The following is a 144,179-nucleotide window of genomic DNA, read 5'->3' as shown; positions in this document are numbered from 1 at the left end:
TGGCAGTGTTTAGCAAACAACACACAGGCTTTTAGTTTTGAATGATGTTTCTAATGTGAGTAGATATATAAAAAAAGGTTTTAGAATATTAAACTTAGTGTAAAACAGACAGAGTGCTTTTGGTTTAGCATACCTGGTCAATAGATTAAGGCTACATGCGTTAGGACAGGGTTGGTGTATATATATCGATGCAGGCCAGTCTGGCCAATAACAACCCTGCAACACTAATAATACAATCTGGTGAAAATATACAGACTGGCATGGCAAATAAATGAATAATGACATAAAGTAATATAAAGTGGATGTGACCAAATGAAAGATATATGTATACACAAACACAGTGGTAGTTTCCATATTTTCATTTCCTGTAGAGGACTTAATGCTCATCTATTGGTCGAGAATATGATCCAATCTCATGGTGTTGCAGCGCACATCACTGGATCGACCTTTTCAGCACGCAAGAAGGAGAAGGGCACAAACAAGAAAAGAACACCTGACAGCAATAATGTGCCCTCAACATGGAACCACATAGAGGTCTAATTGTTTTCTCATATTCGTCACATTGCGGCATGTGTGCATATTTCTGCCCAATGACGGCGCTATTATGTTAGCTCACACTCAATCACACCAAAACTAGTGTCCTCTGAGGCAAGGGCACGCTGATGGACGAGATGAGAAATGGCAAGTGACATCCAGATATATTTTCTTAGCATACGGAAATTGCACGTGAGCGGGGAATACATCGCGTGTGCGTTACCACTGCGTACTGTGGGCACCACGCGCTTTGTGTTTAGCAGGCAGTGTTTGCCAAATGCTGCTACTTTTAAGTCCAACAACACACCATCCTTTCAGGGAACGACCTGCTCGGCATCCCTTCAGAGAGGAGTGAACAGCGTCGCAGTGCTGAACGGCAACCACGGAGTTTACGGGAGTTAACTGAAAGTGAACTGAGAACACCTCTCACGAATCGCAGGAAACGCTCCAGCTTTTTGAACGGGGGTGGAGGAGGGGGGGGCAGATTGTTTAAACTCGCTCTGTATTTCAAACAGGCAGGCACAATGCTGCCTTTTCTTGACATTCCATTAAAGCTTCCACGCAAAGGGGGTGGCGGGGTCGGGGGGAGGAGGGGGAGGAGGGAGAGGAGGAGGGGAATGGAAATTTGGCTTGAGTCACACTGCCATCTAGTGTCAGCTCAGACATCAACAGGTGCTGTCCATGGTGCTGACCACGGTGCTGACCATGCACACAATAAACAGATCTGATTTGTAGTCCTTTGGGGCCAATCATTACATTTTGCATACATTCAAGGTAGGATGCAAATCGAGCAGCCAAGCCAAGATCGCTGCCGTTCAGCTAAAGCAAAGCAAAACAGGTCCAGATGCATTCTGTGAGTTCCAGTCCTGGATTTAAAGCCCATGTGCGTGAGGAATACCAACCACCCTCCTCTAGACGGATCAGCCCCTACAGGTTCAACCTAATAGATTGTAGGACTAATTCATCCCCACTTCAATTAAACTGCCAGAGCAATATATGAGCTTGCCAAGGGGCCAAGGGCGGTGTGCAGTGCAGTTCATAGAGAGGCATGTCTGCATCTACTGCCAGGGGTGAAGACTTGGTGGTGAGTTAAAGTAGGTCATGTCATGTGAGGGCTACTATTGGGGTGTAATGGTGTTTATTGTTGTAAATGCACTGCAACATATTGTTTGTTGATTTCAAAAAGATAAACTAAATCCTGGCACACATTTTTATAACACAGAGGGGAAAAAAACTGATGACAGTTGGGCTGATATATTGCTGAAGCCATTTCAGTAAATATTATAAATGAGGCAGTCAGTGCTGTCCACCTCTTTGACCACATGCTGGAAAACCCAATATGATGTCTTTCTTGTTGTTGGCACCTGACGGGGACCGGCGGAGCAGTCAGGTGAAGCTCTGTCCATGGCCGGAGGAGGAGACGCTGCTGCCGAGCACATAGTTCTCCACCTCCCACAAGAGCTCTGACTGCAGGTCAAAGGCGGCAGCAAAGCCAGATCTGGGTCAGTCCACGGTGACCTGGCGACTGCCGGAAGCCTGCTTGAGTCTGAGCAAAATAAGTTTCTGGTCTGATTTCGGAACCAATGGCATTTGGATCCACACACACTTTCAATATTAGTTCATTTTTTTTCATGGGATGACAACAATAAGAGAAATACAGAATTTCACCATGTTTTTAGGATAGCAAGATTTATTTGCAAAAGAAAACGTAGAGTTCAAGATGAGCGGACTTGGTGATGTAACCCATCAACAAGTGGCTTAGTGGTAGAGCAGGGTCGTCCTTCCAGCAGAAGATCGGCGGTTCGATCCTCGGCTCCGCTAGTCCGTGTCGATGTGTCCTTGAGCAAGACACCTGATGTCACTCTCTCTGCCCCTTCATCTCTCACTCACCTAATCAGCTCATTCAGTGCACCTGCTAGTCACACCCACCTCATCAGCTCATCACTCTCACCTGCTCACTCTGCTGCACCTACTATTTAGACCCCAGTCTCACACACACTCACTGCCAGATCGTTCTCCGCATTCATGCCTGACCGTCCAGCGTTTACCCTCCGACTGTTTTCCCGTTGCCGACCCTGCCAGTTTGGACTTCTCCGCCATAACTCTGCCCCGGTAAACCACTCCGCCTTCTGTCCCCGACCCCCCCGGGAGTCTGCCTCTGGTTTCTGTCTGCCTTCTCCCCTGACGGCTTGGCGTTCCACCGAGTGGATTTCTACATGTGTGCAGATCCAAGACTGTTTGCCTGTTGTGTGTTCTGCCTGGAATAAAGTGTCGTTCTATCTATTCCGTGTGCACACCACAAACTAATGGTGATCTATTCTTTATAATGTTTCAATGAAAATTCTACTTGCCCTTTGTTACTTATTACCCCAATAGTCTAATATGTAAAAGGCGGATGGTTCTGACATTTGGTGAGTACATCCAAAAACAGATCAGACGTACAGATTCCATTTCATAATCTCCTGAGCAACGACTCATAATCTTACCGCTGCATCTACTCAGTCTTTTAAATGTGGAGCTATCTTTTCTAATTAATCAAAATATTTCTGAAAGCTTCACTCATGCTTACTATAATAAGTGAAAATGTACAATGTAATATATTTGGCGTAGCAAACACAAAGCAGGTGTCAAAGGGATTACTGAACCAAACCTTGACCGATGGTCTAATCACTGATAATCACCGCTTCCATTCTTCCATTCTATGAAGTCCTATTGGAGTCTGGTGATGCACTATTTTGTGTAATGTAAACTTATTCTCCTTCACATATCTACTATATTAATGTGAGAAAATGTTCAGCCATTCACCAAAATATAATAACATGAGACACATATCAATAGCCAATATCAACTACATTCAAATAGCTTTATTAGCATAAGCAAAAACATGTCATCCAAGCAGTTTTCAGAAGATTCTTATATTATACAGGTGTCGCATATTGTTCCTGTCGGGCGGAAATATTGTGGAGATGTTTGGATATTCTTTCTTCCTTCTCGATACTGATACCTGAACTCTCTTAACCCCCCACACCGAGTACCAGTCTGCTATCTGTGCATTGAAATCATGTAAATACAGACTTACTTTTTCACCACCATCCTGAACAATAATTTCACTGTAAACCGTCAAAAATTCTAAATGTTATCCTTTCTACTTTGTCATCTATAGTGGTTATTAGCATAACAACATATTTCTGAAGATACATATTTGAGCTTCTGAAGGGTTTTAATGTTTTTAATATCCCATGATCTTTTTGCCATCATTGTTGGAATGCTGTTAAGCATTCCAACAATTGTTATCCTGTTTCTCTTTATTCAACTTCACTCAACTATTTCTTCCGTACGTTTTTTGCTACTTATCTCCTTCCACATTTTTTAAGCTACAGAAACCGTTCAACTATCAAAATGTTCAGCTCTTTCAGCAGAGGGGTGCTATGACTTTTCATATTTCTAACCTTTAAACTTTATGAATTATTAAGCTTTTTGCAAATTTTTTTTTGAATGGGTTTCTATGGAGAAAATGTTCAAATCCTCTTCAACTTTCAAATCCTTCTACTTCCTCATACTTTCAGCTACAGACACCATTTCAACTTCAAAATGTTGAGAAAATCCTGATCTATTGCCGCATTATTCAGCTTTTTGATATCTTTTATACTTTTTGAACTGTCCCATTTTAACTTTTATGATTTTTTCACTCCTTTTCTGACTTTATAATGGGTGTGTATTGCGCAGCTTAGAGTGCGTGATGTCACCGCTAGAGTGAAGAGCAGCTTGAGATTCTTGTGAAAAAAACATTTGTCTTTTGCCACTGTGTCCACAATCTTCACTCTTCATGCATAATTTCTGGATGTAGAAGTAGCTAATCTTGTCCTTGTCGTAGACAAATGACTGTGGAATCCCACAGATTTACACATTTGACACAGAAGCCTGTAATTGAGAGGAAAACCAACTTTCTGCTCCATAGAGACCAATGTTAAATTTTGCTTCAAAAACATCTTCCACAGAACACGGTACCCCATTTCTAAATCGCCAGTTCAGCCACATTTTTTACACTACAGACACAATTTTTACAGGATCTGTTCTTCAACTCATCCTTCCTCTCATTTATTAATATCGGAGCAATAGGAGCTACGGTTATGGGAGTTTTGAGGATTTGTTTGAGAGGTGTTTCCCTGTTTAATCTCCATGAAAAGGCTGCAAGGACACAGGTGTTTCTGATTAAGCTCATTAGTGATGTTGATAAACACACAGACTCACAGACACACACGCGCTCCTCTCTCTCTCTCTCTCTCTCTCTGTGTCTCTCTCCCTCTATCTCTGTATGTCTCTCTCTCTGTGTGTGTCTCTCTCATACAGTCATTCAGGTCTTACAGCTTTTTACAGGACTCCCCTCCCCCCACTCCATTTTAAAATAAAAGCCCCACAGAATGAATTCTAACTGAAATGCTTATGATGAAGCCTGACATTTAATAACCTGCTTGTGTTTATCTAACATTATAAGTCCACCCCCCCCACACCCATTTCAAAATAAAAGCCCCACAGAGTGAATTCTAACTGGAATGCTTGTGATGAAGCCTGTCATTTAATAACCTCTGTATGTGTGTTTCATACTTTCTGATTCTGTCTCCTCCTCTCTCCCCCACCCAGCCCCACCCTTTCAAAATAAAAGCCCTTTGGATTAACTGTATTTAAACGTTACGCTCAAAATTTGGCTTTTTTGTTGAAATAATGAATGCTCTTACTAATACTGCGACAATTACTACTACTGCTGCTACTAGTACTTATTCTAATGCCAGTAATACTTCTACTACAACTACAACTTCTAGTACTACTACAAATATCACTACTGTTGACATTTTTTAAGCCACAGAAACCGTTCGAAAATCAAAATATTCAGCTCTTTCAGGAGAGGGGTGATATGAATTTTCATATTTGTAATCATTAAATTCTTTGAAATATTAAGCTATTTGCAATTTTCTTTTGAATGGGATCTCTATGGAGAAAATCTTCAAATCCTGTTAAACTTCTTCAACTTTCAAAGCCTTCTTCTCATACTTTCAGCTACATATGACTTCATATTTGTAATCTTTCAACTTTTTGAATTATTAAGCTTTTTGCAATTTTTTTTAAATTGGATATCTATTTTCAGCAATGTTTTTGAGATTCATTTCAGCTTTCAGCATTCCAACGCATTTTCAGCAGGAAATGCATTTTCTAGTTTTGTATATTAGTGAATAGCCTTGACCAGTCCGCTGTGCCTGTCCAGCGCCATCACAGCGGTTCAACCACACACTGATCCATGGCAGAGGCATCGCCCCCCCCCCCCCCCCCCCCCCCCCCCCACCACCACCGCTCGCACACAAAAACACGCTTCACCATCCATCAGTCTTTCTGACTGGAGGGCCTGTGTTTCTCTGAGGTCACGGAAGATCAATGTTGACTCCACAGTGTAATCATCTGAGGAATAAGATTAGCATATTTTAGCGCCAATTGAGTTGTCTCACTGGCTGCAGTGGGGAGGGGTGATTAAGGATTGATTGTCCCAGTAGGAGCACTTGTGAAATTCAGGAGACAAGGATGGAGAAGAGAGGGGGAAAAGAGAGCAGGAAGACAGAGTGGGGAGAAATAGTTTGACTCGCACTGAATGTTGCAGATAAAACAATGAAAAATGATTCTTACTCCTTTGGGATGTAGCTTCTAGTTCTTGATAACTTTATCAATTTGTTAATGAGAATCATTCTGGTTTATTGGGTCTTATTTGGGGAGTTCATGTCATTATTTATGATATTTATGATATTGTACTCACTTAAGTAATTGTCACTGAGATGAAGTCTAACGGGAAGAAATATAAGCAGGAGAGTTTGGGGACTCATTTTGCAGTTTACCTTAATTCTCTTTTAACCTTTTAATTATATGTTTACCTTCGTTTGATGAAAAAGAACCTTTAGCAACTGTATGAATTGACTGTAGTCCATCAGGAGAGAAGGATGAGGCCACTGAGTTACGAGGTCAGAGTGAGTGGTTGGTTCAGCAAACCGTCGGAGACCACTGTCCACTGCTGGTTTCTTGCCAACAGTCATCGTTGGTGTCTTTTAACCATTTCCTACACTTTAAGAAAGTCGTTTTTGTGCCTAAATCTGTCCACAAAAAGTTGTATGAATAACTTTGTATCAGTTACTTGTGACTTCATGGTGATAAGAACACTTCATTGTGGCCTTGTGATTGACAGCGTTGTCCAGTCTGGGCTGGATAGTTTTAAAATGGTGTTTGAACTGTGCCAGGCTCTAGAGGCCGCTATGTGGGGAAAGCCTCTCGCTCACAATGACACGTGCCACAAGTGAAGGAAAACAACAATACACATGCTCAAAGCCTTTGGCATGAAAGCAGATGGCACACATTTGATGGCAAGTGGAACGGATTGCCTGTTGCCCCGCTGCAATTTGATTGGCTACTTGCCGAGTACTGTTCTCGTCAATTGCTCATAGTTGGCAGAAGTTAGTTTCTGGTTTTGCATATGTGCCCCACCATGTTGTTTAACCTAAAAAAACGTTTGTTTTTTTAGCACTTTGAAGACTTCTCTCACACGTTGACCTAGCAGTCGTGTTTTTTATCAATTTATGTCAACATTGTTAATTGTTGCTAAATTTCTGCAAAAATAATGTTGGTTAACAAAGTGTGTAAAGAGGAATTGTTTGAAAGTGAGTAAGATCTCAGTTATCAAATACCTTAAGCTAAAGGTTTAGCACTCAGGGATGCTATACAAAAGCAATGGCTTGTAGCAATGTTGCTGTGTTAAGCAATTGACATTGTAAATACAGTGTTTGTATTACTGATAAAGGGTGATGGCTATGAAATAACCAGAAACCACAATTATCCTTTAATTAGATTCCAGCACACATTTGTATGAACAAGACAAGAACCTACCAAACGTAGACCCTCGTTTGACTGTCAACACAGGTGTTCATCATCTTCATCATCATGTGGATTTTATTTCTCCTGCATCTTCCTTTACTTACTCAAATAAAAACAAAACAAAATTCTCCACAAACTTGCTCACTCTTTATTGTCTGGGTGTTTGCTCATAAATATTCATAAATAAATTCCAACATCTGACTTTAACTGTCACCGGGGACAACAGGGGGCTCCTCCACGTCCCGTGCCAGTTGTTGTCAGAGAATATAAAGAGCCCATTACTGTGTCTGTTTGAGTAGCTGTGAATATCATTATGGAGTCCTCTACGCCACCTCCGGGTGTGTTTTGTGGCTCTCCAGCGGGGTAAAGAGTTACATCACGTTCATTTATTTGCGGCCATTACCTGCGCACTCACACCTGCTCCCTCCAGATGCTGGTACATTTGGCTCAGCTCATCAGAGTGTGACTGACAGATGCCAGCAGAGATTAGATCCAGCGGATTAAGGTGGATACTCGTCGCCTGAAATACACCTCTGCAGCTCTCAGATGTCAGCCATGAAATGAGACAGACACTCCAAATGAGAGAACAGCACAGGCTAATATCCCATTACGAATGCTGTTTACTCCGGGTGTCTGGATTTAGCCCAGCTGCCCATGACTGTGTCTGGCTAGACTGTGTTTTGGAGGGAAGGAGCACTGCCAGAAACATTTCCTTGAAACCTAAAAACGTTCCCAACGTTAAAAGCAAGAACGCTCCGATTCTCATCCAACCAACTCCCTGTCAGTCATGTCTGAAATCTTCCCCCTAACGCCGGCCCAAGAGGTAGTCGCAGAGTGACGCCTCCGATTGCCGGGGGAGTGGCAAAGTACCAGAGAAGCTCATTTCAGCCAAAAACCCAGCAGAAAAACATGAATTAGTGAGTCCTTTGTCCTTGTGTTTTTGGATGGCTTCCTCTCCTTCAAAAAAACTCCAACTGAGTTCATCAATAAGAGAATATCACACTTTTGGATGTCGACATGGCGGCAAACGGGGGCCCTCAGTCTCTCTGATTGGACTGGCAAAAGTATGGAGCAAAGGTCCACCTTAACATCAGTGGGGGGTCTTCTATGCTGCTCTTACTACTACTACTACTACTACTACTACAACTACGCCAAGGGTTGGCAACCTTATTGAACATTTAATTCTGATACCACATCCTAATTTAAATCTCCAACAGATCTGTAATGGTATTCCATCTATATAGGCAACGTGCATAGCAACATTTTTAAAAAACATTTTTCTCCCATAATCGGGAATTTGTGATTATAAATGAGCAACTATACAGGAAGGCTGCCATCCGTATGAAAACATCCACATCTGAGCTAAATTGAACCCCTACCAACCTTCCACCAATCCTGTTCATCTTGCAGATCAGCATCTGCAAGTACTGGCCAAATCAGAGGCAGAGTAGGGTGGGTCTTCGCAGAATGCAGGTGGGGGAAAAAACTCAATCATAATGCTATGAATAACAGGCAGCGCAACAGCAAATGGCTGTGAAAGGGTTCATGTGGCACAGGGATGAGAGGGCAAGTCAACATTTCCCCCAAAAATAAACCTATCTTGCACCCTTGTTGCTAGTGTGCCATTGGGGTGCTGAAGGTTGCCTACTCCTGTACCATGCTATTACCAAAATAAATCTCATAGAATTGAGTAAATGATCTTCCGTTGCTCTAAATCAGAGCATTGAAAAACCATCACATTCTCATTCCAACTCGTCACATACTAATGCTTGGTCAGGACTCATTCTAACACTCTGGGTAGCCCACAGCATCACACTGTGACGCTCTCCTACGGTCGCAGTAAACGCATGGTGAACATTGTGATTTCAAACAAAACCACTTAGTTAGATTTAGGAAAAACATCCTATTTGGGCTTTTAATAACAACGTAAACTAAGTCGAACGTAAACCACGTAACAACAAGTTGGTTGATGAAAAGCGGTCTCCTGGTTGACAGTCCTGTGTTTGTTTGACCCATCCACCTCCCTTTCCTTCCACATTGTGTAGGTTTTTCTGTCTTTACGTCACACTTCCGGAGCCTTTTCTCTGAGCTGTCTAATAGTGACACGGATGGGTTTATATAGTTAATCGAAAGCCTAGTGTGTCTCGTAGAGACGCTAAAGGGTGCCTTGTGTGTCGGTATCAGACGCTGAGGGGCCCAGGGAATGAAAAGAGGCTGGGAGACCACATTTACGTGACATTGTTGGGGATCCTTGATTTGCAATTAATGCAGCCCAGAATGTTGCACATTTGTCAGCTAACCATTCATCCAGTGAACTTGACTCATGCTTAGTATAACAAAAGTAGTTTCAAGATTAGTAATGCTGTTTATGTCAAATTCTCACTTTACCGATGTATGTTGTGTAACTTGAATAATTCTTACATCGGACAATGTTTGCATCTCTTTAGGTGGTAAGAGTGAAATTATTCATCCTCACTATTTGTTGTGTTCTGGTTTCACAATGATGAAGACAGTAGGAGAACAGGCTGTAGGCTCTACAGGAGGACGATCATGTTTTCTCTTAACGATGTACAGATCCTTAGGTATTCAATTATCAAATGGTTTGAAAATAGTGTATATAGTTGACGTGAATGAGAAAGAAATCTCCCTTGGGGGAGGATGCCCCCGGAGCCCCCTAGCCTTGAATGTTTACATCATCTGGCTCTTCACCAGATGGCAAACATTCTCTCTGCACAAAAAGAAAAATGTTTTCCACTTCCACTGACACCCTGTCACAACGCCACCTCCATGCTGCACTGAGGCTTTCCCTTTCATCCTCAAGTTCAAACAATCACAGTATAATACCGTACGTAGTGGTATGTTGTGAAGCAGTTACAGTGTCGCTTTAAAACAGGACGCCGTCACCATTGTGCAGTCTTGTCTGCCTGCTGGAAGTTGACAATCACAAGAGTAAAATGTACTTTTGAATCATTGTTTTAGCAGCATATTTACTTATGAATAGACAAGCAATGCTCTAATCAACACTGGGAGTCAGTTTCAAACAATTTCAATGAAAGATAAATCCTGTAGATGTTGGTATTTTTTGGAGATATGCACTATTTAGCAAACAATATGTGCAGTAAAATGCAGGGTTTTTCAGTGTCATCCACTTGTGCTATGACGTATTGTTTAGTGTGATTGATTACTTATTAAGTTGTGTGACTTTTATATAATTAGCAGGTTATTGGAAGCTATTAATCTGAATATATGTTATATTAAAAGTCTAAAGAGTTTATCGTGACATCCAGCTGCTCTTTGAACATGTGAATGGTTTTACTATTCTGTAATGGAGCTAAAACACTTAACTCAAATTGGAATGGAAGGATTTACTAACTACTGTTTTAGTGCAACATCTTATTTAGCGACCTGCATGCATCTGTTGAATCACACACTGTAGCTCCGGATTAGTAATCACCAGTACTACTTAATAAAAAGGGCAGTCTCCATTATACCGTCTGGCCACCAGTGGCAGCGTTGAGGTGTGCAATTATTATGCAAGAGGCTTTTCTGGAACAGATGATTTGCACCCACATGGTTTGGTTGTTCCACCTGATGAGCTAACCATTCAACCAAACCAATTCTCTGAGCTGCTCCATGACTGAAATGTCCAAATTCTGGAAGATGGCAGTCATGGCCGCTACATATCACATTCCTGGTCAGGGCTGGCTGTTCATAGTGGTTGATGTACAAATAATAGTGTTTAGACTTTGAGTGTTTTTGGGTTAGAAGGTATTCATGGTGGTGGGATCAGTAGTCATTATCAGTAGCATGAGTATTAGACGATAGGCCAGTGGTGTCTGATTATTTTGTCTTTTTCGTATTCTTAAGCCATAAAGCATTGATACAGACACCTGATATATTACCTTGATTCCAGAAATGTCTGCATCAAGCTTGTTGGTGGCTTTCTGGAGACCGTGTCTCTGACAGAGCATGCAGTCTGTCAGGGTCCAGCCTATATATGTCTGCTGCTGTTATTCTCTGTGCAGTGGTGTGATAAGGGCTGCCGGGAGCTGATCTACACCTCGCCTTTGTGTTCACTCTGTTTGTGTTTTGATTGTGAGTCAGTCCCGCTGCAAGGACGAGACAAATGCACAGCTCTGACCCCTCTGACCTGAGCTCTGCTTCTTGCCCACATCTCCTCTGTCCTCCTGCGCTTTGCTGGCTTACGCCATAAATACTTCTTCAGATTGGGGTTCTTCCTCTCTCCTGTCTCACTTATTAATGAAATAGTGCAGCGATATACCATGCCATTTTCCTTTTGGTCATAATGTATAGTTATATGGTTTGCGCCCAGAAAAAATAAATATCCTGGTAGTTAGTTTGAGAAAGGAGCAAGTTGCTATCATATCATAACAGATTTTTTAATAAATAGCATATAATGTAATACAAATACTGTGTGAGAGACAAAAAATCCCACATTTTCTTATTCATGTATTCTTCTCATGGGGGTTTAATATGAAATCATTTTTAATGTTAGCTGACTGAGAAAATGCTGACAGACACCCTTCTCTCTTTCTTAACATTCTGCTAATTCTTTGTGATTATTTTGTGTTTCCTTCCCTTAAATTTCTCTGAGGTCTGTTTTTCATCATATTTATTAACTATGAAATAAGTAGCTTCTTAATTGTTTTTAATTATGACTGCATTTATAATGTTTTATAAAGCTGGCATACTCTATAAAAAGGACTGTAATTTACATTTCTTTGGCATCGCATGCTCACATGAGCTCCACTTGGATGGACTTGTTAAATGGTGGCTTGACTATCTAATAGATAGTCTTAGTCCTGGCCCACGCAGCCACCATTATGACCTGATGTCAAAGCTAATGTGCAATTGCAGTACCAATATCGGAGTTTTTGGTACCAAAACAAGTCAAGCAGAACCAGAGAGATTTTCTTTTTTATCCCATGCATTCTTCTTCCTTGTCCAAACCTTTGATGTATGAAGAGAACTGGGTACAGCGTGGGAGGCGGCGCACCGTTCGTTCTAGTGGCGCATTAAACAAAAATAGGTTCTTCCTGAGTGTAGAAATACCCGGATCTTCCACATTAAGGGGTCTGTAGGGCATGTCCATCAGCGTTTTCTCTAACCCCGCCTCCCAGCCCTCAGTCCGACCTCGTTCTCAGGCTCAGAGAAGAAAAACACTCTGGAGTCAGCAAGTTGTGCATTTTACAACTTTCAGGACTAATAAAATAAGGGCTGTTCGTGTGTTTGTACTGTTGTGTTGATTAACCTCAAACAATATCTGCTGGGTTACAGAGGTCTCTTTTCCAATGTAAGTGTCTGGGGAAAAGTCTTCATGGGCTTCATGGCATTAGGACCGGGTGTGACGACCCTCCTCCTATCATACACTGGGTGCCGGTTGTGTTTCATCTGTTACAGGTGCTGAGTGGAGGATGTCAGCAGGATGAGCCTCACCTGTGCCGGTGTGGCTCATCCTTAAATACCCTCTCCAGTTGGCAGGCGCTCTCGCTGGAAGGAAGACCTTTGTTAACGGGCTCACCACAGTTGTTGATGTCTTTGTGAAAGTGCTGTTAACATTGGGTTACGTGTTTTTGGTGAGACAAATAAATTACTACTTTTGGCCGCCAGCTCGTTGTCTCCGTGTTTTGTTCCAGTCTCTGAGCCGGGCTGTGACATATGGGGGCTCGTCCATTTCTGATTGACCCGGTGTCGGCATTGATTGAATATCAGCAGCAGCTGTAACATGGTAGGCTGTGTTCCTTGTGTTGATCGGTTGCGCAATCTGCTTGTTGGGAGACATGTGAGTCTGGTAAGTAGGCTGATTTGTTTTGTTTTCTGTCGCCGAGCCGTTGCACTGGTGAATTTGTGTCAGAGTCTGGGTGGTCCTCTTTACACGGTGAGGGAATTGCTGTTGTTCTGTCCCTGTAGGCTGAAGAGCGGATTCCCTTCGGAGTTCGTTGGGGGGTTTCTATAGTGTGGTGATGAAAGTGGTTAGAGGAGTTGTCTCGGGGGCACATCCGAGGCTGCAGTTGGGTGGCCAGTTCATGGTTGCTTTACCGGGCCTGCGGGTTTTAGTGCGCAAGTACCCACCACAAGTGGCACCTGAAGACTGGGGGGAGCTTAGTTAGTCTCTGGTTAGGCAGTTAGAGGGACGGGATTACGGTGATGTTTGGCTGTGTATGGGCCGTTTGATTTCTGGCTGCGGAGTAGCCTAAAGGGTTTTTCCTTCTGCAGTTTTTGTTTTGTGATTCGGGCAGAAAAAAACAAAAACCTATGGCTTCTGTTGAGGATTTTTTAAGAGCTCCATCAAAGGAGTTATTGGAAGATTGTTCACTAGAGCAGTTTGTGAAAATTGCTGAGCATTTTAAGATGGATGTGGGGGATAAGTGTTTGAAGGAGAGCATGAGAAACATTTTAAAAGAGAATCTGTTTGGCGTGGGTGTTCTCAGGCTAAACTACACGCTGGTGGGTCCGTGGTGGACACGTTCTGTGCATCTATTTCTAGTGAACCTCGGGTGAGTAACGTTCCAGAGTTAACTTTTGAGCAGCGCAAAGAGTTACTCTTGTTGCAAGTCGAAATTAAAAGACTAACTTGAAGAGCGCCGGTTCAGTTTGAGTGAAGTTGGTGGCGTGAGGCAGGTCGCTGCTGGTTCTGCTGGGCCATCACGTGCTTTTGATGCCGTGAATTTGAGGTTGGTTCCTCCATTTCGTGAACAAGACCCGGATACCTTTTTCTCGCTTTTTGAGCGTGTAGCTGAGAGTAGAGATTGGTCGGATGTCAGACGAGTATGTGTTGACACACCGTGGTGACCGCAGGCCGCGGGATGATGGTCTGTACAGAGGGAGTGGTAATTTTCGACCAGCCGGAAAATGATGGGAGGGGGGACCCGGGCCTCTGCATGGTAAATCGGAAAGGGCCACATGTAGTCAGCTGCAGGTTGAGACCAGCTGTAATCGTAAAAAGTAATTACAGCTTACTTTTACAATTATAAGTAATTGTAAAAATGACTTATTACAATAAGTGATTTTATTGTGTTTTATTAAGATAACATTGAGTTTTTTTTAACAGATGGAGTTCTGCACTACAATTGTAGAAGGTGGAAAGAAAGGAACATTTGCCAAATGTGGTTCTAACGGCTGCAGAGGCAAATAAGGTGTTTGAACAAATGCTCAGCAGCGCTCTTGGCTCCCACCGTGGTGTTGAAAAGACTCACCGTGCGATTATCAGCCGCTATTATTGGCCAGGAATGGAAGCTGATATCCGGAAATGGGTAAGAAGTGACACCCAATTTATCTATTTCTTTTTTTACAAAAAGGCCTACTAAAAATCTGTCAAAGCTGTAATCAAATATTTGTATATAAACACTCAAATAAATCTACTTCATCTAAGCCTGCTGTTTGTGCTAGACCAAAGGCCTATACCTCTTATTAAACACTAGCCCTATTTTTAGGCCTCTGCTCGAAAATTGCATACCCATACTAAAGAGAGTGCAGATCTCTAACTACGAGGTCTATTGTAATAATTTTATATTTAATAATACAGGTAAAACTTGTGATACACTTGTTCAGATGTGTAAATATTGTGTATATGTTACTGGTTAATAGTGAATGAAGATGGAACACAGCTCAAATTGAAAAGTTTCAGGTTCGCCTGAAAAAAAGCACTTGTGTTGAAAATATTTATTTGAAATAATGCAGATGCAAGCCTAAAAATACGCCACAGTCATAGCACAACATGTTTACAGTCTCCACAAACAAATTTTACTTCGATTGAGTGAAGCAGGCCAGCATAATAGAGGTCTGAGTACGGACAGTCGAGCCAAATTCTCATTTTTGGAACCAGCTGTTGTGCTACTCTATTCTAATTTTATATAACTATATATTCACTTGTTTTATCATGTGACACCTTGTTCAATGCGAAAGAGACTCACGAAAGCAGTAGGCGGGTTATTTAGTAGATTGACAGACTTTTAGCCACTAAAAATCTCGATCTGCGCTGCACAACCCCCACGCATGAAATCATTGGTCCAGCAGGGAAATGCTGACCATTTGTCATAGAATCTCCATTTTCTTACAGACAGAGAGTGCAGGGGACGGACTATACCACTGACACGGATTTCAATAGATTACCTGCGTTTTTCGTCACGAAAATCACCAAAAGGTACGATGCGTTTAAATTGTTTTGCTGTGGAGTGGCTTGTTGTTCATTGGCTTTATATACAGGTGCTGGTCATATAATTAGAATATCAAAAAGTTGATTTATTTCACTAATTCCATTCAAAAAGTGAAACTTGTCTATTATATTCATTCATTACACACAGACTGATATATTTCAAATGTTTATTTCTTTTAATTTTGATGATTATAACTGACAACTAAGGAAAATCCCAAATTCAGTATCTCAGAAAATTAGAATATTGTGAAAAGGTTAAATATTGAAGACACCTGGTGCCACACTCTAATCAGCTAATTAACTTAAAACACCTGCAAAGGCCTTTAAATGGTCTCTCAGTCTAGTTCTGTAGGCTACACAATCATGGAGAAGACTGCTGACTTGACAGTTGTCCAAAAGACGACCATTGATACCTTGCACAAGGAGGGCAAGACACAAAAGGTCATTGCAAAAGAGGCTGGCTGTTCACAGAGCTCTGTGTCCAAGCACATTAATAGAGAGGCGAAGGGAAGGAAAAGATGTGGTAGAAAAAAGTGTACAAGCAATAGGGATAACCGCACCCTGGAGAGGATTGTGAAACAAAACCGATTCAAAAATGTGGGGGAGATTCAGAAAGAGTGGACTGCAGCTGGAGTCAGTGCTTCAAGAACCACTACGCACAGACGTATGCAAGACATGGGTTTCAGCTGTCGCATTCCTTGTGTCAAGCCACTCTTGAACAACAGACAGCGTCAGAAGCGTCTCGCCTGGGCTAAAGACAAAAAGGACTGGACTGCTGCTGAGTGGTCCAAAGTTATGTTCTCTGATGAAAGTACATTTTGCATTTCCTTTGGAAATCAGGGTCCCAGAGTCTGGAGGAAGAGAGGAGAGACACACAATCCACGTTGCTTGAGGTCCAGTGTAAAGTTTCCACAGTCAGTGATGGTTTGGGGTGCCATGTCATCTGCTGGTGTTGGTCCACTGTGTTTTCTGAGGTCCAAGGTCAACGCAGCCGTATACCAGGAAGTTTTAGAGCACTTCATGCTTCCTGCTGCTGACCAACTTTATGGAGATGCAGATTTCATTTTCCAACAGGACTTGGCACCTGCACACAGTGCCGAAGCAACCAGTACCTGGTTTAAGGACCATGGTATCCCTGTTCTTAATTGGCCAGCAAACTCGCCTGACCTTAACCCCATAGAAAATCTATGGGGTATTGTGAAGAGGATGATGCGAAATGCCAGACCCAACAATGCAGAAGAGCTGAAGGCCACTATCGGAGCAACCTGGGCTCTCATAACACCTGAGCAGTGCCACAGACTGATCGACTCCATGCCACGCCGCATTACTGCAGTAATTCAGGCAAAAGGAGCCCCAACTAAGTATTGAGTGCTGTACATGCTCATACTTTTCATGTTCATACTTTTCAGTTGGCCAAGATTTCTAAAAATCCTTTCTTTGTATTGGTCTTAAGTAATATTCTAATTTTCTGAGATACTGAATTTGGGATTTTCCTTAGTTGTCAGTTATAATCATCAAAATTAAAAGAAATAAACATTTGAAATATATCAGTCTGTGTAATGAATGAATATAATAGAGAAGTTTCACTTTTTGAATGGAATTAGTGAAATAAATCAACTTTTTGATAATATTCTAATTATATGACCAGCACCTGTATGTAACTTTTGAATGGGTTGACGTAGAGGAATGAGGAAGGTGTGATTCGACTAGCGGTCGAATCCTCGTGCTTTTTCATATATCCATCCGCCATGATGGCTGCCAGCTTTGTGATGGGAGATGCAAACTGAGTGCATAGGTCGCTGATTTGTGGCGAAAAATACGTGATATTGTGGTAAATCTTCTAGATATGATATTAGTTAGTGTATAATTGTTTGCAGTGTGCAAAATGGCTGGTATGATGATTTTGCCCAGACTTTTTTCGTTAATTCGGTATATAATATGTGTGGAGCATTCATTATATTTGTTTATGAAAAGCGCATTCTACAACACGCTACCACGCTAAACGGTCTCGCTCGAACCCCAAATGGGGCTCGGTCGTCACCAGAATATTATTTGACTACAGGTTGCTCAGTGTCCAGTCTGCCAGGCAAAGCAAGCCAGTCTCAAAGAAAAGACTCAATATAACCCAATAGAGGTGAGGTTATTGTGTAAATGAATGTACCATGCAGCATAATGTGCTTACATACCAGTTACTTAATACAGATGTCTAATTATCGTTCAACTCTTTCAGCTTACAGAGCCATTTGAGTTGGTTGGAATGGATCGAATGAAGCTCACTGTAACCGTAACCGAGGGTGGGAATCAATGCATTTGTGTAATGGTTGATTATTTCACAAAGTGGGCAGAGGCCTACCCTCTGAAGAATAAATCTGCAGAGCTGGTGACCAATTGTATTGATGCACCTCAGAGACTGCTTACAGATCAGGGGACAGAGTTTAAAAATCAGGTAAAGCAATGACACATGTTAGTTGTTATTAAGCCATACTGTAAATGCTGACTTGTTTTCTGCTAAATGCAATTTAAGGTGAATGCTAGACTCTGTGAAGGCCTTGGCATAAAAAGAAGCTTCTGCTCACCTTACCATCCACAAACAAATGGTTTGGTTGAGAAGCTTAATGGCGCCATACAGAGGTAAGTTGCATATTCTGAATTTAACACGTACTATGAATGCAATAGTCAATTGTTGACATGAAATGGCTGATTTTTCAAGTCTCTCGGCACAGTCCATACTATTTAATGTTTGGAAGAGAGGCAAGATACCCATCGGAGGTGTCAATGGAGTATGAGTTCATATTTGTCCTAAAAAAAAATATCCGGGAAGAGCAGCGAAAAGCGGGGGAAATGGAGAGAGAGAGAGACATGCTGGGTCCATTTACTATCACGGCCATAAAGGGGAAGGTTGTTCATTTGGCCAACAACACCACCAAAACAGTGGCCAACATTGATCAATTGACTGTTTTTACTGAACCAGAGGAGAGGATTCCAGCAAAGCTGAGTAAAGTTCAAGGCTCCCCTTTGGCTCCCCCGTCCCCACGACCACCGTCTAGCCTCTCCACCCCGACAAACCTGCGAACCTTACTCCTCTTGACAGCTCTGACCCTCCACCAGCCAAATCTCAAGGAGAGTCAACCCATCCATGGTAATGTAGCCCATTCAGCAATATGACATAAAGTATTACAATGCTATACTCTTTTAAATGACAAATGTTCTGTATTTCCAGCTCTCCAGATATCTGTCGTACAACAGGGGAGATTATCTTGTCAAAGATTGGTCCCTATATACTGTTCACTGCAGATTTCCGGAACCTGGCACCTGGTAGGGAATTGGAGAGTGAGGTAAGTGTTGTTTGTAAACTAAAGATTGTTCCTCTTAGAAATGAAAGTTAATTAGATTTATATATTTTGTTATTTTTAGATCATAAATGCTTACCTTGTGTGGGTAACAAAAACAGTCCAAAGCAAGGTCAAAGTTATTGACACATATACAATGACAGCGATTTGGAATGGCAAATCGAGGGGGTTGAGAAAGGTAAGGATAATGGTTGCTTTTAAAGGGTGTCTGTTACAGTTGTACGATCTTATAAACTATAATATGTCACTTTGCAGCTTAATGTAAGGGAGTGGGACACTCTTGTTGGCACTGTCTGCAAGAACCACCATTAGACTCTAGTGGTAAGTGTACTTAAACCAATGCAATTTATGCAACTAAATATCAAACTGTGAGAATCTTGCACATTAAACTATCCTTTCTGTAAAAGGCCATGTATCCAAAGGAAGGGCGGGCTCTGTTTGTCCATCCTGTACAAGGTAAGCGTATCTGGATTTATTTTCATTTGTTTCATATCTTATGTATGTTCAATGGTTTCTAATGTGCAAGTAACAATGATTTTTGCTTTAGGGCATTCATGCGGAAGAAAAATGTGAACTTATCGAGATGGATGTGTGACACTGTCTCACATCCCCTTCACCAGGAGTCCACGTCCTGTGGAGTGCTGGTGTGCAAAGTAAGATTATGAACTCTAGTAGGCATTTAAAAACTGTTAAAAGGACACGCATAACACTAACCTGTTATTTAAGGTAGTCGAGCTGCTGTTAAAGGGAGGCAGCATTGACTTCGCTGTGGACGAAGTTGCCATTAACTCAATGCGAAGAGAAATTTCTAGGAGACTGTCGGATGACTCTGGTAAGCTTCAATCAACTGTATCTAACACTCACTGAACATTTTCCTATACTTAACCCACGGAATTGGAATATCTTTTAATACACAACCAGACAGAACTGTGCCGCATGTGTGGTGAAAGGAACTCTGCGGACACCTCGGAGCCACCTGTTGATCACTGGGTAGGAAGCCTTAAAGTTCTGTATATGGAGATTGCATCTATTTACAAAAAAGCTAATTTCTCTATCTTTCAGATTGAATGAACATCGTGTTCCCGGTGGTTCCACTGGGTGTGTGGGACACGGCCCAGCACAGACAAATACTGTGTCCAGCTTGTAATTGAAAATTAATCTAATCCATGTTAAACTTTTTGACAAATTGAATGTGATTATGTCTTTTTTGACTTATTAAAGTCAAATGAACTCAACTTGGCATACCCCCAAACATCTGGAAACACACACGGGTGTGTAAATTGGTGGAGGTCCAAACGCCCCACCAAAATGATTTATTTTCTGGCTCAGAAGATGAATTATGTTGTTCTTGAGATATGACTTGGTGATAGGTTGTTGCAGCCTGTGGCCATAGTTTAAAGATGCTGCTTATTCTATAGTTTGTCTAAAGAATTATATTTTTTCTTATTGTCAATAATTTGCATGAAAAGACCGACTCCAATAATGTGCTAGTCTGCCTCTCAATACTTGCTGTCTGTGGCTCTCAGCCCTCAGCCCCAAGTCCATTGGTTGTTACTGGAGATCTTTAAAAACGGGTCATGAATATACAGTATAGTTTCAGGATGTACTGTATGTCAGCCATATCCCTAAATGTCTGACCAAAACACAGCTGTTTCTCATAACTGCTGTTTTTTTCATAAAATGCAAATGTATAATCCTTTAAAAACTAACTGTAAAGAGTAAAGTAAAATGGTAGTTGCAGTTTATACTGAAGTCACACGTTTTTCTATCATTAAAGGTGCTATATACGGGATTTGGAGCATATAGCTCTCAACATGGCAGCTGAGCTGGCGGCTTGCAGCTAACAGTGCTAACAACAGCAAAAGTGCTGACGAAGGAAACAGTGTTAATGGATTACAACACACAGAGGGGAGAGCTACCTCATTCTCTGCTCATGTGGACATTACTCCATTATACCACCTTTTAACAGACAGACAAACCATCACAATGGAGCTCTACATCTTTACATTATGTGGTAAAACATTCAAAGAGAAAAGGACAATATTCAGAACCACTCATCTATCCAAATAAGACACAAATCATACATTAAAACATTTAAGCAACCCCGTGCCTCATTTCCCTCTGCAGTAACCCAAGCCTCATCATTTGGGCTGTGCAACAGTCAATAAAGGGTGAATCAGATGCTAAAATGCAGGGGAGGGAAAGGCTGACAGCATGGTGATGTCGCTCCGTTTTAGCCTTTAGATCTGCCAGCATGTAACACAAAGTGACAGGCAAAGCCGACTCCAAAAATCAAAGCCTCCTTTAGCTTCCACATTCTGCGAATGGAACTATTTGAGTGGCTTAGAAAAACTTCAAAGCCACGGAGAAGGGGACTCTTTTTAATTTCAGATAAGGCCCGGAGCTGGATGTGAACTGCTGGAATTGTAGAAGTTCACATCTTAATCGACGTGACCAGCTGAATTGAAGAGCGCAGAACTCAACTTCCGAGTCCTGTTTTTCTCTCTCCCTCCTGTTTTTTATTTTAATTTTCTTCAAATTTGTATAATTGAAAGATGTTGCCAAACCTTAGTGAGAAGAGAGACTGAGAACGAGTGTGTATTGATTCAAAAAGAGCTTTGGTTAGCGTGAAATACATTTACTTGGTTAAGCTGCAGTAGCATCATCAACTCCATTGATTTCAGTGTGACGCTGTTGTCATTATCAAGCCGAGATAATCTCTTTTAAGTCAGCCTTCCTGCATGAGCAGTGAAGTCAGTGGCTTTCAGTGTATTAGGCTATTGACTCCAGCTTGTTCTTCGTGTGTGTGCGCGCACATGTTCTAACCCACTTATTTCTTTCCCTGTACTGACGGTCTGACTAAGGAACAAAGGCCACAGTCATACAAACAGCATTGTCACATAAATGAGCCCGGTGAAGCAGGTCTGCCGTGCAGACAGGGAAGCAGTATGTACTGGACTGACGCTGTCTGACTTGTTACTCGGGAGAAGGAATCCAAGCATCAGCATCCTCTCTGTTGTGGATGTATTTTCTTGGTCAATGGAGGAGCAGCGAGTCGAGCCTGTCACACAGATACTGTATGGTGCAGACGTGTGCTCCCATGGAGACTGTAGATCAAAACAATCGTTTTATTTTTCCAAGTCCAATGTGTGAGAGAATGTAGAACCTTTTTGTTTGTCTATTAACTCTACACCGCCACATATTCAGCTGTTTCTCCATGTATTTCCTGGTATCTCCATTGACCGCCGTATTAAAATGCCCAACTTTATAGCAGAAATAAATGTTACTGCCTGGTACAAAAAACAGTGTTGGTCCAATTTCTGCATTCAAAACTGAACTGTACAGGGGGTGATTGTTTATATAACTCATGCATTTTAATCATAGTAAGGCTTAAAGTTATAAACATAGACTGTAAACAAGAAGTGGACGTAGTCATCGTGACGTCACCCATTGGTTTGTGGAGTACCGTTTTGTAGCATCGAGTTTGGCGATTTTTTTGTTTTTTTAAGCCAATGAACGCGAGTTGGACTTCGGAGGAGTGAAGTAGAGACGCCGTATACGGCAATGGTAGTGGCAGCGACCTGTCAATCACAGTAGCCCCGCCCTAAAGCATATTCTGCTTTATGGTCTGTTTGACTCTAAATGGACCATCATTTACTAAATGAACATCATGCTGTATTGAAGAAGACTTGAAACTAGAGATTGAGACCATAAACTCATGTTTACAATGTTTACTGAGGTAATAAATCAAGAGAGAAGTAGAGTCATTTTCTCATAGACTTCTACACAACCAGACTTCTTTTTGCAACCGGAGGAGTCGCCCCCTGCTGGCTGCAAAGTCAATCAGAAAGCTGCAGCTGGAGTCCTGAATGGTTTAGCGCCAAAATACATCTCTGATGTGCTGCTACCTTATGAACCATCCGACCCCTTAGGTCGTCTGGGACCGGTCTACTTTCTGTTCTCAGAGTCAGAACTAAACATGGAGAAGCAGCGTTCAGTTTTTCTGCTCCACATATCTGGAACAAAGTCCCAGAAAGCTGCAGGTCTGCTGAGACCCTCAGCTCCTTGAAATCAAGATGGAAGACTTTTCTGTTTGCTGCTGCCTTTAATTGAACCTTTTTAGTGTTTTAATGACTTTTTTTAATGTTTCAATCAATGTTCTTAATTGTTTTTAAATCTCCTTTTCTTTTGCCTTGTGTTTTGATGCTTTTAATGGTTTTATGTGAAGCACTTTGAATTACCTTGTTTTTGAAATGTGTTATACAAATAAACTTAACTTGCCCTGCCTTGCTTTGAGTGAAAGGAGGGGGCCGCCTCAGGTCACTAGCTGCTAGCTTTCTCCTCTGCCGGTCCGGCTCAGCTCCACCGACGATTCACCTCTTAGGCCAGTTTTAGTTTAGAGTTCGGAGTTTGCTACTGCCGAGATGGCGATTCTGTGTATTAAATTAGTTGGTCTTTTGTTTTTTTAAATCAACTTTCTTGAATTGATAACTATTTTTGTCAACATAAACTTAGTGACGAATTCTTGACAGATATTTCTTTTGGACTCTACAACGCTCTGGATTCATTGAAAATGTTTGGATCACACAAGTCTGACACAATCTTACACAGCCACCACTGTAATCTAATTCTACAAATAGTACAATTATGATATTGGTTTGGCCTGATCTTTATCTGCAGCTATGCAGAAATATGCTATACTAAACTATTTTTAAATGAGGAAAAACAACATCTTATAAAATAATTAAAATACAGACTTGTATAAATGAGTGTGTTATAATGATTTTAGTTTTACATGTGCAAATCGAATTTTGACAACCTCAGAGCAGACAGATCCTGGCGAACCCCCTGTGATTTGTGTTGGCCAAACTGGTTTCACTGGCCTAAACACAACACAGGCCTAGTTACAGTAGAGGGACTACTGTCCGGAAGAAGAAGGCAAAAAGCAATAATGTGAGCAGTAGTTGGATTGGGTTGTTGGAAATTGGAAAAGGAGCTGTGAGGCAGAAATTCAGTCAATTGTGCTGAAAAACAACAACCAATCAAACAACAACCAATCAATTTCATTGGACTCCAGTGATTATGGGCCAAGGATTTAACTAATTTCCTCTGTGAGAAAGCAGCCCTTTGCTCTTTAAGCAAACTAATGGTGTGGGCAAGCAGCCATGCACAGGCATCAGGCTCAGTGCTGTTAACAATGGGTAAATATTTCTCCAGTGTTCAGGGTGGAGTGAAAGGTGGAATTGAGGGCTGCTTGCTCATGTCTGCGTGGCCCGATATACAGTGGAAACATCATTTTGATTAGTGAATATTTATGAGAGCTGTTAATTTGTTCACACTCTAATCCTCAATTTATTTTCTTTCTCCACCTTCAGTTCATGTTTTATGAGGTTTTATTTTTAATGTCTTCTATGAAATGATGACACGACTTTTTTGCGGTTACATTGTTTTGGAAATCCTAATGCTCCCAGACAAAAATTACTTAATTATTGACAAGTTTCAGTATAAATTGCACTGTTTTTCTTCTGACAGACTATATGCTTGTCTTTATGTTTAGAATGTCATAGTTTGAAGCATAGTGCCATTGAGCATGATGAGTTTGGAGTGAGAATGGGTTGGGTTTGAGTGAATGTGTTGAGTGAATAACTAATCTTGTCTTTGATGGTCTTTCTAATTTGCATTATTCTTTAGGCTAATTAAAAACATCATTTTAATTGGTTTAGTTGTGTACACTGGACAACTACAAATACTACTTCAATTACCTATTGTTTTGTGGACCACATTTTTTTTGGAATATTTTATTTTTCCAAGTATTTTAACAATGCAAGAGAGCATACATAACACAATACGTTAAACATTACAAAATTACATAAGTTAAAGAAAGAAAGAAAAACACAAATAGATGAAATAAAATTAAGTAAATAAATAAAGTAAATAAATAATTCCCCCCACCCAAACAAAACAAAAAAACAAAAAAAAGGTTGGTGCATAAAGTGACACAGCACAAAGAGACTGCAATGACACAGTGTATATTGCAAATCAGAGCTCTAAATAGTTACAGTCCTATGGTACTGTTAGTGTTGTACCCATGTACTCCAAATAAGGCTGCCAGATTTTCAAATATAAATGATATCTTTTTCTGAGACTATATGTAATCTTTTCAAGAGGAATACAACTGTTCATTTCCACAGACCATTTGTCCATGAGAGTGGGGGAATCAGACTTCCACGTCATTGCGATACATTTCCTGGCCACACAAAGCAATTTCTGCAAGTTTAATTTGGAGCTTCGTTAAAGACCTGTTGAGAGTTGTGAAGTTTCCCAGTAAGCATAGCTCAGGATCTAATGGAAAGGTAACCCCTGTGATCTTAGTTATTGTATTACAAAAGTCATACCAAAAGGACCTCACCTTTGTGCAAAGCCAGGTACAGTGTAGGAAGGAGCCAACCTCCATACCACATCTGAAACACATTTCTGACAATTCAGGTTTGGATTTATGTAGCTTCTGTGGGGTGAGGTACAGCTGATGAAGAAAGTTATAATGAACAAGTCTGTACCGGGCATTAACCGTTGCTGACAAACTGTTCTGGCACAAATCTGACCAGAGTTCTTCATCAATTGTTATATTCAAGTCTGATTCCCATCTCATCCTGGATCTGTGTAGTCCTGGTTTTGGGCCCTCATTCAGCAACATGGAGTACATTTTAGAAATAAATTTGTACACATTTCCCTGGTGAAGCAATTTTTTCATGTTAGTTAACACAGGTAGAGTCATTCCAGGGCCCAGGTTGGTTCTCAAAAAGGATCTTAACTGAAGGTAACAAAAGAAAGTTCTACTGGGCAAATCATACTTTCTCTTCAGTTCTTCAAAAGGCATGAGGAGTCCTTTATCAAAGCAGTCTTCGAGATGCTGGATTCCTCTGTCATGCCAAGTCTCCAGAATCTTGTTACTTAGAGTCATGGGCACAAGTTAATTTTGTCTTAGAGGTGTTTTTGGTGATAGTCTCATATTTAGTCCAAGAGTTTTGTGAACTTCATACCATATTTTAATAAAATGTTTCAAAATAGGATTGTCTGTCCTCTTGGATATGGTTTTGGAGTTCCATTTATAAATAAAATCACTGGAGTTTTCTTCTTTGAGAGGATGAAGTGCAATTTGTATCCAAGAGGGCGCAGCATCACCGTCAAAAAATGACAAAATATATCGCATCTGGGCTGCTAAATAATATTTCTTCAAATTGGGTAGTCGAAAACCTCCTAGATTATAATCCCATGTTCATTTTTCCATTGACACCCTTGGCATTTTACAGTTCCATAAAAACTGCCTAATGTGTTTGTTGAGGGTTTTAAAAAAGGTTTGAGGTAATGGAATGGGTAAGGACTGGAAAAGATACTGCAACCTCGGGAGAATATTCATTTTCACACAGTTTATTCGACCAATTAGAGTAATGGGTAGATTCATCCATCTGCGTAGGTCGTCCTCGATTTTACTCAGCAATGGGAGGTAATTAAGTTTGTACAAATTTTTAAGATCATTATCTATAATTATTCCTAGATATTTAATATTCGGGAGCCACTTAAATGGGGTTGTTTGTTGGTATTCAGTGTGATCGAAGTTCGTGAGTGGAATAATTTCACTTTTTTCCAAATTGACCTTGTATCCTGAAATAGCACCATAGGTGTTTAGTAGCGTATGTAATATAGTGAGAGAGTTAACCGGGTCTGTTAGATACAAAATTACATCATCTGCCAGGAGATTCATTTTATGATTTATTTGGTCCACTCTGAACCCCTTTATATCAGAATCAGAATCAGAATCAGAATCAGCTTTATTGGCCATGTATGCTTATGCATACATGGAATTTGTCTCCGGTTTCCACTCCGCTCTCAATGTACAAACACCAATTTACAATAAACAAGACAATATATATATAAAGAATAAAAAAGGGCAGCAAAAAAGTAGAACGGATGTAGGTATAGACATTTAGCTATATACAATATAAGTATAAATATATATTCAAGAGAAAAAGTGTATATACAGTATATACATATATACATGTGAACATAAACCTATAGACAATGGCATGAATTATAAGTGGTGGTAATAGTGCAGTATAACTTATTTATTGTTCATGAGAGTGATGGCCAGTGGAAAGAAGCTGTTCCTGTGTCTGGTGGTCTTGGCGTACAGAGCCCTGTAGCGCCTACCAGAGGGGAGGAGTTGGAACAGCTTGTGTCCAGGGTGTGATGGGTCTTTTTCCGGATGGTGTTGATGTTGGAGGCCCACTTCAGGTCCTGGGAGATTGTGGATCCCAGAAACTCGAAGGTCTCCACAGCAGACACAGTGTTGTTGTGTATGGTGAGGGGGGGCAGTGTTGGGGGGCTCCTCCTGAAGTCCACTGTCATCTCCACAGTTTTGAGCTTGTTTAGCTCCAGGTTGTTCTGACTACACCAGAGGACCGGCTGTTCAACCTCCCGTCTGTACGCACACTCATCACCGTATCATTATATCTGGATCCCGTCTAATTGCTTCAGCAAGTGGTTCAATAGCCAGGACAAAGAGTCCTGGAGACAGAGGGCAGCCCTGTCGACTCAACCTACTCAAGGGAAATGCTGTCGAAGTCTGTCCATTTGTGGTCATTTTGGCTCTGGGTTTATGGTAAAGGGTTTTCACCCAATTGATAAACAAATGGCCAAATCCAAACTTGTCCAAAACTTTGAATAAATACGGCCACTCTAGCCTATCAAAGGCCTTTTGGATAATATTAAAGAGTCTGCACAAGTTATTGGCTGATGAGCGTTTCAAAATAAAGCCGCTCTGGTCTGGGTTTATTAATTTTGGCAAATATTGGCCAAGCCTGTTAGCCAGGGCTTTGGAAATCAATTTATAATCTGAATTCAACAAGGAAATGGGTCGAAAAGAGGAACACAACTGGATCTCTATTTTTTTGTGAATCACAGTGATTATGGCATTGGAGAATGATTCAGGAAGAGTTTGAGTTTTGGATGCTAAATTAATCACATCCATTATAAGGGGGGTAAGTAAGTCCTTAAATTATCTGTAGGGAATTCAGGAGGGAAGCCATCCTCTCCTGGTGATTTATTGGGTTGTGGTGAACATAAGGCCTTTTCAATTTCTTTCTGGGTGAAGGGCAAATCAAGATTATTTTGGTCTTCGTGGCCGAGTTTCGGCAATTCAATAGTGGACAGAAATTCATCAATCTTAGATAGATCCTCTGGCGATTCTGATGTATATAGATTTGTATAAAACTGTTTGAATGAGTCGTTAATTTCTGTTGGGTTGTGTGAGATTGCACCCATTTCAGTTTGAATTGCATTAATTAACCTTGAGCTTTCCTCTGTTCTCAATTGCCAGGACAGAATTTTGTGAGCTTTCTCTCCCAATTCATAATATTTTTGTTTGGTTCGTAAAATGTTTTTTTCAACTTTGTAGGTATGTAATGTATTGTATTTCAGTTTTTGTTAACCAGCCGTTGGTAAAGTTCTTTAGACCCAGATTGTTGAAACTCCTTTTCCAATTTCAAAATATCTGCTTCTAGCTCATTTATCTCTGCCATATATTTCTTTTTGATACCCTTTGTATAAGATATTATTTGTCCTCTTAGATAAGCTTTTAGCGTGTCCCATAATATGAAACTATTGGGGGAGGAGGCGCAGTTTGTCTCACAAAAAAATGTTATCTGGTCCCTAATAAACTGGCAAAAGTCTGGTCTATGAAGGAGAGTAGGGTTCAGACGCCATCTATATTGGTTTGCTGGTTTTTCTGGCATAAAAATAGATAGGGTCAAAGGTGAATGATCAGACAGCATCCTAGATAAATATTCAAATTCTAGTGTTCTATGAATTAGCTGTGTTGACAATAAGAATAGGTCAATCCTGGTGTGAGAGTTGTGTGGGCAGGAGTAAAAGGAGTAGTCTCTAGTTTGAGGGTGCATCTGTCTCCACACATCAGTCAGGTTTAGATCTTTCATAAATGATAAGGTAGTTTTAGCTGCTTTTGTTTTGGATGTTGTTGTTGCTGATTTATCTAATATAGGATCTAAACAAAAATTAAAATCGCCTCCTACAAGTATGTTTTGTTGTCCCCCTGATACCTTCATAAAAATATCTTGAATAAAGGATTCATCATCATAGTTAGGTGCGTATAAGTTTAACAGTGTCCAGGGTTCCGAGTAGATTTGGCAATTAACTAGGACATAGCGGCCTGATGGGTCAATTATAGTTTCTCCAATTGTCACTGGAATGTTTTTATTTATTAAAATAGCAACCCCCCTGGCTTTCGAGTTAAATGATGATGATAGTACGTGTCCTACCCATTCTCTTCTCAGCTTTTTATGCTCCTGTGTGGTAAGATGGGTCTCTTGTAAAAAAGCAATATCTGTTTGCAATTTTTTAAGGTGTGTCAAAACTCTCTTCCTTTTAACAGGTCCATTTAGCCCATTCACATTAAAGCTAACAAATGTCACTACCCTACTCATTAATACTAAGTGTGGACATCAGAGTATCATAGCCTCTTTGCAAATTCACTGTGCAAGAGCCAGTGTATCTCCTGTGATCAAATACAAATTGATAAACCAAAGCACCAACCTTAACGAAGAAAACAATACCCCTTCACCCACCCCTCTTCCCCCCAAGTGCCTAATCCTAAACATTTGAGACTATCTTCCCTATCAAACTGGGTTGTGCACTTTACACTTGTCAAGTATGACATGTCTGGCTGGTTCAAACAAACCAGCCCAAGGCTCTGTCTGAAAAAGAGTTTTACAATATGTATATATCCAATTGTAAGTGTAACAAGAAATTATAACACGCGCTGAAAACACCCTTTTCTGAAATTATTAGAATGCAAACAGGGTGGATTAACATGAAACCAATCTATCAGAAGTAAACTTAAACTTGAATTGCTGCCATCACTTACTTTATCTCAACATCTATAGCATAAAGAGTGACGCTGGTGCTAAAGATAGGCAGCTCCTGAGAGCTGCCGCTGCGTGTCTGGGTTTCATCCACCTGTTGGTTCTGTCCGCCTGGTCCGTTATGTTTGTCCCAGGGAGTCGCGCAGGAATGCCTCCGCTTCTTTTGGTGTTTTCAAGAATTTTCTTCTTCCATCGGGAAGCGTGATCCTCAGTGTTACAGGATGAAGCAGGGCAAACGGGATGTCCTTGGATCGAAGCTCCCTCTTAACTTGGTCGAACTCCTTTCTGCGTTTCATCAAGCTGGCGCTCAGGTCAGGAAAAATCAAAACAGGCTTATCTTCGTACATGACGGGGCCGTTGTTCTCTTTGGACCTCTGTGTGGCGATGCGCAGGATTTTGTCCCGGTCTTGGTATTTAAGCAGGCGTATCAATACATGTCTCGGTCTCTGGTCTGCAGGTGGACGGTGTGTAAGAGTTCGGTGTGCTCGCTCTATAATCAGCGGCTCAGTGAAATGCTCTCGTCTGAGAGTGGCTGGGATCCACTTGGTAAAAAAGTTCACAGGGTCGTTTCCCTCGCAGTTCTCCTTCAGGTTAACGACACGTATATTGTTACATCGGCTGTAGTTTTCCAGCTGGTCGACCTTCTCCAGTAAAAAGTCATTTTCTTTACTTAGTTTTTGGACACGCGAATCTAGGCCCACCAGCTGGTCCTCTGCTGTGCTAATGCGGTCTTCCGCTTCGGTTATGCGGGTGCTCAGTGTATCCAGCATTGTTTTCAGTCCAGAGATAGATTCGTTAATTTCTGCGGTTTTAGAGTCGAGTTTACTGGAGAGAGCTTGATTACCGTTTCGTATCTCTTGAAGAATGAGGGAGTCTTTCACACCGCCCAGGTGCTCTTGTGCTGCCGCCGCCATGACATGAACTTCTTCGTCGCTTTTCTCGGCAGTTGTTTTATCAATAGATGTCAGAGTTTGCTCATCAACTGACTTTAGTTGTTTGTTTCTGGTTCCTTGGACCATAGTAAAGCTGTCCAACCCGGTTGGGACTGAGTTTGGGTGTTTTAAAAGGTTTTAAACAGGATTTGTTTGAAGAGCCTCTGGGCCAGCGTCTACCTAGCTTCGCTGCATCACGTGACCCCCTGTGGACCACATTTTTGAAGCCTTGAGCTTCAGCATTCAGCATTTTGGCCGTCGCAATCTTGGCTTTTTGCAACCCGTAGTGACACGAGAGGGTTGAGCTAAGTATAACCAAACGCTGACTAGGACATTACAATGAACTTTTATGAAGTGAAAAGACACCGTGAATCAAACAAGGTAGCAACCTGTCAATCACAAGGTAGCCCCGCCCTAAAGCATACCCTGCTTTATGGTCTGTTTGACTCTAAATGGATCATAATGTACTAAATGAACATCATGCTGTATTGAAGAAGACTTGAAACTAGAGATTGAGACCATAAACTCATGTTTACAATGTTTACTGAGGTAATAAATCAAGAGAGAAGTAGAGTCATTTTCTCATAGACTTCTATACAACCAGAGGAGTCGCCCCCTGATGGACATTAGAGAGAATGCAGGTTTTAAGACACTTCCGCATCGGCTTTACTTTTCAGAGGTTGGCAGCAGTATTTTGTGAAATAGATTTCACGTGGAATGTGCAGTTATACCAGTAACTGTTATCTAACATGGCGTGCAGCTGCTGGTTCAGAGTACTTACACCTTTTATGTTCCAGTTCAAGCTCTGCTTTTGACAGATACTTTGTCATGTGTTTCCACATTTTACTATATTTTGCAGCGTAATCACCAGAATGTAATACAGCACGCCTAACTACGGTGAGTCAGAAACTGGCGATAGAGTGCTAGATTTGTCACAACCATATAAAGGATGTATTTTACAAATACAATCTAGTTTGGTGCAGTTTTTGAAGTAGCATTACCCCAAAACACAAGCTGTGGGGAGTTTGCCACCGTGTTGTGCCTCGCCCGCGGCTGCTTAGCTTGTTTCACTACGTCAAAGTGTAGCAAAACAACCCTGTAGCAATCCTAATCCTGTAGTCTGTGGCAGTTCTTTGGAAAACTCCAAAGAAAATTCCATTCCTGTGCTCTCAAAGACGAGCTTTCACACTTCAGAGATGGCTGACTTAGTAGCTGCAGGCGAGTGCCGGGAACCCACACAGCATCCGCACTACAGTGGAGAAATAATGCAGTCCTTTGGACGGACGCTGGAAATATGTATTTAGGAGCTGCAGCAGGAGACACTGGGGGGGGACGTTCCGTAACCTTGATGTCATCGCCTGGAGAGACAGAGCTTCTCACATGTCTCTACAGTGGATTGTGAATTCGTCTGCATTCTGATTTGTGCAGAGGGCTGTATAATCGTCAGAGATATACGCTACCCTGAGATTCTGCCTCTAAAGTCGAGGAGTCAGGAGGATTTAAGCTGTAGACTGAAGCTTGACATGAAACTACTTAATGTCAATATCTGAGATGCAGAGTTATGAATATAAAAAAACATATGCACATGATGTGGAGAGTCTCCTACTGGTTTTGTAATTATAATTAAACTTCTGTACACACACACACACACACACATATGGCTCTCAGCTCTCACTTCTCTCTATAGCTTATGGTGCCTCTTAATCCCCCTCACACTCCGTGAGGCTCAGCATCCTGTGTCCCCCTCAGCTCACTCATCTTTCTTCTTGTTTGTTCGGCCCAGCGGATGTTCAGCATGCATATTGATAACGTTTCTAGGTGTGACTGAGGCTTTTACCCCGGTTCCATTTGGATCAACAGGTCAGATGGAGGCTTGTGTTCTCGTACTGTGGATGGACGGTGCTGCTGCTGTGTCCCCACATCGTTTGGTGCATACAGATAAACGCTGGGTTTGAAACGACGCATTTTATACACAGATTAGCCTTCAGCGCGACACGTCGGCTGGCTGAGTGCATTTCGTTCAACCTGTGATCAAACAAATTTCTGCTGAAGGTTAAAAATCAAGCTGTCACAATAAAAACGCCCGCATGACGTCTTTCTCTAAAGAAAAATAAAATATTGTTGATTCAAAAGCATGAGTTATTACCAAGACATGCTGCTATGGAAAAACAAGCATTTGTATTGCACTTTGGCTAATGGCACTCTAATAGGCTGTACGTTTGCTCACTGTAAGGATGAAATTATGAAGCAGAAATTGGGGGCCAGGGGTGTGTGTTATCCTCTTCAGGATGACGTACACGCAAGTTGCAAATCAAACACAAAGAGACAAAAAATGCATACACAAGGGCCTTTTACAGCCTCCAGTTAACTTAACATGTGTGTCTAGTTTTTAAAGGAACAGTTCAACGTTTTAGAGATACGCTTATTTACTTTCTTTCCAAGTGTTGGATGAGAAAATTGATTATGTACAAAGATCCAGGAGGCAATTAGCTTAGCTTAGCATAAATACTGGGAGCAGAGGGAAACAGCTAGCCTGCCTTTGTTCAAAGTTGAAAAATGTCACAAATTACCACGATGCATCATGTTTGTTTAATCCATACACAAATCTATCTATGCCAGATAAAAACTACAGGCCTTTCAGCCCACTACTTTTCCTAAATGTGAGTATTATACATTATTAAGTCTTTCTTAAATTTCTTGTGATTGAGATTAGGAACACAGACCCTGATTGGTCGACAGACCCAACCCAAGGCATCATGGTTTTGCTAGTGAACGGCTAACAATAACTGTTTTCAACACAGAAAAATGTATAAGAACCACAGAAAACATTCAATATTGGTTTTATTGTGATGGATTTATTCTACAAGGCACATCAGTTCAAGGCCGGATAACAAAGCTTCTGAAAGGAAGACAAAATAATTTCTTGGCTAAAAGAAAGTCTCTTGCTTGCATGCATATTTAGAGATAATAATTGTGTTATCTATATATATATATATATATATATATATATGTGTATTATAAAGCCATAGAATAATTGTAAATTGGCACAGGACATCAAAAAGGTTGGCGGTCCTGCTCTGATCTGTGATATTTTTGTTCATCTCCCATCATTTCTCGTCAACTTCATGATAAAAAGGTGTTATTGATATGCCTGTGAACACAGACAATGACATTGTCACGGGAGTTCAGGACAGGAACCAATAGCAACCACAGCAGGATTCAGGTACAGAACAGACTTTATTTTACACTGGACAGATGGCAGGATCGATGCTGTGGTTTCCCGTGGACCGACACAGGATGGCAGGCACACTAGTCAGCACTAGACAAGTTATTTATAACTCTAACATGCTACATATGTGCGTGCGTTCTGGTTTGTATGTTTTCTCCCCCTTCAAATTACAATCCAATAGCCTATCATCATACTTAACGATATAAAGTTGACACTGTCAGGTCCATTCTCCATCCATTGTGTGCGGTCCCTTTAAGAATTAGGATTTGGGAGTGACGCGGATATGAAAGCTAGTTTATCCGTCTTTCCTTTACAAGCAGGAAAATAATTTTTCTCTTTATTTGAGAAAAGTTCATATTTGTGTTGTCAAATTTCACTATGACCCTGAAATTCTGTCTCTTGTGTTATCATGTACTGAATGCAAGCAAAACTACAGAGCAAAATCACCCTCTTTCTGATTGAACCAATCTATGAGCTGTCTGAAACAATGGATATCCAAAAAAAATTGCCGTGCACGCAAACATGCCACTCCCCTTGGGGCTAAGCCCCCCCCTTTCTTTGAATCCTAGAAACGCCCCTGAGTGGAACCCAGGTCTGGTGTGTCAGCCTGCAGGAGATGATCAGCTGATTGTCTACAGCTGTGCCCCAATCAGGGGTGTGGCCATGGGAGGTGTCTGGAGGCAGGCAGATGAAAACACAGAACACATGGCACACAATAACAAACAGGGGAATGACACATGAGGAGAGGAGATACAGAGGTAAACACACAACGGGTCAGATAGGGATCCTGACAGAAATGACATAACGACGGTCTAACAGACCAGCCTGGCGGCTGTAGGGAGTGATAGAATGCCGGCGGTCCTAGTGACCAGGGCTTCATGTTATAGTAACTGATAAAGTCAAAGTAAAGGGAAGAGCAAGGACATGTCCATCATGCGGCCAGTAATGGAGTGTCTGGTTGGAAATGTCTTGTCCAACTAACAACTGTCTGTTGTTAATGGCTTTGGGTTTGCTTGTTCTTCTTTTTTTTTTTCTGGGTGGTTGTCAATTATTGTTTTATTTCAAAAAATGTTGATGTTTTATTGCGTCTGTTTTAGAAAGTGTAAGGTTTTGATACAAATGATCTTTTATATCTATAACCTGCGCAGCACTCATGGCCTCCGCCCAGAGAGAATATTAACTTTGTTTTCGTTCTATCTGGTCGTATATAATTTATGTATTGTTACAATTAAATAAAGTACTGCAATGTCTTTGGCTAATGCAGGTCCCCTAAAAGTGGAAGTGGAAGAATTAATGTACAGTTCATTTTACTTTACTATCAATTTCTTTCATAACAGCATGTATTAGAGGTTATACTGCCTGTCACAGTGCCTGGGGTAGGTTTATGTAAAGTACATTTGAGCTAAGGTTAGCCTTAAAGTACAAGTGTACAGATCCAATTATAGAAGAGATTCATGAACATTGCAAGACACAAACTTTTGACATTTTTTTACAATCCTGCACTTTTAGACTTTGTTTCTTAGTAAGTTTGCATTTCAGTAAAGATTTGTATGTCTTTTGCACAGTTTTCATACTGTACTGGTTGCATGTGTGAGATGTAACCCCTGTCTCTGGTCAAAGATGGTCTCTGATGTCAAATGTGAATTTCCTGGTTGATCTTTCGCTGGTCGTCCACTGACTCCTGGTCCATGACCTATGACCCCTGGCCTGTGGCCGCTGTTACTGGTTTTGATCTGGTGATCATGGTCGTGTTGATTCATTCTTCTCTTTATGGGTCCTTGCTCTGCTTTCTTGTTGTGTTCTTTCACTGTATTGGTGCTTGAAGTACATTTATACTACATAATCAGAAATACAACAATCATTTACAGATCTATTTTATTAAGGGCTGATCAAATCCTTCTATTTCACCCCCGTTGATACGCAGTAAATCTGATGTTGGGTTAGCACATGTTTCCCAGGTAACTAGCTATTTGCTGGACCCTGTGATGTGTCACTGGAGCCTTTTAAGTTGCTTGTATTCGGACGTAGAAAACATAAATGTATCGACACAAGTGCAAAAAACCTATCAGTGAAATGTCCTTGATGAAGACGATTCTCTCTCCATCATCCAGCACACGAAAACGCATCAGCTGCATCAGTGATTTATAAAATCCAATCGGTGTCATTGGAAGACACCGATTGGATTGCAAGTGAAATCTCCAAAGTGTTTCTGTCACGTATGTGAATGATAATAGAAGCAGCCATCATTCTATCCTCTAGCCGCAGACAGCCGGGCATTGACGTCAGCAGCTCTCGGTCTAATGGATCCCTCCCACTGCTCTGCAGCCTCCCAGTCTCCTGAAGGAACACTGCTGCTGGTCAGGCAAAGCAGTCCGTATGCAGTCTTTTTCCAAATGTTTTAGTGCTCTTACGTCCAGTGGATGTGGCCATCTGTCGGTATCGGCCCGCTGCCCTCTCCCAGGTCTCATTATGTTGGCGTGGCGCTGAATATCAAACCAATGCCATGCCGCCTGCAGGAGCAACCGCTGAGCCATAGCTAGGCACTGGCACACACTGAGACACACAGGTGTGCATGTAAAGCATGTGAAGCACACATACAGTACACACAGTAATTTACTCACACACTAATCAGATGTAAGGTCACTCATGAGAAAACTAAAGACATAGCTTTTGTGAAGTAAACTGAACTGAAATTAACAAGCACCAACCGCTGGATCATTTAATTACATTTATGATACAGACACTGCTAATGCATTTCAGAAATGAATTTGAAGGAGCATACTAATGCTTCTTCTTTTTGATCCTATTAACTCACATGGAAAAATACATTTGCATTACAGGTCTATATTAGAAATGAATACTTAGAAGTTGGCTACCTGTGTTTCTAAAGCTTGAAAGAACGTTGGGTTAGTTTATCTGTTTACTGTTATTTTTGTATTCATGTTGCTGCTCTGGTCTCTTTTTCAAAATAATAGTGTCTTGTAAAACTGTTTGGCCTGGCCACATTATTCATGCATGACACGATAATAATAAAAATCAAATCACATGCTGTGCTGTGCTGTTTTGTAAAACATGTAATGTTTTTTTTCATATTCATGGTTATAGATTACTTGACTGAATGATTTTCTAAAATGTTTTTATTTAATTTTCATATGTAACCTGTTTACCACTTATATTGTTTGCTTGTAGACATAAAGCTTACACATGTTGCAACAATTCATCTTACAATTGTCTAATACTCTCAATGTCACCATGATTTAAGATCTCACAAGCTCTCTCCAACGCTGTTTATGTTTCACAGCTTTACAATGAGTGTCAAGGAAAAGAATGAATGCACATTATCTGAGGCTCTGTGTTTGTTTCATTACTGCCAAAATGTGTTAGTTGTCCCCGTTTTAAAGCTTCAATTCAAGATGCCCCCCAGAACATCGCTCTGTCCCTCCGCTCCTATTCACGGAGGGCTGTGGCTCTGGAGGTAGAGCGGGTCGTCCACTATTCATGTCCTTGTGCAAGACATCGAACCCCAAATCACTCCTGAAGTCTTTGCCATCAGTGTGTGAGTGTGTGTGAATGATTGGATTAGAATCTGATGAGCAGGTTGACACGTCGTATGACAGCCTCTGCCATCAGTGTGCATGTGTGTGTGTGTGTGTGTGTGTGTGTGTGTGTGTGTGTGTGTGTGTGTGTGTGTGTCGGTGAATACTGGCATGTATTACAAAGCGGAGCACTAGAAAGGTGCTATATGACTGCATGGCCAGTAATCATTTACCATCCACCAGATGCCCTCAGCTTTCCCTCCTTTCCCCATCACCTGACTGCCCACACATCTTCACACCTGTTCCCACCTCCCTCATCCGCTCTGCTGCTCTGCCTGGGGTTCATCCCAATATTCCCCCTCTACTCGTCTATAACCTATCACTTGACACAGAAATCGATCAAGACCCGCCATCTTGAACGAGGTCCCAATTCCATATATGTGCTCGGAGGAGTCGAGGAGGGAGGAGAGAGGAGAGAGGAGGCTTCTAGAGGAGAGGGGAGCGAGGATACATGAAGTAGTGAAGTGCAATAACTATATGTGTATAAATGCTCTTATTTGAAACTCTAACTTGTTAAACATTGAACTGTCCTTATCTGTCTCGACCATCTGCATTTGCATACAGTACTTCTGCTTCCTCACACTCAAGATTAGTCCCTCAATATCTCCTAGTGACACCTTCCAAGTTACGACACCTCTTGAGCTCTCCTGCATGCCGTATAGAGAAGACAGTCTTGTTAAGAAAGTTGATGTTTTTACTCCCAGATGTAAAGGCAGGGTTGGTAATCTTAAGAAACTAGCAAGAGTACGCTAATTATCTAACCTAAAAATGAAGCACAGTGTTGCCAACTCTTTTCCAATGAAGGTAGCGAGCAGCAGTAGCTCCAAAAAGTTGCTAAATCTAGTAACAAAGTCACCAAGTTGGCAACATTGACGGCCCGACCTCCCTCCGAAGCCACTCAACCAATACTATCATAATAAACGTAAACAACAAACATGGCTCGCAATGAGTGCACAGCCAGAATACACGCAGACAGGCAGGTAGCCCGTCCACACATTACATTGGGGCCGAATGAGATGATTGGACGGGCTTATTACTGTCCTGTGACAGCTACAGATAGCAGTTATTTTTCTTTATTTCTTGTCAGAATATTTGATTAATTTGATTTGATTGCTGTCAGAATGTGAGAATATCAACAAATATCAATTTTCTCTGAGAGAAAAAATAGGTTTCCTGAGAGAACTCTCATGAAACAAAGGCGAACAACGAATAAAGCATTACAGAACGGGAGTATAATACATGTGTGACCAAGGACGTGGAGAAGTGATACTGCAGCTTCACACACAGAGCTGCAAGGTCAATTAATCGCTTCTTATTCAGGCCATCGATTCCATAAAGTGGTTTGGCTGAAAAGGCAATTTCAGAAACCGACTCTGACAGTTAACTTTGGCTCAACCTTCGAGGCAATTTAGAACCATTTAACATGAGTCAATAGGAAATATTTATCTTCATAGCAGTTAATTACGCGATGCAAGAAATCAATATTTGTAACTTATCTTTTCCCCTCCTGCGTGTGTTCGGAGACAAAGAGATCACCGGAGGCTGAAGCTTTCTCAACAGTCCCTCCACATTCTATTCTCTTTGATGTCGCACGCTTCTCTTGTTGGGTTTCCCCGTGTTTAAGAGCAGAGCTAAGAGACCATCCCAGGAGTGATTAGAGGCTGTTAAACTGAACCCAGATCTCTGCTTCATCTCCTCAACATCCCATGCCTTCATGCATCCATTATTATTCTCAGGCTGTTGCTCAGCACAGATCTGGAAAGTAGTGCCCTCAGGTTAGCTGTCTAATCGCTCCAACAAAGGTAGCGGGACCATGGAGACTGTCTTACCGCTCTGTCCTAGCAGTCTGGGAGGTCTCAGCGTGTCTCTGTCTGTGTTTTATGAAGGATTCACGAGTGCAGGTCTGGGGCGGGCCCTCCTTACCCGCTCCTCTTATCCTTTTCTCTTCCGATTCTCTCGTTCTGACAACCGTATCTTTTTCACTGCACGGCTGAATTGATCCACAGCGAAGGTTTCTGTGATCTATCTCGTGTTTCATCTGTAACTAGAGAAACGTGGTCACGCTGGTAAATGTGAGACAGGTAAGGCTGCACAATAAAGCCCCTCCCCCCCTCTCGTCTACTTTTTTCTTGGCTCCTTAATAATTAGAAAAGAATGTTTCGGGTCTCAGGTATGAGTGTGCTTCGTGGGCAGAAGACGTGTTGCCATCATCAAGCATTAGTGCTGACATCACTGAATGGAGGAGCACCTGTTGTACTGGCAGCAGGTTGTCCATCAGAAGCAGCCAAAGCAGGACGTTGCTTTCCTCCTTTTCTCGTTTCTCTGCCCCACTGAGATGAATTAAAAGTAATGTTGTTTTCTGAAACAATATGATCTCAAGTTCAGGTTAGCAGTCCACTCAGTCCTTCCACAGTAGAGGGGATTGGAACAACAAGTTGTGCACCATCTCCTGGATCACTGGAGTTTGTTGCATGCTTCCTGACTGTCCATTCTTGTCAGTTCTGCTTATTTTCCAAATTGATGAAACAAATTCTTGCACTTAAAACAAGCATTCTAATTGATACAGAAATTGATGATCTTCATCATCTACCAACACTGGGCGTTCTTAACTGAAATCACAGGTAGGTTTTGTGGCTGCATTTTGGATATCATTCATGTGGAGGAAGACCATTAATGAGCGTTCCTCAGTCCTGGAGCTTGCCAGTGTCGACTGAGGCCTCTACCCCCAACTGAAGCTTCTCATTGTCAACCATTTCACAGAGTTTGACAGTGCCGGAGTTAATGACATCATAATAAGATACAACTCAGATGAAAGGAAGTAGTGCTCCCCCCCGGCTCCTGCTGTTCGCATGTCGAAGTGTCCTTTCGCGAGACACTGAACCCCACTTTTGAAAGCCTAATGCTTAGGATTATGTGCGGTTCTGAGACAATGCAAAGAGTCCGACCACCTCTCTCTATGTGGTTTTATGTCTCTTTGTCATTTTTCTTTTCTTTTTTTAATTATTTTTTGTCAGTGGATATTTTGCCCTTTTTTAAAGGCATTTTGCATCTATCTGTAGTTATAATAATAATAATAATAATAATATATCAATTTTCTATAGCGCTTTTCAAGATACCCAAAGACGCTTTACAAGGCAGAGACAAACAGAACAAACAAACAAACAAAAAAAAAGAATGAAAAAATAATGACTGGAGAAGCTGTGCTGAATGGGTCATGTAAAGGAGGGTAGGGTGCAGGGGTTAGCAGGTGAAGGCGAGTTTGAAGAGGTGGGTTTTGAGGGCTTGTTTGAATGATGATAGGGAGGGAGCCTCACGGATGTGGATGGGGAGGGCGTTCCAGAGGGGAGGTGCAGCAGCTGAGAAGGCCCTGTCACCCCAGGTGCGGCGCTTGGTTCTGATGGTCTTCAGAGTGTTTGCACCGGCGGACCTGAGGCAACGGGTTGGGGCGTGGAGGGGGAGGAGGTCTGAAAGGTAGGGAGGGGCCAGGTTGTTTAGGGCTTTGTAGGTGGTGAGTAGTATTTTGAAGTCTATTCTGTATTTGACCGGGAGCCAGTGGAGGTCGTGAAGGACCGGGGTGATGTGTTCATAGCGGCGGGTGGAAGTGAGCAGTTGAACGGCAGAGTTCTGAACATATTGGAGTTTATTGAGGATTTTGTTGGGAGAACCATAGAGGATGCTGTTGCAATAGTCGAGTCTGGAGGTTATGAGGGCATGGATGAGAATTTCGGTGGTGGCAGAGGACAGGGAGGGTCGGAGGCGTGCAATGTTCCTGAGGTGAAAGAAGGCAGTCTTGGTGATGTGGTTGGCGTGGGGTAGAAAAGAGAGGGTGGGGTCGAGGATGATACCAATGTTGCGGGCCTGGGTGGAGGGGGTGACGATGGAGCCATCAATGTTGAGGGAGAAGGGCTGGATTGAACGGGTGAGGGAGTTAGGGCCGATGCTGAGTATTTCAGATTTGTTGCAGTTGAGTTTGAGAAAGTTCTGTTGCATCCATGATTTTATATAGTTTAAATAGTTGTTTTGTGTAGGTTTTTTGTGGGTTTTTTGCCCCTTTTCAAAGTCGTTTTGAGTCTCTTTGTGTCTCTTTGCATCTGCTCTGCGTCTCTTTGTAGTCGTTTGGTCTGTTTGTAGTCTTTTTGTGTCTCTTTGTAGTCGTTTGGTCTGTTTGTAGTCTTTTTGTGTCTCTTTGAGGTCGTTTTATGTTTCTGTCTGTTCATTTTCCTGTTTGGTACGTATCTCCTTTAGTGACATTTTATAAGGGAAGGCTAGTGGGTCCCCTGACACTTTGTGCCCCTGTGCTTGTGCAGGTTATCTTGCACTGCAGCTGGATTGTATCGATGTTACGAGATCACGGAAGAATCACAGGATCACATATAACATGTAAATCCGTCTTGTTAGGCTTTAAGTAATGCGTTTGTGTCCGGTAAGCACAGAACGATTAAAACCTCTTAAGCTCCAGCCCTATTTGTAGGCCTCTGCTCGAAAATGGCATACCCACACTAAAGTGACCATAGTTCTGTAACTACAAGGTTTATTTTAATAATTGTTGTTGATATAATCAGATCACAACACTTGTGAGATTGTTCAGATGGGTAATATTGTGTATATGTTGCTGGTTAATATAGTAATTACACAGCTCAAATTGAAAATAATCAGGTTCGCCTGAAAAAAAAGCACTTTTATTGATATAAGGTTGTTGAAATAATGCAGATATCTCCATAAAAACTCAAATCAAATCATAGCACAACTGATCAGTAGTTGCTGAATAAAGGTTAAAGTGGGATAAAGTGAAGAATAAGAGGCTTCAGTAGAGAGCGGTCAACCGAGGTCATTATTTTCGAACCAGCTGTTGCAGCTCTTACATTGTACTTTTATATACTATATAACTATATATTTCATTTTTTTTATCACTCATATTATTCAATACATCCAAATACAGCTGTTAGGAATCATTTTGAGATTCCTAACATCATCAGAGCCTGTTTCTGGCTGTCATCTATAGGATTTTCTCAGTTCATGTGTGTGTATGGGGCTGTAGGTCAGCCTATCATCAGTCGATTTCAGTCAATAAGCCCTCCTTCGACGCGTCAGAGTCTCAGGAAGGCGTGTGTCGAATTTGGTGTTGATTGACAGAAGTTTCAATCAGTAAAGTTGCAAGAAGTGCCGCGTCTCCCCGATCGTAAATTTCCGCTCGCCGGAAGTCTGACCGCTCGCCCATGCTGGATTGACCGCTCTTATTCTGGAAACAGCTCGGTAGTAAACAGTTAGCAACAATGACTCCAGCTTTGAAACGGATAATCTGCGACGTTATTGTACTCATTTTTCATAAAACTTGGCCAACAACCCACGATTTTTTTCGGAGGAGGGCAGTATGATGGTACGTTTGACCACTCACAGCTTCATAGTGCTCCCACGGAGAGAAAAACCGAAGTTATTTACGCGTTTGGCCACGTGTGCTAATGCTATAAAATGTATTGCATGGCTTGGTAGCCGCTAGCATCAGGGTGCATATATTGATTTGCGGTACACATAACGGCGATTTCTGGCCAGGATTTCATGCTTTTATGCCACGTTTTCTAGATGCTTATATTAGTAGTCTATAGTTGTGTTTGGAGTGTGTAAGAAGTGACTTATATGATAGTGTTGCCCATACATTGCTGTTTAATCCGGAAAAAAACTGGACCAATCCACAATACTGGTGAACAATAAGGCTATTTTCCGAACAATATTTTCAGGGGTTCTGAGCCCGAGAGCCCCCAAATTTGGGGGCGTGGAGCTTAAGAGGTTGTTGTGAGGAGCTACTGGCAGCTAGGGGCGTGGCTTAAGTGTGTGTGTGACGCCACACGGAGAGAGGCGACTGTTCATTCTAAACAACGTTGGCGGCTGCTCAAGAGGTTAGATTCTGCAATAGCATCAGTCATATCACAACTGGAGGCTTTTCTGCATGGAAAACATGTTTTCGCTTTTCTCCCGACTGGTTTCGACAAGAGTTTGATTGACAGATGGTTAATCCAATTACCTTCCAAGTATTTTTAAAAAGTGCTTGTCCTTTTTCCAAACAGTTTCCAATGATGGATTCTCAGATGGTTCTGTGTAAAAGTAACCCATTCATGCTTAGGATGGGCTAAATGTCAGTCAAATTTCATGTATGAACCTGTATGTATGTGTATGCTAAACTCCACGTGCTCTATTGTATAGTAATGCTAATAACTTATCCTCAGAAGTTCTGGCTTGCACTATACAACAAGTGCAATGATGGATTAGCCGAACTTCTGTACATACTTAGAATACATTTTTGAAATGAAGAAACTAGAGTGAAGCAACAAATATTAGATTTTACACTAGAGAGACATCAGAGGCAGTGGTAAATTCAACCAAAGGGCTGCTGAGATCAGATCGTTAGCATTGGGAAGACCTTGGATAGTTGGAGCAAAAGGGACTGCATGAACTCTACCGTACAGATGCAGCCACCTAGCATTCTCCCTCCCTCCTTGATGGGGCCCAGGCAGATCCGAGGCGGATCCCCGTTGGGACCTTGCCAGGTCCTTGGCTGAGAGGAGATCTCCCGCGGGGCCGTGGTTATGGAAGCTGATGCACTTTACTTACGGCACCTGAAATCAGCTGTTCTTATCCTATTTGATGGGTACGAGAGAGTGTGCTTCCCACACAGAGCATACCTTTAATGATTATTGTTATAATATCACGCTGCTGTAAAGCCTTGATACAGATTGTTGTTTTGATGCAAAAAGCGGCTGAAAGAGTTACTGATTCTACCTACTCTGTCCATGAATGCTCTAAGAGATGTGTTATTCCACAGAACTGCATGAAAGCAATAAGAGAGGTGGGGAATTAATAATATACAGTTCGAAATGAAAGCGTGTGCGGCACTCAAATTGTATATTTTTCATAAATCTAGTGTAATAGACAGTGTTAAACATATTTTGCACTTGCAAAGCAAAGCATTTATTATAAGCTGGCTATGCATATTAATTTCAGTGTATTTAAGCACTTTGATAAACTTGAAAAAGGAACCCAAGAACATGTTGAGGTATTTATGCACCTTTTTATAGTTTATTCTTGGGCCATAGATACTACCTTAGAAGTCGTAGGCTACGTCGAACCTGCCAAATAATTTGTCGATCAGAAGGCAAAATAGAATACTATTGGATTTTAGAATGTCCAAAGATATGTTTGATTTCTTCATTACAAAAGAAAAATAATACAAATAGATGGAAATAGACATAATGCTTTGTCCTGATTTCTGTTTTTTCTCATTGGTTGGACGAAAGGAAGCCTAAGTAAGATGCTGTGTATGTTGCTTCGAGCTTGATGATTTTATAGGCTTTGACACTCCTTGTGAGGCTTTTATTATCTTCCTCACTTATTCATTTCTCTAAAAAATTGCCTGTCTGACTTCCCATTGCTGTGCTTCTCTTACATCTGGTATTCCTCACTGTGTCTCTCCCTGGATCACTGTTTGTGTCCCACTGTGACCGGCCCTGCTCTCCCAGACAGTAATAGGACTGTGAGTATAGAAGGGAAATGTAGTTTAGGAGACCCTCGTTCTGTGTTTAAATGTGTTTTACTGTCAAGATCAATGCGGGTTTCTCTCATTAAAAAAACATCTGCTCTGTCTTATTTCCTACATTTGGACAGGATGAGGGGAGCCGAGAGTTCCAGATATGTATACCCAATCTGAAATCATGTTCCTGTTTAAAAAACTGCAGTTACCTGTATAGAAGCATTGCACATAAAAACACTGATAGTTCAGCACTGTGGCTCTCTCCTTGCTTCTAGGAGTGAAGCGCGAGGGTGTGGGAGGAAAAAACAGATGGGAAATAATAGAAAAGATATGACCGGCCAATCAGGGGAGGGAAAGAAGTACAGTCAGAGAAATAGGGTGAGATACTGCAGGAGAAGAAGAGAGCGAGCGAGAGAAATGTAGCAGCGGCTGCAAAAGTGTTTGCTTGAGAGTGCCTTTTAATCAGCAGAGAAAGCACCGGCGAATTGGATAAAATGTTATCTGGGAGCTGGAAAAGTGGAGGTGGAATTTATGGTACATTATGTTCCCGCTATAAACAAGTGCTCCACGAGTTTTAGCTCACAGAAGTCATTCATCACACACAGCTCAAAGGACTCCTTTCCTTTCCTTTTCTTTGCTTTTGCACGCAGGCTGGAACTGTGCCCAGACTGATTCCAGGCCCCAAATGCACGGAGCGCTACAAAAAGTCAGAGGCAGAGGAGAGCACTTTTTCATTGTTCTACATTGAATCTATATTTCTCTTTATTTATCTGCGATAAACACATTGTAGGATTTTGTTTGTCTGAGTGGAGACATGGAGACATGTCCAAACACTTTAATGCACACGCTTGTGAAGTAGCAAAGTGAGGAAAATCTTGAGAGTCGATGCTAAAGTCAAACTCAGTAAAAATGCAAGTTCTGGGGGGGGGGGGGGGTTACATCCAGAGCTGCTGGTTAAGAGTAAGGATGTCCGTCAACAAACTAAAGAACATGAGGCTAAAAGCAGAGGGGTATATGTATAAGGAGATGGTCCTTGACAGCTCAGAGTTCATTGTGCTTAAGAACCTACAGTAGCTGAGATGAGTTGAAGTGCCTGATTACCTCACCAATTCCACAAAAGGCTGAAAGCCCATTTGGACCGGACTAATGTCCTCTGCATATGATGCTAATTGTTCAGCACTTTTACAGGGGGTGACTGGTAATATAGACAACGTATCTTCAAACCTGTATTTGTTATCTGTTGCTGACATTCCAACAGTCAGTTTAATTAACTCGTTAAACCCTCAACTTTAATTCAGTCACTCAGATTAGCAGCAAAGAAAGTGTTAATTGTGTATGCCCACCAGAGCCAGATGCTGCCATGGAAGTTTTAGCAGCGCAGGGCTGCACAGTAGAAGTATCAGACCTGTACGACATGAAGTTAAAAGCCACTGCTACTGCTGAGGACGTCACCGGAGATCACTCTGTTTCTTTTTATTTTGATGACTGACTGACTTGTACCATTACATTTAAACATCTGAGAAACCTCCGCAAGTTTTTTATTCCTTAAATCAGCTCATTAACTTACAGCCAGACATTTCCTTGTGTCACCAGAGAGCCGTTAGCTCAACTTTATGCTGCTGCTTCCAGGAGTTCCCTGATTATTGATTAAATGATGTATGACGGTGATACCTTACTACGCTGTAAAGGGACTATTATATTTTTCTAAAAACATTAACAACAAATGCGTTATCTGTGTGGGGCACTTCTCTTTTTTTACATTTATTCTGTCTCCATTGTGTGCCTCTACATGTTTTAATGTACCACCCCGCAGCCTATCAGTCACAAGTTTATTAATAATGTTGCAGTCTGGTTCAGGTCCAGAATGGATTCACAAATAACTGCAGGTAACGGGTGGGATGCCGAGCTTTGCAGATGCGCTGCAGGTTTGCAAAACCAGGAATGTGCAAGACTCTGGACAGAATAATAAAAGCAAACGTTCTTTTTTGCTGCATACATATAGTATGAAAATTTGTGTTTGGCTGATGTTGAACTGCCCACAGTACACAGGGCATGGGACCCCCGATTGTCAAAGAATACTGGTCACAGGGTATGCTATTAATGGGTAACAGCCCCCAATAGGATATTTTAAAGCAGGTTATAGAATCCAAACAAACACTTGCCGCCATTCTCTGTGAGTCACTATCAGACTTGTGTATTGGTAAGTTGATGAACAGTCTTCCGTCCCCACACACGCTGGCGGACCTTATCTCCCCGCTGCTCTGTCGGGATGCTTTATTAACATCTGCAATGCTCCCTCATCCTTATTTTCCTGTTGATCTTCTTTGTCGTGTTTTTTTTTCTCTGTGTTTGTTTCCAGCCTGTTTTAAATTTCCTCTCAGCTGGAGCGAAGGTCACCCCCGTGTGTAGCCATGTGATATGCAAGGCCCCAGCAGTAAATGGTGGAGCAGCAGAAATAAGATATGGTGATAGGAGGTTTAGCGCGGAGCATGTTCAACATTACAGATGGACCTTCGTGGTGGTCCGGCGCGGGGCTCCCACAACTCACGGACTTTTATCTCCATTTAACCTTGAAGACAGCAGATAGAGAGAAAGGGCTGTGGTTTCCCTCTAACACACAAATATCTAATACCCTGTGGCCAACGCTCGCAACATTCATTTCCACCATTTGTTCTCGCTGTCACCCCCAGCTCCATGCTTTCTTGGTTTTATGATAACATTGAGTTCAAAGTCAAGGATCCACTCAGAACAAATGGTTAGAATTCCCATTTTGGACAGAAAAAAGACTTTAAGTCTTATCTTTAAAAAAGTGCAGAGAATATGTAGAAAGATCAGCTGGAGGACGACATGTTGCTTGATCTTGATTGAATTCCTATATCCTTAAGATCAGTGGATTTGATTGAAGGGCTGTGCAACTGTCTGCTTTCATCTCCCTCTTAGTCCTTCCCTGTTGTGCAAATTTCCAAAATAGATTCATGGATTTGAGCAGATTTTTACTTTCCTTTTTCCAGTTTATTAACTCCATACCCAACTGCTAATATGAGCACCCACTCCAATGGACTGTCCAGTTCAACCCCGACCACAGAGTCGGCCTTCCCTTCCAGCTTGTTAAGCCTGTGGCTCCCTGTGGTTCCACTCACAAGTAGTTAAGGTATGCAAAGCACCTCTTCAGAACTCCATTTGGACGCTCAATAGCACATCGTGTTCTGCAATGAGCAGTGTTGAGGTGTGCCTGCTCAGGTACGTTTGTTACAAGAAAAGGGGTCATCAACCATGGTAGGATTGAATAGGCACAGTCTTCTTATATTACGGTCGGTTGGTTTAGAGCTTTCTGTGCAGAGTGTTCTCCTTCAGGATACGAACGTTGTGGATGGACCCAGACCACTTTATGGCGCAGTTTTTTGTGATTGGGTCAGCATACTCCCACTCCCTCTCATGAGGGGCTTGTATATCCACACGAGTGCAGTGGATAACCCCAATAGTATTGGGTATGTTCCCCAACAGAAAAATACTTGGTCTGGGCAATTTGGTCATCCTTTGAAAATTAAACAAATTGATTGACCAGGTTGGCTAATGCGATTGACACAGCTTTTACCACATCACTCACAGTTGATTTGTCCATTCCTGTATTGTCACCAACAGCGCGGTAGAAAGTCACAGATGCATAGAAGCACAGAGTAATGAGGACCTGTTCTTGTAAGTCTTTTGAGAAGGGCTGAATAAGATAAAATTGGTAATTTCAAACACACTCCCACTGTACAGCAATTAGCTGATTTGCTTCCGCTTGTGTTCTATTAAATCAATCATGCCCAAGGGCATGAACTTTATGTTTAATACATTAACTTGTTCAGAAGCCCACGCATTGCTGAAGGGTGTTATGTGCCATTATGGCTCAATAGTATGATATTTGAATTGTACTAAGTGCGGAGAACTGACTAAAATATTGATATAAGTAATTTGGGTAGGAATAAACCAGAATGCCATGGGGTCTGGCCAGAGGAGGACCACAGAGAAAGTCAAATTTAATGGTGGTCAAGGCACCAAAGGACCATGTTGTCGTAAAAGACACTCAAACGGGAGACACGCCCTTTACAGGTGGTTACACAGATGTGGTGCTTGACATTATTGGAGGTGAAAACCCGCAACCTCAGCACGGGACTCTGTGTGTTGCAGGGTTTCAAGGTGTTTTAGGCGATGTTGAGCGAGCCAGTTCCTCGTAATGCCGAGGAAACATTTATAGCTGATCTCAGCCCTGATATTTAGGGAGAAGTAGATCCTCACTGACAGAGACAGTAGTTATTGCCACAGGAGCTCAGTAAAGAAGCTTGAAATGTTCTTCGCCGATCAACGACGATGATGATGTCAAGATGATACCATCGCTTCTTTACGAGAAACAGAAAAGAAACCGTTTATCACAATCTCAGAGACATTGCCATCCACTGAGGTAGTCCATGATCCACGATGCAGTGTCGGGGTGCAGTTGCATCACCAGAAGCTTTTCCCTTTGAAGACACTCACTCTGATATGTGGCTGGCATGCAAACTGCAGCGGGTACAGGCTCCTCAGGTATGGCAGAACCAGCTCTCAAAGGTCCTCATGACGTGCCTCAAGTGCCCCAGGTCTGTTGTCATTGAGAGCACTCGGGCGTCCTTTCTTTGGCACTGGAACGATGCAAGAGATCTTCCTCACCTTCCTCAACCTCAAGAAATGATTGAAGATGTGCTGGAAGACTGCGGCAAGCTGCCCAGCGCTCGTGTTAAGAACCCTGGGATTGATGCTGTCTGGCCCACTAGCCTGGAGAGCTCCCTTTTCACCTGGCTGGGAGTAAGGGTGGTGCTGGGAGAGGGTGCAGGGGGCACACAGACTAACACCGTGACAAAAATACTGCATATGTTATAGGCCAGCGAAGACTGTTGAAAGCAAATCTGTACACAGAAATCATTTAGGATGAAACAATAGATTTGTTTAGTGCACATCCCCTGACAGAGTAAATATTCTACTACAGACGACAAATCAAATAATAAAATACTAAATAAATATGCCACTGCAAGGAAACATATACGTATACTGTACACACACAGATGATAATGTTGGTCTTAGTGACTCAGGAAAGTTATAGCAAACAAGTACAGAAATCATATAGACATATTTATTTTCTTTCCTGTATCTATCTTCAGGAGCAGAGCATCATATCATCAATATGTGGCAAATTACTTTTTCTCAATTTGCAATTTTCAACTGGGTCTTGAATGAATGGAGTGACACAATTTCACCATTTACTTAATATATTTTTTTGGCAACACAGCAAAATCTAAAGCGATTCTCTTATTATTTTGTTATGATGATGAGCTAGATAAATTGACCAGGCTGATATATTATCCGATATCAGTTTATTGTGGATCAGTACAGAGTTGCCAAATATACATTATATTTGAAAAAATAAAAAAAACAGTGGCCCTACAGTATTACATAGTTTGCTCCGGTTTAATTTTCAACTGTAAAATGTCCCGTTTACTACAGGATGCAGGTTTTTGTCACCGACACTGGTACTTTGGAACTCATTAAACCTGAACATTATTACAAAGGTATGCCCCTTCAGAAGGTATTTCTAGCAAGACTAGCATAACTTTCTTTTCAAAAAGCAAAAAGTCTTCCTAAATTCTTTCAGTACTCCAATAAAAGCGTATTTCAATCTGCAACTGGGTCAGTTTCCGTCTTGCTGTGTTGTGTTGTGTATTTGTCTTCGGGGATGAATCCATCAGATCCAGCTGACTGGCTGTGCGTCAGCAGCTCGTGTGCTTCCCATTGAATAGTTGGAATAGTTGGACTAATTTCTGGAGTGTGCCGGTGAAGCAGCACGCCTCCTCGGACAGAATGCTGCGGGCTTGCCCCATACTGAACGTCGCAGCACAATAAAAACATGGCAGGATGCATCCCCTCCTGACCCATCTCGGAGGGTGTGGGCCTAATAAAAGAGATATAAGTAGCCTGTCATCAAACCCATGTGGGGATGACTGCAGTGGCTGTTGTTATTTTTATGTTATCCGCAGTCGTGAAATGAAAGCTGCTGTTTGATTGTACCGAGGGCGAGGCAAGAGAGTCCTCATTCACTGCAAATTAAAGGCCAAGCCTGTGTGCTCTGCTGGTAGATTGTGCTTCTCCTGGATGTGGTTTTTATTGCTTCTATCTTTTCATTATCTCAGCCAGGTGCTCTTAAATCTCTGAAGTTTCTGTCTGTCAATAATTCGAGGCAGTAAGATTATCTGGAAGAAGCTGCTTATAGGCCATGTCCACACTACTCCGAAGATTCACAGCTTCATGCAGCTGTAACAGTTGGTGGTGAGTTCCTAGAGGGCGTTCTCACTGTAGAAACCATTTGAAAATGTGTTTAGAGCCACTGTGTGTAGAATATGAATGTGATCATCTTTCAAATGATTCTGATGACAAAAAAAAAATGTTGTACTGTATTTGTACGGTGAAATCTACATGTATACTCTTGTAAATGGTGAGTTGGCATGCAAATGTGCCAACGCTTTGATACTCCCACTGGTGGATGTTGACGTTCTCTATATAGTGACTCTGAGAAATAACAATGTGGTCGAAAGAAGAAGTATAAAGACCACAAAAACCCCACAGAGGGCGGGTGGGAGGGGAGGTGGATGGGTCTAACACACAGCCATGTTTCAGCCAGCAGAGCCATGAGAAACCACAACCTTATCACGTAACATGCGTACATCAGTTACGGCACTACTGCAGTTATTTGAACCCAAACAAAGATCTATAGTTTTGTTGTCGAAACATTTTTTAGAAGACCTGTAAGATACATGTAACAACAGAAATTGACACGGGTTGCATGGACTTTTGAAGGAAAACAAAATGAGGAGAACAAACCACTGTATGAGGATGCGTTGGTTTATGCAACGGTTAAAAAATAGAAATGAATGTCATATCTGTTGGTTGCTGCGGAAACGTCAAATAATTTATCTATCTAACGTTGTCCTCTCAACCTGGCATTACGGTGGTTATCTCTGTTAACCCAGGTGTTCTTCCTCTGGCTCTGTGTGCGTTCACACAACAGGGAGTTTGGTGTCATTTGACTCTGCCGCACTTAATGGACGCCTACTTCCACCTATGCAGAATATGAAAAAAAGATTACAGCAAAGAACAACACTGTTGCTGCAAATAGCTGTCTGTCACCGTGTGCCCTCTGGTTGTTGTGTGCAGACTGCTGGTTGTGTCCTTAGAAGAAGTTGTTGAGGACTTTGTGTTCCTGGTTTTGGGGTCTTCTGTTTTCTTTGAGTAATATTCGTGTTTCCTGTTTTATTTTGATACTCTCCACCTCTTTCATTGGAGACAACTTTAATTCCTGCTGTTGTGTGATCGACTGATTGTCTCACCTGTCCCTCATTATCCCTGTTGTCACCTGTCACTCGTGATCACCCTTCATTCCTTGTGTATTGAGTCCTCTTGTGCCAGTTCATCATCGTTCTTTGCATCCAGTGTGTAGCGTTTCAGCCTTTGTTTCCACTTTCTCTATGGTTGGTGTTGCTTCTTCTTTCTGTGTATATATATATATATGTCTATACACTATTTTCTAATTGGTGTTCTAATAGCTCCAATACCAGCAGTATAAAACAGACCCCAGCACCATGTTATACCTTTTTTTGATTTGCAAGGTCATAGTGATTGCTAATATAGTGAACTAACCTGCTAATCTCGCTTCCTGGTGCTTCCTGGTTTGTAATTTGAAGCATAATAATATGCTATAACAGCTATATACTGTCTATTTGCACCACGACGGTCTGACTCTGAAGATGCAAGTCGTGTTGAAACTCTTTCATCACATTAAATGTGGCCGTTGAAAACATGCCTGTTCACAACGAGCTGAGAGCCTGTGATGTTGCTGCTTGCAGCTATCTCATGAACCGCTCAGACAAACAACTTGCAACTATGGGGACCCCAACTAAAAGGGCCCCTAGCTATGGATTTATTATGATCTTCAGATATGAGAATTATTGAATATATGTAGCTATTTTAACTCACTGTGCCCCTGAAATAACTTACAAAAAAGCACTTAATTAATATGGAACTCAACTGTTTACTACCAACTGTGTACTTCTACTTCAGAGGAAAACATAACAGTACATTTACCTGACACAGAAATGTAACTGGTTACATTGCAGATTTAGATTTTACTCACAAAATATATAATATTTGCACACTGATATAATGAAGTGAAAAAGAAAGTATGTTCTCTTGTTTCCACTGCAGTTTCACTTAAAGCATTACTTGACATCTGTGTTGTCCTTCACAAAGCTCCTTGAGGCAAATTAGTGAAATTGACTTGACTTGAGTGCACCGCCCCATAAAATATGAAAGAAACCTGAAGAATTAATTCACCTTTATTCAGTTACTGACCTTTGATTGTTTGCACAGACCACATCCCTTTCCTTTTATTGAGTACAGCTCTTTATTCTATAATTCATGGTGTGGCAATATGTCACAACAGAAGTCATATCCTCTTCTGAAGTACACTGATGCCTACATTACATTATGCCCTCGATGAACAACATCATTGACCTTATATGTGACCAGTTTGCAAAAATAAAGATTGCATTAGCATGATGACTGTGAAGTTATTCCCTCTATTAAAAGGTCATACGGTGCAGTCAGTTAGCCCCGTCAGAGGACTCTCACAGTCAGTATTCACTGCAGCTAAACTGCGTGTGTCCACTCCACCGTTGGTCCAGGAGATGTTGTTTCCGTTGACAAGAGGAGAACAAATATAGCTCCCAGCCCTGATCTACGTAGAGCAGAAATATAGGAGCAGAACACTACTCCCTTCACTCAGCCACTTTACAGCTGTACCAGCCACTTTATTTCTTATAATAAAGTCCCACTTAAAGCAGCATGAAAATGCCATTGCCATTACTGAGCTCCCACGGCTGCCATCAGGCCAAAGTGCTGAAAAAGCCCCGCTAATTAATCAGAGAGAATTACAAGGTTTGCACATCCAGGCGGCTCTCTTTGAGGAGAGAGGGCTGCAGAGCATCACAGTGGATAAAAACCGGCTGTAAGAAGTGACAGAGGAGAGCAGGGGACCGACAAAGACTCTCCGCCACTCGACGCTGCTTTTAGTAGACAGGAAGTGTGGTTGAAAGCTGAGAAACAAACAGGAAGAGTTCAGTGTCTGCAGTGACGGATCATGACAACAGAATGTGTGTAATCATGTTCCTCGTTGAAATGGTAATCATCTAGATGGGGGTCTTTTTAAGCACTTGTGTGTTGTTTACTGCACTTTCAAACATTTCACCTGTAAATTAAACAAAACAGATTGATTTATGTTTTTAATTTTGGAGCTAGTTAAAGTACTAGGGGGCAAAAAAGACCAGACATCAGACTACACATGGCAGCTTCATCATACATATTAACCAAGTTATTAAGTTATGCATTTAATGTCCAAACCCTTTTTTTATTTATTTTTTTATTTATCATTTTAAATGTATAATGTTTTGCAGTTTTTATTTATCTGTGAAAATTCTTTAAATTACACTTAAATGTAAGTGCAGAATGCATGCACTCTTCCTACCACTTTTATTTATATGTAGCACTTTGAGCTACATGGTCTGTATGAAATGGGCTTTATAAATAGAGATTGTTATTATTATTATTATTAGTAGTAGTAGTAGTAGTAGTAGTAGTAGTAGTAGTATTTAGTTAGTGTTTTTTTAATGCAACATACAATACTTTAAAAATAGTTTTCAAGGATCTAAACCTTGTTATGCACAGTCAAGGTCATAAGAACAATCTATCCAACTGTGAATTAATTTATATTTCATTAAAGTGTTTTTGAGTTAAGGTTTTTCTGTAACTAATCTTTACAGCGAGCGTGAGTCAGGAAAACTTATTGCTCACATGATTGCCTCTGGACAGAAGTTGTGGGGTTGCCACACCCATAACACAGGATGTTTCATCCCAGTTGGATTAGACACATCTTGCTGCTGGGTCCTTCTCATTTGTTTAGGATGCAATATTCTGCTCATTGTTTCAGTGCTGCTGTATGAAAACAAATCCACATGACTGCTGACTGTCATACGTGTTAAGAGTGAGGGAAAAATGTGTTTGTGTATTTTTTTCAATAAGTAATGTAAGAAGAACCGAGTCCAGCAAACACACTAGAGTTATCTTCAAAAAAAGGCAAGGGGTTGGGCTCATTTTGGATTTAATAACATAATCATAATAATCTTATCATTAAGAAAGTGAAGTATTTAGTGACTAGCTACAGCATTAGTGAAGTGGAGCAGTGAAACTCCAGCACTAACAAACGAGTCCAGCTGACCAACTCACACTGCAAAACTCCCAGCCAACTCAGGTAGGTAACTCCACCCACAGAGCCTTTCATTTCAAATAACATGCACTTGTCCAGTGTTTGGGATAACAATGGCTAGATCTAGATTGTTTTGGTGTGAGTTCCAGAGCTTTGGAGGTATCGGCCGTAGAGATGTCTGATAAAAAAGCACTACAGGTAAGAGGAAAAATATGTATTTTTTGATTTTGGGGTGAACTGTCCCTTTAAACCAGCTAAGTGTGTTGTACTGTAGTTTATGAGCACTTGTCTCAGTGATCAGGGCATTGCGCATCGAGCTCGCACAGGAAATAATAAACTATATTTAGGCAAAGGGTTCCTCTAACAGACAGCCTGGATATATTAGGTCCTTTAATGAGACCCATGTCGATGCAGCGGATGCTGAATTTTTGAGCCCTAATTGTGTCGGGTGCTTTGTTTGGATATGCCCATTGTTAATTTGAGATACAATCCTCACTAATCAAGGATGTGACTCCATGAACATTTAGTCACTGGTGATATGATTGCTCAGAGTGACGATTAAATACCAGTCGGTGATGATAGAAAAGAAGAGAAGAAGAAGAGGGCAAGCTCATTTATCTGATAATGATGTGAACGATAACTTTAAGTGGTGACAAATAGTCATATTAAATGTCATTAGTGAAATGCTGAGTGTCTTGCGTGCATGCGTTCGGTCTCTCCTTCATGCTGCGTCCATCTGGCCTGAGTGTGTGTGTGTGTGTGTGTGTGTGAGTGTGAGTGAGTGAGTGAGTGAGTGAGTGAGTGAGTGTGTGTGTGTGTGTGTGAGTGTGAGTGTGAGAGAGAGCTACTGAATGGGAGTGTGGTCGATGAGCCTGCCATCCAGACCAAAAGGCCAATGATCCTCTCGGTAGGTGGATGTCCTGATTGTGGGATGGAGTCGTCATTACTCATTGTCCCGGCCACCAGCCTCTCATTTGTGTCCCAGCTCCCCGGCCAATCATATGTCCATTAGTCTTCATTTCTCCTTTTATGGCCGGGGCCCGCTCAGTCCAATCAGCTCCTGCTCTCATTTTCTTCACATTGCTTTTATCTACAGAATCGACAGAGCTGGCCGCCCTCCAGCCAGATACTTCCCCATCACTTACTGAGCCCTATACACACACATACACATACTCACACACTCACACACTTCCAATACATATAAACATGACTTTGATAAGGTCAAGCTTCTCTCACTGACCACAAAACAAAGATGTTTTAGTGGCACATTTTGCTGGAAAAAGCTGTTCTGAAGGCAGGCCTAATCTGATTGGTTAAAGAAAATCTCAAAGTGGCTTCAGATTCAGTGCAAAACTCAAAGTTGTGTGTGAGATGTAAGAAAGGAGTAAAAACGTATGCTGATTTTCTGCTGGAACCTCTGATTTAATGCAGCTTTAATAACTACAAGAATGAAACAATGTGCACGGGACAAATTTGCTAAAAATCACACGTTTGTCGTATTGTAACCTGTTAAAATTGATAACATGTTAGCAACTCTTTCCTGTTTACACATCCAGCAGCCACAGAGCAACATAAGCATACAACCAGAGCTGTATTTCTGGAATTCGGATGAATTGAGTTCAAACTATGACGCACTTGGTAGCCCTCCAGCATCAGTTTTGGACATGTCAGGGTCTGCATGTCACAAAAATGCTAAATAATAGTCGAAATTATGAGATAGTAAGTCGAAATTTCGAGATAACAGGACCTTTATTTTTTCCTCACAGTGGCAGAAATGGGCTTCCATACTTGTATGATGTTTTTAAAAAAGTTTTTAGGTTTACTTACGCAACAAGTAATTTGTAAGATTACTAACAAAAGTACTTAGTAGGGTTACAAAAAGTTTGTTCGTAACACGAAATAACTTTTCTTGTTTGTTTTGTTGTTACGTCAGTATCAGACACCGAGGGGCACTGACCAAGCAGCGAGTTGAGACTGGGACTGGGTTGGATAATTATGTGTGTCAGCGAGCAACCCAGTTCACATAAGGCTTCAAAGATGGCACAACAAATGCTGTCAATTTTGGTGCTTCAGTCACTCACATTACCATACATTTTAGCTGTGCAAAGGACACAGACAGCACACAGTTGTCTCACACATGGGACACAGCAAAACGATTGCACTACAGTGTTCACTTAACTCGGCCCAGCAGGAAAATTCCCAAGTTGTCGGGTCCCGGAACAAGTCAAAACTGAGTGAAAGTGTTCGCGAGAGCGAGGAGTCAATTGAAATGGTGTCTTCAAAGACCTGCTGACCTTCCAAATTCCTGAATGCCAAATGAATGAATGGAAATAGTCATTCCTCTGTGTTATTGATTTTCATATTTGAGATTGCTTGTTTGACATTGAAGTTTGCAACATGGCGAGCTTTGATTTCTGTGGTTCTTTATATCTACCCATCAGGTTTGTTACAACTTTTGAGACATTTTATTTCTTTGATTCTTGTTTTCATGTCTCCTCAGAACAACTCTGAGACATATTTGCACAAACTAAAAGCCTCTGTCCAACAGTCTTTTTGTTTTCGTAACATAATTTCTCACGGCCACGGTGAGATGAGAAATGGATCTTAAATTGAAATTGTATTTTTCATTATGCCTTCACATACTCGGCACAGATGGAGAGAGGTTACTGGAGCAAATGTCACTTATTGTTTCCACCGCATCCCATTTTTCCTCGCTCTAACACTCTTAATTGTGGCTTTATTTGTTTGAGAGATGCAATCGCGTTTGAGCTCGATTTTCTCGGCCTATGGAATGGCTGCTCTGAGGGGACTCTGTCGGCGTTTCACAATAAATGAGATGTGGCATGACAATCTGTGGTAAGAGGATCAGGTCATAATAAGTGCCCTCATACATAAATTACCTAGTTAATGCACAGCTAATCATCCAGACAGACGGAGGGCAGCGCCCGCTGGCAATGTGTATGTGCAGTTACATTGCATGAAATGGGATTGACATCAGCAATCAGACTACGGTATAGTGATGGAGGTGTGCATGAGTCTGCTCTCCACAAAGGAAAACCAGAATTGCATGCAAAGTGTGTGGAGTTTACACTGTTGGGGATTAAGTGATCACATTAAAACATGTATGAAAATAATTATGTTGAATATACAACATGTATATTGGTAACATATGCTTCGTAACATATTTTTTAATTTTTTTTAATTTTTTAATTTATTATACTATATTGATCCCTTTAACGGGGAAATTTGTCTCTGCATTTGACCCATCCCTGTATATAGGGAGCAGTGGGCTGCCAATGACAGACAACCCTCTTAACCCAGTGAGCCACGGTCGCCCCAAATATGCAGTGTGCAGCTGAATGTGTGGCTTTTCTTCCTGTGCCTCAAATGTTGTTTGTTGGGTTTGGTATGTGGAGGTCTGTCTTTGTGTGATGTTGCTGCCATTATGAACTGTAAGGCCTAGAGTGCAACACACACACCAGGCACGTCACATTGAGCAACATCGGGGCATTTGGCGTCCATACACAGGAAGTAGTCGGGGGACAGAAGGGTATGCCAATCTGGGAAGGGAATGTGATCTAATTGCTGCTTGAGCATCAATGCTACAAAATGGGACAATTGCTTGTCCTGATGATGTATACTTTGTCAAGACGCTATATGTGCTGTCCTCAAAGTATGAGGCTTGAAATATTCGAGGTGTAATGCAAAATGCCCTTTTAACCCTTTTAGATCACATCCCCTGGTCATGACTATTCACCTATTCTAAACAAAATGTACAAAAAAAATCCAGTCATCTTTTCTTCCTGTAAAATAAAATATGATGTGTGCTTACGTCAGCTAGTACCAACCAATATCATGACATCCATCCATCCATCAATCTGCAACTTTTAGCGACAAGGAAGGTGTGTGTGGTGTCACAGTCCTCTGTAGCTCCGTATAGCGCTACATTCTAGGCCCGCCCACTTTTAAGAGGTCCAATCAAATGCAAAGAATTTGATTTAAATCCCTCAAATCCCTAAAACCGCTCAAATATTCAGTTTCACAGGGGAACTCACAGCACAGAAGCTAAGGACACTCTAACTACCGTTTCACTGTGACTTTAACTGCCACACCCTCACACACACACACACACACACACAAGGTGTAAATTGAGTGTGCGGGGTAATTTCAGGAGTGGCTGTGGGAGCGGGCGGCTGACGCTGCAGTAAAGGGATGAGGTAGAGCCAGCCCCGGGGTGCCTGGCAGCTCCTCAATAGAAGTGTCAGACTGGTTCACGGGGGAAGTTTTACTGCCAGTCTGATTCAGTCAATGTCGACGCTCCATCGAGGAAGCACAAAAAGTGTGACAATGTCAATGAAATTCTCATCGTGCGCACACCAACACACATCAGTGGATTTGTACCCTTGTGAGGGCGTTTTATTGGCTGCATCCATCACCGTCAGCCCCAGACTGAAGATCTCATCCTAGAGGACAACTTCACTGATTTTCATGTATTCATCAAGGATCCACATACTTATCCACACATCATTATGCATGACAGTGCTCTCTGTATGTTGTTGGATGCTTCTCTCTGCCACCTCCAAGCCTACACCTGGTGACATAAGCACATCCATCTTGAACCCCTCTTAAAATGTATCTGTAGCTTAAGTGCTTAAGCTCAAACCTGCAGGAAGACTGGCTTATCCAAAGTTAGTTGGAAAAATAATTCATGTGAACTCACAATCAAGGATGCAAGCACAGCAGTGGGGTGGAGAAACACAATGTCATGATAGCTTATAAATTGTTGCGAGTGGTGAGTTCAGGTAACAGAGGGAGGGGGACTCAGATGTGAACATCCAGGGTTGGTCATACTCTCTCACTTCCCGCCATGCTTCAAATGGTGCAGGTAATAAGCTGCTTGTGGCCACTAGATGTTGCTGTGCAACGTCAAATCAAAGAGTCAATTAGGAAAACAAGAGTTATGTCTCCGCTAAAAACTTTCAAATATAACCACTGTCATCACAGGATAACCGTATTCATTTGTCTTTCCTACGTTGTAAAAGACGAAAGAATAAGAAAGAAAAAATATATTATTATTACTATAAATAAAACTAGATCTTGGTTTTGGATTTATTGCTAATTTGTTTACCAATTTCAAGATGAAAAACAGGAAAACACTCGGATGTTTTCCTCTTTTGTCCTCCGACAAAAAACGAAATTCTGCTTTGTTCTTTGATTTACCAGATTGACTAAAATAATTTATTTAAAAAAATGATACACGGACCCCTCATGTTTAAACATGAGGGGTCATGGTAAAATAATGTTTCTGGTAAAATAATGTTTCAAAATAAAGAGTTGAGTTTTAACATTCTTTCATTAATTATTTAAAAATGTAGTGATTAATTTATGTATTTGTGTATGATTATTAATATATTTAATTATTTATTACGTATGGAGCTCCATTGGATTGGACGAAATAGTTCATCTTCACATGCAGTAAAGGAACTGATGCTGATGCTGAAGACTCTGGAGACAGCTTTCACACAATCACATCTTTCTAGAAAAGGTCAGGACACAAAAAGGAAAAAGGTTCTCTTATTAGCTTTCAAGAGCTGTCAATCACATCTTGCAGACTATGTACTGAACTTCGGTCATATGGAGCACTTGTTATACACCTGTAATTATATGCATGTTATATATATGACAGGAAAACACATTACAATAATGGCTATAGACAAAGAGCATTACTTAGAGATGGATGCATCGCTCTCATGTATTCCCCAGGAGAAGTGTTTCTACAAGATGTGATTCAGCTCTTTGTTTAGCCTTGCAGCTGTTTGTTTTGCAGTCACACTGCATAAAGCTGTTCAGATTGTTTTTACAAAAGCTGGAAAAAATGTCAGCCTTATGCTTATCCATATTATTTCATCGTTATTATCTCCGTCAGGAGAGTGCCTGAGTGAGTGTGTGTGTGTGTGTGTGTGTGTGTGTGTGTGTGTGTGTGTGTGTGTGTGTGTGTGTGTGTGTGTGTGTGCATCTCTCTGTCTGTCCACGGCTAATCTCGCTCACTGCTGCACCAAACGGCATATTATTTTGTGTGATAATTTATGGCTGCATGCTCAACGACTTGTGTGGTCGCCGTGACTCACGCACTCTCAGAGACACCTTTCATTGGCCGTTGGATTCTGCTATTAATGGATTGCGGACTCCTCTCTCGTTACTCTTAACCCATTCCCCTCCATGTCGCCGCAGCCAGGTGGCCCTTTCACTTTACTTTTGTGGCTCACTTTGCATAAGGCCCTCCTGCCCCGCTGTGAATAACGAGCACAGTCTCCGTGGGGGGAGGGTCATGGCAGAGCATGGCGATGACATCTCAATTAGGGAAGAGGTGCAGGTTGAAGCTATTAGCGTCAGTCCTCTGAAGGGTGCACCATAGTAGGCTGTGTCTCTCAAAGGAGACATGTCCTGTAATGGGACACAGCTTAGGACTCAGCCTGAGCAACACAAACTCACCCTGATTAGCTCTGTCTGACTTACACCAGCAAGCACACAAACTATCAAATACAAATCCCATTTAATAGATCTTGTTTGGAGGAAAAAGCATTGTTGCATACATGCCTCATGCGTACGGTTGTGGTTGTTTTCTTTTATACTTTTATTGATTTTTGGATATAACATTAAAGCTTAAGAAATCAATATTTTTACAACAACAACAAATGAAATGGGTATGTGTAATGTCTAAGATGTCACCCACAGTGACCAGAATGATTATTTCGGAAGTTCCCCTCCACTCGCCGCTGTCATCGACCTCATTTCCAGCAGAAGCAGGAAGCTGTTTTCAGTGAAAAAAACTGTGATAAACCCACTGTATTCTACCTGCTCAGCAGCAAACAGCAGACGGACACAGTTAGAGACTAGCTGGTGAACACAGTGGAGCATTTAGCAGCTAAAGAGACAGATATTTCCCTCAGGAGTTGGTGGAGACCAAAAACAGAGCTAAAAATAGACTCAGTGTTGGAATATTGAATGCTAATGTTGCTCTTTGCCTGCTAGATGTGTGCATAGGCAACTGTGTGCTGTGTCCCCAGGTGACCAAACCATGTGCACACTGTTTTGGCAACCAGAAAAGCACATTTATACTGTAGCAGTGTATTGCAGTAAGTAGCCGCACTGTTATCGTGTGCCTAGGGACACGACTCCAAATCAATGCTCCATGTCTGCTGGATGTGGGAAGAGGTAACTGTTAACACGTTCATCACAACAAGTTTAAGAGTGAGCACATGTCAATCTTGTGTTTACATGTTGTTCTGCTGCTACAAGTGGCCAAAAATGGGGAAAAAAGGGTAAATGCTGGTTTTAGTATTTATTATTCTCACTTAATCTACTTTGATGTCCTAAAGCAGGGGTCTCAAACTCAACTTACCTGGGGGCCACTGGAGGTAGAGTCTGGGTGAGGCTGGGCCGCATTAAGTATTCCAAAAAAAAGTACAACTGATCCAATCTTCATTAATAACAGTTCAGAACATGAACGGTTCTTCAGAACATGAACGGGTTCTTCAGAGCATGAACGGTTCTTCAGAACATGAACGGTTTTTCAGAACATGAACGGGTTCTTCAGAACATGAACGGTTCTTCAGGCTTCTCTTGCCTACTCCTTGCTACCAGAGACCTGGCAGCGCTTCCTCTCACACAGCTCAGCCACATTTGGCTTGAAGGAGGAAGCAGTTGAGACCCTCAGTATAGCTTGAAGATGCTCATCAGTAAGTTTGGACCTGTACTTTGACTTATTAAAGTTCATGGTTGAGAAGAGCTTTTCACACAGATATGTGCTCCCAAAAAGGCACATGGTCCGCTTGAACATCCTGGAAAGCTCAGGGAAGGTGGGGGGCAATTCTCTCAAAAATTGTCCAAGCTTGTCTGCTATTCCACTCACCTCCCTGAACTTGGCTTTGAGTTCAGAATTGCACTGCAGGTCAATGAGCTCCATTTGAAGCACAGGAGGGGCATCTTGCACATCAAAGGAGAAGGGGTCAGCAAAAATTTGAAAAGTGTCTCTGTGTGTCTTGAAGTCTGCAAACCTGTGATCAAATTCCTCCTGTAGGTTTACAATGGCATCAGCATACTTCTCACCACTGAATGGTGTGCCCGCACCCATGAGTGCCTTGCATGTTGGGAAATGGCAGAAGTTTGTCTGAGAGAGCTGGGCTTTCCATAACACAAGTTTTGTGGAGAATGCTCTGACGTTGTCATAGGCAGCACTGACAAGCTGCCCTTGGCCTTGTAACTTCTTGTTCAGTACATTCAGCTCCTGTGTGATGTCAACAAGAAAAGCTAAGTCCATGAGCCATTTGGGATCACTTAGCACAGGAACAGCCATCCCATCCTTCTCCATGAAGGCTTTCACTTCTGCTCTCAACTCAAAGAACCTCTTCAAGGCGTTTCCCTTGCTGAGCCAACGTACCTCGGTGAAGTAGAGGACATCCTCATATGCTGACTCTATTTCCTCCAAAAAGGCGCGGAACTGCCGGTGCTTTAAGCCCCTGGATCTAATATGGTTGATGCATTTCACAACAACAGACATCACATTGTCAAACTTCAGGCATTTGCTGCAAAGGGCCTGCTGATGGATAATGCAGTGCAGAGCAATGGCCTCCTCCATACCCTCCTCTTCCAGTTTTCTTTGAACAAGTGCCACCAGTCCATTTTTCCTCCCTGTCATTGATGGTGCTCCGTCGGTTGTTATTCCAGCAAACCTCTTCCATGTTAAACTGGCATCCACAATGGCATCACACAGCTGGCGGAATATCTCCTGAGCGGTGGTCTGGCCATGCATTGGAATCACTGTGAGCAACTCCTCCATCACTTCAAAACTGTCATCAACTCCGCGGACATACATTGCGAGCTGCGCAGTGTCAGTGATGTCTGTGCTCTCATCAAGAACAACTGAGAATGCACAGAAATGTTTGGCTTTCTCACGCAGTTGATCATATATGTTACCTGACAGGTCAGAAATGCGCTCTGCCACTGTGTTGGCTGAAAGGCTGATGTTGCTAAACTGACTCTTTTTTTCCGGACAGACTATACTTGCAGCCTGTAACATGCAAATGTTTATGAACTCGCCTTCTTTGAATGGCTTTCCCGCCTTGGCGATCATCTCACTCACCACGTAGCTCGCTTCGACTGCCGCGTCACTCGCTTTGCTCGCTTTCTTAAAAAAATCTTGTCGCCTCAGTAAACATGTTTTAAGATCGCCGACCCGGGCCTCTCTCTCATCTCCCTGGTATTTTGTATACTCCTCGGCATGTCTCTTTGAGTAATGACGTTTGAGGTTGTACTCCTTATGTACCGCGACTTTCTCTGTGCATATAAGGCACGTCGGAGTGCCCCGGTGCTCAACAAAAAAATATTCCGTCTCCCACTTTTCCTGGAATTGTCTGTGCTCTTCGCCAACTTTTCTCTTCACGGCAGGTTTTGAGAAAGACATGACTGGGACTGGGTGAGATATATTTTCCTTCCACTTGGTGTCACTACTGAATCACGTTTCAACCAAGTGACGAGTTTCGCTAATTCACGTTGTAAATATAAAACGGCCACAACGACTCGCGCAACAACTCGGCAAAAAGGTGCACGTGAGAAAAAGGTGCGCGTGAGAAAAACGCGCGGGCCGCATTAACATTACACTTTTATGTTAGGTAGGGGGCCGCACAATATCGTCTCGCGGGCCGCAATTGGCCCGCGGGCCGCGAGTTTGAGACCCCTGTCCTAAAGTGATCACTACATGTGAGGTGGGGATCTTGTTGTTTTTGCATTCTGTGACCTCACCAACCCAAATTCCTGTCGACTATGTTGAAATGGTGATAAAGTATCTAGAATCTTGAAAATTGAATTATTGCTGCTTTATTTATATGTGTCTTGTTTCACACCCGCCCCACAACAGGAAATAAGATGCATTGTGGAGATTTGGAAGGTGTTCTTGTTGACTACTCTGTAAGAATTACAGTTACCTATTAGGCCGGTGATATACTTGCTTTTTAACCACACGTTGATGTCGGAGGTCGTACACAATCAAAGCTCCAAACGCACGCAGGATAAGCGATGGCCATGCAGGCGCGTAGTTAAAAGAAAGTACATCTCCGGCCTTTACACTCTGATCTGCCCAAGGTCTGCAGAGTTTTTTTACATGTATTTTTGTAAGTATAATTCCCGCATTGGCCTGATGAACTTCTAACCACACCCAACACAGCAGCTGACTCCACTTGATTTGACATCAAAGTATAGTGCACACATGCAGTCACAGCCAGTTGGTAGTGGAATGTACAGTTTCTCTAACTCTAATGCTGTTTTTTTGTTGTTTTTGCAGAGCCCTCGTGTTGCACATCATTTGACAGCAGATGTTGTTCACCATTGGGAGAGACAGCAGAAGTAAAAACTGTAACAACAGACCACAGAACACCACAAAGTCCTGTGAGCCTGAATCTTGATATGCACTTGCTCCTCCTTCACAACGCAAGCACATGCGCCACAGTTGAACATGTCCTACATATGACTCTGTAAACATGCTACTTACAGTTTGAAACCTTAACTCTGCAATCGTCAACATTATAAATGCTATTTCAAACTGAGGCTTAACTCTGATTAGAAACCAAACTCTGTGCAGACCCCAGCTGTGCAGCAAACACAGCACTTCCTCTTTCATGGCAAATAGAGAGCGAAAATAGCTCTACCTCTGGTCAAAATAACAAGTACGCTGCTTTCATCCTCCAAAGACAAGACAGAGAGGAGTCGACCACGGGGCCCAGCGGCTCTTCCATCTGCAGCAGAACGTACAGAGTTAGGCTGTGGTTGGAGGCACATTTTGAGACGGCTGTTACAGACAAACTTGCTCCTCGTATTACCAACTGAGAGGTGAGGATAAAACTGTTATGTGATGTAGTTACACCCGTGTACAGTGGAATGGTTTCATCAAGATGTTGTGATGTTTTTTTAAAGATAACCTCGACATGGCACAGGGCAAAGAAATCTTCTTTCAGTTAGCGCTGGTGCTGTCGGTCGCTCTGACCTCTCTGAAAACACTCGACTCAGACCAAGAGCTGCAGGACAGCGGGTTCGGTCAACCGCCGCCTCGCCACGGCCTCAAGCTTCTGGTGTGGTACGTTCAGGACTGCGTGGACAACAACATGGTGGCGCTGTGCGATCCCACGCTAGGAGAGTACGGATTCCATGAGTTTAAGAACCGAGGGCCCAGGTGTCTGCTTCCAGTAATAAAGGACAAAAGGCAATACAAGTACTACACCGTTGGAAACCTCCATGCTGCCCACGCCGACAAACTGCCTTATGAAGTCAGGAGGTACTACAACCGCAGCGACCCTGAAAGTAACAAGGACAGAGTTTTGGTGAGATACAACATGAACAACAAACACATTGAGCAGATCTACGCATCTGCACATTATCAGCCAAGGGAGACGTACATAATTGGCCCCAATCTTTTTGACTCTCTTCGACGGCCAGCAGCCAACATAGAAATGTGTGAAATATTTTGCTAGTGCTTTTTGTATTCAGAATGTGGAAGAAAAGTTCCAGATTACTTTGATTATTATGTCAAAGCTTCAAAGCCAGCCTGCTTGTAGAATGTAAAGTGTACAATGACAAATTAAATAAATGCTCAAATGTGCTGCTCAAGAATATTGTCTTTCTTCAATAACCGACACATTGGTGTTTTGTGTGTGAAATACCGACGCTTGGGCATTGTCGCTCAGCATCTGATGCCGACACACAGAGGCACCCTTTAACGTCTGCATGTGTTTCAACTAACTCCAATGTAAACCCATCCACGTCATTAGTAGACACTCAGAACAACTAACATCATTAGAGCGAGAAGTCACTTTACATGACATTACATCCACAGCTTACTTCAAGATGCTACACAAAAGGCTCTATATGACAACCTGGCCAATCAGAAGTGAGTATAGCTATAGCAACAATATCTTAAAATACAAGTAAAGGAAATGAAAGAGACAAATCACGTGGAGAGACCAGATGGTACATCCTCTGTACACAGAGCAAGAAGACAACATGCAACTTTATTAAAGTAAATGAGAAAAGCACAGGAAACAAACATAATGTGTAATCTGTTTGTCTGTACTTTTTTTCTAAGGCTCTCAGGTGTTATGACCTTACTGTCAAGGTAAAAAAAAAGTACCACTAAAAGTATAAAAACTCTCAATGTGAAAGTTGCACAGAGCTTTAGAAATTCCTATGAACTCCAATATCAGCTCGAATAGCCGGCAGTCAATCAAAATGTTGACTCTAATGAGTTGTGAAACAGGGCGGCGCACACCTTCATGGCCAAAAGGCACAGACTCTCGCAAAACTCACTTTCAATATTATGATGACAAAGCACCCTCGTGCCTGCAGTCGTCAAAACCCACAGAAAGGCCTCATTCATCTTCCGCTCTCCTCTGTTGCCAATGGGAGGACACCATTTAGAGCGCCACGCACTCACAGGTTGAATTCAGATTTGATTTGAAGCTCCCACTGAAAAATATAAGAAGGCTCGTGAAAGGGCCCGTGAACAAGCAGGACCAATCTTAGCAGATAACAGAGATTTATTGGGTCCTCGCTTTGTGCTGAAATATGTGGCACACTAAAGATACACTGCCTGTTTTTGTTATACTACCCACAGATGGCTCAAACCCCAACATGTCCTCTCAGTTTACTGCTCGTACGTTAAACTTGATTTCAGTCCCGGTTAATTTAAGTTATTGGTGGAGATGTGTTTAAATAATACAGGTTCATTTTTGAGTTTGCCAACCACTGCAGGCAGCACACGCTTCTTAATGAGCTAGTGTCAAAAATGCAGAGGAAGTCGAGCTAGCGTTAGCACTAGCATTAGCACTAGCATTAGTCAGCTAGTCTGCTACCACGTTTACTGCAGGGCTATTGACTATGGAAACTAATCATATAGGAAACTGTTATAGATCACCCTTGGCTCTTTATTCTATGGTGTTCCATTAGCTTTAAAGTCCAATCAAAGTTAAATTGCTTAAAAATGTTGTGTCTGCTATAGCACAGGCTACATATCTGTTCTGTTCTCCTTTAACAACAAATTATTATTCATATTCAACTATTCATAAATCATGTAATGTTGCTGAATATAAAAAGTTGTGAAAGTATGCTTTTCTCTTGGCTATAATTTTAAACTCTCAAGGACATTAATAGTAAGGGCGTATCTACGTATTACCTTGGTACAATACAAGGTTTATTGTACAAGCAGCCCCGCTACCGAAAAGTAGCCTCATGGGGACTTTGGCTGCCTTGGCCACATGACCAGTACATTGTACTGGTCCCTTAAGGGACCACACATGTATAAAACACATCCATACAAACTGTGGCTTCTGAGAATGTTTCATGCCACATTTTAATAAAGAACACGAAAGAAGACCAATAACAAAGAATTGAGGGAAAAGTGCTCATACACTTTCTTCTGTATATCACTGGCTGTGAATCCCTTGGGTACACAGTGAAACCATCACGCATGATTTCACTAGTGGCGATGGAAACGATATCACAGAGGGGTAATTACACAATGCAAATACACAAAAATAGTACACGAATGGCGTTGATATAATAACTCTAAATCAGAACATTCAAAACATTCACATTGAAAACACTATTCACTTACACTAAATGCACATATCAATAAGTTATCGGTTTGGATTAACACTGGCACAAATTGGAGTCCATATTTAATTTTCCTGCATTTATCCCTCTATAACGTTTTATTACCTTATAATCCTTGCACGGTTGAGGAGCATCATTTTCACATTACTCATTTCTGCGCCACATATACTGTGCAAACTTTTCAATTTGAGGCTTATTTCACAAAATGTTTTTTGCTCTAAGTCATATTTGAGGAAAGATTTCTAATCGCTCCCTATTTATTTTTGCCACAAATTCGTCAGAAGTTTAGCGGATTTGTAATTTCATTCATGTTAGCTTAAGGTTGCGGTTTGGGGTTGCATAAGTTTTTAGTAAAGCGTAAGAATGAATGTAAGTCAATGAAATGTCCCCTAAAATGACAGAAGAAATACCTTTGTGTGTGTGTCAGCGTCTAGAGGCTGTTTCCTCCATGACAGCAGCTGAATGCAGATAATAGCACTGATTTACACGCTGCACTCCCTTCCCCGTCCTCTTGTTTTGTTCATCTTAAATGGGCTTGAATGGAAATCAAACTGAAGGCGGCTCTTAGTGGATGCAGGCTCTGATGTTTCACTCTGCCTGTCCATGCTTAACGGAGAACAGGTTTTCTCTGAGTGGATGGTTGGGGGGGGGGGGGGTCCGAGCTCTTTGACAGAATTGTAAAGCGGCAGAATGAACAGATGTCTCCCAATGATTAATGTTCCTCCCTGCCTTGCCTCAGAGGAGCTGCGTGCCCATGCATCTCTAACCCTACACCTCCTCCCCCACCACTCCATAAAGCTACAAAGCTAATTTCTTCGACTCACAGCTTTCTCTGTCTCCTCTCTTAAGTTCATCTCCCCTCTTCATCTTTTAGATTTCTCCCTCTAGAAAACATTAGCTCCAATTTCTTGCATATTTTATTTCTTTTTTGGGGGGGACTAACAGTGCTACCTTCCCTGACTGTTGAATTTCATGGTGAAATGCTGGGTTTTAGTCGATATGTTGGACCTGAAGGACGTCATATACAGTCCAATTTGTACCTACCGTAGTGTAAGGAATTGAATGGAAATCCCCTTGTACTGTAGATGTCAACACTGTGTAGAAGCGATGAATCGGAGAGAGAAGCAAATAGAAACAGCCAGGCGATTTCCTCTCCTTGAATGTAATTTAAAGAGAAACCTTTGGTGAAGTAGTGTAAGCCTGGCCCCTACTGGCAAAGCAGGATTGTTATTCCTTTTTGCTTTAATGTGCATAAGACGAACGAACAGAAAAGTGTCTGATTTATGTTTTTAGTCACTTCTCTGTTCTCCTCTCCAGATTTTCCTTCAGTTTGTCGCAGCATGCGTTAAGCGGACAACACACTGGGCAGTTGCCCCTCACATCACACAGCTGATATACACCAATGAATGAAGAAGAGAATGTAACACTAACAGTAAAACTGCATCTTTCAGTTTCTCAAATTGTGTCCCTTAGTCCGTCTCCTCTTTCCTTTCTTAATGTATTTCTTTTTGGGCGGGCTCCCCAAGAGAGACGCAGTGCAACAGCGTCCCCTGCTGCAGCTCCGAGGACAGGAGGAAACCCACACACGGTCTCCGGGGAAATTGTCCATTAAAATCCAGCACTGCATGGTAATGAATACCGGGCCTATGGTAAAGGGCTCGCATTAAATATTTACAATGTCGGTTAATATTTAATATGGTAATTTTGTATTTAAATTGGATTTAATATTTAATATAAATACAGAGCTAAGTGGGGGTGTACTATTCTCAAACACCAATCCAGACACCATCCGTGTGACTGAGGGAGTGGATGACACGGACAGCATACATATGTAGATCCTCAGAGCTGGAACACACGCACGCTCAGACCGGGACACACAGACACAATATACACCCTGTCTGCAGCACGGGGTTTATCACTGAGTGTTAAAGGGAGCCTGTAGGGGAGAGCGGGGTCAGAGCAGCCGGTTTGACTTTAAGGCTGTGACAGTGATGTCACCAAGTAATAGATTTACAGGATGTTATAGTTTAGTGTGACATCTTCTTGGTATTTCAGGATGTCGTGCATTTTCTGTAAATTACCAGATCATTTTAAAAATGAACAATTTGAAAAATGCAACTTGCCAACCGTGGTGTGAGATTAGTGCCAGATAAAGGTTCCACTGAGGATAAAATATTTTAAAGGGGCAATCATAGACTGTGTAGAAGATGGACGTGGTCTCCGGGATGATACCCATATAGGTCTGAAGAGCCGTTGTGATTCTGAAAGTGACTCTGGCTGTCGCCATCTTCAACTCTTAAAATGAGCAAAGAGATAGATTGTCAGTGGAGATGAGGTGAACCCTGGATGACACAGCAGAGGAGACTAGTATAGCGTCATGAGACAGCACCCACCTGTCAGTCAATGCAGCCACGCCCTTAGTTATATATCACTATAAGGCTGGAAGATCGCTGTATGTTGTACCCATCCAGCTCCATCTCCTGCCCACCCAATGTGAGACTTTGCAGTCTTAATTCTTTGTTTTACATGATTATGTGGACAAAATGAGTTTGTGGGATATCTACAAATTACGGCGCATTATTTTCCGTTATCTTTCGTAGCTACGAATGCCACATAAGACCAGCCTGATAACACAAAGCCTGCTCCCAATAGGCCTTTTTTTCACAGCAGACATTTTGTCTTGTTTTGGGTCCCAGTTACACTTGTCATTTCAAGCGTATTGTATCCAGATGAAATCCAGATAAGGTTTAAGACACTTATGCTGAGCCTCAAATATGTGTCTCTGTTGGGGTCCAGTCCAGATGGAGGTGGTGCTGCACCTGGAGCTGTTTGGTAGCTAACAAAAGACCAGAAGAAGGTGGCAGTTAAGTTACAACAATAGCTGTTCATGAACTGTTTGGGTGAGACAAAAGTTTTATTACCTTTTTACAGATCAATGCTCTCTCCGAGCAGATCATTCAGTATGATTGTGTCCCTTTAACTAGACAGAGAGAATGACGACAGCTAGTTTCAGTGTAACTTTAGCTGCCATTATCACAGAGGACAGACCCTGTGTGGCTATCTCCACCGACTGCTTAAAGGGTGCATTTACACCTTGTAAACAACTGGCTAGAATGTGTCTCACACCTCCTATGATGTGGTGTGAACAGGGTTCAATCCATCATGAATGAGTTTTTGATGCATTTACACATCTTTTTGGAGAAACATAGGCACTGCTTGGATTAGGCCACTAAAACACTTGGTTAAGGTTGTGGAAAAATATAATATTTAAAAAGCTAACTTGTCGTGACCATGAATGACAAATGAATTAAATAACTCATGTGTAATTATCACCAACTCTTTAGTTCCCCTCAACTCTTTTGATTTTCTCAATCAAACCCATTTTGAGCCACAGTGGGCACCTTTTTGTTGTTGCTGTTTTTGCTAAGAAAAACTCTGATCATTTGACTGTACAAACCGCAGAGCATTGAGCAGCTAAAGAGCCAAGTATGTTTTATAGGTGCTGCTGGAGACGGAGCTAATAGAGAGAACAGTGGACAAACATTCGTCAGGTGGACACAAACATGGATGCTAGCACATTATAAAAAAACTTTAAAAGGCTGAAAAAGAAAAAGAAATATCTGCCTTTAACTTTGAATGTGTTTTCACTTTTTTCCTGCCTCCCTAATCAATAAAATCAAATGATAGACTCGTGACCAATTTTGAGTGCACTTTGCTGGAAACGAGAGGCGGATGGCATCACTTCTCCTCTAGCTTAAATCACCCAACTTTCCCTTTGGAAAAAAAATCTAATCCCTTCCCCATATGGCATTGGCAGGCATTAATATAAATTAAAAATGGCAAGAGAGATAGTGAGAGAGAATCTGATCCATTTTGATAAAATTCCAAATTGTAATTTCTTGGATAAAAACACACAAACGAGACAGAGTGCTTGATACGCAGCACAGATTGGTGAGGGTGAAATTGAATGAACGTCTGACCTATTTGGCGCGGCACGCTTAACTGTGTGGGCACGGCACAGAACTGTGAGCGACGGCATCAGGAAAGATTTCTCAACGAGAGCTGAGATGAGCACACAAGGATGTCTGAGGGCGCGTCATCCTCGGCAGTGGCCATCGGGTAAGCTGTCATATCAGACAGCCGGCCCAGAGGAGGAACGGGGAGCACAGGAGAGATCCGTCCCTGCCTCCCTACAATCATCTTTTTTTATTTATTTCTTTTAGCTCTAAGCAGACATTATGTGGTTTGCCCGAGAAGAAAGTGATGGAGAGGATTCACCAGACGTGAGCTTTTCCCATCAAAGCGGATAGTGCGGACAGAACCAATCCATCACTGGAATGAGCTTCAAGCTGATGAGGTTTAGACAGACTGTTAGTTCTCCGGTGTGGCACTTTTCTTTTCATCCATTTATCTCTTGGTTATATCATTCATCTTAATTTCATCCTTCCTCTCAAAGATCAGTATTCGGTGTCTAAAATGAAACGGCTGTACTTGAAATACAGGGTCAGATCTCTTCACATTCCCCTCTAGGGTTACTTGTTAGCTGTTCAATATTGTCCGTCACTCTCTGATATCAAAATAATACAAGTGTCATTTCCTATTAGGTGCATCATCTCCATCCATAATGTACCCGTGCACCGTTTAGCACAGACACACAACGTTGTGTGAGAGCATGGACACTGAAACGCACCACTCCACCTATGCTTGCTTTACATTTGATGAAATGAAGATCAGATCATATCCATTGCCTCCACATGGCTCTCAACATGGCCACGGCCTAACTTAAACAATGTTGCATCATGGGAATCAGTGTGTCAGTTCAATGCCTTAATGACTCCTCTCTCCTCTCCACAGCATTTTTTTGTCACTTGTGGCTGGAGTTGCCACTGTTTGTATCACTTGAATCTCCATTTCTAAGCACGTGGCGACATTCTCCAAACAAATAGGGGGCCGCATTTCACCTCTACGACTGGGTCCATGAAATTATTTAATTAAATGACTTAATGAAAGTCACACTGCTTTCATATAATCTTCACATGTGGCATAATTTTATTTTATTTTATTTTAACTATCTAAACACACACAGATAGTACCTTCAATGTGACTGGCAGGCCCTCGGGGCAGCTCTAATTCTTCGTCCTCCCATGTTGGACTGAGGACAGACTGGACGCTGCAGTGACTCACTATCGCCTCAACAGGTACAATAGGTCTTACAAAACAGGATGGGCTGGGGCTAGCTGGTTAGCATGCTCAGTAGATATCTTTGCGACACAATACATAGACGTCTTTGACATAACGGCAACACTGCAATTTCTTTTCTCAAACATTGCCCCTTTAATTTTCACGAAAATAAACGTATTTACCACATCTAGAATAAAGCTGGTCGGTCCAGCTAGTTGCTACTTTAAGTGCCACTCCTCAGTACATGCCATTTAAAGGGACCACTGCTGCTGAGGTCAGATGTTTTGTCCTGGCACTACTTGCAGCTCCTATTTAGCTTCACTGAAAAGCTGGAAACAAACAAAACCCTAGTTCAGCTAAATGTATTTGAAAAATTGAAAAAAAGTCAAACTTATTTTCCTGTCTCTGTCCTATTTAAACATCCATCATTATCATCCATTAAACATAAATGATACATGCTACAATTATTATTTGTAACATTTCAGGTGCTTTCAGTGATTAGATTCAAACTAATCTGGATTAATTGCTGGCTTTTTGACAATCTATTTGATTGTGAGTGCTTGTGTTTCTAGCTTTCCATCATCTCAGCAAGTGCTTTGGTGTTCAGTGTTATCACCAGTTGAACTAGCCTTTTCTTTAAATTAGGTATTTTTTGCATTGCATTGTTTAAAGTGGAACCGCTCCGTACCTGTGATATTGGTAACAGGAGGCAGCTGACAGAGGGGTTTTTTTACATGCTGGGAGTGTACTCTGTAGGGTGAGGCCCCAGGGATGAGGGCCAAGTCGGATTCTGCTTAAGACCGCCCAATATTCTGGTTCTGGCACTAAGGCAGGCTTATCACACTTTAAGGAAGGCAATACAAGCTGCTGAGCTACTTACCTCGTATCACGGGTGAAACTTACGACTTACTGCAAGCCATCTCTTCTTTGCTGCTTTGGTATTCAGCCAGAGTGGTGTTGTATAAAAGTTGATAATGTGACTTTGCCTCTCTTGGAGACTCCTCCCTGTTAGATTTGCTCTCAGAGGTCAGCGTGTCTCAAGCAGCATTTCAGTCTGCCGTGCAAATTCAATGGGTTCAACTTCCCCGCATGCTTCACAGCCACAATTGTTCTCCCTTTTTCACGGTTTTTAACTGTGCTACTTCAGTTTCAAACTACCAACTTATTGCACATTTTACATGACTCACATTTTAAGACATTGTGTGAAACGCTGGGATGTAGGAACAGGATGTAGACTGTGTCATCTTCCCACTCTCAGTGGTTCAGTAGATTGAATAGTAAAAATTCAAAGTTGAAGGGACCGGATAATCCAATCAAAAGCCGTCAAATGAACCCAGTGTTTGAAGGGTATCTGAGGTAAAGCGTGCAATCTACCAAACTGCAAGTCAAACGCACAGCATCCACTCTGGATTCTAATACCCTAAATCAAAAACAGGACGTCGAACGCTGAGGAAGGTGCACTTATATCTCACTGACGGTCACTCCAATTATCTGCGATGGAAGTGCATCCTCATGAGCCACTTTTCTATAAGAAGCTTCCGCACATGAATATGAATCAGAATAAAGAGCCAGTACATGGGAGGATGAGGGTAGTCCAGCTTTCATGGTGGAGACGTTGATCCCAATGTCAGTGTGACAGGAGAGGAAGAAGCCCTCATCAAGGCGGGGAACTGGTGCGTCTGCGTCAGAGATGCACATGACCAGCGTTCCCATCTAAATCAGTCGACCAGTTATCACGGAGCGACACAATCGGATGCAACGCTGATGGGCCTATCCAATCCTAGACATTAGGTTTTCATTTGCATGATTGGGGGAATGTGTTGATCATTGTTAGCCGCTCCCTTTAATTCTCTAATTCCTGACTGGTATTCCTCCCACTTCACTCATTTCTGTTTGAAACAGACAAGTGTAACGCAGGGGACATTTATATCTGACTCCTTCTAAGAACAGAAAGGTCCTGAGTATTTGATGAACAGATCACCACTACTTCTCGCCTGGGCTCTATTGATATTTAAATGTTCAGCTCAGTCTGTAACAACAGTAATTAGAATCACAAAGCATACTTTCTGATGAAATTATAGATCGATTAATGAAAAACATGTTGATTCATCTCCTGACGCATTTCAATCTGAAACACTTTTTTCTTCCTTTTATTGCTTTTTCATTCATTCTCTATAAACTGAACTTCTTTACTTATGTCTGTGAGTCTGCAGCCATGCTAGCAGCTCTGAGAGGCTGCCTGTGAGGCCATGGACCAGCTTAAAGTTCACTACCCTTATGGCTAAAAATACCCTTCTTGAATTTGTTACAGAACCCAGTTAAACACTAAATCTAATCTCAGCTCAAGTGGATGTTAAATCTACAAAGGAGGCTGACTTTATGACTTTAGTGCATTGATAACACTTCTTATCTAAAGAAATACAAATCTTTCCGAGTGCCACATTATTGATGTCACTCTGCCAGCAGTGGTCCAGGTCTGCACTGTTAGCGATAGCCATCCATCATACTTAATGACTCTGTGCTAATGTACTAACGATTAAACACGCTACGCTGGAATAATAACTTTGTCTAATAATGAAACCATTTCCAAACACAGCGCAGCAGTGTTTCTATTGGCCCAACCAGCACGTCCACTCTGCCAAAGTTGGACAAATATATAGTCTGAGCTGCGATCCGTCCGGAGCTGGATAGGAGATGCATGCTTGAATTTGTCCAATGTGACATTCATGCATTTCACAAAAGATGAAAAGGATCTAATATCTAGTTCCTCCACAAAATATTCAGCTTCCACTCTCTTTGTTCAGATCAGAAAAAAACATCAAACACATGATTGAAATGTCTTTATTGTTCATCTATGAGCTTCATCCCCCCCCCAAAAAGAGCACAGTATAACCAGACATTGTGTGAGTAGAGCATTATGGTTGCTGTGTGGCCATCAGTAGTTTTTTAAGGGCACATAAACTGGAATGAGACTGCAGCACAGATCAGCAAAAACAGAGCGGCCCGTGACTCTTTCCCTCCTTGCATCCTAGACACAGTGTGAGCGTCGAAGGTGCATGTGCATATGTGCAAGGTTGTGAGAGACAGAGCCATATAGGGAGGCAGGTGAAAACAGAGTTTATATGGATCCGTCCTGACCTCTGAAAGAGAGAGAAAAAGCGAACAGGGCAGGGTTTATTAGATTACTACTGATCTCTGCTGACAGACTGCCCTTCTAGGCGTACAGACACGGTGAAGACAGAGGCTGATCCTCGGCTCAATACTGCCACCAAGTGGGAAAAAATACAACAAGTTACTGCTAAATAACAAATTATAACACTTGGAGGTATTTTTTACTGGGCAAATCACTGATTTAATTAATATTTGATTCAGTATGACTCTTCAAGAGGAAGAAATGCTGCTTTATTAGGAATGTAGGGCAACATCAGAATATATGAATAACTCAATTATGATAGGTGTGACTTGAACACTGAACAATTTTACAGTAAAGGCAACTCTTATTATCTGCACAAAGGCTTTAAAAAAGACCTTCACACGCTGGCTGGTAACTAAATCTTTTTTCTACATGGACATGATGGACAAATGTTTCCATCACAAATGGTCTAAAGCATGTGAAGGTGAAGGTGTGAGCGTATCGATATATAAAAATTATGTAATGAGTTGACGTGTCATATCATCTATAACTTGGGTAAGTGATAACTTAAATGTGAAGGAATTATTCCTATTCATTGAATCATCAATTGATCACACAAAGAATGTGAGCTGCAACTAACAATTATTGTCATTATCGATTAACCCGTCAATTATTTTTTAATCGACTTGCAGATTAAACGACTAATCGTTTCAGCTTTGAAGAATATCATATCATCTTTAAACGTAATTTAAAAGTACAGCATTAAACGCATATACATTTTTAAGCAACACTTTTAGGCAAAGGAAGACAAAACGTAAAAAACAAAAGTATCAGACACGGATATAATTGTATATTAAAAAAACAAAGAACCACAAACCAAATTCTGTGACCCATTGTGTTGGCTGGTGGCAGCGCTCCTGGAGAGTTTGTGTGGTATGTAACTTAACATTAAAATATATTTGTTAAGTGTGGCACTTTTTTCTGGAATATTTAGAACTATCTACATGTCATTAATTTGGCTTCTGGTGGTCAGTTTATCTTAAATAAAATGCAGTCGATCAGAATAGCATAATAATGGTGAATTGATCAAAGTATTTTGTGTGCGTCACATTCTACCTGCACAGAGGTACAGCGTGTCCACATACTTTTGGCTATGTATCGCCACAAAACCTTTCTCGGTCTAGCCGTCAGTCCATTGGCTATTAATTGCGATGACGGATTTCTTTCGAACCAATCAGGTTGGTTTTGTCACCCGGGTGCTGTTGCGGGAACTGCCAGACACTCAAACTAGCAAACCACGTCGGAGGACGTCTCAATCCACAAGTGTTCAGCAGAGAGGAGAGAGCTGACAAAGTCGAGTCTGTAAGGTGAGTTCTGTCGCTGCAAGACTGATACATGCCGCTAATGAACGGGTAGTGGGTAGAGCGTGTTCCGCATGCAGTGGGAAGAGTTAGCTTACTTTTCTAGCCAGCTAACGTTACTAGCAAACATAAGGAGATGAGCTGCTTAGCTACTGCTAGCTGTATCAATTTTCCTTAAAACACCGGAAGTAAGGTCAAACTTTCTTCAAAATAATAATAGAGCCCCTACGTAACTGCTCTAGCGTTTGTGCTACCGGTGCTAGCTCTTTATACAACTAACCTAGTAGACAACTTTATTTTGACAGTTGGACGGGAAGTGGTAACGTCACCGTTTAAGTCCGTCTGTAAGACCTTGCTGGCAACGTCCCGGTCGCTCTTAAATGTATTTGAAAATGCATATCACTATTCGTAGATCTGGCCATGTTGTGGTGCACTGTATCTCGCTTTATAAATCGTCAGGTTATTATGAAAGATTCGGCATAAGATGTATGTTTCTAATGCTAGTTCTGTAATCAAAGCGAGTGCTCTTCTGTGTATTACATGTTTATTCACAAAGGAAATGATAACTTAAACGATGTGATTGCACTGCTTTGCTTAGCCTGTTATTTACAGTCACAAACACCATCCATAAGTTATAGGCAACTATTGTCCAATTATGTCTGTCATAAACTAAGGTATTAATAAAAGCTTTGTAAATAGTTATTCCTCAAATTCATACCTGAATGAATAGGAACAAACAGTTACACTTGTAAGTGAAGTTGAATGTGTTTGAACTGTTCTCGCAGCACTTCTCTTGAAGGCTGTCTAAGGGATTTCTGTTCTCTGTTGCCTGGAGTAGAACTGGCTGATATTTAATATATGAAGCCTAAATCTTTTCTCAAAGTCACAAAGTTGTGGCAATATATGGGTTTATACATTTTGGTGCCTTTTATATAGTATTTAATCTTCACTGAGGACAAGTTGGGAGGGAATATGTTCACCATTCAATTCACTTGAATACATCAGTCATTAACCCCAAATGAATATCTGCACCACATCGGCCCACTGACCCATTGATCGCCAGTATTTAGTGTTGGCATTCACAAAGAAAAGAACACATTTAGCCATTTAATGCTTAACATATGTAACAACATTTGTTTCAAAATATTCGACACTCGTGAGGTGTAATTTCTTTCCCTAAATTCTTCTTGTCTTTGTCAGCTGTCTTGGTTCCCATTGGCTGATGGGGTGGACAGCATCACTATGTCTCACAGACTGACCAAGGAGGAGCTTGATGACCAGTTTGAGCTGTTCTTGAAGGAGGTAATGTAACTTAATGTTCAGTATGGAACTGTTCATAGATTATCATGACACACATTTAGATGGCATGAATCACACTCGCAAAGACATGGAGACGCAACTTGGCTGGCTTCATCTGCTTGTTAAAGTGATGCCTGTCCTTCATTTAGACATGAACAGGTCCAGAAGCTGTCCAGAAACTGTCCTTCATTTAGACATCGATGTCTTTGAATGTTTGTTGTGGCTCAGTTCAGGACGGGACATTTATAGAAAGAGAGAACAGTGTTTGAACACAGTGGATGTCCCGTTTGTTTGTTTTTTGTTAATATTCTTTACTGTTTTATTACTTCTTTACTTATTTATAATACTTGTTTTGACCTTGTTTTTTACTATGTCTCTTGTTTGCACTATTCTGTATGCTGCGGTGATCCTGTAAATGTCCCCGCTGCGGGACTAATAAAGGATTATCTTATTTTATCTTGGCCCTGGGACAATAAATATAGAACCTGGGACACAGAGATACAGTGAGACATTGTGGAGCAATAGAGACACTTCTCATTACAGACATACATTTATGCATCATGGAATATGTAGTATACAACTTTATTGTTAAATGTTCACATTCTACGTCACATGTGCTTACTGCTCACATGCTAAATCAATCACAGAGAGACTGATCTGAAGAATCTCCTCAACAATTTAATTTAGAGTCAAATAGACCATAAAGAGGAGTATGCTTAAGGGCGGGGCTACATTGTGATTGACAGGACGCTACCACGGTGCTGTCCGGTCTGAGAGTTGTCCGTGTTGTTGTCGTCCAACTTTAACCCTTTCACAGTGTGTTTTCACTTCATGAAAGTTAATTGTAACATTTTGGTTGCCTAAAAATGTCTTGCACCTGGCTCCATCCTCCCGTCCACTTCTTTAGTACAGCCTATGGTCTGAGCTGGAGTAACAACGCGGCTGCTTTCTTGCAGTGACAGCAGGAGGCTTTGCCAAAGCTTCATAACTGCACCATGTAAAACACAGATGAGCAATCGGTCTACAACGATGCACAGTGTGGAATAGTGGTTTTGGTAGTCGACTATTCTGTGAAACCCTGTTAAAGGTCCGACATTAACATCTTCAGAAGCACAAAGAGGCAAGACTGAAATGAGGGACCCTGAATTCTCACCAGTAGCAACATGGCAGCTGACTGAAAGCACGTGTCTATCCATCCAATCCACACCAACTCCAATTCTCTACGAAGTTACAAGACTTACTGATTGTGTACCTCTCTTATTTAAAAGTACTATAATCTTATAGAAGAATGCAGAGTGTCTCACTCATGGTGTAATACACACAGTGTTATCCTGAAGGCATCGCTCTGACGTAAACCTGATTTCCTGTCAGTCTGTTTCAGATGACTCTGACAAGCAGCCCGGTGCTAAAAGCAGTCAGAAATCAGCCCAGAGAGCAGCCGTGCCTTGGTGGCAAGATGAGGAACACAGCGGCGGAGGAACGGGGAGAGGTAATAACGAGGAGAGGATTCTCCATCAAAGAACAGCCTGGACGTGTTAGCCTGGCACTTTAGCCAGCATGACAATGTGTCAGTGTTTAAGCTCTGCAGTCCAGGGAGGAAGTGAGAGAGGATTTGGGTTTATGTTATAGGACTTAACAGGAATGATCAACTGGCAGTAATCAAGTGCCCATAAAAGTGAATAAATTCCTCAGTGCGTGCTCTTTTAACCCAGAAAGCTGATTTCTCCTGCTCACAGAGCTGTGCCTCCATGTACCAGGATGCATTGCACGCAAGCTTCTGTCCAACATGGCCTCTATGCAGTCCCTCTCTGCGCTGCATCTCATCAGCAGTATACTCTCGAAGAGTTAAAGTATCTTAAGAGCGATACCTCCCCCATCAGGTGGAAGTCATTCCTTATTCACAGGGCAGAATGAGCTGCAGGAAGAATCTCTTTGATTTCTATCCTACTCCAGGAGGGCATTGTCACTGACAACATGCATCTATAATGACTTGTGCTGTACACTAACAATTATTTGGAATTGACGAAGGCATAAGTGTAATTTTTCGCTGTATTCATGTCGGATGGGAGTTACGGACAACTGTCCAGAAGCTTTTGTTGAAGTTATCGTTAGAACTGAAAACATTAGTAAAGTGATGGATTTGCAGCTTTCTCCTTTTATTTTTTTATTGATAGTGAATTGAATATATTTGTCGAACAAAACAAAACAGAAAATATCACTGTGTGCATTTTTCACTATTTTCTGATAGTTTTTAACTGAAAATAATCTGCAGAATAATCAATATATCTACAGTGGCTTGCATAAGTATTCACCCCCCTTGGACTTTTCTACATTCTGTCATGGTATAACTACAGAGTAACATTTATTTCATTGGGATTTTATGTAATGGACCAACACAAAATAGTCCATTTGGAAGTGGGGGGGAAACATAGCGGAAACCCAACACTGCTCATCACCCTGAGCACACCATCCCAACAGTGAAACATGGTGGTGGTAGCATCATGCTGTGGGGATGCTTCTCTTCAGCAGCTACAGGGAAACTGGTCAGAATTGAGGGAAAGATGGATGGAGCCAATTACAGGGCAATCCTTGAAGAAAATCTGATGCAGTCTGCAAAAGACTTGAGACTGGGGCGGAGGTTCATCTTCCAGCAGGGCAATGACCCTAAACATACAGCCAGAGCTACAATGGAATGGTTTAGATCAAAGCATGTTACTGTCTTAAAATGGCCCAGTCAAAGCCCAGACCTAAATCCAATAGAGAATCCATGGCAACACTTGAAAATTGCTGTTCACAGACGGTCTCCATCCAATCTGACTGAGCTTCAGCTGTTTTGCCAAGAAGAATGGATGAACATCTCTAGAAGTGCAAAGCTGGTAGAGACGTACCCCGAAAGACTTGCAGCTGTAATTGCAGCGAAAGGGGGTTCTACCAAGTATTGACTCAGGGGGGGTGAATACATATGCACTCAACACTTTTCAGATTTTTATTTGTAAATAATTTTGCAATCCATGTAATATTTCCCCCCACTTCCAAATGATGGACTATTTTGTGTTGGTCCATTACATAAAATCCCAATGAAATCAATGTTACTCTGTGGTTGTACCATGACAAAATGTAGAAAAGTCCAAGGGGGGGTGAATACTTATGCAAGGCACTGTATGTGTTGGTGTTGAACACAGCGTCATATAGCCACTGGGTGCTTAGTCCTGTTATTCTGGCTCGTTAGCTCAGGTTGAAGTTTCCAACAGAAACCAAAGTGTATTTTGTTTGTCCAGGCTCGCCTCTCCATCCTACTGGTCAAATTGAAGTTCCTCGCTCTGTCTAACTTCACACGTCTGACTGATCTCTCCTCGACTCTTGTCCCTCCTCATTATTCAGTTCCAACAGGACAAGCATGATCTTTCACTGTTTCATTTCTTTCTGCTTCTCTCATAACACTGTCCAGCCTGCCTGGCTCTTCCTGTGTCATTCTCACTGAGCAGTGAAACACATCTCCAGCATGTTCGTGTGCAGAGTTAGACTAAAGTTGATCTTTAGGGGCGCTTTCACAAGCCAACATTTAGTCTGTTTTAATCAACCTCTGGTGCGAACATTCAAGATAAACTGGAGGAGGAGGGTCAAAGTGGAAAAAACAAATTCAACAGCAATATTTCAAAGTCCGTGATACCCTGCATAGAAGCTCTCAAGCTGAAAATGATGAATTTGCTCCTTTGTACACGCCTCTTAGCAAATTATTTTTTAATTAGGGCTGCTTTAACTCATGCACTGTGAAACCGAACCAGACTAAAGAGAAAAAGAACCCAAACTATCACTTTGACTGTGATTCGGTAGAGCCAACAGACCTATACAATGAATCTACGGTTTTGATTAGCGGTAGCGCTCTTATAAAACCAATAATAGACTCATTTAGAGTCTAAATTATTCTTTGAGAAGTGTTGCCCTTTGTGAGACATTGTAACATAGTCAATATGTAGTAGCATCTAGTCAACAGATCTCCCTCACTGCTACTGTGTAACATGTCAAATCTGCACTTCTGTAGGAAAGTGAGTGTTGATTTCACAGCTTTGTGTTTGTCTGATATTTCTAAAAGCTGTCCCTTTCTGTTTCCTCTCTTTCCCAAGCAGAGATGGCCAAAAGCAGATTTATCAAAGGCAAAAAGTCTCATCATGAGAACAACAATGGTGAGAGCTTAGAGTTCTTTTAGACCACGTTGTGTCCGTGTGGAAACGTCATGCATCCACAGTAGTGTTCTCAGCTTGTTTCTGTGCCAGTTATCTAACAGTCAGCTGCTTAAACCTCTGTTCAGTCCCCTGCTGCTCTGTAATCACCAGCACTGTGTTTGAATTCAGCTACACTTTTGAGTTAGTATTTCACGTATTTTTTGACAAATTATAACAAGTATGAAATAGTGATATGATGCTGGCTCCTCAAAAGCCAGGCAGTCCCTCCCACGCTGGTCAAATCATCATCATTATTATTATGATGTTCACATAGCACAGCTGTTCTCAAGCACCGGTAGTGATTGTATGTATTTATATTTAAAATGAATGATCATAGAGGAAGTTAGAGGAAAGAAAAACACTTGTCTTCTGAACTCTACTCCCCCCCCCCCACCTTCAGGGCTGGTTTACATCATTGTTTTGTAAAAGTTGAGTCTTCTTCATTAACACAAGATCGTCAAGCTAGCACTGTGGAGACGGTTTGTTTTAGGTGAGAAAAATGCTCAATGTGCTGAAATGGAGAGAAAAAATGGGAGAAAAGATATGCGTTTTTGTATTAAGCCAGACTGTATCAGCCAGGCTGTACAGGTCCTACATTACCCACAATGCAACTCAACTGCCGACCCTTTGGTTGGAGGTTCTTTTGAAACTTGTAATCTTCTGGAGTGAAGTGATCTTTAGGCCTCTTCTTGTTTCATAGTCTTCTTTCCAGGGGTCCTTACCCCCTCTACCATTAATACAACTTTCCTGTTTGATTATTTCCTATTAAACTGTCTTTCAAAAGAATTAATATTGTTTGCTTCACATCAAAGTTTCCCGTATTTCATGGTTGGGCTTCCTCAGTTGCTGAACGATACCAAACACCTGATTTCACTCACTGAATAGAACCTGATGGAATAGACCAATGAAAAACGATGACCGTCCAGCTTATGTTTGAAGGAAGGCCTCTGTGTTAGTTGTCAGTCTGAAGAAGATCTGAGGTACTCATATGTAAGTTAAAGGGAGACAGTCTCTTGCTCTGCCTTCCTGTACCTGTAGGCTCTATCGCAAGAAAGTTCTACTGACTGCCGCACATGCTCTGTAGCGAAGCACAGAGAGAACGACCGTCTTTGGGATTACGTTAGAAGACTGAAAACTGAAGTAAAATAAGATTAGTCCAGTCCATCCAGCGGTCTGTGTCAAAGAATGTGCTGAAGAGGAGATGGGGAGCAGCCCCCCCTGAACACTACTAAATGAAACCAAGCAGCCATCTTTACCTCATAGGGATGTGTAACCACTTCCTGTCCGTTCAGCGTCTATCCTCCTTGAATACAATGGGGTGGGTGTCAGGTCCGTGCTGCCCTACCATGGATGGGTCCTCCTGGAGTCTTGCAGGCTGTTCTCTGACCCAGAACTCTGAGTTCTCTGTGGAAGATGTAGAATTGATGTCCCTAATCGCTACCCCTGTTGTGTTTACACCCCCAAAACATGAGGTAGAGCGAGTTACGTCTTGCTGTTTGAAGTGAAATCCACAGTGAGAGTGGTCTTCTTTTGAAAATTGGCTTTTCTTTGAAATGGGCAACACAAAAGCACAATCCATTGCAGGGAATTTTAATAAAAGATGGCCAGTGTGTGTGGATGAATGTAATCAAAGCCTGGTGTAGTTTAGATGTTTCATTCTGATAGCTATTCCAGATTTCATTTGACAGTTCACCGACATTATTTACTCTGTTTCTTCCTGCTGTCCGAAGTCGTCAGCGTGGAGCCCTTTTCTAGGCCGGTCCCTAAACCTCGCTGCAAAGCTTCTGATAAACCGGTTCAATTGGACACGACCCACAAAGATACAGTCTTGAGGGGTTCCCGAACCGTGGAAAGACACAGAACGCCGTCCGATGGCGCTGACAGTGTGAGCAGTGAAAACGTCCCGAGTGTGTCAGGAGAGAGGAGCCCTGATGAGACCCTCTCTGATGAGGCTCCACCAGCCAGCACTGATAGTCATTCCCAAGATGGTAACTTCAGCTCAAGTCCTCAAACCCTCTGGTAGTAGAGTAGTACCACTAGTTCTGTTACGTTTCTGTCTTTGTCTCTATTAAGCTTTGAGTTTTTAGATTTGATGTTGATGTTCTTCTGCCTGCCACATGAAACTAACAGTCTTGTAAGTTTGCTTACCGATACATTAGATATATCTGTTACATCGGATGTAATTAGTTGTGTCATTGTTGTTCACTGCCTGATGGAGGTTCTTCATTAAATCATTTTGATAAACTGGTAATTCCGTTTAACTTCCTTTAAACTTAAATGTCTCCAATTTAACTTTAGAAATTGATATTTTTGGATTATTATAAGAACTGAACAGGTAGCGGAGAGTGGTTGGCAGTACAGGGTCACAGTAGTAGTACACAGTGTGTGTCCTCCATCCATCTTAACATTGGTTATATAGACCTGTGTCAGCATCGAGGCTTGAGTCACAGATTCATCCAGGTTCCATCAACCGGTACTCGCAATCAGTCCCCACCTGCAGCTGATAGTCCTCAGTGTTGAATTACAGTTGACACAAGAGGAATAAATACCTCTAAGTATAATAAATAGCTTATCTACTTACAGCTATTAGTCATAATCTCTGAACAAGGTTCACTCGTGCCTTTCTATGACACTTCCCTCCAGGACTGCTGGGATCTGGGAAGACTTTCAGGAAGTCTGTTCGACAGGAGGACGAGGATCCAGGAGATGCTGGTTTGAAGGAAGACGGGCTGAAAGCAGCTGACCTCAGCAGAGACAGTATTGAGCTAGAGGGTGAGTCGAGGACAACAGAGATGAGCAGGGTGAGACATGGGGACAAATACTTCTGTGCTGCCCTCAGTATATGTGCTGTGATACACCTTGGCAGTTAGACAAACTCCTTCCTGACATCACGACTCTGAAGACAGTGCCCGTTGTCCACAGGTTTAATGACGTAAGAAAGAGTAAAACTAAAACACACAAAAGGCATAATGAATACAAATAAAATGATTTCTCTTTAACCTTACACATACACACAATGTACATATACTGATTCTTCAATGAAATACATTGCTTTGTTTTTAATCGCTGCTTTTTATGTATTTACTGCTGATATGAACTTTAACAACAGTCATAGCGGAGTTACTAATGACTCGATGGACTTTGTGCATAAAACTTCCCAAAACTAAACATTGTCACAAAAATAATCATCTGCGATCATAAGTAACAATAAAACAAATCAATACATACCAATGATGCTATCAAAAGGCATAAGATGCAGGCAGATTCAACTGGATTGGAAAACTACCGAAAACAGCGGCTCTGAGCCACGCTCTTCCTTCACTTCCTGATTATAAGTCACCTGACAAGTTACAGGACACTTCCTGTTTCAAAATAAAACGTATAACATACTGACTTAACAATTGTAACAAAACACTCCCCGCCTGGCGTGAATACACGCCACTCAATAAATCCTAGACAGTTCACTTCACTGGGCCTCTGGGGGGAGAAGAAGCACTACCTCAGAGACAGGCCTAAGAAAGAGTTTAGTCACTCCTGTTCGTGTGACCTTGATCTCGACCTTTCGCACCTTCCCGTCTTCGCTGGGGAAGGTCTGTCTTACCAGCCCAAGAGGCCATTCATTCCTTGGTACTTGGCTATCCTTGAGGAGAACAACACTTCCTGGGTTGATGTTCGGATGAGTGGACTGCCACTTCTTGCGTGCCTGTAGTGTTGGGAGGAATTGCTTTCGCCATCTGTCCCAGAAGGTGTTAGACAGGTGCTGGACCTGCCGCCACTGGTGCTTGTAGAGGTCTGAAACTCCAAACTCTCCAGTAGGAGCAGAAAGGACATTCACTTTTTGAATGAGAAGAGCAGCTGGAGTGAGTATAAATGAGTCCTCAGAGTCAGTTGTCACAGGAACAAGAGGCCTGCCATTTATAATGGCTGTCACTTCTGCCATGAAAGTCACCAGCACCTCATGGGTAAGTTTGTCCTTCAGCTGAAGGAACATGGAGTCCAAGATTCTCCTTGCAAGACCAATCATTCTTTCCCATGTACCGCCAAAATGAGAGGCGTGCGGAGGGTTAAAGGTCCAAGAGCAACCTTGGCCTGACAGGTAAGACTTCACCGTTATGTTGTCAATGTTTGAGGGTATCTTCAACTGCTTGCAGGCACCAACAAAGTTGGTGCCACGGTCTGAGCGGATGTGTTTGACAGGACCGCGCACAGCAAGAAAGCGCCTTAGCGCGTTGATGAAGCTGGATGTGTCAAGAGACTCTATGACTTCAATATGAACCGCTCGTACGCTCATACACGTGAAGATTACGGCCCATCGTTTACTGTGTGAATGGCCTCCTCTTGTTCTACGTGAAGAGACACTCCAAGGGCCGAACACATCAAGCCCGACATTCGTAAAAGGAGGTTCTGTCGAGAGGCGATCCGCTGGAAGACTGGCCATCTTTTGAATTGTAAGTGGGGCTCTAAGCCTTCTGCAGGTTATACACTGGTGGATGATGTTGCTCACTTTTCTTTTGCCACCAACTATCCAAAAACCAGCTGTACGGACAGCCCCTTCTGTAAACAGACGGCCTTGGTGATAGATTTGTTCGTGGTGATGCTTGATGAGTAAGGTTGCAACCTGATGTTTGCCAGGAATAATCACTGGAGTCTTTTCACTCTGATCAAGGTTTGCATTGTGGAGGCGGCCTCCGGCTCTCAGAAGGCAGTGTGCATCAATGAAAGATCCAGATTTTTGAGAGAACTACTTTTAGGAATCTGCTCATGTTTTTGGATACATTTGATCTCTTGACTGTAGACTTCCTCCTGTACTGCTTGAATGATGATGTGCGACGCTTGATCAGACTCCTCAACAGTGTATCCTGTTTTGCAGTGATGCCAGCCCTTACAAGGGCTGTTCTTCAAGGTCATGTTGAAAAGACGGGCTATGTGTATGAGGCGAATAATGGCCCGAGTTAGAGACTTCCAGGATGAGAACTTCGAGAATCGTTGAGAACCAAGCTGCTTGGATGTTGTTGTAGTACTCAAAGTGGACACCAGAGGGCGAATGTCTGGGTCTGAACCCGGGTCTACAAGCTCGTAGGTGCTCTTTGAGGCACTTGTCTCTGGTGTGTACAGAGATTTGGGTCCACTCAGCCAGTTTGTGTCGTTCAAACGGCCTGCAGCGACAGAACGTGTAGCGTGGTCCGCAGGGTTCTGTTCTGTTGACACGTAGCGCCATTGATCTGGGTGAGAGGACCTTCGGATACGTAATACCCGGTTACTTACATATACATAAAAGCGCCTGGTTTCATTAGAAATGTAGCCAAGGACTACCTTGCTGTCTGAGTGGAAGGTTGTTTCATCGAGCTGAAGGTCTAGTTCTGCCAAGATTAAGTCTGCTAACTCCACTCCAAGCACTGCTGCGCAAAGTTCCAGTCTCGGAATTGTTTGCTCAGGACGGGGGGTCAGCTTGGCTTTGCCCATTACAAATCCCACATGGTTATTTCCAGCACAGTCAGTTACTTTTAGATATGCCACAGCGGCGATAGCTTTCGTGGATGCGTCAGAAAAGACGCACAATTCCCTTCTGACAGCTGCTGGGGGCGAAGTTGTAGTGTAGGCTCTGGGAATAGAAAGCTGGAACAGTTCTTTCAAAGATGCTCTCCAAGATGTCCATGCTTCCTCCATTTCTTGGGGCAAAGGCGAGTCCCAGTCACCTTTCTCAATTGTGAGTTCTCTCAGAATAGCCTTACCTTGTATTGTGACTGGCGCTACAAACCCTAGAGGATCGTAGAGGCTGTTGATTGTGGACAAGATACCCCGTCGAGTGTAGGGTTTTATCTCCTCAGAGACGCTGAAGTGGAAGCAGTCGGTCTGGAGGTCCCAATTGATTCCAAGGCTACGTTGCATCGGCAGCGCATCTGCACTGAGGTCCAGGTCTTTAAGGTCTTTTGCACGATCTTCGGCCGGAAAGGCCTCCATGACCTCCTTGTTGTTTGCTGCGATCTTGTGCAGCCTTAAGTTTGATTTGGAGAGAACTTCCTGTGTTTTTTTCAGCAGGTTGACCGCAGCTTCGACTGTGGGCAGGGACTTCAACCCATCGTCTACATAGAAGTCACGCATCACAAAACGTTGGACGTCAGGGTCGATGTGGAGCTCACTGACCTGAACAGACTGGTGAAGTCCATGAATCGCTACTGCGGGTGAAGGACTATTTCCAAAGACGTGGACCGTCATTCGATACTCCACAATGTCTTTGGAGGGGTCGTTATCTTGGAACCATAGAAAACGAAGGAAGTTCCTATCGTCTTCCCTTACTGAGAAACAATAGAACATCTGTTCTATGTCCGTTGTAAAGGCGATTGCTTCCTTTCTAAAGCGCATCAGTACACCGAGCAGCGTGTTGTTCAGATCAGGCCCAGTCAACAGCACGTCGTTGAGCGACACACCGTTGTACTGGGCGCTGGAATCGAAGACCACTCGTATTTGTTTTGGTTTTCTTGGATGGTACACACCAAATATTGGCAAGTACCACTGTCCTTCATCCTCACTGGGAAGAGGAGCTAACTCAGCGTGACCATTCTTGAACATCTTGTCCATGAAAATGAGAAAGTGGTCTCTCATTTCAGGCTTCCTTGTTGCGCCTGAGCGACTTGAGACGGTTCAATGCTTGTGGCTTGTTATTGGGGAGCCGTTGACGTGGGCATTTAAAAGGTAATGGAGCTACCCAACTGTTGTTTGCATCTTTTGTTAGTCCTTCTTTCATTATTTTCATGAAGGAGATGTCTTGGATAGACGGAGCCATGTTGTTGTCGTCTTTGGTCTGCTTGAATATGTTATGTCCTAAGCTGTCAACATCACAGTTTGATATCTCCTCAGGATGTGTTTGGAGGTGGTTTGTGGCCTGGGTGTCACTATATTTTTCCTTTACACAGAACACGTTAGGACACGGGTCAAAGAGAGTAGGGCGTCCCCGTTCCGTGGTGATCGTGTAGAAGGCGCTGACTGTCGGTGGTTTGTGAACGCGACCTAAACATATGTTACCCACGATGACCCATCCCAGATCCAACTTCTGAGCATAAGGTAGGTTGTGTGGGCCATTGACCTGTTTGCGGACCTTGTGGACTCTGATAATATCCCGACCTAAGAGAAGCATAATTGGGGCCTGTGGGTCGATATCTGGGATGAGTTGTGCAACTGACTTTAGGTGTGCGTGATGAAAAGCTGCATTGGGAGTTGGAATCTCATCTCTGTTATTTGGAATGTCATCACATTCTATGAGGCTGGGTAGTGGGATGCTGACGGTCCTATCCAAAGATTCCACAATGTAGCCACTGGCCCTTCTTCCTGTCGCTTTCTTTACTCCAGCACATGTTTTCAATGAGTAAGGAGCACTTGGACTTTGGTCGTTGAAGACTTCGAAGAACTGTGAACGAACTAGTGATCTGTTGCTCTGTTCATCCAGAATCACATACATCTTCACTGCTTTGTCAGCGTGGCCGGCTGGATACACTTTCACGAGGGATACTTTAGAGCAGGATCGGTCCGTCACGTCTCCGCCACAGACATCTGTACATTTGGTGGTGACATGGGGTTGTGGAGAGCTGTCCTCCTCCCCGCCATGCTCTGGAGCCGAGTCCGTGCCTTCAACCCAGGGTGCAGGTCCAGGGTGAAGCGCTGTGTGATGTTTCTCACTTTTACATTCATAACATCGAACATTAAATGTGCAGTTCCTTGCAATGTGTGATGATGAAGCACAGCATTTGAAACAGACATTATTCTCTTTTAAGAATGTCTTACGGTCTTCGATGGGCTTTTCTCTGAATGCACGGCATTTGCGTATAGGGTGAAGTTTTTTATGGATTGGACACAGTTTGTCACAGTCATCGAATTTCGTTGAGGGCTCCCTAGGATCAGAGATGGCTTTTGGAAATATCTCTGTTTTGTGAACAGAGACTTCTCGCTGTCTGTTTGGCTTCCAAGCTGTTTTTTCTGTCCTGGGAGACATGTCTAAGTGAGAGACAAAGTTGAAACTTGGGTCATTTTTGACACTAGCTTCATGGCTAACAAAGTTTACGAAGCAGGCAAAGGGGGGATATGAAACGTGATATTGCCGCTTGTAGGATGCCCCAACTGACGCCCACTTTTCTTGCAGACCGAAGGGGAGCTTCTGTACAATTGGGTTGACGCCTCTCGCTGTATCGAGGAAAGAGAGGCCGGGCAGGTCTCCTTCAGCTTTGGCTGACTCTAGTTCCATTAAAAGATCACTCAACTTTGTTAGTTTAGAATAATCTCGATGTGTTATTTTTGGAAAGGCGTCGATACGTTTGAACAGAGCATCTTCTATTACTTCTGCGGAGCCATAAGTTTGTTCAAGTCTGTCCCATATCATAGCCAAGCCTGCTGATGGATGATTGATGTGTATTGCTCTTATGTGCTCGACGTGTTCTGCTGACTCTTTGCCGAGCCACTTAAACAGGAGATCCATTTCTTCGCTTGGTGCCAGGTCCAAACCTCTGGTTGCGTTTTGAAAAGAGCGTTTCCAGGCTCTGTAGTTCTGAGGTCTGTCGTTGAATTGAAGTAGGCCTGTTGCCACAAGCTCACGACGAGCAAAGTATCTCACAAAGTCGCTAATGTTGGAGTTGTTGTTATCGGTGTTTGAAGACGTGGGATAAGATTTAAGAGCAGGATGACCTTCGTCGTTTTGAGGTTCAAGACCTTGCTCAGGAGTGGCATTGTGATTGTCAAACCGAACATTGCGTGTCCTATCGACCTTTTCATCTTTGTAGATGTAAGGCTGCTGTGAGGTGAGGCGAGTTGGTTGAGAAGCTGCATTATGGCCATGTGTATGATGGGAAGCTATATTGGCTTGGGTCGGATGGAATGAGTTGGCTTCAGATTTGATAGATGAAGCTGAAGTTTCGTAGTTAGGGCTTGGCCTTCTTTTTGTTGCAACACCATCATCAAGTAGCTGAGCGTCTGCGTTTTGTGGTTCGGCTTGGTCAATCACGTATTGTTCTGTGCGTTGTGCAGCTTCCAAAGGACTGGAGTCCAAATTTAACATGAAACTATGTCTTTCATTGTTTGCATCTACCGCAGCTTCAAGGGTTTCTGCCTCAGCTACAGCTGCAGCTGTCTCTTTCTTGTAATTGAGCATTTCTATTGAGGCTTCTAGCTTAGCTTTTTCTAGCTTTAGGCTCATTTCCTCTTCGGCGTAGGACATGCCTCTGCTCTCCCTCTTGCTTTTGCTGCGGCAGACCCCGTTGATGATACTCTTAAGTATGTAGTAGAACATGTAGCGCGGGACCGCGTCTTTAATGAAGTTGCTTTCTCGGACATGGCGTTGTCTGGTGACGTACCTCTGTTTAGACACCGCTGTGATGATCATCCACTGGCTGCGTGTGATGACGTTGTTAGTAGCGTCTGTCAGCTGGCTGCGTTATCTTGCCCGCTAGAAAGCCATTGTTTTACTGTGCTGCCCTCAGTATATGTGCTGTGATACACCTTGGCAGTTAGACAAACTCCTTCCTGACATCACGACTCTGAAGACAGTGCCCGTTGTCCACAGGTTTAATGACGTAAGAAAGAGTAAAACTAAAACACACAAAAGGCATAATGAATACAAATAAAATGATTTCTCTTTAACCTTACACATACACACAATGTACATATACTGATTCTTCAATGAAATACATTGCTTTGTTTTTAATCGCTGCTTTTTATGTATTTACTGCTGATATGAACTTTAACAACAGTCATAGCGGAGTTACTAATGACTCGATGGACTTTGTGCATAAAACTTCCCAAAACTAAACATTGTCACAAAAATAATCATCTGCGATCATAAGTAACAATAAAACAAATCAATACATACCAATGATGCTATCAAAAGGCATAAGATGCAGGCAGATTCAACTGGATTGGAAAACTACCGAAAACAGCGGCTCTGAGCCACGCTCTTCCTTCACTTCCTGATTATAAGTCACCTGACAAGTTACAGGACACTTCCTGTTTCAAAATAAAACGTATAACATACTGACTTAACAATTGTAACAAAACAACTTCAATGCCTCCCAGTCAATGATAGCTGTGGCGGGCAGCAGTATGTTGTTTTTTACGTCCGTCAGTCCGTCTATTACGTTTTCATTAACGCAATACCTCAAAAACATTGTGAGGCAAATATCCAACTGGACTCAAGAATGAACTGGATAGATTTTTCACTGTGACCTCATGTCCGTCCCATTCTCCTGAACGTGGTTTCTCAGGAACTTCTTGAGCGAATTTCTTTAAATTTGGCACAAACGTCCACCTGGACTCAAGGATGGATCAAAGGTCATTGTGACTTGGCCATAACTCATAAATCCATATGCTAATTATGACAATTTCACACAAAAGTGATGACATTTTGGACAGATATGGCTGTAAACTGCAACATGGTTGGTGGAGGCATACAACCTCAATCTATTTTTGAAAGTCCATTTTGGCTAGTAGTTAGTTGGATCACATTTCATATAGAAATTGTTGTCTATGGTTAGGGTTTTCTACAAATAAATTCTAAACTGACTAATAATTCAGTTGAGAAATATCACACTGCTCTCCGTGTGTGCTCTCTTTTTGTGTGCAGACTCAGTGATGGTACCAGCTGCTAACACGACCGGCTTGGACACGATAGAGGAAGAAGAGGAGAAAGCCAGGTTCTTTGCCCAACTAGAGGCAGGAGCTCTGTCATCTATAGATTACTCCATTCTGAACAGAGAGCTGGACTTAACAAGTTCTGCCATCGCTACTAACCTCAGGTATGTAAGCAGCCATGCTGGTATATTACACACTGTAAGCACTGAAGAAGAGAATTAGTCTGAACAGATCAACCATGAAGGAGTCCCACCACCAGATGTTTTGGTACCAACACAACATTTTTGTTTCCTAGACTAAACCTGCATGTTGCTCTTCTTGAAGGTGACGTTCGATTTCCACTCCATCAGTGTTCTCTAGTTGCTTACACACGTTGCTTGTACAATGCACAGTACTGGGCTTCCTTTTGGCAGACGGTTGGACCTCATGCAAGAACATTTTCGTATTCATAAACGTTTTACTCTTTCTGTGACGGTCGCTAGTACAAGGGTTCAACACCAGATTTAGCAAATCCTCTTGAAGACACAAACTTGCTGTGAATGGCTCGTTTCAACTTCATCAATGTACTTCGGTTGTTTGTGAAATCTGATCATTAGCATCAATGCCTCTAAATGACTTTAACAGGCCACCGGTTCTGCCATGAAACAGAAGGAATACAAAGAGGTATGTCAAACCACGGAGCTTCAAGTCCTGCTGTTTGTCAAAAATGTATCATATTTAACTCTGCAGCTGTCAACCCCTTGTCATTGTACAGTCGTACTAAGACAGAAAGAAAGGTTACATTGTTGCAAAGTGGGTAGTATGTGCAAAGATACAAAGCCGGTTTCCCTTTAAATCCGAGTAGTTCATGACTTGTGAGGTGGTCATGGGGATTATGAGAGGATACACTCCATTACAGGGGATGTTCTCCTGTAGAAAGACTCTGAGGAAGCTGCGGGACTGTAAGACATTTCTTGGCAACAACTGAATTGCAAACGTTGTTGGGTTGCAAATTGTAAACACCCTTTTTCATAGATTGTATCAACGATTGGTAACATTAACGGTCAATCAATGGAGTAATCGAAATATTTAAAAAAACTTGCTGATACCAAATTATAGGATAATATTTTCACAGCAACATATTGCATATTCTGTGACAGCATTGCCTATGAAAAATAAATAGATGTAGAGGCCTAGACATATAAAACGCATTCAGTATAATTAAATAATGGATTACATGAGTAAAAATAATCTCTGCTAACGTATAGTTTTAAAAGAGAGACGCTCAAAATCAACTAAATGTAACGATGCAACAAGAGAGAAGATCCTAACAAACATGTCAGCATCCTGATTTCTGCTTCACTTGGCATGTCGACATAGTTGAGTGTAATATGGTACCACATCCTGGTCCTCATCACTCCAGCAGCTGGAAACACTACGGCTGTATCCAATGAAGCTTTGATTGAGGTTTACAAATTAACCTTTCTAATGTCTGTCATCATATTTAATGAAGAGATGAGGAAATATGGTTTATACATGTTATTTATGGATATCCAGAAATACTTGTGTGCCAGATTTGCCAGTCCGGGGAATCTGGTTGACTTATCCAGTCTGTCAGCTTTGTGTACAAGGATGGGTAACAAAACCTCCTTGTCTCCAGCTAAAGCCACGTCAGTCAAGTAGAAAAACACAGCACACTACCAGCAGTCTGGGTTAACTAGACGTAGCTTGTGAAAATAAGTCGTAAAATAATTGTTTTCTAAATTTACTGGTGACATGGGTCATATATTATTTTAGAAAATCCCCTTGTCTGGTATAAAGTAACTCCTGCACTTTGAGGATAGCTAACATTCTGCTACGGATCATGAGTTTAGTAAATATTGGACAACCCTCTCACCTCTGTGATATTAACTGTAGATGGGGCTCGGAGGTTCCTCAGCCCTAGACAGATGTGCCAAAAGTTAATGTTGAGCAGTGGAATTGCACACTAACAGACCACATGCGTACCTACGGGGTCTTGGACACCGTGTCTTTGATGCTGCTCTGCCCTTGAAGATCAACATGGTGAATGTAATGTAATGAGGATGAATGTCGTCCCTCCAGGAGAGCTGAGGAAGTCGTGGGGCAGAGTGATGATGAAAGCAAGGCCAGAGTCCCAGAGACGGTCAGAGAGTCTCCAGGTAGGACTAATACACCTTTGAACCCCTTTAAAGCTTCATCTCTGTCTGTAATCTGAGTGTCTCAATCACATCCTTTCTCTCTCTTTACAGGATCTCCTCACTACAGCGAGGACTTTGAGGAAGAGGAGAGCCGAAAAGAGCCGCTGGAGGAGGTTTGTAGTTTATGATTAAACTCAGAATGTGTTCTTTGGTAAGTTAGGACTTTATTAATAAACAAAACTATTTCAACTCGAGGTTCACTCACTAACTTTTCAGCTTTCAACTACATGACTACACAGCGATTGGCTCAGTTGTCATCATGTAACCTATGTATGGAACTTCAGTTATTTGTCAAGTGGCCATATATTTTGTACGCTCTGTATACAAACTTGTTGCTTGAAAGTTATTATAATTATATGGATCTTGTGCAAATAAGATAATACATTGTGTGCATAAGTAATTATCTTGTGTATAAAAGATTTTTTAAATGGAGGCTGAGTTCCAAAATCTCATACTTGACTTTTAGTACGTACTTCAGCTGCCCTTACAAAGTACCTACTGGTGCATGTAGTATGCATTCAATTGGGACATACTACTTGGTCACAATATTGCGCATTACACTTTAAGCCTTTCGCCTCTATATCTGCTGCAGTCCACAGCTGTCAATGAGCTGTCATCAGACCTTCATCTGTCTGAGCTGCCGTACTGACTCCAGCTCAAAAGAGTTAACCTGCTGTTTACATCCTTGATATTGGCTGAGGGGTGTCAGAGCTGCAAACAGGGTCAATACAATTAGCTATTTATCTCTTTATACTGAAATATCACAAACTGACATCTTGCTGCATGATTCAGTAATGCATCCTATGATCTTTTTGTTTTTTCCAGAAGTCTAAAATGTCTACAATTCTTGCCAAAGGTAAGAGAAAAAGACTCTGCAGTGATGGGTGGGTGTTTGGAGGAACACAGTCTTTCAGTAAAAGACTGTGTTCCTCCAAACACCCACCCAAACACCCACTCAGTAAAAGACTGTGTTGAGACAAACATTTAATCCTACTGGAGCTAATACAATTACAGAATGAAGTACACTACTAACAGAATATATAATATATGATCCGCGCGGAAAAGCTATTCACTCGCGACTCAGCCTGAAAACACAGATGTTTCCACGCTGAGGGCCGAGCAAGAAGAGCGCAAATAGCCCTCCCAGCACTTCCTCATACAGTTTGAAATCCCCCCCCTTTTGTCCATCTTAATTCCTATTGGCTAATTTCAGCTGGCTCCTCTCTCAGCCAGCTAGGACCCCCTGGCTCGGGTGATGCTCCGTCTGCGTCCGCTGAAATTGCCTGTCTATAAATCTGACTCTCCCTTGGCTATTCTTCACAGTTTAATACATTCAATGACTGTCTTTTATGGTTTAACACTTCTATGATAAACATTGGATTCTATATAAAGATAAGGATTTGCAACTTTTGGCAAAAACTTCACAAGTTTCACAAGCATAGATATAAAGGTGCTACAAATTCTACTAAGATACACTTCTAACTACAAATTCTAAAACACTTCTACAATTATGAATCTTCTAATTATGTATTCCAAAACACTTCTAATTATGAATTATTAAACACTTCTATTATAATTTCTTAAAACACACTTCTAAACCCAAATTTCCTACAGTAGTCTCACTCATGTCTCAAGTTTCCAGTTCTCTGTTATTATGTGAATCAACAATGACAGAGAAGCAGTTGTTGGCAATGAAAATCTCAGATCTCAGGCTTCCTGTAACAGTGCTCATTGAATGTGCTCATTAGTTTTACTTGGAATTACAGACTGCCTACAGTATATTAGTGCTGTACTGCTATGGTGGGTGAATGGGAAAAGGTTGTACCATGAATAATGATCTGAGCTGCAAATAACAGACAAACCCTAACTCAACTTTTGTCTCAGTGTCTCTCCATGATTCCCTGGATGACACTGGTGGAGAGGACGGAAGAAAGGACACAGTAGGGTCTCTGGACAGAGGTAACACCAACACATAGGGTCAAGTAAGGAGGAGCACAAAACAAGTAGCAGAACATAATATAATGCAATCAACCAATAAATATTCCAAATTTACAAAGAGCAAGCTTTATTTAAAGGCAGCGGGTGGTATGCTATTGCCCTTTTCTTATTTTTAAATGTATTTCTCCAGACATTATTAAGATTGGTGCACAATGGATCCTTTATGCCCATCTCATCCTTTTGAAAGATGTAGCACACTCATTCTAGAAGATTCTAGATCTAGAGCAACCAGACAGGATACGTAGTTTCCTTCATTTATTGATACATAACCCATGCTGCATTTTGTTTTTCTCAAATCATATTGGCTGTTACAAATTAGTAATATATAAACATAACTTAAAGGACCCATCTAAAAGTATTACATTTTTTGAATTAAATATTGAGATAAATATCATTTCATAGTCTTAAAAAAATCATAGCTTTTGTTCTGATGAGGTCCACAAATATATATTTTCTCACAATAAATCATTGAGCTTCCTTTGTTTCTTATTCGTCAAATCCAAGACCTCACGATTCTTTGCCGTTCATTTGAAGATATGTCATTTTTCATTATTAAAATGTCTAAAATGACTTGACCTGCGTTGTATATTTTGTTGTGTTTACTTTCATAATCCCACTATTATGATGGAGACACCACGAATGGCAGAAAATTCCATATTGTTTTTGTCACAGCGTTCTCTAAATGAGTTTCCTTCCAGGCCAGCCGTATGTGCAGAGTGGAGCCTCAGACATGGAGGCTCTTCATGAGGCCTACAGACAGATCCATGTGGTGGAAGATTCAGATGACCATCATCACCATCATTCCTCTCTGGAAGGGAGGGGGAGGATCAACAGACCTGCGTCTCCATCGTCTCCTCCTCAACATGCCACACAGTCTCTTCAGCCTGCATCGACCAACGACTCAGGTCAGACTAACAACCTCGAGACCGTGACAATGAGGAGGATTTCAAAACCAGAGCCGGTGTCTAGGGGTTCTTTCCCAGAGAAATGACATTATTAGAGACTTTGCTTCCTGCATTCTGGTGATTTTTAAAGAAAATAACAAAACAATAAGTACACTGAAACAGAATTTTTATGTTAAATACTTTCAATTTTATTTTAGATTCTCAGGAAAGAGAATCCAATAATTTGTCACTCTGGCATGAACAAATATTCATCAGTTTTCATTCATTGATTTTTTTTTTCCTGCTCTAGTATTTCTTTCTCTTCGTATACATGCTCTCCATTTGTCTGTTTGTCCTTACTGAAGGCCCTTTAAGACACAACACGACAACAGAAGCGTTGTGCTCTGAACCCATCATTTCTAATGGCTTAGGGACACTGTGAAAAGAAATGGTGAGAACTATGGGACGGTGAAACTGTGAGAGGGCAATGGAAAATAGGAGTCTCCCAGAAAATCATGAGGGTTGTCAAGTGTGACCACCAGACTGTAAATGGTATTTGGGGGAATGGTGGACTCCCTCTGTCTGTCCGTATGATTCACTGCACTACCTGGAGGAATGATGCATCTACAAAGCTGCATCCCAGTTAAAGGCAGGGTTGGTAATCTTGAGAAACCAGAAAGACGCTAGATTTCAAAAATCATTCAACCTAAAAAGCCAGCCCAGTGTTGCCAACCCTTTTCTAATGAAAGTAGCCCAGCAGCGCTAGCTACAAAAGTTGCTAAATCTAGCGGAAAACAATCGGCTACAATGACATGTCCCTTCAGGTCTTCTTCCAAAGCCACTCCCCCAAAATGATCATAATGACTGTAAACAATAAACATGGCTGTTGTTAGTATCCACAGCTGTTAAGATCATTACATTTTGGCTGAATGAAGTGATCGGACGGGCTTATCACAGTCCTTCAATAGCCACAGATACCGGTGTTTCTTTTCCTTCTTTTTTGTCAGATCATTTGATTCATTGATTTCTGATGATGTGAGAATTTTAACAAAATATCAAAAATATTTCTGAAGAAGATTGCCAACCCTGCCTTTAAGGGACGGACTCCTCAGGAAGACACAACCAGTGTATTGAGTGAAACATTCAGGCAGTCCTTTTCACTGGTACATACTGTATGCTCATTACAGGACTGAAGTATGTTGAGTATTTGTTGTGTTTGTGTATCCAGAGCTTCCCACTGCAGAAGAGTTGATGAGACCCATCAGGCCAGAGAAGGACCATATCAGAGGCTTCACCCTCCAACCTGTCAGGTTAGGACTGTAACATCTTACTCGGAATTATCCAAAATAACGACTTCACAAAACTGTTCTGTACATGTTATGAACATGTAGTAGCAGAAGTATTGATGGTAGAGCATGCATATAAATAGAACTGTAATCCAGTTCAGACTAAGTCAACATCACTTTCAAATGAAGCTTTGAATGTTTGTCGTCATATTTTAAGACCCTAAAAAAAGAATCCTCAAATAGTTAGATTCAATTTGAATAAAGTGATTTATCGGATTGAATGAGCTTTTTTAATTTTTTATTTAATCAACTATCCTTAATTAATATAAGTCGTCAGTTTCGTTTCGTTGCTGCTGGACCGCCCCGTTAACACAGGTCGTCCTGTGTGTGGCGATCGGGAGAGCAAACTGTCTGACCGAAGTGAAGGTAATGGTTTTGAAAGGCGAAACACCAACAAATATGGAATGAAGCAGAATATTTATTGAGATTAAAGCATGTTGTGAGTTTTTGAATTGATTTCACTCTGGAGTTATTGGAAATGTCCGGCTAACAAGAGTGTAAAACAATCCTACGCAGGCGCTGTGAGCAACACACAGATACATTCTCAGGAAGCGGGAGATAAGATGTCGCTCCAACTTTTTATTTTTAATACGCTCTTCAAAAAATCCTTACGCTCCCTGCTCATTCGTGCTCGACTCCGCCCACATGCTCTCACAAATAGTCCTTTTTTTTCTAGATCTGGACATAAAAAGGATCGATGGCAGTTATTGTTTGACTGAAGAAGATTCAATACTAATTTGTCCGGGATTATTTTGGTCGAAATACCTAATGATAAATAATAATAATTAGCCTAGATCAATAATAATTATGCCTAATAATAATAATAAGCCTAGATGAATACTAATAATCCATAACAATAATAATAATAATAAGCCTACCTGTGAACAAACAGCCTTTTCTCTGCACCCAAAGGCTAAGCCTGTGTGTTTGTGAGTTAATCAACATGCAATTAACCAGAATATCTATCATCTACAGTCTGAGGTATTTGTAGGATGACTCCTGTTCAACCAGAGATTGACCCAGGCAATATCCAACACTGTACCATAAACATCAGACACAGATCTAAGTCGTGCTTTATTTGACTTCCAAACCTGAATTTAGTTCTCAATAAGTCAAAACAGGAACACAAACTGTTTTTGAAAAAGTTTAGCAAGGTTTTCTGATTACAGTGCTGTAGGACTTGAGGACCGAGAAAAGACACCCCGCTTCTTGGAAAGGACTTTCCCAGACGTGACGTCTCCAGAGTCCTACCTGGAGCGAGCAGAAGAGGCTGGCCCCGAAGCAGGGACCAGCCCCCCGCCCAGCTCCCCAGACCCTGCCAACCTGACGTGGAGCATCAGACAGGAAGTAGAGAAGCTGATGCAGGATCAGAACAAATGCTCTTCTTCCACCTCCTCTCAAGCTGGCAAAGCTAAGAAACAGGTGAGGAACACTTCACACTATTCTCCATCTCAGGAGTGCTTGGATTTGTAATCGTGTCAGACAGATCAGATCCAATAGAGCAAAGGCTAAGCTGTAGCAGTCTGTTGATACTGAAATAAAGTGGGCCTAATGTTTTCCCCAGGCTTTGCACGGATCCACAGTTCCTCATTCCTCTACATCCTCAGTGAGGAAACCCACGGTGGCCCCTGTGAGAGGCAGGAGAGTGGAGGGGAGAGCAGCAGGGACTTCCAGGTCCTCAGGGCTGAGTAGAGCTGCTGCAGCCAAAACCCAGCTTTCTGTTTCCCGTCCTGTGCAGCATCCACGAGATAAAGCCAAAATCACAAAGAGCCAAGAAAGAGAGGACTCAGGTTAATGATGGCACTCACACACAAAATATCAAGTCATTGAACTGCTCAGATGAGTTAGGATTAGGAGCTGTGTCTCTCGCTACAAAAGATATATACACATTTATCTTTCTTTGCTTTTAAATCCACTCAAACTCTTCTATCTTCCTCATGTTATTTATTGCCTTTGGAATTGATTTTCTAACCTTTCTGAGTCCCTTTGTGTCTTCACAATGCAGGAGCATGGCGTAGAGCTGTTTGCATCAATGTGTCAGTTGTGTGTTTGTACATAACGGAGCTGAATACCTTGTTTGTTTGATTAGCAGAGCCAGGTCTGAGGGTGAGCGGTGAGCTGGTGGCGTCTGTTCAGTCCTTAGTGGCTGTCCTCCAGCAGCAGATCGGCACCAGCGGCCACCAGGACGCCACCAGACTGACGCATCGTCTTCCAAACAACGTAGGGAAATACTACATCTCCAGTGTTCAAATGACATGCGTCATATAATGCTAACTCAGCACAGAGTTGAGCTCTTATTGATGATCCACGGGACTATGAATGCAATCCAGAAGAATTGGATCTATTGAAAACATGATAGAAATGATGAAAAGAGAACAAGTCGGCATGCTTTGTAGTCGGGGATCTATGTAGAGGGTCTGTAAATGAAGGAGAAGTGTTGTTCCTGTATTGCAGGACAGAGATACAGTTAGTTACTGTTATAGTGCTGTTTTACTCGGACAATAGGCTTTTAGTTGTCTGCATATCACTGTGGTATGCTGAGAAGATTCCAACACTTGATTGATTGTTTCTAAGGAAGTGTGCGGTCGCTGTTTGGAGAAGCACGAGTTGTCAGTGTGTGCAGATGGGATGCCAGTGAGGGATCATGTCAGTGTGGCTGCGCTAGTTAATCCTACTGGATGGCTGGCCAAAGTGTGAACCTCTGTGCATGTTAACAGCACATACCGTGTAACTCTATCGTGTTAGGGTTGGTTCTCCACAGTTCATGATGCATGAGATGTCAGTGTTGATGTCTGACTTGCAGAGGGAGGAGGACGGCTCTCTGGTGGAGGAGCTGAGAGTCCAGCTGGCTCAGAAAGAGAGGGAGCTGCAGATGATGAAGGAAGGCGAAGAGGAGCTCCACTCACTCAGACAGCAGAACTACCTTCTGCAAAGCAAGGTGCTCAAACACTCGCGGCTCAGGCCCTTTCAGCACGAAACATTCCTACCATGCCTTGTAATCTTATTAATGGCTGGACACGCCTTTATTTGATTACATGCAAAAAGAAGGGTCTGCACATCTGTAGCAGCAACAACGATACAGCAATAAGTAGTAAATAAGTTGTGTTGTTGTTGTTTTTCACCTCAGCTGCGAAGTGCAGAAGAAGCCAGTCAGAAGAAGAGATGGGCCGAGGCCAGCGACTCTGCTGCAGAGGGAAAGCTCCGGCAGATTGATAAAGAAATAGAAGAGCAGGAGACGCTCATCAAAGGTTACCAGCAGGTTCGTCTCCCTCAATCTCTTGACGTGGTCGTCTTCACTGTTCATTCCTGTCAGGGATTAATCAATCTTTTTCTGATACACTGTAGTTCCAAGCTTGTCGACTCTGTTGTGCTTTTGTGTTTACAGAAATGTACTTGCTTTGTTAGGGTGCCGGGATGCCGACAGAAAGACCTAACTACTTTTAATGCTATCAAACAAAGAGGAATTCTCCCTCCTCCTTCTAAAATGGTTCCGAATAGATAATAGAGTGCGTCCTTGTTTCATGAATGAGGTGGTACAAGAGTTGCAGCAGCAGCGCTGTGTGTGTCTGACTAGTCAGCGACGGTCATCCCTGAAAGGTCCTGTACTTTCAGAAAGGACTATCCCTGACCACAGACTGTTTGGGGGTAAATGACCCAGGAACTTAAGTTAGACCCTGATCCTTGCAGTCAAAACACAATGAGTTCCTCCAAAGGTTCCTGGGAAAGTTCTATTTTCTGCTGACTACAGAGTAAACGATGAAGTGTATGTTGTACAGGGACTAGTGAAACTGTGAGTGAGGGAGGGATTTTGGTCACAGCCTAAGTTACCTTGTTGGGCTCCTGGAATGCTCACCTGCACATACAGTCTAACTGAGATAATGTCACATTCCATCGAGGTAAAACTCGGGAGTCTTACTTCATTCATTCTTTAAATGAAGCAGGCTCGTGTCTCAATTGCATGATGTGTAGTTTTTTTTGTGTTCCTTTTCTGCCTCTTGTAGTTTGAATAGTTGTTCTTATTCGAGTGCAGTCAAACTAAGGTTTCTTTTGCAGGAGAATGAGAAGCTGTGTTTGCAGATGAAGGCTCAGCAGGTTCAGAGTAAAGCCAACGAGGAGGCCATGTTTAATGAGAACCAGAGGCTGCTGAATGAGCTGGCTTTCACAAGGTGGGTTCAGTAAAGGTGTGTCTATCAGAGGGGCTGACAGGTGAACAGGTGTTTGCTTGTAAATGTCTTCCCAGTATGAATGTCTATTTAAAATTGTCAAAAATGCCGACTTTAGAAAATTCACATGATTTCCTTTTGATATGTATGTATACATTTCTTTCAGAAAATGTATTGTTAAATGTTTGTATTCTTCACCAGGGAGCAGCTGAATAAAGCCTCAAGGACTGTGGGAAGTGTGTGCTTAATGGATCACACTCAACGCATTACAGACTTGTTAGCTCAGCTGAATACATTCCAGGTACGTACCACAGTCACTGACACGCTTCACCTGTTCTATTCTCCAGCCCACACGGAGAATTCACTACATCTACATATACACATTGAGATATTCTAAACTGCCAACAGTAAATGAGCGACGACGGCCCATCATTGTCTTTCCTGTGCTTACCGGACAATGTGTGGAGATTGCAATTACATCCATAGAACCAGCACCTTCAAGGGTTCCTTCATTCATCATCACCGAGGGCTTGAGTTCAGTATTCAGTAAACCAGTTAGATGTGTTTCTGTGTGCAGAGGAATGAGGCCAAGCTGTCTGAGGACTTCCACATACTGAAGCAAGGAAAGCAGGCTCTGGAGGTAGACCTGCAGCTGATGAAGAAAGAGAGGGACCTAGCTAAAGCTCGGGCCGTGTCTGCCTCAGGTAAACTGGATTCACAACAGTGCCAGTGGTAGAATTTAAATCCAAAGACCAAGCTTCTGACAGACTTTTATACTAAAAACAGTGTAAGTGATCTTTGGTCTTACTGACGACGTGTCTCCATATTCTGAATGTGTCAGGTGACAAGACTTTTGAGATGCGCGTATTGGAGGACAAGCACAGAGAAGAAGTGGCGGCCCTGAAGAAGAAGCTGCAGTGGTTTGCTGAGAACCAGGAGCTGCTGGACAGAGATGCTGGCAGACTGAAGGCTGCTACAGCTGAGATACACCAGCTCCAAGAGCAGGTGAGGCTCACTTACCTCTTATCCATGTGTCCTTGGGCAAGACACTTAACTCCAAACTGCTTTGCTTCAGTGTATGAATGGGTGTGAATGGGTGAATAACAATGTTTAGTGTTTAGTGGTCTGAAGACTAGAAAAGTGCGATACAAGTACAGTCCATTTCCCATTAACCTTCAATATCTATTCATAGTAGATAAGACGATACAAAGTCCTCCTCCTCTTATGTTCTGCTCCTCGCAGTAGCACATTCATTCATAGCATTTATCTACTTCAAAAGGCCACTTCATTTGGTCACATAATGATCTGTGAAGTGTTCCAGGCCCTTAACAAAGCCTCCCCACCATCAGCTAGTCTGGATCACATGTGAAGCCCGGTTACTGGGTGGCCTTGTAAAGACAGTGTAGGGTTAAAAACACAGTAGTGACTTGAGAATCCACCAATCAGGCCGACTCAAAGGGCGCCATTAAAGCGTGGTCCTTCAGATCTTTGACATTTGTAAGAGTAGAAACAGAATAACGTCTTTAAAACTTGTCAAAAGACATTTTTCTGCAGAAGACTTCTATTGTTTTGTGATGTGTTTTATCATCATTGTTCTATTTTGCTCAGTTGTGATTTTTGCCGGTTTGTGTCATAATTTGTCAGTATGGAGATGCATAGGTTTAGGTCACCACACTCCTCCATACAGATTAATGCAGTGATAATTAAAAAGATTATGGATTTAAAGAACTTTTTTAGTATTAGAATCCCTCCACAAACACAGCTCCAACTTCCCCGTGTCGTCTGTCTTAGTTTTTATCAATGCGGCTGTCTGCACCGGCAACACTACAGCATCTCACATAACTGCAGCCCTACCGTCGTTTCTTCTCCTTCCATCACTCTCCATCTCTAGTCCAAACCATAGTTATGTATGTACCTACGCCCCTGAGAGAGGATTTCTTTGTGTATGTCTTGCTAGATGGACATGACCCAGCGGGAGTGAGCATGGTGGAGCTTTCTATTTTGGGATGTGGTGTATAAGGCAACACCACAGATTTAAATTATATTTCGTCTGTAGGACAAAATAATACAAAAATCTCTTGAAAAAAACCTAAAGAACTGTTGTCCTAAAGAACACCACAGACCGGCAGCAGAAATGAGTCTTTAAAGTGTAACAATGCTGGATAGTTAGTGTTGTAGTAGCTGTACAGTATGCACTAAATGGCTAAATAAAACAGAATGAATAGTTTTTCATTGTGACATGAATTTTTCATGCCACATTCAAATCACAACACGAAAAACAAAGTGAAGAGGTGAGATGCATTTAGTGTCATCCAGCAGAGACATTCAAATACTAAACGCAAACTCAGGAGTTTTCATGAGGCGCAAGGGAGCGTTTTCTTTTTGGAGTGGAAGACGCATCGTCCATGCCGAAAGGAAATCTATCAACGGTCCAAAACCAGCTGAGGAGGCAGAACCATGAGTTTCATCTCATCATCGCTGACAGCTAATGGCAGCATTAAAACAGTATGTTGGAAATATAATACAACAATGTGTATTTCTCATCTGCTACACTAATATTTAGTGTGTCTACTGTGTGGGCATCAACTTGAGTTCTTGCAGCATCAGCAAGGGCTGAACAATTAATCAGAATTATTTGAAATCACACTATGGCCTGCAACAATTTTCTAATTCTAGGAGGTGATTTGTGAAATACCATTTTGACAAACATAAATACTGTGGTGCAGCAGAGATTCCTGGTCTGCACATCATATTCTACAGACTGAAGAAAACATATTTATTTTTGTAAAGATCACACCACAAGTATTTCATGTTTTTAATGAAAATGAGCATAATGATGTAAAAATCATTATTCCCTCAAATATCCAAAATCCTATCACATCAGTAAAATAATTGCAATTAGATGTGTTTATTTTTGAATGGTTCAGCCCTCGGATCCGCTATGACGTGTGACAGAAAGCCGGTTTAATGCTGCTTACTGTGTTGGAACTGACAGCTTTCCGTCTCCGTTTCAGGTAGAGAGGCTGAAACTGGATGTGGGCAAAAGAAGCAGTGAGCAGCAGACGAAGAGCAAAGAGAAAACAGTGCACACTAAGAGGATGCAGGACCTTGAGCGACAGGTCTCTCACACAAGCAAACAAGCTAACTAAACACACTTGTTACACCCTCTTCCCCTTCCCTCTGCAGTTTATGTCCCTACATTATTTCTGAAGAGTCTTTCTCTCTCCACCAGGTGAAGGAGCTGGAGCAGATACTTAGACGCAGGAACCCAAACTCGCTGCCCGCTCTGATCTACGCTGCGGCCGCGGCCGGCTGTCAAGAGGACGTGGCCTCCGAGACGTCCCCTCCACCCAGCAGGATCAGCGCCCTGCTGGAGCGCAGGATCCAGCGTCTGGAGGCGGAGCTGGAGGGTCACGATGAGGAGGCCAAGCGCGGCCTGCGTGCCATGGAACAACAGTTCCACAGGATCAAGGTACAGCTAAAGGCAATACAGATGTAACAACTGCTGTGTGATGTAGTCACCTCTCAGTGTCAACAATTTAAATGACATTGTCAGATCAGTATCACATTATTGTTAAAGCAGCACATTGTACACTGCAAACATGCTCAGTGATGATGTAGGAACCATGAGTTACAATCTAACCACCAGGTCTGTGTTGATCATACTTAAAGCTGGAGAGCAGAACTTTAACTTATGTTCAGGTCGAACAAGGCCGCACAGGGCTGATTAAGCCTATTGACTGCAGGAAAGCTCTCTGTGTTTTGCAGTATAAGAGAGTTGTGGTGTCTGTGGCGACTTTGCCGAGCTGGCGCACCTGAAACGTGCATTTTATGTCAACCAGCCTGAGCGAAAGGTGATAGGAAGGAGGGAGAGACCCTTTTAGAGACGGGGCAGCAGCTCAGAATATGGCCCAAGCTCTGGTTGGAAATCCTAAGAAGCATCCAAGAAGGTATCTGGAGTGGATGCTCCAGATAGATATAGAAACTTTGACGTTCAAAGGAAGGATTAAAGGACAAAAAAAGAAAGTGATCCACAGTGAGGACACTTCTGGGGGGATGTGGCGAGTTCCCCTGCAGGCATATGTCTTAAGCACGAGCCTCCGCTGTTGGCGCTCGAGCTTCGAGCACTCACAAAGGTGTTGATGCTCAACGCGCTGTTCGTTCCATTGCAAACAGAATGTCCTGTGAAAAAGCAAGATAAAGAGTGAAACCCATCGACAGTCGGTGTAACCGGCAAAGTCACGGCAAGTCACAAAAATTCAGAGGTGCGTGACCAAGCTCCCCGACCACTTGCAGATCCTTTGCGCAGGACGCGCAGGAAGTGATTCCGTAATTTTCTGGCGTACGCCTCGTACCGGCTTCACTACGGCGAATATAAACCAAGTTTAAAGCAGTGTCGGCAGTTTTAGTGTAATTACTCTCACTGCCAGCGGGGGGAGACAAAGGATTCGCACTTAAGCGAGACGTTTCTGCTGCTGTTAGATGAGGAATACCACAGAATACATGTAATAAGAGGGATTTATAACTACACTGACCAGTGCAGACGATGAATGGGCAGCCATTTAGCTTTAGCTGGACCACCTATATACATTACATCTGTAACGCTTCTCCCCGCACATAACAATGTTTGTCTGCACGGTCCCTTAAATATACTATGGGAAGAGACTGCCACCTTTGCCAGCTTTATTTTAGTTTGTTTTCATGTCTGAGGAATAAAAAAGGAAAAATGGTGGATCCTATCAGATGCTCAAATGCAAAAAACTGTCTAATCTACACTATTCTGAATTAAACGTTAAATATTAACTCAGAAAATATATAAATAAATAGTATGTCTTGTATACAAATGTATATATCTAATCAATAAAAATGTCTTTGGTTTTAACAGTCAAGTGCTAAAGTTGATCTCTAGCACCAGGATTCTGTTAGGTAGTGAGAGGGGACAGGATCACAGGATTTTAATTGTTATCAGATTGATGTACACCAAGGACAAACACATTGTCATATACTGCAACAAAACGCCATGCAAAACAAACTGATTTATGAAAGCATTCAAATTGTGCGCACCGTTTAGCTCCGCTACGAGCAGCAGATCTCCGAGCTGGAGCAGCAGCTGGAACAGAAGCAGCAGCTGGAGCCCGGGATGGCTCGGGCTGGAACACTGGAGGAAGAGCTGCAGCGTGTGGAGGAAAGCCATCAGGAGAGAGAGAAATCTCTGCAGGACCAGATCCAGTGTCTCCAGCAGCAGCTCAAACACACGGTTGGCACAGGAGCATCCCAGGTCATTAACACGCAAGAACACCTTCCTCAGCTTTCACTGATTCAACACAACTCACAGAAATGGGAGATTCTTTGCCGACTATGTAAGATATTGGTCTTAATGTGATGATTATGAAAACCTAGGGGCTGAAAATCTAATCTTACTTCCTTCCACAGGCCCAACCCAGTCCAGGCCGACACCAGCGCCAAGCCGAGGCAGCGTTTGGCACCCGGATAGAGCGTCTGAACCAAGACCTGGCCTCAAAGACGCGGACCATTCAGGACCTCTGCCGCACTGTGGAGAGACTGCAGAAGGAGAGGAGGAACGTGATGTCTGTCCCCAACCCACGAGCAGAACCCCGTCCTGCAGAGACGAAGAGACAGCCAGCCTCAGCCAAAACTACTGCAGGAGGAGAAGAAACGTTTCCAGCTGCTCACTGTGAGAAGACCTACCAGCCCACTGTCTTCACAGGTATGGATGTGGACGTTTGGCAGAGGATGTCCATTCATGTCTGATAATGGACACCTACAAAGTAGTTCCAGTTGAACTGTCCGTTCACGGTTCTGAATTAATGCGCTGGCTAAATTAAGTACAAAAACTATAGTTGAATGTCATGAGTGTTGTCCTTCAGTGCCTCATCCTCTGAACACCACAGGGAGGCTGTAACACACAAGCTGCAAAGAGTACCCGTCTCTCTCAACCTAATGATATATGGAGCAATAGCAAGCTAGTCTTGTTGTTGAACTGTCAAATTATATTTACTGTTTGTTTGTCAGCAGTACCGTGTTGTTGACTTTGAATCTTATTAGCATAATGTTATCTTGTATCTGAGGTGCGTCCTATTTACTGGAGTAGTGAACAACGTTTCCATCCCATTAGTACCTGAGGGGATGCTAATGATTGTTCCTACACTGAGTTCCATGTAAACAAATAAGATACAAAATCCATAGTTTTAGTTCTGACCAAAATACACTCTACAGTTGAGAAGCTTCAGAAGTCTGGGTTGGTGAACTGAAGTCTTCCCTCTTACTGTTTCCTCACTGAGGCGTGGTGGAGGGGCAGCACTTACCAGAGTAACGTTGGAAGTTTGGAACTTGATGTGTTGAACGCAGACTGCTGAAGCCTAATAATACTCATTTAAGATGAATTGAAGAATGCATTTGTGTACAAAGCAAAGACTATAGATTTTGGAATCCTATTAGGAGAGGATCTCCTGACGGTCAGTATGGACAGAAGGAACCTTTTCAGTGCACACATGTGCACGAGAGGGTTGTTTTAATACGAGAAGAAAAAAGAAGTGGACTTGTCTTTGTCATAATGGTGCAACAACATACACTCGTTATCACAGTCATTACTTCTGATGCTATGTAAAGTTAAATGTTAGTTGTCTGGTGCTGCACGAGTTTAATGCTACGCCTGAGGGAGCCTCAGGTACGCTCACAGTTAGCTGAGCATTTGAACACTCCCATCTTATTTTGGTTGCACGTCTTTGACAGGCAGTCACATCTCGGAGGTTCTGCAGGAGAACGAGGCTCTGAAGCAGCGCGTGGAGCGGCTGCAGCTGCACAGTGAGCAGGAGAGGGAGGCGTTAAGGTCGGACGCTGAACGAGCCAAGGAGGAGCTGTGCAGGTGCGTATCAGTACGAGCACATCAGCTGAGGTTTCCTGCAGAGCACGGATGCGATCAGATGGCTGACGTGAATGTGATCTGTTAGGCTGAAGGGGCACTCTGCAGAGCAGCTGTCCTCCATGAGAGCAGAGCACCTCAGGGTGCTGGACCAGCTGCGTGCCACCCATGCCCTGGAACACTCGTCCTCTAAGGTCGCTGAGCTGGCCAATAAGCTCAACACTCAGGAGGTACGGGCTCACTCACTGGTCACAACATCGTGAAATGACGCTGTCGCTTTAACCATCCTGAACGAGGTCACGTTTACCTGCAGATAACGGTGAAACATTTGCAAGAGCAGCTGAAAGAGGTGCAGGGAGCTAAAGATGCTCTGGCAATATCCAGGACCCGAGAGGACGCTCTGCAGAAGCAGGTGATGCTAGAAACAGTTCATCTGTTATTCATTTATTAGAATATAATGTTGGGACTATTTCGCTTATTGTTTATCTTCTGGATTATTTTGTATTTGAGATTTTTTTTCATTATTATTTTGATTTCCCACCTTGACTCCAGTGGTGACCAAACCATGCAGTAGCTCTTAAATGCACAAATACATCATTTAAATATATGATACACATCGGAATGCTCTCACAAAATGAAAACACTATATGCAACATGCTTCAATGGAAGTAGATGAAGGCAAAGAAACATGAAATGTGAGGGAATGTGGATCTTACCAGCATCTTTTTAGCAGCTGTAACATTAGCTAGCAATATTATTTTCATCCACGTTGGGAGATCTAAAGAAGAATCGCTATTGAGAATCAATAGTTTGGGACGATTAGTCATTTAGGGCTTCCAAAATGCAGAAATGAGTGAGTGAGTTGCAATGCACAGATGTGCTTGGCATCCCTATTGAATGGCGAAATGGCACAGAACTTGTTCTGGGTTGGACAGCATATCTTTTGAGAGTAGCAGAGAGCTCCCTTCCATTGATATGTAAATATATATTTCAAGATGTTTCCCTACTTGATCATCACATTTCATTAGAACCAAGATAAGAAGTGGACTCTTTTGTTTCGTGTTTCTTCTCATCGTGTTAACATCAAGTCTCTGTCTTGTGTGTAGCTGACCAGACTTCTGAAGGAGCTGAAGGAAGCTAAAGAAGCTCAGAGCCCAGAGGTGAAGCTCCTGTGTGGCCTGGAGAGGAAGATCCTCAACATGGAGCTCAGACACCAACACAGAGAGAAAGAGCTGCAGCAGGTACACATGATGGCACAGTGATTATGTAGAACGTTGGAATGACTTTTCCTGTGGTTAGCTGCTTACTCATATGAAGGCTCTCACATGCCTCCTTGGTGAACTCCAAATGTGTTTTTATTTCCATTTAATCATGAGACTTCTGAAGGTCATTGATGTCACCAGATCTTATTTAGAGGCTTCATAGCAAAGGGGGTGAATACATATGTATGCACCACTTTTCTGTTTTTTATTTTCATTTCACCGATGTTGACTAATCTGTGTAGGTCCATTACATAAAATCCAAATATCCATCTCTTTTTTTATTCAGGGTTGTGATGAAACAAAATAGGAAAAACAGCAAATGAGGTGAAGACTTTTGTAGGGCACTGTATACGTCAGTATCATTCAATGAACAGAAGGGTTTCGACAGAACAGAGCAGAAAGAGAGTTCACAAGACCAGCTGTAGACCATCTGAGCCGGAGCCGGGTGAATCCTTCAGGACAGGTTGCTCCATACCATCAATCATCAGCAGCATGCTGAGGATGAGGAAGTGACCGTGAAGAAATCATTTCTGAGCTGTTCTTTTCATCAAGAGAATATAAATCTTGCAGTGTTTGGTCATACTGCCCCGCCTCTGTCCTCTGTTATTAATTGCAAACCAGCTGTTGCACCAACCCAAAAATAGCTAGAGTTGGATTTATTATATTCATGAACTCCGTTCAAAATGAGAAGCTCAGTGGAGACAAAAGCTCCACTAAAGTTCCTGTGCTGAGAAAGTCCCAACAAGTATGTTTGATGCATCATCGGTGACGTAGATGACTTACATAGAGACAGTATCAGAGATGGACAATGTATCGTGAGGTGGCTCATGATTTTCACCCCCACTAGCCAACACGTTTGAAGACTCTGGAGAATATAGTGAACAAAGTTACTCCTCTCCCCCCCCCCTGCAGGTGATCGGGGGCTCGCTACAGACGTTAGAGGCCGGTCAGCAGTCAGAGGTGGAGAGCTGGAAGCGTCTGGCTCAGGACAAGAGCAGAGAGTTGGAGGCCTTCCGTCTGGAGCTAGACTCCATCCTGGACATCCTGAGACATCTCCAAAGACAGGGAGTGGTTCTCCCCCACTCCTGACCCCCCTAGGCCCTGGTCCACATCAGCAGCTGCTACTTATTATTAAAACATACAAATAGAAATAAAGCTTCAATATACTCAGAGAGGTTGTTGGGTGTCAGAAACAGAAACATTTAAAGCCATGAGTGTGTAAACAATAGAACACGCATACTGTACCTGTTTCTGATTTTTGTGTATATTTTGTAGCTGTTATCTATTTTTTATTTAAATTATTGTAACTTATTTATGATGAAGTGAAAATAAACGTTTGTTTTTTTCAAGTCTAAGCTGTGATACTACTGACACTGTCACCTTTTTAAGTAATCTAATCCTCTTCATCCTAATCTTAATGCACAGGATTTATTTTACTCAGGTTTTGCATTCTTTTGGATGCTAAATGGTAGGGATGAGCGGGTCGACCCGCAGCTCGGGCAGGTTTGGGTGAACTTACTGTAAAATATCACGGGTTCAAAAAGTGACAGAGCAGCGTTCAGAGTGAGTTATTAATAACTTACAGAAACACCTCTCTCTCACACCCTGAGCCACGGCGCTTGAGTCCGCTTGTCTCTGCCCTTGAGTCAGTTCTTCTACTATAATCATAAACTGCAGTTTCTAACAAAGATTTTCGAAAAAGCTGAACAAATTAAATAGTAATCGTCCCTGATACACATGGCCCGCCACAGCACTGAATCTGCACAAGAAGGTTTTTAACAATCTTTTATTAGCTACTGACTGTGGTAGTATCTAGACCTTTCAGCTGCATTCGATGCAGTTGACCACACTATCCTCATCTCTCGCCTTGAGCACTGTGTTGGCAATAAAGGTACCACGTTGGAGTGGTTGAAATCTTATTTGTTTGACAGAAGTTTTTCCGTCAGCCTTGGGGACTCTGTCTCCTCCCCAGGGCACCTCCCATGTTGAGTTCCTCAGAATTCTATTCTTGGGCCAATCCTGTTTTCACAATGGAAACTCTTTAAAGCCATTGTTAGAGTTCATCACATTGTACTATGCTGAGGCGCGTGTGTTCTGGGAGGCTATGCTGAACTAGTTTAGCAGGAAATCCAACAGCAGCACACACACTACAGACTCCCCGCAGCGTTCAGCTGTTCCCTACTGATTCAAACAGGGCTAAAGAAATCGCCACACAATCCCCATTTCTCCAGACCATCATTCTTACTTTGTAAAAGAAAACAACAGCCCAAACAGAGAATCAAATGTCCGACCCTAACCCCGCGCATGGCGGGGTTAACGGACATTGCATATAGTCAAAATCAATGTAATTAACACAATAACAAGAACCAGTCACATATATTTATATGACAACAAAGCAACAAATCAATCCAGCAACACTGTGGTGCAAAAACACGTATTCCACCGCACACTGAAGAGCACGAGCCATTCAAATATTATTCACATCAGAGGGAACAATATTAACCATGGGTCAGAGTTTCCGTACAGGTGTGAACATTCTCCTGTCGAGTTTGTTTTTATAGATCACAACGATGTGTCGTACGCCTCTTTGAGACCCCTCTTTGTGCGTACGCAGCGTTATAAATCAGACCCCCAGGTCTTGAGTTGTGCTTTTGAGTCCTTGCCTCAGTGGTGGCTTCGGCCTTAACAAATTCTTGATTATATCATTTTACCTTTACCTCATTACCAATTATTTTCCTCGTGAATTATCAACTGAAAGTTTAAATCCCCATTTATATGCCCACTCTTCTATTTTCATAATCCCATCCTGCAGTTTATTTTTGGCCTTAGGACCAGGGGCGTCGTTAGGCCTATTTTAGGGGAGCTGAAGCCCCCCTAAAATGTTCTTCAGCCCCCCCCAAATAATTTGGCATTATTGGATAAAAAACTTTTTTTTTTTTTGGTGATGTCATTAAATTAAACTATTGTTTCTCACATGGACAAGTTATTTATAACTCTAACATGCTACATATGTGCGTGCGTTCTGGTTTGTATGTTTTCTCCCCCTTCAAATTACAATCCAACAGCCTATCATCATACTTAACGATATAAAGTTGACACTGTCAGGTCCATTCTCCATCCATTGTGTGCGGTCCCTTTAAGAATTAGGATTTGGGAGTGACGCAGATATTCTTTATTTTAGAAAAGTTCATATTTGTGTTGTCAAATTTCACTATGACCCTGAAATTCTGTCTCTTGTGTTATCATGTACTGAATGCAAGCAAAACTACAGAGCAAAATCACACTCTTTCTGATTGAACCAATCTATGAGCTGTCTGAAACAATGGATATCCAAAAAAAATTGCTATGCCCCCCCTTTCTTTGAATCCTAGAAACGCCCCTGCTTGGGACCATATGATCTGACAAAACAAGCAACTTCAAGATGTCTCCTGGATTCTAAGAAATGTTGATGGGCAATTTCTAACTATTTCTGGAGATGTAGACGAAACAATTAATCGATTAATTGGGAAATGATTGACAGATTAATTGATAATGAAAATCAGTCGTTGCAGTGATACAATATATTGGAGATAACATACACACATTGTTCAATATCTAATTTAAAGCAGTTAATAATGGAATGGATAGCATTGATTTTACATCATAAATGAGAGAATAGAATGTGGTGATGCCTAAACATTTTCACGTTATAAGCCATGTCAACACAAATTTATCATCGGAGTTTTATTTTGAAAGCGGAAGTCGCATTTTCCCCTCCCGTTAATTTGACGCCGCTCCGTTCCGTTAAGCTGCTCGCGGTGATAAGTGACGGACAGGTCAGAGGCGGTTAGATCCCGTTCGTCGTTAACGAGGACCGACGCTCAGCGGACGTTAACAGGACAGCGCGCGCTCTTTTCGTCCTTAAACACCGACGTCGTCGCTACATGCTCGCGCGGTTGTGAGCAGAAAAAGCGGACAAGATGATGATCTCCCCGTGGGACCGCTGGTTCTCCACAAGCTGCTGTCTGTGCTGCCATGTCCGCACAGGAACCATCATCCTGGGGGTCTGGTACATGGTAAGCGCCGCCTGTCGTCATGTCACTCACTGCTGCTACGGAGACATCCAGAAACCCTGAGGCGAGACATGACTTCATCACAAAGCGTTCACAATGTGCAGCACTATCATTATGCGGGCTTCTCCCAATATAAAGCACACATTTGTACTCACAGAAAAGGTTTGAATTATTATTCTTTTTGAACAAATCTTGAATCTGCATAATTCTGGTATACTTTTAGTGACAGAGGCATACAGAGGCCTGTAAAGGAGGGTTCTGTATATATAAACTATTAGTCACTTCATTTCAGGTGGGTTTATCCTTCTCTGCATCATTTATGTTATACATGGTTATTCTTACGATTGGGAACCTTTAGAAATAACTCATAATGTGGTATTTCCTCTCTTGATTGTATCCCTTTGTTAAACTGAATGTTCAAATGAGAGGGTTACCTGAACCAAACACCACATGTGGAAATATCTTGCCTCGCTCCTATGAATAAATCAGCGTTTGGCCTCTTCAGGTAGCAGGTTTCGTGTCAGGCCTATTGACTGCCGAGAATTTTCCATTGCACTCACCTGATCAATGGGGATGTATGAGTCATCTGCATAATGAGCTGCGCCACCCCAATACAAAGGCGTATGAATGTGGCTGGACTTAGAGCTGTTGCTGCAGACGTGTCGTTTAACACACCTGTCGGAGAAGGTCTTGGTATCATTATTCGGGTTTTCTAAAGTCTCTGTGTTGTGAAATATTTACGTGTCAGAATAAACGCAAATATTTAAAAAAATGTGTGCGTGTCTGTCCATGTTGCCTTTAATCTACCCGCATGTGCTCTGTCCCTAAGCTCATCAATGCCGTGGTGTTGCTCATCCTGCTCACAGCGCTCAGCGATCCTGAGCAGTACCACCTGACCAGCGCTGAGCTGGCTAATGACCTGGATGTCATGGATGACGCCAGTAAGTAGCCCAGAGGGCCAGTAAATGTACTCTGTGTATCTCACAATACCACTATCGGCTGGGTACTTATTTTTCTAGCATTCTAACATCTTAACAGTTTCCGTTTCATATAATTACATTTGCTCAGGTAAGCGGCTTGTTTGCATTCTGTAAGAAACCTGTGCGGTGTTTGTGTTCTACCTGAAACTAAATCTCCTACACCTGACCGTGACCGATGACTTGATCTCCACGTCAGTCAGCACTCCTTCTTTTTAATCCAAACGCCCAAAGCCACAGACATGTCCAATGTCCATCTGTACAGAGCATTTGAACAGCCATGCTTAACGGACCAGGTGCCCACTGGAACTGTTCCAGTCTGACTGGAGGTGGGCCGCAGCACACGCTGCTGTTGGCCTCTGATTGGGAACGACTGTGCTGTCCCAGTTCTGAGGGATTAGAGTGTCCGCCTGTCCGTAGGGACAAGAACACTATGATACTCCTCAGATATTTTAGGGTTGTTGAATATTCAGATTTGACAGACAACAAGCTGTAGCGACAGTTGTTTGTTTTTTTATGTTTCTCTGAATGTTTGACCCTCTGTCACTCCATACGGGTTGGAAATATGCCACTAATCCCGCTGAATAATATATCGCATAGTCAACACATTTTTTGGATGTTTTATTTTTAGCCAAAATAACTCGGCGTGTGTTTGATGCCGTGCTTTTCTTGAGTCCCCAGTCATTCTTTTTGGGACATTGGCTCAAACATATAGTTCAATATAGCATCAAAGCCAACACAGCAGCCAGTTAGAGCATCACATTTTCAGAATAGGACATAAAGCTGTGAGACAGACAAGAGAGATAAGCCCACCAGGCAATGAACAGGACGACTCTGCTGTTCCTGTGTTATCATATTCCTCTGCTATTTTGTTGTTGATGTTGAACACTGAAGGGACAAAATGTAGGATTTCTCACTCCACGGCACACTTTTTTTGCATATATGTGACTCAGATGTTTGTTAGTTTTTTCATAACCGTGTGAACAGCTCAAATCATTATGGAATCTGATCTTTTCAATTCAGACAAGTGGTCCTTAACCCTCTGGACCCCAAGTCTGTGGCCTTGGTTTTCACATTCGTATAAAAGTCCTGCACCTCTATGGAAACACAGCCATGGCTAGAAGTAGAGAGAACTAGAGATACAAATGTAGTGTGTGCAGTATAACACAGTTACATCGCCATAAATCATACAAAAGAAAACACAAGTTGTATTCCTTTGATCATTTATTTACAAATACAATTTATGTATACAACTTGTTTCCAAGTGTTACCAATGTTGGAACAAATGGAGGCTCTACGTGCTTCATACGTTGAACTATTTACATTTGTACAACCTCTACTTGCAGCTTCTCCTCAATGCACTGTGTTCAGAAGTCTGCAGTTCAGTCCAAGTTTCACGGAATTTTTGTCAAGTGACTGCTGGTCTCAGTCAAATCAATCATGGCTTCCTAGTTGCGCTGACGAGCTCAGAATTGAATGTTTTTTACAATATTTGGTTACTTTAAACGGTTTATTCGGTGGCGAGACTTTAAATGAGACATGTAGAATCAAATGTTTTTGATGAAATGTCACAGTTTTGAGCTTAGTTTCGGTTGCTTTTTGTGACGGAAGCGTTCGTCACACGTGACGTGTTCAGTGAAATGGAACCCAGTGGAGCATCTAGCAGCTGAAGAGACTGTCAGCAGTGGGAGGAGACCAAACACAGAGCCAAAAGGAGAGTGAATATTGGACTCATCCATATCAACTTGACGTGACTGTATGTCAGTGGCAAAAAAAAAAGAAAATCTCATTCAATCTCAGCTTTTTGACCGACTGTTGAAGCTGGCCGCAGTTTATTCTATTGATGGCGTTTTAGATCATTGGTTTGGAATATTCCAGATGTCTGATTCTGTCTGCCCTGTTGGCGCGTAGAGCTTAATGCCTTGTCTGGTTGACAGATGCAGCTCGCCATTTATCTCCTGCACAGAATTAGTTTTCAGTTGAACACGACGTTGTGAACATTTTCGCAAATTTGTTTTTGAAATCCAAATGGCATGGCTGAGCCAGAGTGACCTCACGCTGACGTGTAACCGCTGCTCTCTCTGCCTCAGACATGTGCATCGCCTCCGCCATCTCTCTGCTGATGATACTGATCTGCGGGATGGCAACATATGGTGCATACAAGGTAAACTCATGATTCCTAAGATTATACTCCATTTCCATAACATAAACCGTTTTAAACAGTATATTAATGTTGCCAGGCTACTGCTCTAAACACTTCTACTACATCTATTTTTGAAGTCTTTGAAAATAGAACTAATCCAGATTCCATCCCTACCCTTTTGTGTTATTTGTGAACACACTTCACGCTGTGATTTATGTCCACAGAGCTCCGCTTGTTTCTCTGCTGCTCTCGGATAAATACATCACCATAACTATACCTAAACAAAAGACATATCTCTGTTTCAGCTGCGCGCCGCCTGGATCGTCCCGTTTTTCTGCTACCAAATATTTGACTTTGCTCTCAACGCCCTGGTGGCTGTCAGCATCGTGGTTTACCCGAACACCGTACAGGATTACCTGCAGCAGCTGGTGAGGAACCTCAAGTGTTGAGGACAGAAATAGTTCGCTATACAGCTACTGATGCCTCTGCTGTCCAGCGACTGGTGCTCCTTTAACCTCTAATGAACCGTCTGCTGCTTGTGTTTTTCCGGACTGCCGTGCAGCCTGATAACTTCCCCTACAAAGAGGAGATTGCTGCTCTCAGTAACGTGTGCTTGGTCCTCATCGTGCTGCTCTTCATCGGCTCTATTCTCGGCTTCAAGGTAAAGTTTTCAAACCTTTCCTTTACACGTCGTCTTCATGCAATTAGCAGCACTTATTGCCTGCCAGAAAAGATGTATGATGCAACATTGTTACACATGCACCTGGTTATTTGATGTAACTTTTTGTACAGGTGAGGCTTTACATAGGCCCCATGTATTCTTTACAAGGTTATTATCTTTTAGTTTTTGGAAAGAGTCGTGCATCTCACAGCAGCTGTCCAGTAGGCCTTGTTCAGTCGATTTTTTTACATTTGTAAATATTTTATAATAGTAAAAAGAAAAGCACCAACGGAGATGACAAGTGTCCCAGGCAGCCATGAGAGTGTGACAGCGAGCAGCTTGCACAATACTGAACAAAACTGAAGCAGCTAAATGTTGTTATTTCCTACTGTGACATGTTGAAATGTGAAATACGCTGAAAGTAGAACGGGACCTACTGATACGTACTTTGTCGCTGTTGGGTTTCCCACTTCCGGGGAAGGATTTAATATCGCAGCGACAGACGACTAGTCAGTCTCTTGTATCTCTTCAGCCATGCGGCATGGCTCCAGGGATGTCAGTTGATCCGCCTCTCGGGTGAGGCTGAAATATCTCAACAGCTGCTGGATGGATTGCCATGACATTTGGTACAGACACTCATGGTACCCATAGGATGAACCCTAATGACTTTGTCGGTCCACTGACTTGTCAGCCAACAGCAAGTACATGTTTTCACTTATCTGGTTTGCACAAAGCTTTGTACAGACATTCATGGTTCCCACATGATGAATCCTACTCAGCTGGATGATCCCCTGACTTTTCCTCCAGCGCCACTATGAGGGTGAATTTTAAGTGAAGTATCTTATTAGTATTGGATTCATTAGCATGAATACCATTGATTCCATTTATTGTGAGGAGGACATGAATGTAATAACTATAGTGATCCCCTGACTTTTCATCTAGCGCCATTATTTTTTAGGATGACATCTCTATAAGGTCCCAATGTTATATATGTATATGCATTTATGTGCATATATAGTGAAGCATGTGTACGGCTATACATATGTATTTATACGTCCGTCTGACTGTATGCATGTACACATTATTGATCTGTTCTGTGATGCTTTGTTTTAACAATTACCTTATTGCTTTTATTGTCTTGTGAAGCACTTTGTAATACCTGGTTTAAAAAGTGCTATCTGATTAAATGTTTTATGATAAATGTATATTATTATCATTATCATGGTAAAATTTCTCAATTGGTCCAATACGTGAATTATGACCAAATACCTGCAAAACTAATTCCCGTCAGCCTAACACGCTGAACTAAGATGGTGAACATAGTAAGCATTAAACATTAGCATGTTAGCATGCTGCTGGCATGGCTGTATACTGTGTGTCTTGTGAATATGGGGTTTGTGTTGTGTAGTTACAGACGATCCAGTAGAGCCGTCAGGTATGTTGTTGTGGTTATGATGCAGCTCTGCTGACAACCAAAAACACTTGTATCAAGTCTGAGATCAGAAGACAAACGGATTATTTTAATAGCAGCAGTTATGGTTTGGAATGTGATCGATGGAGTCATTCTTAGATTGTATACGTCGCTCCTCCACCTTAGTGACCCCCAGAATCTGTTCTGGCCGATGGAATAACTTGCTTAGCACAATCAGCAGCATTATGACACCGTTTGCTCAGCAGAGTGGGAGCTAACTTAAATGATCTCTATGCAAATGGGTCTCCTCAGATTCCCGCGGAGGCTGTTCAAACCTCTGTGAGCATTGAAGCGGCTTCTTAATTGGGTTACTATAGAAGTTAGAGAGCTCTGTCCGCCTTTGGTTTGTGCCAGCGGATGGATTCAGCAGATGGTGTTGTGATTGGCCGGGAAGTTCCAGTAGCATTCCTGGATGACAGAGAACAACAGGAACTTGTTTTTGCTCCTCTGAAGTGATGTACTGAGCCTTCAGACAGAGTCTGAATTCAGAAAGTGGGTGAATGGATTGTTTTCTGTATTTTCTGTAATTTTTCTCTGTCATTGAGATAACATCTCTGAATAACATACTACAGCCTCCGTGATGCGCATGTTATCGTGGGGCCATCTGTGTGTGTTCCTGTGCAGAATATATAGGACAGGAACGTTACACTGACACCACAGCTTCTCTGGGGATGACATGACCTCATTATTTTACAGAGGAAAGTGGAAAAGCCGGTTTCCTGAAACTAAAAACTATAGTGTGCTCACAGTCGAAGACACATTCTCCATCTTAGCTTAGCGTGTTAGCATGCTAATTAGCTCAGAATAAAGCTGAGGCTGATGGGAATGTTATTGATTTTGTAGCTATTGTGTCATGAACCAAAGAGTTGGACGTATTAGAGAGTTATTACAATGAATCCCAAGAAGGATATGAATGTCTGTACAAAATGTTATGGCAATCCATTCAATAGTTGTTGAGATGTTTGAGTCTTGACCAAAGTGGAGGTCAGACCAACACAGCTAGCGTGGCTAGCAACCATTTGTGTGTTGTCAAGAGAAGCTAAATATGTTTAACCAAAGCCTTTATCACGTACCATGACCCTAAGTAGTGTTTTAGATTTGTGCTAAATAAGGTGTTGCTGTAATGCAGTTGAAGCTTCTAATCTGCGATGGTGTTGTCTCTCTCTGTGTGATTTCAGGCCTACCTGATGGCGTGTGTGTGGAACTGCTACAGATATGTGAGCGGCCGCGGTGCCTCAGAAATCCTGCTCTATGTCACGACCAATGACACCACGGTAGGTCACCTCTGCTGCTTCATACCATCAGACCCATATCACCATGATGACTTCATAGTTTAAAATCAAGGTTCAAAAGATAAGAGTGGCGATGATATATCCAGTAGTGTTGTCATTGTCAACAGGTCCTGTGAAAAGAACAAAACCAACAGTGTGTGCCCCGAACTCGTTTTACTGACATAACCAAGGCTCAGTCATTTCTTAAAACTGCTGAGCACTGTAGTTTTTTGCAACTTAAATCAAACGGGAAGAAAGTCTGGGACTGTTTTCAGCGGCGGATTCATTTATTAATTCATTTCTATCACCTTTTCCCCTGTCAGACCACCTGTGTGAGTGTTCATAATGTTTTCTAATGAGGCGTTGCGTTCTACAGACAGATAATAAGTCATTCCTCATACGCAGTGTACAGCTGAACAAATACTTTAGTCAGCGTTAACTGTAAGAAATATTACCTCAATGGATTCAAATGTCTGGCTATCAAACCAAATGATTCACAAGTCAGCACACGTTGATCAAATGTAGAAGTGAAAAGTACATCCACTGTGTGCATGTGTGCAATATGTTACAATATGTCACCCTCTGCTCAGGCCAGTCTGTCAACTGTAAAGTCATCATGTCGGGGGAGGGAGGAAGTATAAAGATGGGCTGTAGTAGTGTGGATGATTGGACAGACTTGGACTGACGGATTGGGCTCCAAGCTGGCAAAGCCATTATAACGGTGGCGGAGGCACAGTGGTAGTACAGGAAGTGAGCTCTGGGTCGGTGTCCTGTTGCTCAGGCCTGGCCCCCTGACCGCTGTGACCCCGCTGCCCACACACTTAGTATATCTACTTCTACTTTGACAGAAAGGAGAAGAAAAAAAGTAGGCTGTTTATTTCCTAACACCCGACTCACCTCAGCAGGTATATGGTTTTTCAATTAGAGCCTGACATATTCAATTTGAGCTCCCCACAGACCACAGGCAGGTTCGTGGCAGCTTGTATGGCTATACATCAGTAATGCAGCGGTCAGGTCAAAGGTCCACTAATGGGTTCCGTATGAGCCAAATTCCTTCACACATGCATTCTTTTATTTCATTCAGGGTTTTCAATTCTAACCAATGAAATGACGACTGACGCTAGCAGATTTCATCAGCTGTAGCTTGCTAATGCAAGCTAATGCTCATGCCAAAACTCCATGAGTTGGATGACTGGAAACTGTCTCTAGCTTAATTTCTTTATGTTTTCACCTGATTTGTTTTAAAAAACAAAGCTTGTGAAATGGTCTTAAATAAGCTCTTGATGTGTATCGATTAGTGCTGGGCAACGATTAAAATATTTAATCGCGATTAATCGCATGGAATTTTTGTGATTAATCGCGATTAATCGCATTGTTATGGCAAAGTTCAATAATGAATTCAAAAGTAGTGTATTGCGCACTTTTATTTTAAAAGTACTGCTATATGAACAAAAGGGAAATAACATTTGGTTCACGAGATGCAGGTAGCATGTTTTATACTTAATGTGAATATAATTCATACTTTGTTGGCATCTTATTCTGAAAACCGGATGTTCGTCGGAAGAAACCGGATGTTGTCTCACGTTAATCTTTCTGCTAACTTTCAAAGTCCTTCGCTCGCTCCCGATCTGTGCCGTTTAAATGTGTTTACCGTGAATTTCAGCATATAGGTGCACTAACATGTCAGTGTCTGCTGAGTTGACCACGGAGATCATTTTTTTTTTCCCATCTTAAAAAAGGCTCAAGGACATACACACACACACACACACACACACACACACATACATACACAACTGACTATAGGATGTTTGCTGCCTTTAATCCCACTGTTCTTGTCATCCTCTTGTTGTTATGTCTATGTATTGTCTCTTGTCTTTCAATTAAAAAATAAAAATCAAATTTTAAATGCGTTAACGCGCGATAAAATAATTGTCGGCGTTAATTGATGAATGCGTTAACGCGAAATTAACGCGTTAACTTGCCCAGCACTAGTATAGATACATGATGTGGTGCTAGAGGAGTGATGCTAAAGCTACATGTCCCAGGTAAAGAGCTATAATTAGGTGAATAGTTGTTTGCTTGAATTACTGGCCACTATAGTTCAGGGCATTGATCCGTAGGAGAGGCTGATGACTGAATGCCCACGTCATCCTTTAACAGTTAGGATGGTTCACCTTCTCTTAGGAAAGAGTCCGTCTCTATGGACTGAAACCTCCAATGACTCATTGTTTAAGACATGGCAGACACAGGACAGACACATAGTCTTTTTGCATTGAGAGAGCCTACACTTCTGTTAGCCATGGTGTCAACAGCAAAACCAGAATGTTGAGTCACACTTCAGACGTTCTGCCTCCACAGTCTCAGCGTTGCTTCTTCTACCTGAGAAAGAGAGGAGCAGAAAGCTTCTTGTCATAGCCCGTATTTAACAGTCCAAGACCCAAAGACTTTCAGTTTACTGTCAGACAACTTAGAAAGCTGCGACCAGTACGTTTGGCTATTTTCTTTTACTTACGACACAACTAAGCTATTAATCCATTATCAAAAAGAATGTTGCACAATAGATCTTATTTGGATCAATTAATCAATGTATTGACAAATGGTTCCAGCTCTAGTCGATCAACAGTAGTCTGCTCATCCACGAATGAAGCAAATATAGTCAAGCTGCTTTGTACCTCCCCGAGGTTATTGACATTTGCTTTGGCCCCTCCCCACTATGATCTCAATCTTACCATGTTAATGGTACAATCATTTTTACATAGAGCAAACAGCACATTAGAATTTGGTGAACAATTTCCAAAACAGAAGAGCACACTAATGCTTCATCCACTAGTTGAACACGCACACAGTTATGACGTAGAATAAATAAATGTCTCTTTAGAAAGATGATCTTTCACTGTTTCTCAAACCTGACAGAGTTCTATTGTGAAGTGGAGAATAAATCTCCATTACCGAGGCATGATTGTTGTCCTCTGCATATGGCAAATGCACCTTTTATGATCTACGACGTTTACAAAGGCTTTTTTATAAATGTAACTAATATATGTATGTAATATATACAATGCAAATAAGATACAAAGAAACAAAGACCTGCTATCTCAACAGTAAGACAACCCTACCTTCGGCAAAAGAGAAAATATATAATAATCTTTTGTGACACCACCCTAGCATGCAAGTTTGTTATTGTACTTAATTAAATTAATGTTTTCCATTTTATTCTATTCATTTCATGTAATGTAGTCTGTTGTTTTCATGGCGAAGTGCTTCCTGTCCACCAGTTTAATTCTCTCTGTGTTAAATGTGCCGTACGGTTATAGATGCCTTGCCTTACATACTGGATTGTACGTTGTACATGTTATATCATGGAATTTGGTTTAAATCCTGTAGTTTAGCCTATTCAATAGGAAATCATCGCCATGTTTCTACAGTAGCCCAGAAGGGACAAACCAAACACTGTCTCTAGATGGGAGACATTCACGTTTTTGCGTTGACCACCGTCTTTCTCCTTCACACTTCGCCCACGGGAGAAGTTTCAGTTGGTTGCAAACTGCAACCTCACCGCTAGATCCATCACACTGCCCCTTAAATCCAAAGGACCTTTCTACTGTTTCATTCTTGTGTTTGGTATTGCACCAAAGCTGGTGTCATGTCACTTTAACAAAAAGCAATTGACAGAGTTGTCAGCATTTAGCACTGCTTAACACTATTCAGTTTGAATTTTACCTCCTCTCTTGCAAAGTTCACTCATAACCAAAATCTTTTTTTCCTCCTCTTCGCCCTTCATCCCCAGGTGCTGCTGCCTCCGTATGATGACAGCGTCAGCGTCCCTCTCAAGCAGGCTCCTCCCCCCTCCACCACTGCCACAGCATGAAAACATTCCCAGCATCCTGCTGACTGGACCCTGCTGTTAATATAACCCCCTCCCCAGCAAGATTTATGCACCACACTGCCTCTCCAGTGTACACAGACGACACAGACATTCCAGTACACCCATGCATGCACCGACGCATATAAAATCATCGTATGCCCATGCACACACCTGCCACTACCGTGACCTCTCATCCCTCCCCGTTATTTTATTGGCGAGCTCGTATTCTCTTCCATGCATCCGCTCTGTTTCTGTTTCCAGACGTGATGTGCATTTCAATGCATTTGAACCTGGGTGCATAAAGTGTTAGATTCTATATATTTGTATTAATCCTAGTCACGCTGCGTGTACCCGTAATAGTATTTTGTGTCCTACCTTTGATGGTCATATCTAACTTATGCACAAATGATCTTATTGCCCAGAGTGATGAGTGAACAGTGGTCGCGTGTTCCCCGTTCGTCTCGTCTCTGCTCGTGATCAGGGTCGGATTGCCTTTATTCATAACTTTCTCTCTGATGGGGGGCCATTTATGGGGGTGAGCCATGTGTGAAGTGTCACCTTGACTGGAAGTTGTCCCAAAGAAACGCACCTGCCTGTATTCTGACATGATCACAAAGCAACCTACTGTATATCGAACATATCACCTTCTTTTACCGTTTTACCCAACTACAAACCCATTAGTCTTGTGTTATCAGGAGTGTTGAGTTGTGCTGGTTGACCTTTATAACGTTTAAATGTAACCGTGTGTTTCTACTGATGGACGAGGAAAATGTATTCCCGGCTATTTATCTATTTTAAAAGCACAGAAGTAGCGCTGATCTGGAATCAGTTTGCTCTATAAAGTTGCTATGAATGAGTCGCTCGAGGGAACCCGGGGCAGTGACTCTGGATCGGGGCCTCTCTGTGTCCAGGAGCTCAGTAAATACGGCCCTGGTTGTGTTTTTTCAATTAAAACCAACGGGAGCTTCTGTTCTGTGTAAACACAAAGTCTGCTCCACCAGATGCAGCTATTGGCCGGCTGCTCTCTGGCCAGAAACATGTTGTGCAAGGACACACAAGTCGAACCCCAGAGCTGCTGCTGTATGAAAAATACAAGATGTGACATTTATTTGTGTATTAAAAGTCTAATTTCACCGACAGATGGTTGTGTTTCATTTTGAATGTACAAGGTACAAAGTTTTGTTAGAAAAAGTGTTTCTGTTGCCTAACGGGCAGATGTGCCCCTGGAAACTGTTGGTAAGAGGTGACTGTGTGCAGTGTAAATGTGCTCATTGTGTGGAGGGCAGGTAGCCCCAGAGTGGTTAGAATTATGACTCTACTTACAGTCTTTCCATAAACTGCTGCTCAAATGGGGATGTGGGGAGTTCACCTCTTTCACAGTCGCTGTGGACCTGTTAGACTGCAGGAGAATATGAATGTATTTTCTCTTAGAGGAGAGACTTCAAACATGTTCAAACTGAAACTCCAACTTTATGACAGTTTATTTGGATTATTTTTAATAAACAACACGGGAAAATAAGTGCAACGTCTAGCTTTTAAAAAATGATTCAAGCCTTGACACCAAATAACACAGAAATTGACAAGGACAACAAACTACACCCAATGGATAGTATAAGAACCTCCAGAGAAGATCCCAAGTCGTACCAGAATTTAAACACACAAGACCTTTAATATGTAAAAGATCCATTAAATCTCTTTAACCTGAAAGCACAAGAGAAAGGCAAATTAAATTATTAAACTCTTTTTAATTCTTTAATGTAAGAACAAACTGAGCAAGCTTTAGCTCCACCTATATCTCATTATGAAATGTTTCAAGGTGCAGAATAAGAGGTTCAGTCCCCGCTCTCTGTTAGTGAAAGTCTCCAGAGTTTTTCTGAGCCGAACAAGAGGCGTCTCCATGGTTTAGTGAGAGGGGGAGTAAACAGGGAACAGAGGGGGGCAGAGCAATGCAAGTGTCTGGACAGACAGAAACAGACTGCAGGCTGGGATGCGTGCATGTGTACTGTCTGGAGCTTCTGGGGACTGATTCTTCCTGCTGGAACTCCTCTCTTCACTCACTGAGGGGATTTATTGAGAAACCTGCAGGAGTTGAGGAGACATCTGATCACAGGGTGAGTAGTTTTTGATTTATTTTCCTGATAGCATGAGTCTGTTGTGTGGCTGACCACTGCAGGCTCTATTTGCATACTTGGAAATTTCTTTTATTTTTATTTTAGGATAACTTGTCGTTTTTCTTTGTAAAACACATGGTAAAAAAAAAAGAGGAATCACCAGCTGGGACCTCTTTAAGGTTGCACATCATCGTAGTTTCCATCACCTGCATCGTGAAAAGCCATCAAAGGCGGGGCGGGGGGGTGCAAAACAGAGACCAGGTCCCATAAACCCTGTTAGATACACACTGTTTCCGTGTTTGGTAGTAAACACAGCCTTGGCTTTCACTCATCAGAGGGGTTGCTCTGTGACCAAATCCCACCATTTCATCTCTGTAAAAAAAATCCTATTTAAAAGAAAACGTAAAGGATAATTACATGTTTCCAATGCCACTCATGTATCTGTTTATAATCAGTTTTAGTTTGGAAATCGCTTTTTCCAAATGATGTACATATTACATGAAGCATCTGTCCACACATGACAGAGATACTGGACTGACTTATGGAGAGTGAAACACATTTAAGCTTGGTACTGTGGTACAGTATGGAGGTCTATGGACCTTTAATTATTATTATAAATAATAATAATAAACTTTATTTTTAGAGTGTTTATCAAAAAAATACAAGTGCTTTACAGATAAAAATAAAATATCAACACGTTTAAAAGGCTAAATTAAAAATGTAAGAATCGTATAAAAAATCGATCAAATAAACAGGCAGCTCAGATCAAATTCGAATATGCTTCCAGATAAAAGTATGTTTATAGACCAGCCTTATTTCCTCCGACAGCTTGTTCCAGAGCCTCGGGGCTCTGAATACAAACAGAACAAAAGAAAGATTAGATAGTACATTTGTTACACTCATAGATACTTGATGAAGAAAGCTCTGTCAGACCTGTGGCAGAGAGATGTCAAACAGATGTGAGGTCAGAGGTGTCAACAGCTCTGTGGGATGCCACATGGATGTGTGACCCCTGCAGGTCTCAGGTCAGCTGCTACCATAAACTGCCTGGGCGGCAAACAGACACTGAGCGCTGATTCAGTGTCATCACCCCGAATCCTTTAATTCTAACATCTTACATGTTGCCTTAGAATTAAGATGTGTCCTGTATGACCAACACAACCTCTTTCTGCTTCTGAATGTGGACATATTGGCTACTTCTACACCGATCACAGACAGGTTTCAGACAGCAGTGGACATGACGGATAACTGCTCTCCTGGGGACCGGATGGGGAAACAGTCTGTGGTTCTTTTCAGCCTCTCTTAAATCTCTTTAAACCACCTGTGCAGCAAAACACCCAAAAGCTCATTCATGGAGCGTTCTGCCGACTTCATATGGCGGCAGATAGGAAAACTCTCATGTGGAGCCCACATGAACCCAAAACGCATGTCAATATGTTGCATTTCATCAGACTATGCCATCTGAAATGGGCTCTTTCCTGTGGCTCTAGAAAACCGATGCTATGTGCGCTACATCGATACACACTAAAATGTGAAATCTGAAGCTGAGGAGGTCAAACATGCAGGAGGTGAATGTTCTCCCTATTTATATCCCTCCTCATTAACTTAAATGCTCTGTGGGATTAACTAGTTACCTTACTGATACAGAGTCACTATATTTGTTTCCTATACCAAGGAGCTTATGTTTTCAGACCTGCACGGTTGTTGGTTTGTTGGTTAAAAGCAGATTTCAACAGATAATTAACAGATTTCAGGGAAATTTGGTGTATTGAGGAATTATGGATTTGTGGTGTAAATAGCACCGCCATGTGGCCATTTGTAAAGCCCATTACATTTTTATGGATTTCTGATCCCTGGAAACGCATCTCAATCAGCTTCTTACTACCAACGCAACATTTTATGCCAAAGCTGGAACAGTTTGAGTTATTTCACATGAGAGATTTCTGTATTTGTATCTTTTCAAAACAGATTTTGTTTTTGTTTGCCATTCCTCCCATAAGTTGCATCCGAAGTTATTCATTTGCTTTTTCTGATGTGTCATACCATTTGGATGCCAAACTCTGGGTGCAGCCTAATTGGCATAGACTGCCCTCACATGTTATTATGAGATTAAGATGACAGGTGCACAACTTTAGACAATCCTGCAAATTTTAATAGCATTCACATTTTGGCGGTGATCCAGCAACGTGATATATTTTAATGCCATCAATTATGAGTCTGACTTGCATCAAATTTAGCAAAATGGATCCTTGTTCAAAATCAAATAGGGCTGTGGAGGTCTTTAAACGTCACAACCATCAGCCTGACTGTTATTGTGTTTATGTTGATTCAGATTGAACATTTTCAAAAAGAAAATGATGTGATGAAAATAACACATTTCCTTATTTTCCCTCTTGCCTTATTGCCTCTCTCTGTTTCTGTCTCTGTCTTTCCTGTTCAATGCAGGCTTGTTCTCTGCTTGCACTGCATTGTGGGATTCTATCAGTTCTTGCTCTTCTCTCTCTCTTGCTCTCTCTTAACGCTGCAGTTGTCACATCTTATCAGAATGAGGTCCCTGGCTCTCTGCCTCTTCTTCCTATTGTGCTGTAACGCAGTCCGACTGGACAGACGGCGTCCCAGACCCATCGCGGCCAGAGGTCGCAATGAGACCACTGTCCAAACCAAACCAGTGGGTAAGTCATCAGTTGGTGACCAATATGTGTTTTGCCAACTGCATTTTCTATCTAAGATACAAAGTTGAACATTTTTCTAGAATCGAGTTTAGATATTTCCCCAAACTGAGCTGTGAGTTTGGAGCATTTGGTTCCCTGATCAAAAACCTCCATGTCTTTGATCACAGAGAACCCCTGCAAAGCAATGCCGCTGGATTTCGTCTTTGTCATCGACAGCTCCCGGAGCATCCGCCCCAACGACTACGAGAAGGTCAAGGCCTTCATCGTCGACCTGCTTCAGTTCCTCAAGGTGGGCCCAGACGCCACGCGGGTCGGCCTGCTGCAGTACGGCAGCGTGGTCCAGCCCGAGTTCTCCCTCAACACCTACACCACCAAGGCCGAGGTGGAGCAGGCGGTGGGGAGCATGGAGCACCTCGCCACGGGAACGATGACCGGCCTGGCCATCCAGTACACCATGGAGACGGCCTTCACCGAGGAGGAGGGGGCACGACCTGCAGACCTGCTCATCCCGCGGATCGCCATGGTCGTGACTGACGGACGGCCTCAGGACACGGTGGAGGAGATCGCGGCTCAGGCGAGGCAGGCCGGCATCCAGATCTTTGCTGTCGGAGTCGGCAGGGTGGACATGAACACGCTGAAGGCCATAGGGAGCGAGCCACACTCTGAGCATGTGCACCTGGTGGCCAACTTCAGCCAGATAGAAACCCTCATCTCCGTGTTCCAGTCCAAAATGTGCGGAGGTGACGAATCCCATCTATTTATTTCATCCTCATGTACGCATGCACATGTGTTTGCGTCCCTTTTATCTGAGTGTCGGTGTTGGTGCGTTATAGGGTCAGAGATGTGTGAGGTGGTGGACCACCAGTGCCAGCACATCTGTGTGAGCAGTCCCGCCTCATACAGGTGCAAGTGCAGGAAGGGCTTCACCCTCAACCCCGACGGCAAGACATGCACAGGTGGAGGAAGTCCTTTTTTTCTCTCTTCTGATCTGCTCTTTTAAAAAATGTTTTCACCTAAAAACATTGTTGTCTTTTTTTGGTTCTTCATGAACAGACAATGTCCGTCAGCTCTGCAGAGTTTTGGTGTCTTTCAGCTCTTTGTTGTCCCCTCCACTGTCACCCTGTAGCTGAGGATATGTGTGCTGTGGTGGACCATGGCTGTGAGCACATCTGTGCCAACCTACCAGATGGCTACGAGTGCCGCTGCCGTCCAGAGTATCAACTCAACGTAGACCTGAAGACGTGCGACAGTAATGATACATTTCCTTCTTCACCGGGGACGTCTCTTCCTGCATCAGTAGTGACCTTAACCTCTTCCTTCACTAGCTTTATCAGCTCCATTCTGTTTCAGAGTGCTTATTTTACCACTTGAAGCAATTCAAATGTAAATGAAAAATTTGGAGAATGCACACGTAACAAGGTCTGAGGGTTCTGTTGTTTCTTTTCACACAGCCCATCAGTCAGTTATGTGACTTAAATCATCATATTACTAAGTATACAAACCAACATCAGCATGATCTTTTTACGATATTTCTACAATATTTACTCCTAATGGGGAAAGGACCACCTTGAGGAAGACGTGATAGCCGAAGACGTTTGGCAACTAAAACATTGGTGTAAAGATGGACCTCCAATCCAAATGAGAGCCAGCTCTCTTCCCACCAGTGACCCTCCGCCCACTGTTGGAAAGCATCCCTTTCTGCTCCTCTGGGGGACGTTAACAAAAAGCAAAGTGGGGGAGATTTCCTGAAGGAAGTGTGCATTTGCGATCATCAGAGCAGCAGCTGAAATGTGGAGGTGTATCCAGGGTGTCATAGTATCCCCGAGTCAAAACAAGAACCCTTCTTTGATCTTTCCCGTCTGGGGTTCACAAGTCTACACCTTTACCAGTCCTTTATGAGAGTGGGTTTGGAGTTTTGATGAATGCATTATGGTTTTCTGTTCTGTATACTAGGTATACATGTGTGGAGCTGAAAGGCCTTATGCATACAGAAAACCATTGTGATGATAACTTTTAATAGATATTCTACAGTAGTCATTACTGCTTATTATTGCTGTAAGTATTAGTATTGTAGTAATAAGTATTCTTGCATTAACAGAACAGACCACTGTGACCTTGGGATTCATGGCTGCAGCTGATACTGACTCGACTTCAGGCTACATCAGGCTTTCTGTCTTCTAGGGTTATGTATCGTCATTTGTTGTTGTTCAATCACTGTTCTTGTCACCCAGAGATCGATCGCTGTGCTGATGGCACCCATGGGTGTGAACAGGAGTTCACCAACACAGAAGACGCCTGTGTGTGTAAATGCAGGAAAGGCTACACACTCAGAGCTGATGGGAAAACATGCAAAAGTAAGTGTGAGCGTAGTTTATTTCCCGTCATTGCTGTTATTTCTTTCACAATGAGGTATAATGCTGCATACATTAAGAACGTTTGTACACAAACTGTTTCATCCGTCCATCAGGACTGCAAGCATATTAACTGTAGCACAAGAGGACACCTAACCCAGATGTGATGCATTCACTGTCATCACCTCCGCTGATAAATGCTTGGATGGGTCTGCAGCACGATTAGATGTTCTCAGTAATCATGTCTGTTCCCTGCAGAGACGGACCACTGCGCTGACGGGAAACACGGCTGTGAACAGGAGTTTATGAGCACTGACGATTCGTGTGTGTGCAAATGCAGAAACGGATTCTCACTCCGACCCGATGGGAGAACATGTCAGAGTGAGTGCAGGGTCGTCCACTGTCATGAATATGACGTGAACTGCAGCCAAAGGATATTAAACAGTGATTTGATGGGACACACATCAAAGTGTTTTTCTGTCTTGAGGCTTCTGATTCGTTTTCATAAATTAATTTTAATTCGTATCAAACTGAAGAAAAGCCTAACTCTGACTCTCTTCATGACTCATTTGACAGTATGAAAGAGACAGAATTGATATAGCGTGAGATAAAAGTGAACAAAATGCAGAGCGTAATCTCTCATCATCATCAGGACTGTTTGTCCGTTTCCTCCGGTATTTAAATGTTACATCATTTTGGATGAATTTGGAACCAGTCATGAGGTCCCTCCTAATCCGGATTAAGGGGATATTCTGTGTTTATGATTCCCGTCATGAAGCATTCATATCCCAGATAGTTATTAGTTTGTTATGTGTTTGTAGCCTCCTCCTTCCTTAACAGAAGACAGATAACTTACAGTTACAAGAACATGCGATTAAGAATACAATTTTGCGTGATCACAAATTGTAATTTTATTGACTTTCACAATATATTATAAAATAAAAATGTATCATTTAGACACTTTAATGCGCCACAGCCAGATCGTACTAATGCTGTGTTTCAGGTCTGGATGTGTGTCAGACAGTGGACCATGGCTGTGAGCACCAGTGCGTCAGCACCGCTGACTCCTACATCTGCAGATGTTTTGATGGATTTATGTTGGCTGAAGATGGGAAGAGCTGCAAGAGTATGATGTCAGCTTTCTTTCATATCGACCTTCTGCTTATTAAACATACCTAAAACATGTGCTCGATGTCATTGTTCCTGACAGAGCCGGAGTGCGGCGATGGAGTCATGGATCTGGTTTTCGTAATCGATGGCTCTAAGAGTCTGGGCCCTGCTAACTTTGAACTGGTGAAGCGGTTTGTGAACAGCATCGTGGACTCGCTGGACATTTCCAGGACAGGCGCCCATGTCGGCCTTCTCCAGTACTCCACCAAGGTGCGCACGGAGTTCACCCTGGGCCAGTACAGCACGGCGCACACTGTCAAGCAGGCCGTGTCCCGGATGCAGTACATGGGGAGAGGCTCCATGACGGGCTCCGCCTTGCGCCACATGTTTGAGTCCAGCTTCTCGGCCAAAGAGGGAGCCAGGCCGAACGTCCCCCGTGTCAGCGTTGTGTTTACTGATGGGAGATCGCAGGACGACGTGTCCGAATGGGCTGATAAAGCAAAGAACTCTGGTACACTCAGTATACACAGTTAACCAAGCTCTTTGTAGCAGGACTTTCCTTTAATTATTCTGCTTTCTGTCATTTCCAGGGGTCACGATATACGCCCTGGGTGTTGGCAAGGCCATTGAACAGGAGCTGAGAGAAATAGCTTCAGAGCCCGATGAGAAGCACCTTTACTACGCTGAAGATTTTGAGAAAATGGGAGAGATTACAAAGAAGCTCAAGTCCAGGATATGTAAAGGTACTTCAGCAGTTTGTCAAAAGAAGCATCGAACCACCAAACAGAGTGAAAGTGCTCAAGGATGTCGGATTAGAAGTAGCACTGTTTCTTCCATTGAAATGGTGCATCGCTGCCACCTGCTGCTGCTGCGATGACTAACTGAATCAAGCAACTCCATACAATTTGAGGCAGCAGCACTGTGCATTTATCCATAACGGATAACTCATCAGTCTTTTTTTTGCTCTGCAATCACCCCCCCCCCCCCCCCCCCCACCACACACACACACACACACACACATACACACATCTACTACATTCTGTACAGGCAGAGACAGAACGAATAGAAGAGATATGGTGAGCAAAGGGGTAAGAAACTGATCCAAGGACTGGGAGTTATTCTCATCTCACGTATTCTTTCCCTGCAGACAAACCATCCAGTGACAACATGTGCCAGTGTGAGAACGTGATTATGTTTCAAAACCAGGTCACCGAGAAGCTGAAGAAGCTGGTAAAGAATAATATCCTTTTCCAAATAACTGTAGACTCCACAGTTACACTCGGATTCAACAGGGATCTTTGGTAGTCTTGGGTCGATGTGTGTCTGCCAAATAATCCCTCAAGTGCTAATGAATGGTGTCAACAGTCAATAGTATTTAAATAGCCTAATATCACAAATTGTATACATGTAAACGTATGAACAGCTACAAACAAATAGACAACTACAAGCAGGTGTATTTAACTGATCCGTTAAACACAGGTAAATACCATGATGTGTCTCTTTTTCATTTCAGAAACAATGTATATGAATGTCTTCACTCTGACACATGTTGTGAGGGACCAAGTTGGACACCAGAGTCAATCTAAGGGTTTTATTTGCCTACATTTTCACTTTGAACACGAACACATTCAACAGGGCAAAGTCATGCAGCTCTTATAGCTCCCTGACGTTCAGCTCATGAATGGAGCTCCGGGCATTAACAATGAACATACTGAGATGACTGACAAAGAGATAAAAGAGGAGACATATCTTAACCTGAATATGCGCTGTGATATGCCCAACATATGTAACAAAGGACATGTGACTTTACACATAAAACAGTCATTTTGTGGGTTTGGAAAATTACTTTTTCGGAAAAAACTTGATTATGAACATGTAATTTATCTTAAAAATAAGGCCGACCTATAGTGAAAAGCAACTCTAACACTTGGTATGTAGGTTGTGTTTTATTTTGTTCCTGCATCTTTCCTTAACTTGCCTACTTGAAGCCATGACAAAGAAGCTGGACACACTCGAGAATCAAGTCGTAAACAAATGAAAGACGGAGACTCACCTCCCCAAACCTGCAGCGTGGCGTTCACAGGGCCCCTTTAATCCTGCTCTACAAGTCGCACTGAAACATGCCTAATGCGATGCTTTCTACTGAAGCTATTTATACACTTCTTTGTATACAACACAATGTATTTTTTTTCTGTAGTGTTCTTTGTCAAGTAATGCCAAATGAAATCAATAACTTTGTACAGTAAACATTTTACACTTCACATTTCTTGTGTATGTTTTTTTTCTAACAATTTTCACAAAATAAATGAAAGCTGCTCAGTCAGCAATACAACTGCAAACCAGTATAACAGTATACCTTCACTGACATGATAAAAATAGAACCACTCTAAAGAAATGCGTATAGGTTCTACATGTGCTCCCCATGGAAATGAAAAAAGATGATCAGTGGAGTCAGAGTACCTAGTATAGAATTCATATGAAAATACCCAGATCTTGAGCATGTGCACGCACTAGTGTTTCTTTTACCCCCCCCCCCCCCCCCCCCGAACCGAGGAAGGAAAATAAATATATTTTATCAAAATAAAATTGAGTACATAATCATTCAAATAAGCAATATTAACGTGTAAAAAAATGCCATGACAGAGGTTGTAATACCACCATTTGACCACTATAGCTGTGTCCCAGCTTCGCATCCTTCGTAGGCTGCTTTTGTGGACCGAATGGTAAAAAAAATAAAATAATAATAATATTAATACAAATTCCCATATTTTCTTAATCATGAGAGGCTAACATTTAAATAATGTTATAAATAATATAAATTTTCGTAAAAATGCCAATATTTGAAATTTACACAGATAATATCTTGCCTTAAAAAATGATCAGAAGTGAATTTATTGATAATATACGAAAATTGCAAATATAAAAACCTACTGTTGGTCAGACCGGGTAGCCAACGTGAGCTGCCGTGCCTGAGTCGCTAGCCCCGGGGCGGGGCCTCTCTGGGTCGGTTAGCATCATAGCTAGGCTAACGCTAGCGCTTAGCAGGCTGTAGCCAATCAGAGGCGGGTCTTCCCTCGAGTCGCTCCCTGCACATGCGCAGAACCGATCGGGCACTAGCAAAAACCACCAGGTGGAGCATTTCTTCCCGAGGGGACACTCCCACAAAGGGGGAGGACACACACTTGACACACACGCGTTTGCCTCTCCCCCCTCCCTGTATGAATAGTTTGCCTGTTAGCATGAGACAGTCAGTGGACATTCATGCATAGCTGCTTTCAGTGGGGGGTAGCGGGCCATGCACACACACACAGAGACCAGGGGAGATAATGGTGCCCGGCTACTCTTAGCGACCGATGAGCAATAGCGGTCTATGCGTTCTGTCTCTGCTAACAGAGAGCGGCGGGACGTTTGTTTCTACAGAGTAAAAAGTTCCAAGTTTGTTTGTTTTTAAATTTTTACTTGTCTCAACTCTTGTCTTCAAACATGGGGTGCTCCTCATCCAGCGCTCAGACCGTGGACCAAGAGAAAAGACCGGGTACGAAGCCAGAGGAGAGCAATGGCGATACAGTGGGTGAGTAGTGATCCCCCGTGTCGAGGTTAAAAGTGTATATCTGTCTTTTACATATAAAGTTCTATAACCGGTGAGCATGCATTATGATTTATACCGCTACTGTAGACATGCACAGTAGTTGCTTTTAGTTTTCCTTCACTCAGTGGAGTCTTGCAGAGGGGGGTGTGTGTCTGCTGGCCGCTCTGGAACACTGTGTGCTTTCTCACTCCACTGTGTAGTAATCCAGAAACTCCTCCTGGAGGGACTTCTGTATGCTAACCCATTAACTCAGCAGGGCTCACAATATGGTTGGAGTTTATTTGTAATCGGCAATCTAGCTTGATGTCCGTAGAAAGTGTGTGGACCAAAAATAAGAAACTGTGTCACGTGATTAATTGATGAAATTAGTTTTTTTATTTTTATTAATTAAACATGAAAGCTATATGTATATCCTCAAAGCTATATGTGCATTTTGCCTGTAAGTGAACCTAGACTGGTATCTAGGATTGCCAGCTGGGAGTTTTTTTTTTTGTTTTTTTTGGAGGTCCTTCTGCAGCCTGAGGCAATAAATGCAACCCAACCTGTTTTCTGCCACGTACAGTAGTCTGATTTGTTGCTAGATATGTTGGACACGCAACAAAAAAAAATAGATCAACCTGATGTCTGCCAGTCATGCTTCCGAAGTTTGTATGCAAAGGTATGCATGATAAGAAGTGTTTGAAATTCGCTCCAGGAATTTACAACTCACACACACATGGTTGCATACATACACACAGATACACACACATACACATGGTTATATACATACACACACACGTACAAACAGTGGATGCCTGGTTGCAAAGGAGAAAGAGGAGGGGCTGGCAGATGCCTGAATGCCTCCAGGCTCCTCAGAGATTCTTCTGCACGGGGAGTTTTGCATCTAAACGTGCAGTCGTGCTCTTTGGTTTTGCTCACATGGACTCTGCGGTTCTCAGACTGTGCACACGCCCACCGAGCAGCCTGACACAGACCGTGATTGTTAATTCATGGGTTCAACCCACTGGTACATGGCTATGTCATGCCTGGCACAGCTGCATGTACAGTATGTTCTTACTCCATCTCACCACATACGAAAGACAGTTACTCTCCTTGTCAGAAAGCGTTCCTTTCACTTTGATTTGAATAAAAGATGTCACTTTACACCTTTGTTGAAGGAAAGTGAGCGAATGAGCAAAGCCTACTCAACTGTCACGTACTCATTACACCTGGCGTGCTTCCTCTGTATTCGTGTCCAGCCTTTCCATCTCCCGCTACGTCACCGTGTGATGTTTGTGTCGGGGCATTGTCTCCCTCCAGTCGGCCAGCATCGGTCACCTGGAGAAGCTCGGGCCCCTCTCCAGGCTCTTACATCACCCAGACAAGAGAACCACTTATTTGGCCAGACGCGCTCCTCTAAATGTGGGTGGAGGTTTTAAACCATGCAGTGTACAGTGTGTCTAACAAAACCAGCTGTATGCCATCCAAAGACACCACTGGTCCCATCCCCTGTCCAGCCTCCCCCCCCGCCCTCCTCTCTGCACTGTTTTGACTGGGATCTCTGTCATCTGTGGCTGCTAAATCATGTTGACACGCGAGTCATCCATGCCTGGAGAGGCCGCCCCTGTCTCGACCCAAACAGACTTTCCAACAGCAGGCCCGCTGTGCTAGACAGCAGCTTTGCTTTGTCTGCGGGAGTCGGTGTGTGCGGTGGATCTCTGCTTAAAGAACGGCACGCTGATGGAGAACATGTTTCTCAAAAAGGAAAGTCAAAGGACTTAAATGTTGTAAAACCAGCTGTCTGAAAACGCCTTCTAATTAGAAATAGTTCACTTCACACGAACACTTGTTCCGTGTAACGCGTTCTCCCACTGGCTCGTTTGAGTTGCCAGACCGTCACATTCCCTTCCACCCATCACTCTCGGCTCCTTTTACCACCTCTGACAGACAAATAAAGTGAGGAAGCTGCAGCGTCCAAACTGTCCACCCACTCCTCTCCGTCAACCCATTCTGGTTTGGTCTCATTTGTGAACAGTGTGCAGCCAGTTGTTTTTGTAAAGTAGTTAACTGTGATACAGCTGCTGAGGGGAAACCCAGACGAGACACTCGGCAAAGCTTCTGTTTGGCTCTTCCTGTAACTGAGATGTGCGTTACAGTTCCTGACATTTGAGTTCAAGTATCCAATTCCCACTATTCTTCCTAAACTACTGGATTTTCACCTGAGGGAACACAGTTCTAAGAGCAGGGCTGAGGGGTATTGGGGTAGGGTGTCTCTTCAAAGGCAGCAAAGCCATCGTCACGTGTATTTCATTTCCTCCTAGAGAGACTTGCCCCTCGTCTGGGCTTTAGACAAACGCAGACTTCAATAAATCATATTTCCAACTGCGGAAATGAAAGGATGTTTTCTCTAGATCACAGACTGTGTGCCTCATTGCCTTTATTCCTGATTCCCCTGCCTTCCATGTTGGATTAAGCGATTGTTTAGATGTTTTTGCAGATCATCATTGAAACCAGTTTATAAATGAACACATTGTATTTATTCAAGACGAGAACAAACAGGAACATCCATAAAACCTTGCATTATAGCAGATGACTCTTGGCTGAATGACGCAGTCGGGACACATTTTTACAAATGTTGATGAAGAATGTTGTCATGACAAATGTGGTGATTTATTCACAAAACCATTCAATGCATAGATTATCTCAAGGACCCCCCCCCCCCCCCCCAAGAAGTTTCAAGCTCAATCAAATCAGGAATGTTCTTTAAATGTTACAGATTAACAGGATAACACAAAAGATGAGTGCCACGAGCTCACCAGTCGTAAATCCTAATCAAGCTTCCCTTGTCGTCCTGTGTTGACAGCGGCCAGAAACGGCATCATCGCGGAAGATGCACAAACCATCGAGGACCAGATGCAGTTGCCTGTGCAAACGGCCCTGCCGGACGATCTCCAGCGGGGAGCCGATGATGAGGCGGAGGCCGTGTTGGTAGCCCTGGAGGCCCAGGAGGATCTCGGCTCTGGGGAGGACCTCCTGTCTGCTCCCGAGCCTCAGCCAGAACCTGTCAGCCCTGCAGAGCTGGTTCCAGAGGCTGCCGCTCCAGCTGAAGTCGCTACTGAAGCGGTGGAGGAAGCTGTCCCTGTAGAAACTGTCGTGGCCGCTGCGGAGGTCGAAGCCCTTGTTGAGGCGATAGAGGAGGCCCCTACTGTTGAATCTGTTGAGGCGACAGAGGAGGCCCCTGCTGTTGAATCTGTTGTGCAGACCGAGGCCCCTGTTGTTGAATCTGTTGTGCAGACCGAGGCCCCTGCTGTTGAATCTGTTGTGCAGACCGAGGCCCCTGCTGTTGAATCTGTTGTGCAGACCGAGGCCCCTGCTGTTGAATCTGTTGTGCAGACCGAGGCCCCTGTTGTTGAATCTGTTGTGCAGACCGAGGCCCCTGTTGTTGAATCTGTTGTGCAGACCGAGGCCCCTGTTGTTGAATCTGTTGTGCAGACCGAGGCCCCTGTTGTTGAATCTGTTGTGCAGACCGAGGCCCCTGCTGTTGAATCTGTTGTGCAGACCGAGGCCCCTGTTGTTGAATCTGTTGTGCAGACCGAGGCCCCTGTTGTTGAATCTGTTGTGCAGACCGAGGCCCCTGCTGTTGAATCTGTTGTGCAGACCGAGGCCCCTGCTGTTGTTGAGGAGGTGACCCCTGAGCTGGCGGAGGCCTCCCCTGAAGTTGCCACACCTGTTGCTGAACCTGTTGTATCTGAGCCAGCAGAGGCTCCAGCGATTGTGGAAGAGGTGGTGGCTACGGTGGCTGAGGCCCCCGCTGAAGTTGTCGCCCCTGTGGAGGCACAGGCTCCAACTGACAATGCTGCACCAGCTACTGTCTTGACAGCCCCATGTGAATCCTCAGAACCAGGTGAAGCTTTGGCACCAGCACCAAGTGAGGCTGCAGGTGCAGATGTAGTACCGGATGAGGCTGAGTCCTCAGCCGCCGTAGAGGCAGCACAGCTTCTGATAGATGCAAAGATTGCTGCAGCAACAATTCCAGAGATGCCTCCGTTGTCTCCAGTTACTGTCGAGGTCCAAGCTGAGCCCAAGGTTGCTGCTGAGGAGCCAACAGCACCTCCTGCCACCCCCACATCGATCACCCCACCAGCAGAGGCACCCTGCCCCACAGAAGCCACCCCTGCTCCAGCTCCAGGGGCTGAATCTGCTGCTGCTGCTGCTGA

The 144,179-nt window shown here is 42.5% G+C and overlaps 6 protein-coding genes across 14 annotated transcripts in view; 5 read left to right on the top strand and 1 right to left on the bottom strand.

Moving 5' to 3' along the window:
- Positions 1-63,136: 63,136 nt before the first annotated feature.
- Positions 63,137-64,384, bottom strand: LOC142964827 (general transcription factor II-I repeat domain-containing protein 2A-like). Its single transcript, XM_076105366.1, has one exon. It carries the CDS (start codon positions 64,382-64,384, stop codon positions 63,137-63,139), a length of 1,248 nt encoding a protein of 415 aa, XP_075961481.1.
- Positions 64,385-66,216: 1,832 nt separating this feature from the next.
- Positions 66,217-67,159, top strand: LOC142964823 (uncharacterized). The gene is made up of 2 exons (XM_076105361.1): positions 66,217-66,393; positions 66,478-67,159. The coding sequence occupies exon 2, from the start codon at positions 66,489-66,491 to the stop codon at positions 67,029-67,031; it is 543 nt and encodes a 180-aa protein (XP_075961476.1). The 5' UTR covers positions 66,217-66,393; positions 66,478-66,488; the 3' UTR covers positions 67,032-67,159.
- Positions 67,160-78,752: 11,593 nt separating this feature from the next.
- Positions 78,753-115,065, top strand: cep162 (centrosomal protein 162). Of its 9 annotated transcripts, none has more exons than XM_076105352.1 (31): positions 78,753-78,849; positions 80,044-80,145; positions 81,514-81,631; positions 84,270-84,326; positions 86,096-86,353; positions 87,009-87,137; positions 94,969-95,140; positions 97,059-97,135; positions 97,226-97,287; positions 98,000-98,030; positions 99,059-99,133; positions 99,871-100,077; positions 101,285-101,366; positions 102,572-102,824; positions 102,967-103,192; positions 103,492-103,622; positions 104,206-104,340; positions 104,530-104,661; positions 105,456-105,568; positions 105,767-105,866; positions 106,143-106,269; positions 106,407-106,570; positions 108,580-108,684; positions 108,798-109,037; positions 110,637-110,843; positions 110,999-111,293; positions 112,319-112,451; positions 112,537-112,678; positions 112,762-112,860; positions 113,555-113,689; positions 114,623-115,065. In XM_076105352.1, the coding sequence occupies exons 2-31, from the start codon at positions 80,086-80,088 to the stop codon at positions 114,797-114,799; spliced, it is 4,242 nt and encodes a 1,413-aa protein (XP_075961467.1). In that variant the 5' UTR covers positions 78,753-78,849; positions 80,044-80,085; the 3' UTR covers positions 114,800-115,065. The 9 variants fall into 9 exon arrangements, with proteins under 9 accessions (XP_075961467.1, XP_075961468.1, XP_075961466.1 ...); XM_076105353.1 differs by having other exon boundaries at positions 84,267-84,326; positions 103,495-103,622; XM_076105351.1 differs by having other exon boundaries at positions 84,267-84,326.
- A 2,604-nt stretch (positions 115,066-117,669) lies between these two features.
- On the top strand, positions 117,670-128,925 carry LOC142964858 (lysosomal-associated transmembrane protein 4B-like). The gene is made up of 7 exons (XM_076105407.1): positions 117,670-117,765; positions 118,592-118,703; positions 120,830-120,903; positions 121,188-121,310; positions 121,445-121,543; positions 124,193-124,288; positions 128,073-128,925. The coding sequence occupies exons 1-7, from the start codon at positions 117,670-117,672 to the stop codon at positions 128,151-128,153; spliced, it is 681 nt and encodes a 226-aa protein (XP_075961522.1). The 3' UTR covers positions 128,154-128,925.
- Positions 128,926-132,806: 3,881 nt separating this feature from the next.
- LOC142964826 (matrilin-2-like) lies at positions 132,807-138,432 on the top strand. The gene is made up of 11 exons (XM_076105364.1): positions 132,807-132,933; positions 133,101-133,673; positions 133,767-133,889; positions 134,060-134,182; positions 135,165-135,287; positions 135,543-135,665; positions 136,288-136,410; positions 136,495-136,905; positions 136,985-137,137; positions 137,542-137,634; positions 138,377-138,432. Exons 1-11 carry the CDS (start codon positions 132,807-132,809, stop codon positions 138,430-138,432), a joined length of 2,028 nt encoding a protein of 675 aa, XP_075961479.1.
- An 837-nt stretch (positions 138,433-139,269) lies between these two features.
- LOC142964825 (uncharacterized) overlaps positions 139,270-144,179 on the top strand; it is an 8,853-nt gene continuing 3,943 nt past the window's right edge. Inside the window, exons 1-4 of the mRNA XM_076105363.1 lie at positions 139,270-139,279; positions 139,898-139,990; positions 141,283-141,384; positions 142,826-144,179. The exon at positions 142,826-144,179 is cut by the window's right edge and continues 137 nt beyond it. Of these exons, the coding sequence (XP_075961478.1) occupies positions 139,270-139,279; positions 139,898-139,990; positions 141,283-141,384; positions 142,826-144,179 (1,559 nt within the window). The remainder of the gene's footprint in view (positions 139,280-139,897; positions 139,991-141,282; positions 141,385-142,825) is intronic.

This window comes from Anarhichas minor, unplaced genomic scaffold (genome assembly GCF_050575085.1).
Source record: "Anarhichas minor isolate MPS153535 unplaced genomic scaffold, ASM5057508v1 ptg000032l, whole genome shotgun sequence".
NCBI lineage: Eukaryota > Metazoa > Chordata > Actinopteri > Perciformes > Anarhichadidae > Anarhichas > Anarhichas minor.
The sequence above is the reverse complement of the archived record's forward strand: the minus strand, read 5'-3'. Positions and strand labels throughout refer to the sequence as shown.

Excerpts from the sequence above, each read along its gene's own strand:
- LOC142964858 (XM_076105407.1), top strand. The coding sequence starts at position 117,670 with ATGATGATCTCCCCGTGGGACCGCTGGTTCTCCACAAGCTGCTGTCTG. Across the intron at positions 118,704-120,829 it reads GGATGTCATGGATGACGCCA|ACATGTGCATCGCCTCCGCC; the intron begins GTAAGTAGCCCA and ends TCTCTGCCTCAG. Across the intron at positions 121,544-124,192 it reads GCTCTATTCTCGGCTTCAAG|GCCTACCTGATGGCGTGTGT; the intron begins GTAAAGTTTTCA and ends GTGTGATTTCAG.
- LOC142964827 (XM_076105366.1), bottom strand. The coding sequence starts at position 64,384 with ATGTATGTCCGCGGAGTTGATGACAGTTTTGAAGTGATGGAGGAGTTG.
- LOC142964823 (XM_076105361.1), top strand. The coding sequence starts at position 66,489 with ATGGCACAGGGCAAAGAAATCTTCTTTCAGTTAGCGCTGGTGCTGTCG.
- cep162 (XM_076105351.1), top strand. The coding sequence starts at position 80,086 with ATGTCTCACAGACTGACCAAGGAGGAGCTTGATGACCAGTTTGAGCTG. Across the intron at positions 102,825-102,966 it reads CTGGCAAAGCTAAGAAACAG|GCTTTGCACGGATCCACAGT; the intron begins GTGAGGAACACT and ends TGTTTTCCCCAG. Across the intron at positions 103,193-103,491 it reads CCAAGAAAGAGAGGACTCAG|CAGAGCCAGGTCTGAGGGTG; the intron begins GTTAATGATGGC and ends TTGTTTGATTAG.
- LOC142964826 (XM_076105364.1), top strand. The coding sequence starts at position 132,807 with ATGAGGTCCCTGGCTCTCTGCCTCTTCTTCCTATTGTGCTGTAACGCA. Across the intron at positions 133,890-134,059 it reads CGACGGCAAGACATGCACAG|CTGAGGATATGTGTGCTGTG; the intron begins GTGGAGGAAGTC and ends GTCACCCTGTAG. Across the intron at positions 137,138-137,541 it reads CAAGTCCAGGATATGTAAAG|ACAAACCATCCAGTGACAAC; the intron begins GTACTTCAGCAG and ends CTTTCCCTGCAG.